At 37.1% G+C, this 144,179-nt stretch overlaps 1 protein-coding gene across 3 annotated transcripts; it reads right to left on the bottom strand.

Moving 5' to 3' along the window:
• Positions 1-55,592: 55,592 nt before the first annotated feature.
• Positions 55,593-142,755, bottom strand: PXDN (peroxidasin). 3 transcript variants are annotated; one of them, XM_068937262.1, is made up of 23 exons: positions 142,391-142,755; positions 117,842-117,913; positions 116,689-116,760; positions 109,966-110,037; positions 102,596-102,667; positions 101,942-102,013; positions 100,093-100,262; positions 98,622-98,739; positions 96,280-96,449; positions 94,991-95,263; positions 93,552-93,668; positions 92,162-92,320; positions 89,632-89,744; positions 88,315-88,471; positions 84,944-85,052; positions 84,337-84,494; positions 78,274-79,777; positions 77,291-77,425; positions 73,373-73,581; positions 63,230-63,350; positions 60,479-60,611; positions 59,135-59,248; positions 55,593-58,545 (listed from the first exon to the last, which is right to left on the bottom strand). In XM_068937262.1, the coding sequence occupies exons 1-23, from the start codon at positions 142,624-142,626 to the stop codon at positions 58,420-58,422; spliced, it is 4,482 nt and encodes a 1,493-aa protein (XP_068793363.1). In that variant the 5' UTR covers positions 142,627-142,755; the 3' UTR covers positions 55,593-58,419. The 3 variants fall into 3 exon arrangements, with proteins under 3 accessions (XP_068793363.1, XP_068793364.1, XP_068793365.1); XM_068937263.1 differs by lacking the exon at positions 109,966-110,037 and having other exon boundaries at positions 142,391-142,735; XM_068937264.1 differs by lacking the exons at positions 55,593-58,545; positions 59,135-59,248; positions 60,479-60,611; positions 63,230-63,350 and adding an exon at positions 69,769-69,893 and having other exon boundaries at positions 142,391-142,750.
• Between the last annotated feature and the right edge of the window lie 1,424 nt (positions 142,756-144,179).

Below are 144,179 nucleotides of genomic sequence, written 5' to 3'. Positions count from 1 at the left end.
ATGGCAGTTTTCCAGTTGTGGGGTGGAACTAAAGAATGGATCTGTTCAGCAAGAAAGGGATTCTCAGGATAATCGCTTTTCTGAGTAGACCTGCTGTGACTAGTTTATCTAGTCGTTAGTTATTAAGCTGTTTTTACATCCTTTGGCTGCCTGCATACCGTGATGCTGGATGTTACTTGTCAAAGGCTGTTGCTTTCACTGGTGTGGCGTTTATGCTGCTGGGCCTTGCAGAGGAACAGTAAGCGTATTCTCTGTCTCTTGTGGAAGAGTGTCTTTATACAGACCCAGTTTCCTCATATGATCACAGCAAATTGGTTAAGTTAGCTTTTCATTGAGAAATTCTGCTTATTACCAGTCAAGGTTAAGAGGCAAAGGAGAAGATTCATTTATCCTTTAGAGCAAAATTGAACGTTCCCAGTTACAGAATCCTGGAAGCATTTGCAAGACAAAATAATAAAATACATAGCTGGTAAAAGACATAACACCTAATGCCCATTCTGGATTCCTCTTGTAGCACCATAGCTGAAGATGTGTTCTAGCATCTATTTCATTTGAAAGAATGATGCTTCAGAAGACCACATCTTCCTTATGTTGCAGTCATTCTGTATTTTCATTTTACTAGAGCACATGAATTGTAAGTGAACTATAGAAATGTGTCTTCATGTAACCTCAAAGCATGTGTCCGAAGGAAAAGTTATTTTCCTATTAATTAAGGGGAGCCCTTAAATAGTCATATGGCCATTAACCATTTGGTGTCTGTGAAATGCTGAACACATTGGTAGATCTCTAAGAGTCAAATGTGACCCTAAAATCCCCAGCATATACTTTGATTCACTTCTTTAAAGAAGGAAAATAAATTGTAGCTATACACTTACGTAGTAATATATTGCACAGCATGAATACAGCTGTGCAGACAGCTGTACCCTTACAGACAGCATGACCTCTAACTTGAAACTTGTCATGGCCTTATAATAACTTGCATGATAGCTATATCAAGAATCACTGTTTTTTACAACATTTGTGAGTACTTATTTTGAGTAGTGCCAGAGTGGCTTAGGTCTACCTTGGTGCCTGCACCCTTTTTGTCATATTTAGGAGAACCTGATGGTACACTGTGATGAAACACTGTGTATCCCAGCAAATTATTCAAAATGCAGTTCCTGTGATATATACATTTTTTCTGCAACAAATCACCCCAAGCACAAATATTTCCACAGATCACCTTTTTAATATACTTTGGAATACTGGGAGTAAAAGTGCTTCATAAATGTAAACCATTATTATTAAGTATTACTGCAGATTTTTTCCTTCATCATTTCCCTGACCTTTAAGGAACATTAATGAGAAAGTTTAGTTGCTGCGAGTGTGAGCTATTTTTTAATGAATGTCTTTCACTGAGACTATATGACTGCTAAGATGAAAGCTCTCAAATGTTAATGCATTTGAGGTTTATAATGTCTAATGTTAACGTCATAGGCCATAGGTCGGAGAAGGCAACTGGGAGTGATTGTACATAATAACCATCTGCATGTTATTTTGCAGCAACAAAACAAGACAAGTCCCACAACATGTCTACTGAGTTATGAAGTTATTGCAGAACTTCAGCTAGCATTAATGAGGCCTCATTTGAAAAAAAAGGGAAATTCTTGAAACAGGATATCCTAGAATCAACCTGTAAGGGGCTCAAGGGAATGAATTTTGAGAAAAGGTTAACTAGGTTTGGCCTTTAATGATGTATAGGGAAAAGAGGAGAGGAACTTCTCACGTTTCATACTCCAGTGTTAAGCTACGGAACCTGCCCTAAGTCCCTTTGAGACATAAAAAGAGAGAGGTTTTGCTGGATATTCTTTCTATCTTTGTTCTCTTCTTCCTTCTTTGTCATTGGGAAGGTCAAGATTTGAGGTTATATGTTCGCACACAGACCACTGTAAAAACCTTAAGCTGGATGTATGCATTCACAGCAGTAACATAGAGAACATTTCTCTAATGTCACTTTCCCTCCTTTGCTCTAAATTATATTTTGCCTGTTAGCATCCAGCTATAAAAAAATGGATTCCAGACTAAGCTTCTATGTCAGCTAGACAGTGAATCATATGTGCTTTTATTTTATGGTCTGGTTTGTGTTCTGTTTAACTTTGTACCGTTCAGTTTTGGGGAGAAAAATTGTACATAGGGTGGAGCAAGACTGGAGAAACTAAAAAACTCTGAAATTTTCATTCTTTGAAAGCAAACTTAGTTTTGAGCCGGACTACTTTGAAGTGTCCAAGTCTGCAAATGTTTCAAGACCATTAGCTTAAGGTGTAAATTTCTTTTTATTGCTAGAAGTTATAGCTTCAGAATATATAATGGAAGCTGTACTGAAAATGGTAATGTGGAATGGCCAAGGGTTATGTTATCCAGTTAAAGGCATGTATATCCTGCTAGCATTTAAGCGAACAAACACATAACTAGCTCTGTTACAAGAGATGCATTTATTTCTGCCTGTACTCTCAAGCTCACAGAAGCGAAGGTTAGGTCAATTTTCCACCCAGCTTCTTATACTCTTCCTGTGGGATAGCTAACTCCTTATGCTATAAAGTGCCAAACTCACCCTTACTCAAATTGTTCTTACAGGATTCCCAGGAGGCTGGTTGATGGGCGTGAATGGGGCTATGGTAGCAGAGAATTTGAACTATTTGTTCTTAAGTGGGAAAACAGCATCAGCTACCATTGTCATAAGTCTCTTCTGCAAGCTTTGTAATAAATTAGAGATATGTAAATAAGGTACAGGAAATTGTTTCCCTTTCCAGGGAGTTAGGCTGCTTGATTACAGCATGCTTTGGCTATTTAATAACATCTGGAGAGGCAATTTCAACTGCCTTCAAGATAAAAATTAGATAAAAATCTTGGAACATACCCTTCATGTGCTAGGAAGACAAGAAAACATTGCAGTGTACAAAGCAGGGAAATAAATAGCAACAATATATTCCTGTTATTTGGCAATATATGCCAGTCATTCCTGACAAGAAATTTCTTTAGTATATGTTGCTCCTTGCTACAAGAAAGGACATTTTTTAAACAGTTAAGGTATTTTTTGCAACCACCAAAGCTGTAGCATCAAGTAGTAGAACTGTTAAGTAAAAAACTTGCAGGATGCAATAAGCCTTCAGAGCTTTCTCCTGTGCAGAAATAGGAGCGTTAAGCATACGTTCTTCTCTTCAGCTCTGTTCAGGAAAGGTGCAAGCGTGTTAAAAAGATATACTTATTTCATAAGTTTTTAAATGTAGCCACCCCCACAGCATGCGTTGGCAGTCAATGGAGAGAGAGAAATACATTCATCTGATTTATTATAGATGTCTTTTAGGATGGGATGAATTACACCTTGGGACAAAGGGCACTTAGATGACTAGTATAAACATTTGCCTCACAGATATCCTCATTATGGCCAGTGATTCCAGTCCGTAGAGATTTATTTTCTAAACTGACAGAAACAAAGTGGAACCAGAAGAAGGGTTCAGTCGAGTTCAGTCATTAGACTGGGTCCATCTCCAGGGAAGCCCAACCTAAGCAGCAGGCTTTTGTGCATGTGGGCTATGTGCTTAGCCAGGTGCCAAGGAGTAAGCCTGATGAGACACTTTTTTTTGTCTGGTACGGTGAATGAAAGTCCAAAGAAGACTAAAGGGTAAAATGAGATGAGACATGAATTCTTATGAGCCTTTAGTCATCCCCATATTGAGGGTTTGCTGAGGGCCCTAAAAATAGAGTCCCAAACATTTTGTTTCTGTTTTTGCTGAGCATTTTTGGTATGCGAGCTCACAGGAAGCCAAGCAAGCTGGCCAGCCTGCCTCTAAGCTTGACTTTCATCTTTCAGTCAATGGGTGATTCCAGAACAATTCAGTCACTCAGACCAGCACCACTGGGAAAAACGAAGTTGGAGTCACTTAGATCTCATCTTGGTTTTACACTTTTAAGCCATTAACATTTTATCTATAATACAATAATTCAGTCTAGATGCTGGGCTTAGAAACCTGACACAAGTGAAATACTTTAATTATTCTTGTGAGATTAATTATCAGACTTCTAAATTATTGCTATTAGTTTTGTTATGTTACATCTAAGGAACCTACTGATGTCTTCTTATTATTTCGGGCTTTTTACAAAATATGCAAAATATGAATATTCAAACTATACATTTGAGGTGAATTCAATAAATTATCAAAACAGTAAATAAAGTGGCTTGTAGATGGTGCAAGGACATTCTGTGCAGTGAAAGAAGGAAAGAAACTTCTGCAAGACATATCTATGAGTGCTTTCCAGGTTTAACATTACAACACAAGCAGCCGTTAGAAATGTTAGCTGAGCTGAATGATCTTGAATAAATGGCTTTACCAGTTGTGACTAAACACAACTAATACCTAACAGAGTCAATTACAGTCAATTAGTTTAATTTACAGAAGAACAGCAATAATTTTCTGTATTCTGATGTTGTAATTCCCTTTCCATAAGGTCACTCTCATTTATCTCATTTTTTTAGCAAACCAGAGAACTAAACCATCTGCGCCCAATTAACATGTCATTCCTACTAAAAATTGAGCTTGCATTATTTGTAAAGGTATTCATAAGGTTCTTGTTAGTTAGAATTTGAGGAAATGTGCTGACTTAACTAGCGACTCATAGGAATGGAAGAATTCACATTCACTGTAGGTACTACAGCTGCTTTCATACATCTTCCTTCTTTGCTACAGTGGAAAGTGTTTTGAAACAAACATTTTTAAAGACCTCTTATGCTCTAACCCTCAGCTTGTTAGAGCAGCTTAGCACAAAACGGCCTATAACATATGAGATGTTTGTTCACAAAGGACTACCTCAATGAGATTCATTTCATTTAACTTCAGGTATATGAGGTATACTTTTACCCCCAAGCTAATCACCCCAGGCTCCTTTTGCAGGCAAAGAAGAGAAGTCACTTACAGAACTCGATTCACCTTAGCACAGACATTCACAAGGTCAGTTCAAACAAACCACAAAAGCGTTGATTTCTCTTCACTGATGGTGAGGTGAACTAACTGACTCGTCTGAGGGCAGATACTCACATTATAGATGGCTAAAATTAAGTAGAATGAAACCAGGCAGGTCCTGACTGGTCTTTGAGAATCTGAAATGTCTCTCGTCTGCCGTTTTGTTTGTTTTGCAGTGATTTCATTAAGTTTAGAGCATAGCATAGCCTTTTAGTAAGTCACTGGACCCCCCAGGACATATATGAAAATAAGGAATATATTTAAGGGTCTATATGGAGGAAAAGGACTGATGAAAAGAGGGGCATACTGCAACTCTAGCTGACATTGAAAACATATACACAAATTAGTATCCTAGGGCTTTTGCCACACTCTTCTGGCCTACATCCATCATCCTTTGTGTTACATTCAGGTTATTACAACAGAGCAAAATATTTTCTTCTTTCTGCCTTTTAGTTACCGATAAAGAGCAATGTACAAAGCTCTGCCTTGAAAAATGTTGATGCAGATTATGTCCCTATTTTTGCTTAGATATTCTTTAGGAGGCTTATTTTTTCCTGAAGTGGCCTGTCTGAGGCAGATGTATCTACCCTACTGGCTAGTTCTTTTTGATGTCTTTTTCAGTCACACCTCTTTTTCAAATAAGATATATAGAAAATTTGTATTAAATTAAAAATTTCAGTATTTCCCTTTCAACAATAGTTATTATAAACTCCCAGAAATGTTCAGTATGTGGAAATTGTGAAATATCAATGTTTTCTTCCAATCTAGAACAAAAAAGGTTTCACATTCAAAAAGGAATGTGAAATTCCTGATTCTTTTTCACTCAGCTTTTCTTTTGCCTTAAAATATAGATCGTCTTCTTTTTTCATATTCACAGAATCAAAAACTGATTTGATTCTTTCCCTTTTTTTTCCAGATATTTTACTTAGTCCAAGGGAATCAATCAGGATGTTTCTCATAAAGACTGTGCTCAAGAACAGTTCTTCAGAGAAGTGTAAGCAGCTCCCTCTTCCACACCACCATAGACAGTGGTGTGCACGCACTGCTCCGAGGAATGAACCCTGTTCCTGCAGCAAACTGGGGGGGATCCCTCAGTATTTTCCTAGCACTAGCTGGTTTGCTAGCTGCTAACTATTATTCACTTCCTTTGAGTCTGAAAGCAAAGCTTTCAGGGAACTTTCTGATCATTGACTAGCTAGCATAACCTATATTATTTGATCATGTAACTATGTCCAATGTGGGGCCTTTATTTGGTGGACTTGTCCTTCTATTACAGTTGAAATTTAGAACCCTCTTTTTTCTGCTTATGAATTTGCTGAATCTGTTTAGGTGTGGCAAGCTTCCAAAATAGCATTCATACGTAACACTATCAAGATTACTTCATGTTTTCTAAGTATGTCACATTAACTTTCAAATTGATTGAAGTATGACATATATTTCTGTGCTGGAACAATTGCACAGTCTGAATCAGAGATGTCCATCACAAACAAAATACAATCTCTGCATAAATTCAGATTTTATATCCTTTTTAAATATAGACTTTGTCAATGCCAGGTTTGCAGTGGTTCTATGTCTGTTATAACAAGCCAGATTTAAAAATATGCTGTGCAAGAGAAATAAACCATTCACCAATTATTAAGTTATTCCACACCGCTTACTGATCTCATATGCTGACAAAGGTTCAGTTATGCTGAGACACAGAAGATGCTCATTATCTTATAGCAGCTCATAGGGGAGCACCTTCCACCAATTCAGAGTTCACTCCTCAAGGATTTCATGGGGCTAAAGGACTACAATGCAGTAATTCCCATGCAGTGTGGTTAGTTATCACTGCCTATTTCTTTAGCAGAAACGTAAGGAGACAAAGGGGGAGAGAAGCTGTTGTTTCCTGTATTTGATAAATAATTGAAAGCTTTCCTTTGCCTGCATTGTCACTGTACTCATGCTATCACAGCCATTCTTAGGATTGCCTGACTTCAAACAAGGATCTTAAAGGAAAGTCAGTACGGGTAATTAGAAATCCCAGCCCTTTCTTTGAAAAGGGTATAATTTTCAATGGAAAACCAGAATTTAATATAAGCTGGTGTCAGGTCTCCCTGGAGAATATATTTCTGCTGAAATGCTCATTTTGTCATTTGGAGAGTATAAGCATTATGTTTGCTTTTATAAGCATATACATCTTTTATTTTTTAATTCATTTTTGATGGAGTAAGGGAGGAAAGGTTCATAATTGTTTACTTTCAAATGGTTAAGGGTTAAGTTAAGTAAGAATTGGCTGTGCTAATTGCCGTGTCTTCAAACACAATTGACAACTATCTGCATATCTGTAATTGTATTACAAGTGATTCATGAGATTTCCTGTCCTGTTAAGTCAAGATGCGACAGCTACATGTAACTAAGCATCACCTACTGTTTTGGCTCCATAGTCCCATGGCACTCTGCTACTATCTTTTGCATGTTACTGCAGGCTTTTCTGTTTGTCCTCATTCTTGTAGACAGGAGTTTGGAGTTGGCACAGCAACACCCCTATTGATCTTATTCTCCTCATGCTCTTTGTTCATTTTCATAAAGTCCTTCTACACATGATTCCACACAATGGTGCTGGAAAGGATTGGGATGTATGAATGTCAGCCTTCAGCAGACCTTCATTCAGCATTTTGCCCTCTGAGGAACTTGGGTTAAGGCATTAGACCTTCAGCTTTTAGGTCTCATCTCATCAGGGTTCATAACTCAAAACCTCCGTCTCTGGACTCCATTTATTTGCAGAAAGTGCATCTGGAGACACAATATTGTCCAAACAAAGTTTCGAGACCCACAGCCTGCTACTTGCTCTCAAGCTGCTAGCCTGTGAAAAAGAGTTTTGTTACTAAATATAAACTTAAATTCGTTTCTTTATGGAACTGATTAGTGTCCAGGGAAACTTCTACATTTGTTTATTTCACTTACTTACACTATCTTTTTATTTACCAGTCACCACATGTCCTAAACCAGAATCTCCGTTAAAAATCCTTTGAGATGTGACTACAAATAGTTAATTAAATTGATTATGGGTAAAATTGAAGACTTCTGTTGGTGACTGTTGGACGCTATATCTAGCTCCTGTTAGATTCTTACACCCATATTTCAGACATAAATAGTGATTTCTTTTTCCTTTATATCTGGGGCTTGGCTTCATAAATTTAAAAAGTCTGCTTTTCAGAAGGTGGAGGCTGTCTCTGTCAGAAAATGAGGCTGATTACAATTGGGAGTCTTCTGAAGACATTAGTTTTAATGCTTGTCACACTTATCAGCAAGGCAAATGAAATCTAAATTCATGTCTTCCCATATTTACTATAAATACACTTGCTTGCTGAGAAACATCCTGTGAGAACATAGCAACAGAGAATTCCCTGCTTGAGAGCTAAAAAAATGAGGCCAGTTACAAAGACTCTTTTCCTGAAAGAAAGATTAGCCCAGGAGAACATAGCAGTTTGCCACAGGCTTAACTAATTAGAAGAATCAAATCACTGACCAGATATCTTGGCTAAGGGTTAAAGTTGTTTCATAGCTAATTGTAGAGATCTATATTTGCTACATGAAATAGTGCACAGAGGTCAATGGTTCATGGATAAAGCAATCCGGGGTACAGTGGAAGAGACAGAAGAGGAGTTTATATAATTTGTTGGAAATTTAAAAAGTTAACAAACACATTTTGTTGTGGGATGAAGAATGCCCCTGAGTAAATTCAAGAGTTTCCATACACTTCTCTGATTTTGTTACTCCTCCGCCCACATTTCTCTTTCCTTCCTCATTTCCATCACAGCTGCACTTTAAATACTGTAGGCCTGATTCAGCATTCCCTTGCTCCAGTTTCACTGCAGTCCATTGGGGTTAGACTTGTTTTACTTCTTTACTTCAGGTAGCAATAATGTTATATGCAGAGACAGGGAGGTAGAATTTCAGACGGTAATGCAGAGTTTGGGAATGATTCTCTAAGAGAAAAATTAGAATGAATCACACAGATAAGTCAACAAACTCTGGAGAAATATTTTGTCGAGTTCATTGTCTGAAGACCAAAGTATCTGCATACGGAAGTTGTTTTCAGCTGTGCAGTGATGAGGGATGAGACATTATACAGAAAACAGACAGTATTTACTAGTTTGGGACAATTTTCCTCCAGGTATGCTATTCAGACATTATATCAATGCCTGTTGCAGGAAAGAGTAAAGTGAATTACATCCATTTCAGCCCCCAAAATAATATTACATCTAAGGTATCCTGGGGCACTTGTAAGAAAACTGCTCTCCATTTGAGTGAATAATTTTATCTGTTTTGTATTAAAAGGTGCATAAGAAATAGATAGATGTCTTCAATAACTTCGACGACACTGCGTGAGAACAAATATAATGAGAAAAATTCAGCTTGTTCCTAGAAGATGATTTAGAATTCACAGTACCTGGCAGAGAAAGTCTTTGAAAACCCTCTAAAGTCTCATTGCTCACTTGACAACGAAAGAGGTTAAGGTTGTCAGATCTTTAGAATCTTTTTTGATAATCTATGGAGAAATACAGAACCCAGAAGAAATTTAGATGGATATTCTTCTAACACTTTTTTACCCCTTTTTTTCACCTAGCTGCTCAAGAAGGATCACCTAGGTTGCCCAGAACTCTGTCTAGGTGGCTTTTAAATAACTCCAGAAATGGAGACTAAACAACCTCTCTGGGCAACCTGTGCCAGTGCTCTGTCACCCTCACAGTGAAGAAGTTTTTCCTCAGGTTCGGATGGAACTGCCTGTGGTTCAGTTTGTGCCCGTTGCCTCTTGTCCTGTCACTGGGCACCACGGAGGAGAGACTGGCCTCATCCTCTTGACACCCTCCCTTCAGATACTTGGCCATGTTGATGAGATCCTCTCTCAGTCTTCTCTTCTCCGGGCTGAACAGGCCCAGCTCCCTCAGCCTTTCTTCACAGGAGAGATGCTCCAGTCCCCTCATCATCTTTGGAGCCCTCTGCTGGACTCTCTGCAGTAGTGCCCTGTCTCTCTTGTCCTGGGGAGCCCAGAACTGGACACAGTACTCCAGGGGAGGCCTCCCCAGGGCTGAGGAGAGGGGCAGGATCACCTCCCTCCACCTGCTGGCAACACTCTGCCTCATGCACCCCAGGAGACCAGTGGCCTTCTTGGCCACCAGGGCACACTGCTGCCTCATGGTTAACTTGTTGTCCACCAGGACTCCCAGGTCCTTCTCTGCAGAGCTGCTTTCCAGCAGGTCAGCCACCAGCCTGTCCTGGTGCATGGGATTATTGCTCCCTAGGTGCAGGACCTTGCACTTGCCTTTGTTGAACTTCAGGAGGTTCCTCTCCGCCCAGCTCTCCAGCCTGTCCAGGTGCCTCTGAATGGCAGCACAGCCTTCTGGTGTGTCAGCCACTCCCCCCAGTTTAGTCTCATCAGCAAACTTGCTGAGGGTGCACTCTGTGCCTTCATCCAGGTCACTGATGAGTAAGTTGAACAAGACTGGACCCAGTATTGACTCCTGGGGGACACCGCTAGTTACTGGCCTCCAACTAGACTTCATGCCATTGATCACAACCCTCTGAGCTCAGCCATTCAGCCAGTTTTCAGTCCACCTCATTGTCTGTTCATCTAGCCTGTACTTCCTGAGCTTGCCTATGAGGATGTGATGAGAGACAGGGTCAAAAAGCCTTGCTGAAGTCCAGGGAGACAACATCCACTGTTCTCCCTCATCTACCGAGCCCGTCATTCCATCAGAGAAGGCTATCAGGTTGGTTAGGCATGGTTTCCGCTTTGTGAATCCATGCTCACTACTCCTGATTACCTTATTGCCCTCCATGTGCTTGCTATCCAGGATTAGCTGCTCCATCACTTTCCCAGGGTTTGAGGTGAGGGCTATAGTTCCCTGGTTCCTCTTTTTGAAGACTGCAGTGACTTCTAAAACTATATGCTATAAATCCCTGGCAGAATCCAGTTGTCTCCATCCCTCACTGAGCAAAAGGGCTCCTGGTTACAGGGATCCCTTAATGTGTGTGATCTACCCACTCAGGAGACCTGGAGCCTCTGAACAGATGCAGCCCTAGGTAAATATAATGTATAGACAAACACAGCCAGTTTCCTGCTGTTCACCAAAAGATGGGAGCAGAGAGCTCTTTCCTCTCTAGAGCACTAAAACACAATGTTTACAGAACATCCTTAACCATTTTTTTCAAATGTGTCACACAGAAGTTTTACAGTACTGCTTGTCTCAAAGCGTCTTCCTTTCACGGTAAGAAAAAGGGATGCTCTTGAGACTAATCCAAATTATTGTTCCAGCTGAAGACAGATTATGTTGCTGCATTGAGTAGAACTTTATTTATAGCATAGTTTTTATATTTTTGTATTTTAGAGGTAGATACAGAGTTAGTCTCATCTCTGGGCATTCAGAAAGATGAATAACACATATAGTTAAGATAAGGGCTTAGGTCAATTTTCTTATTACATTTGAGGTGCTTTAAGAATATGCAATATGTATAAAGTGTGCATACTGTCTATGTACAATATATAAATTTGAGGCTCAGCAAAGATGAAAAGGTCGTTGAATGAAAGGCACACCATAAAATATTGATAAAAATTATGACAGGCAACTTGACGTTGAATAGAATATAAAGTAAATCGTATAACTTATTCCAAAACTAAATCAACAAGACCTTTAAAGAGTTTTCCATTTGGCACATTCTCTCTTAGGTTATTCAAGAAAAATATATATTGAATGAAGTGCCACTGATACAATGTACAAAGCTGAAAAGGCCAAAAATAATGTTAGCAGGAAATCCTCATACTTCACACACAATATTTTATATTGCCAAGCTACTCTGTTCTCCTCTGCATCCTGGAGATTTTAGAATAAATGATTATTTTACAATTGTCAGCTGTTAGCATACATACTATTCAGTCCACTCTGATGACATTCATTTCAGATTAAATTATATCAACTCATTCTCCATCCATTAAAAGTGTCTTCTGATCATTCCTTGTAAGGCAGGAGACACCCGGCATACTCTCTGCTACATCCACAAACTACGTGCCGAGGTCAGACAACCTCAGGATTGCATGCAAACACTGGGATCACTTCAGATAATGTGAAATAAAATGCTGCGGTAGTTGCAGAAAGACAAGAAAAACATGAGGGAGCTTCACAGTAAGGCTCTATCTCATGTGCTCTCTGGCTGGAGCAGAACAGCCTTGGGGTCTGCAGCTTGGCAGAAAAGGCTCTGGTGGTCCTGGTGGACAAGCTGACCATGAGCCAGCAATGTTCCCTGGTGGCCAAGAAGGCCCATGGTATCCCCGGCTGCATTAGGAAGAACCTTGCTAGCAGGTCGAGGGAGGTGATCCTCCCCCTCTACTCAATCCTGGTGAGGCCACACCTGGAGTGTCACCAGTGTATCCTCCACAGAGTCAATGTAAGTAGAAGCTATATATGCTAAATATTCATTTCAAACTGGTACAATAAGGCACCCGTAGGGCCACCATGGTGTCAGGTTCTGTCCCCCTCCCCAGGGTTTCAGCCTACCTCCTTGCAGGATTTTTTTCAGTGTCTCTTGCAGCTGTAAACTTGCTTCTAGAAAATATAATGCGCTCCACTAAATGGGTCACGGTCTTTAGCAATGCCTAACAATTTTTCTTATCTCAGAAAGCTCTGAGGCTTTTTTCTGTGCTTGAAGGCCTGACAGAGCTGTTTTCCTCGCAATTTTTGTTTTTTAATAGTTGCACAGGCATAGCTCGGCTTATGGGGGAAAGCTGGAAGAGCTGGGAAAGGTGGACATAATAACACTCCAAGGCTAGTGTACTCTGCTATCTGACAAGTGTAAAAGTAATGATGAAATGAAGGTCTTATGATATACAAATGTCTCCAGGAGCATTGGGGTTGGTTTGCCAGCTCAGTATATGACAAAAGTCTCTATTTCAATTAAACTCCTTTCCACTGAGCTCCATATTCTGCTCCATCTACAGTATGACTATAAGAAATGTAGTAGAAGCCAGAAGATTCATAACTCAGCTTATTTGGAAAATTTGTGTTGGAACTTTCTCTTCTTTAATTTCAAGTAGTTTTAGTCACATTTTTGTTTCCAACCAAAAATAAATAAATAAAACAAGAGTCATGGCTGTTTTAGATTTTTTTTTTCCAATTGAGTAAAGTCAAAATGAGAGAAAAAGTTCTTTCCCTTTTCCTAAAACAATTTTTTACTTAAAAAGCTTTCAGAAACTTTTGATTATCTGTTATTTTTACAAACTGTTCTTGCTACCTTTGATCAACTGTTTTCACTACCAGCAAATGTAAAATATTAATTTACTATTTTAATTATAACAGTATGGAATAAATGACTAAATTATCAGAAGATGTATTGTTTTAGACTTTACTTATCACCAGGTTTGTTTACCAGATTCTTTGAGCGTAAAGGAAAAGTGAATCTAACTTCAGTGACACTCAAAGTTAGAGTGTCACTCTAACTTAGTTAGAGTAGCATTCATCTTCCCCTAAGTGTTTCAGTATTACTTTCTTTGAACTGCATTTGACTTGCTAAATTAGTCTCACTTGAATTCACCAACATATTATACTTACTCCTCCTTATATTTATTCTCTTTATCTGGAAAAGAAAGCTAAACACAGCCAAACTGAAACCTTTCTATTCCTATGTCGACCTTTTTCTTGCTCCTTGAAATGTAAGTTATATCAGTGCTACCATATTCACATCGACAAATTGCTTGTAAGTGAAGATCCTAACGGCATCATTTAGTGACAGGAATTTTGAGGAAATTAAGCTAAGGGGAGTCTGATTTACATATCACCTCTAGATTTCCTTCTTATTTGCATAGAGTAGGCCAGAGTGGTTCAAAGGCCAGGAGTATTTTAATCTCTTCACATATCATCCTTAAATAGAAAACCATTTTTGATGAAGCAAAATAGCACATTCTGAATATATATTCACATATAGAAAGGCCAGAAAGTTAGAGCTGGGTCTCTGTTCTGGGCTTCATACTACATTGTTCATATACATAACTTTGTAATTCCACTCTGCCCTATGCAGTTAGAGTTTTTACTTCTAAGAAGTTACCTTGCTGTCAAGTAACCCCGTAAACACAAGGCATGAAAATAACCAGTACTATCAACTGGATGCAAAAGTCCTTGAGTCATAAAACAGGCCATAAAGAGAAAAGAGATTTCAGGAAGCATTTTGACAGCAATGTTACAACTGCCTGGAAGAATCACACATCAGACTCCTTTTACTGCAATCTTTCATACCAGTTTTACTGTCTCTACCCCGACAGCAGGCTTAAGTGCAGGTACCACTGTTACCTGTGAAACCAGATGGCAGCCAGGACTGCTTGCTGCACGGCTTCCCGCTCGGCTGTCATCCCAGCTGACGCTCAGTGGGCTCACGTGTAATCCGTTGGAGATGTCATTCCCACAGGAAGCTGCGGATCAGTTCACACAGGATTTTGTGCTTGTTTGCATATGTGTATTCACTGTAGTTAATGTCATTTTACTGAATGTACTTAGAAATTGCCCCCCCCATACCATGTCAAATGAGATTACCCCTCAAACCATGAGATTGTTTCTGACAAAATATATACGAATCATACCACAGAGTGTCTGCCATGTTCATGAAAACTACCGGTTTCAGAAATCAAAATCCACCTAAATAGCTTCAAATCCTGTTTTGTCTTCATTACTTCTACTAGAAATAATGGGACAGTCACCTTTTTAAGTTTAAGTGGTCCAGAATGACTGCAAAGTCAACCCTTTATATCTCAGACAGATATCAATCTTTCCCTACAGCATACTATTCATTAATGTTTCTATGTCATATCATCTTCCCAGGATAAATTTTGAAAAAAATGAAAAGTTCTAATTTTACTCAAACAAAAATTACTAAAAGAATAAAAATGCAAATTAAAACATTAAAAACAGGATTAAAAAATAACATTCCTATCTATAATGAAAATCTTACAGCCTCTCCTACTGTATGAAGAAGTGTTAATAAAAATTTCAAAAACCTTTATCTAAGAGTCCATTTGTTTACAGCTGGAATTAGAGGAGATATGTGTTACACTATTGAGCAGTGAGTGGCTAAGGACCATCATAGCATTAGCTTAAGTTTGTTCTTCCAAATCATTTCAGACCTACTCCTCACAGATATTGCATACCAGTCCCTTTTCCACTCCAAATTCTACAAACTCATAAACATTTATCCTTTGAGAAAAAAGAGATTGTAAAATTCTGAATTTGGTATGCAGGCCTATGCTAAGGAAACAAGGATTTGTACATATGCACATGCCTATATGTGAAAATATGTGTCTTTATGGAGGGCAAAAGTAAAAAGGAGCCAAATTTAAAAAAAAAAAAAAAAGATAAATGCTGAGATTTAGCTGAAACAAGATAAAAATAAACTGTAAAGAAATGTGTGGTCCCCAAATAACAGAGTGGAAGTGAGAATTTATAATACGTTTGTTACCACTTTCTGATTGGCTGTGGAAAGACTAGATACACTTTCAGGACAAACTGTAGTACACCACCCCTTAGGCAGCTGAAGCCATTGAAATAAATATTGAAAGACCTGTCGATTATTGAGAAAAAGGATGAAATAGAATGAGGAAAAAATATTTTCTTAGAGAATTGCTCTGTAATAAGGAGTAGTTCCATGGCACAAAGTGTAGGAGTCACCTTTATGTGATAGCTGGAGCAAATACAAAATTAAGATTTACTACAGAAGGTGGCAAAATTCTGTGTCAGAAGCAACTATTTACCCAGGAAGAATGGGGAATAATGACTGCATGGTATAATTATCAGGTCCTACCACTGACTATGGGTGTGAGATGATGTGGAGAACAAACACGCTTTCCCCAAAACTGAAAAACTCATAGAAATCAGAAAAAGAAAAACAGAAATCCAAATGTTGCCAGCTAGGATAATAAACATGCAAAAATAGCCATCTTGTGTTCTTTTAACCCTAAGAAGTCTGATATCACACTGATATCTTTCTTTTCCATAGTGTTTTAGTCATATTTTAATGTCTTATGTACCCTAACGTAAAAGTATAACTTCTTATATACCAAAGGCAGCCTACGCCCATTCACCAGTGATAGTGTCTTACCTGCTCAGTCTTTAAATTGGTGGAACTAGCCACAAGTTTAAAGTAGCTGGATGGCCCAGTACTGTATACTGATACTATAGGATAAATGGATCTAAATTGTTTAGCAGCACCGTTGATACATATATTATCTCAGGTCAGTATACCGTCAAGAAATGTGATGCTGCCCACAGCAGTCTCAGAAATGAAGTAAAAGATATGGCAGTTGAGAAGCACAAATATGAGATCATGGGAGATGGGAGACAGGTTGGAAAAGATTAATAAGGAACTGAGTACATCTGCTCAAATAGGAGGAGTGAAGAACATCCCTTCTTTTCCCCTTAAACATTCCCCTTTCCCTGACATCAGCATTTGAAATGGTCGTTGGGTGACTCTTTCGGGAATTCCCTTCAATTCTGTATCCAGTCTCTATCCAACAGGCAAATTCTTCTGACAGTGGCAGAATAGTTTTATATTTTAAGACATCTGAGCTTTGTGGCACCCAAGTTTGAGACATCTAAATTCTGGAGCTCACCCAAAAATCTCTCTTGCAATCTTTCCCAGTCTGTTTCAAGGGATGAGGCCAATGCTGAAATTGTGCAGCATGCAATAAGTAGACTTAATTCTCCTGAGTAACATCATCAAAGTTGTTGGAGAAAGCTTTGGATGATCAGATCCCAAATGCCTTATTGTTTTCTGTTTTATTTCTATTAGTCTGTTTTTTCACATGATAGTAAATACAAACAATATTTTCTTAACGCTTACTGGAGAAATAGATAAATATCCAGGCACAGTTTGTAGTAACAAATGTTTCCAGGGAAATTTGCAAGGTAATATGGAAACTCAAAACACCTCCCTGGCAAGAATCCATCTAATAAAAATACTTTTGCAATGGAAAAACATGATTACTCCATAACATAACATGATAAAAGCTGTGATAAACATCCTGACTGCTTCATACCCAGAAAATTCCTTTCTACATAATTATTGCTGTTTCTGTGTGATCATCTTCTATACGGCCCTGTGAAGAACTCGTACTCCAGTTTCTTTATTTTTGATCAATGATCTCCTGTCACAGCAGTCAGTGGGAGTTTGCCTTTGACTTCTACAGAAGCTGAGTCGAGATCCAGAACAAACAGGGACAGTAACTGCTATTTTGAATTGCATGAATTGAGTGAAAAGGCAATAAAAAGTCTAAGGGAGGAGGACAACGAAATGAATCTAGTTGACAGCAGAAAAGATTCCTTACCTGGAACACCAAAGTTAAGGAGAAACAATGCGTTTGGGATTCGTACTGTAGGCCCACATTTCTAGCACTATATTGAAGCATAAGCCTACAAATAAAGCTAATTGGTCCAACTTGGCAAACTTATCTGTTGTTTTAGCGAACAGGCCAAGGATAGGTCAGGGCTGGAAAAATCCTCATGGCTGGATTAGATTGATTTATGCTGACTAAAGATCTAGCAATAGATCATCCTATCATAAAGTAAAGCATACAGGAGGCAATGCTCTAAAACTTTTGATAGTGTTATCTGCACTGTATCTCTACTACTGAAAGAAGATTTCAGAGTTAATTCTGGCAACATTCAAAAACATTTACTTGCAAAACAACTGGAGTCAAGCCACTTTGGCAGCAGATATTTAGAGGAGATTTGAAAGGCATTGTCCACGGCACTCTTTCAGTGAAAAAAGAGATTTCTTGCCAAGAAGTCTACGCAAAAATTTTACAGTATAGACCAGCAGGAATGCAAGCCACTTTCTTTAGGTGTAAGCTCTTTTTTCACAGTTAGAGGTAGAAAGAAAAGAATTTCCAGATTAGCATTACGCTACATTCATGGGACTATTACTGATTGCATCTATGTATAATTTCTGTGAGGTTATTTCTGCTGTGATTTTAATTTATATTTAAAGCTGATCCCTTAACATTTTAGCTCTTCACCTTTCATAAAAATATTGAATAATGTCAGAGGAAGTGTTGCTTCACACACAGCTAATCTTCTGATACCTCTAAGATACTTATCACTTTCCTATGTAAGCAGCAACATGTGTTGTTGTAAATAACATTAGTGCAATTGTGTTAACGTAGATGATAACGTGCTCCGCAGCTCTAAAACGCTCTAATTTTAAAATCTCAACCCCAATGGTTCAGTTAAAGTTTTCAAATCTGAAATCATACAGGTAGGCAGAAAAACAGCAGATAGTCAAGCATTTGGAAATATGCAGGTATCTTTGTTCTCCAGCTAACGCTAAGTTGTTGCATTATCAGTAAATCTCTGCTGCTAGTTGTTTGATTTCACCAGTTTTTAGTCTGACTTCATGTAATACGTCCAGAGAAGATTTTTATATAGATTACTCTCTCTATTAAGTCCTTTTTTATAGGACATCTAGTCTTAAATGCCTGTTTCTTCAAATTGTTAATAAAACAAAATTGAACTAATTCTTTTCATAGATCACAGAGCTTTTTGCTAATTAACTATTTACTGTGTTGTCATGTTGATTTACAACACATACAACATAAATACATCAGTGCAAAAACCTTGAGGGTAGAAGTAGACAAAATTGGCTGGTTAGCATTGGCCCACAGTCAGGCTGATATCTGCTTTGCTCCCAAACCAAACCTGTGATTCTCTGCCAACATTAAAAGTCTGCCACGGGAAGTAATTTTTACAATTAACGTAGCCCCTTATTCTTCGGCTTATTAGTTACGTTTCCTTTATGCCATGCACAACTAGACCTACATAAATAGAATGAGTTTTAAAGCTCAAGATCACAAAAAGTAACAGATTTTTGATATTTAAAATAAATGGTGCAGATCTTCAGTTGGTACAAACTTTACTTCACTGCAAATATTATCAATTTTGCAATGTTACATAGGTTCTACAGTTCTTGTGTCCAAGAACTCAGAACTGGATTTTGCAGGTTATTCTTCTCACACTGGAAAGGACATGATGGGGAGACGGCAGAGTTATCACCCCACACACGAGACAGGGGCATTCCTGAATGTGGCTGGTAGCCACAAAAAGCAAAACCCTCTGAATTTCACGCTCAAAGGAATTATAGAGCTTTACCTGGTCACTCTCCAAGTATTATTTCTACTCATATTGCTACTACGTGCACAGCCACTATTCTTCCACAAAATAGCGTTTTACCTCTTCAGTTCTCTCCTTGCAAGGTGCATTGCCTCTTCTTGACTTCAGACTATTCATCCACCGGAAAAATGATTTCTAGGATAAAAGTGTCTGTGGATGGATGGATGGCATTACGGGAGTGGTGTAGTAAGTTTGTCCACATAGACTTCCTGTGCAAAAGTTGAAAAAGTAAGTGCCTTCAATGAATAAGGTTAGGACATTAAAAATACTATTAAAAGAAAAAACTTTAAAAAACATTATCCACTGACTTCTGTGGAATTATCATTAGGTCCATTTCCATTACATCTTTATGTTATTAAAAAGCCTATTGCTACGCATTGTAATTTCCCAACTCTGAGATTGTTTTTATGTATTTTTTAAAATGTTCCCCCCACATTTTTTGAAACTATTGTATTTACCAGTACCCTGATTTACCTGTTGTGGTAAATGGAAGGACTACCAGTAACATCAGTGTGTGTCAGCTCATACGTTTGTTGCGAGTCACTAGAAAGTAACAGGAAATCATACTGTTATGACTGTTATGACTATTACACTATGACTTAGAATTTTAGGAGAAATAATGGATGGGGAAGACTGCCTGATTAGTGTTAATAACCCTGCAGTGTAATTAGTTAATGAAAACAAATGGGTAGAAAACTTTTTTGGCAACAAAAATAGCATGAGATACTCACAAGAATAGCTAATCTCTCATCTGTAATCTCTGAGGCTGATATGTCAGCAAATCCCCCTCAATATTCAGGTTCCTCTTCGGTTCAGGGTATTCACATGGATAATTAAAACTTCCACACTCTCGGGCTGAGGCCAAGAAAGGCTTTACTGGAATCCTTTAGCTGCCAGATGAGCAGAGTCCCAGAACTTTCACAAATTTTTCTTGCATCTTTCTACAATAAAATGACTGCCAAGGTTAACTGTCAGATATTTGTAGGGAGCAGTAAATCTCATAGCGAGAAAGGTATTTCCCATTGTTTAGTTAAAAAAAAAAAAAAGAACATCCAGTTGGACTATGTGTGAGAGGGAAAGACAAACTGTGCCTTGAAGTCTGAGCATTTTTCAAGACTGAACATTTTGAGTCTTTGCACCAAAAAACATTTGCAAAGAATTAATATGTGAATGGGAGCTAGCAATTCAGCAGACGTTATGGAGTGAATTACAGTTCACAGTCTAAGACTTTCCAGGGCACAGCCAGTTATATATATAAAGACAACAAATCTATTATCTTAATTTCTCCTTGTCTGGCTATGAATATAGCTCCCAATTAGTTTACAGTTTCTCGTGGGTGGTTGTTCTGATTTTTTTTTTACATATCTAAATAAAATTCCTTCAGGAGTTCTTTTGGCCAACAGGACTTCTGTGCTTGTGTATGGAGCAGTACCAAATTGGATTGCTAATGATATTTTCTTATGGTAACATAAAGTGCAAGCTAAAATTAGTCAAAAATACCTGCAATTTTTGCATTCTTTCAGCATCTTGGTATTTACAGGGCAGGTTCTGATATTTATATTGCGGAATCAGTCATTTTGCTGGTTCTGCGGGAATAGAGTAAAAAATACAATCAGAACTATGGGCAATCCCATTTTTAATCAAAATAAGAACGGCACTAAAGTGGACAAATTCTCGAGGATTGTACTTCCTCCACACAGCTAAAAGAAACAGGAAAATATGTTGATTTTGTCTGTATGTCCCTTGTCTCCCTGACCAAGGGATTGGATGGAGTTTCCTATTCTGTTCCAGCTTAAGAGATAGAAGTGTTGGAAAATTTCTTCTCATTGCCCTTACTTGGCAGAGAAATTCCACAGACGAAGCTTTACTTTCTTCCCTAGGCACTGTTTTAAGTTTTATATAGCATGCAATTGCTGCCCTAGATTAGAGAACATACATGTTATCTGAACTTAGGTAACAACTATGGTGATAGAGACCACACATGCTCACACTCATATTCCTATTACTTGCTGCAACAGGCTGCCAAAAAACTAAATACAAAATTGTGCATGTGGTTTCATTCTGACTCCTCTCTGTACTGTCAACCGTTCCTTAACGGTACAGACAAGCTCCCTTTGTCTATTTTCACATATCTTTTAGAATACCAGGAGCAGAACTGAGAAATAATAGATGTGAATATTTCTAAATCAATAGCACTTTAAATAGGGTTGCTTATATATCAAAAATATAGAAGTACAGAAATAAAGTTGAAAAACAAACAAAAAATTATAGATTATAGGTAACAACACAACTATCATTAAGTCAACAGAGAGACTACTACTGACTGTAATGGAAACAAGGCTGAGCTCTAAAATGAAGAATAATGAAGTCCAAATAACTAAGCAGACATATTCAGCTTCCTTGACTGTAAAATGGAAATAGAAGAAATTCTATTTCTAAGTTCAATCTCATGATAAACATCCGTGGAACAGCAGCTGTGATCTAGGTCCTGTTTTCTTCTCTACCTGCAGCCAGAAGAGATGTCTTGGATATGAAATGAAAACTTATATGGGAAGCACTGTTTGGCAAAGTAACTCTTTTCACCAGAAATAATCTTAGAGGATTTAAGGTTTCTTAGAGAATCTTAAGGATCAATGCCTTAAAAGATGAAGTACAACATGGAGTACTACTTTCTGTATTTTGAAAATCTCCGGCTTGTTCTATAGAATAGGATGATCAGCTCTGTAAACACCTGCCTAATGAGCAAGGAAAAGAAAGCTACAATACGGGGAAATCAATGTGAACGACATGCCAAAAAGTGATGTGGCCAGTACTTAAACATCCGAGGAGTTTCAGAATATATTATACAACAGGCCTCTCACTCAGCAAGAGTATATACCCAAGAAGGTGAAACCTCACTTTGAGACATAAGGAGAAATTGATCTTATAGCTAAAAACTAATGGTAATGTAGATACAAATAATAACAGTTTTACTTCACTTGCTATGTCAAGCACAATGAAGTCCAAAGTAGTAATAAATAGTACTTTGAAAAGAGATATTTCCCAAAGCTGAAAATAACTGCAAATCAAGTCAGATGGCAGAAAGAATGTAAGCAGAGAAATCATATGATAACTGGGAATCAATTAAGGACTTTTTAGTACATGCCCAGAAAGTCATAAACCTACAATCAAGAAAGAAACTTGGCTAAAAAAAAAAAAAAAACCCTCAAAAAATGAGAAGACAATTATAAAATAACAGAATAAAGTCTATAATACATAGAAAGATGGGACAATTGATTCTAACATATATAAATCAGAAGTTAGAAGATGGGAAGCAAAAAGATACAAAGAAATAGATTTCCAGCACCAATAACAGGACAATAAGAAATAACACTATAGTATATAAGAATTAAAAGTGTATTGAACTATCACTCTATAGAAATGGTAGATCCATAAAATGATACAGAAAAGGCTGAAAGAGAAGGCCAATATTGTTTGCATTTGGAAGAAACCACAGTAATGCTTCAGAAAGTTCAGGCATAATGCTATCAGAATGATAGTTCTAAAAGTATTGTCCCATTCTTTATCTCGAAATTTTAAAATGAAATTAGATTATGTAATCAGTATATATTTTGTCAGTTATTTACCCAGCATTAAATAACAGTTTAACTGCAGCCTTCATATTTCTTCTTATCTACCACCTTCTCCATCCCTCTGTGTTATTTTTTTCTTATGGATACTTTACACTGATTTTGCACAGAGCTCTTCGTTTGCTAGTTGTGTCTCAGGTGTCATCATAAGTATCTAAAGCAAAAGGCTTCTGGCTACATCTATGTTAATAAATCAAATGGTGCCAGGGAACATTCCTGGGCACCGAAACTCCAACATGTTAAATTCTTAGAACATTCCCAGGCACCTTTTTCCTGCGCCAACAATCATTCTAGCAAACAATCTCCAGGCATGGTCTGAGAGTCAGTGCAGGCCATGGGCTGTTCTCGAAGACTGGTTTGCATGCAGTCACCCTGCTTTGATGGCTAAGATAATACAAATTCTCTCCCTTGCCACTTGGCCTAAATGCCAGAGGATAGTCCGAGGCACATTTAGTTTCCTAATAAATACGTAGCCTGTTGTGTCAGCTCAGATAAAGATGGACTGAGAATTAATGTCTCAGATCCTGAGCCAATGACCTTTCACATTTTTTGCTATGAGTTGTAACTGTTCCCAGGGCAAAGTCACATTATTTGACTATTTTCAAACTGTGCTTTCTCCTGATACGACCCAGTTTTCTGTCCCGTTTTCATGTTGATATCTTGATAATATAACATTTCTGTAGACACTTTTATAAGCCTCAGCAGGCCTCTTTACTTAATACAAATTAAGTCTAGTTCAGAATGGACCTTGAATGCTTTTCAGTCATTTTAATCTGTCTGTGTTTCTTTTTGTCCCTTGATTTGTTACTTTCTAGCACTGCAAAACAAATCTGGTATAAAGGACTATACCTAGAAATCTTGAAATCTGTAGTTTTCTCTTTGTGTTTCAAGCTGAGGATGGTCTAGGCAGGGAGCTGCTGACTTTTTCAGTGTGACAGTTCCCATTTAATGACAGTACCGTATGTACAAAATGAGTATTTCATTAACTCATGGTACAGTCTATCTGAATGACATTTCAAGTGTGATATAAGTTAACATGAACTTTATCTGTCTAGAATTAGTGCCTAAGTTTCCTGGTCTGGATGGAGAGACCTCCCCAGACCTGTAGAGGTGGGGGGCTTTTCTGCTGAGCTGAAGCACCTTCTCAAGCTCCAGAGATATACACAAAGCCCATCTGTCTCCTGAGACTGACCCACTTTGAGTAATTTAGATATTTACATTTGACTTTAAAATTACACAGAACAGGAAAATCTATCTATTGCTTTTTCTTGAGAAAGCCACATAACCATGTGCAGTGTACACGTTCTGTCCTAGCAGCTTGATGTTAGAGCACTCAAGCAGGAGAGAAGAAATCTGAGTTCTTGGCTCAATGCTGTTCAAAAGAGAAATCTCTAAAGAGAAAAACATGGAATAGCTGACTGGAGGTTCCTTATCTTAAATTCTTTTTTGAAGGCAAAATACTGAGCATGAAAGTATGCCAGAATGTGTGCTGAGTGAGTAAGTGAGAAGGCATCATTTCTCAGTGCTGTTGCTCAGGGAATCAGCTGACACAGAGTTCTGGTGCCTGTTCACAAAAAGTTTTCATATGTTTTATTAATAGTCTAAACTAAAAGATATACACGTTCCAGGAAACAAGATCTGAAAACCTATGGTCATCCCAGCTCTAGCATCTCAGCAATGCTTAGGCTCCTCTTCCCTCCCGTTTTTTTCGCATGAAGAAGCTTGTATACTGAACTGCACCATGGATTTGAGGGGAAATGAAAAATATTTTCCTCTGCACTTGTGTCTTGCATATTAATGTACCCTTTAGTGATAGGAGTTCAATATCTCCCTGAAACTTATGCCTCCCACTTTTGGAATTAACCCTTTAATCACTAGGATATCATACAAGAAATAAGTGCTACTGGTATGTGTCGAAACATGGACAAATTGGAAGCTTCTCTCTGTAGAATGACCCCTCTGCAGATGGATGTAATGTGCCTAAAGTGTCATGGGAACTTCAAGCTAAGTTAGGATGTGCCTAATTGATTTTGATGCCAAGAATTTTAGAACGTCTTGAAGTTAAGTCTGATAAGATTCCTGTTTGAAACTTGAACAGGTTTTAGGAATTCAAATCCTAACTCGTGAAGAAACATGAACCTTAGGTATATATGTATACTAGTAAATTAAATATGTTCAGAAACTTTCTTTGGGACTGAGGCAACCTTGCATGAAACAGGCCATGTCATTAATAATAAATTGCCTTACACTTCCAAAGCACTTCCAAAGGTGGTTTCATCCAAACTGCCTTTCTGGAATGATTCTAGCATTGTTTAATTTATTGCTTTAGATGTTTTACGTGGAATGGATCTCTTCCAAAGTTATCACAGTTCCGTATCCGACGCAATCTTAAGTGAAGTACTGTATTTCACCAGCTGTTTTTCCTTTTCTCTGTTTTCCCTCACAAATGCTTACACTTCTGATATGTTTGATTTGTGGACCCCATCTTCCTTAAGAAGATTAATTAAGATTCTATGATGATATGGTCAATATTATTAGAACGAGGAATATTTCTGTTACACACAATGCATATACTTCCAATCATTCTTGTAATGAAGCAGTCATGTTAACCCACATACAATCTTGTATTACCCTGGATCTTCATTGCAGCTGTTATTGCTGTAAGTGGGAGTTGAATATGGGAATTAAAAACAAGCCGTTTCCTTTGGGGACTGATGCTGTTACTTCTGTTTAACAACACTGAGTCATCACGTTTGCTCCAATGCTGTTCACTTACTCTGTGCTAAACAGAATAATCCAGATCTTCCTTTCTTTCCAGCCCACAATTTTAGTAGAAGTTCTCTCTAATCTAAACACTACATTTAACTTTGTTTCCAGAGCATGAATTTTGTTAATTTTAATTTACTTTATGGTGTGAGATATTCCTATATGTTTTATGAGCTGTGAAGAACGAATACATTTTCGCAAGGTATAGACATGACATTGTTTAAGCCAAATAGCTTAGCTATATTCCAAAAAATATTGGACCTTTATATGAATAATAAAAATATCCAGAGGATAGAAAAGATTCAGAGAAGTTTTCTTTGGTATATAAGTCCTCAGGCTTTAAGGTGTGAACCAGCTTCTAACTGGAATCCCACTGTATGTTTTCCTCAGAGAGGTTTTACAGCAAAGCAGATCGGACACAGGCACATGATTAATGATAATGACCTGCCAAGAGTATCCACACAGCCACGATCCAAAAATGAGAGCAGAAAGGATAGCAAAGCTACAGAACAGGCTGTGAAAAACGTCTGAAGAAAGGCAGAAGTGAATAGGGAGCCAACAAATTAGCTTTCAGGCAGCAGAGAACAAGACAGGAAAAGGAGTAGCTCCATAGGAGACAGAACGTTCAAGGGCTCAAGCTGTCATAATAGAACAGCTGGAACCAAAGAGCCTTTTCCTATGGTGCATATTTCTTTATATTTCTACTTTATGCTGGGATCCTGGGAGAAAAAATAGATTCCCTTTTTTACCTTCTCCTTTCTTTGTTCAGAAATTCACTAGAATATAGGGCATTCAAACGATGTGAATGCCATTTAAGTCAAAGAAATTCAGAGAAGCTGCATCAGGGGAGACACTTTCCACTGAAGTGCTTCCTAGCATGATCTAGCATGCTGGTTGTGTTTTGCCTGAGTGTGAACATATATAGCATTTGCCTAGTTTTGGGTATCCATTAAAAGTGATCATGAAGAGGTCACTTCATGTGAAGAGGTCTCTGCACATAGAACAGGTGAAAATTGCCCAAAGCTTTGAGCACTGCAGTGGGAAAAACAAATTTTGTTCCCAGTTCTGCCAGTGAACTGCTGCTTTTTCTCCAACTCTGTCACTTTCTCAGTTCATGGCTGAGAATAATGAAAAGCTCCATGTAAGAAATAAGTACACTATCAACTTGATAAACAGGCTTGATAAAAAATGCTATTCATTTTAACAAAGGGAGTTTTAATTAAGCGATTTTCAGTTGTTTTTCCATACTTTTGTTTGTTTTCCCAATGGAAAAAAGCAAATAACTTCAGTTACTGATCCTTCCTGCCCTTCTTTCTTTTTCCTCTCCTTCCATCACTTCATTAGAAGTGATGTGAAAGCAAAATGAAAGAAGTGAAAATTCAGCATTGTTTAGATTTGGGGACATGTATGTTGTTGACAATCTTAGAATAATTTTGGTTGGAAAATATCTCTGGAGGCCACCTAGTCCAACCCCCTGTTCAAAGCAGGTCTGGCTTTCAAGCCAGATCAGATTACTCAGGGCCTTACCCAGTTGAGTTTTGAGAGTCACAGGGATGAAGGTCTCACAGCTTCTTTGGGCAACCTGCTCTTGTGCTTAACGGCTTTCACAGTGAAAATTGTATATTCATATCCAGTTGGAGTTTTTCTTGCCGCTGTTTCCTCTTTTTACTGTCCATGTCTAAGAATCGTGTAGGTTGGTGTTTTCCCCTTAAGTAGTTCAAGACAGCAATTCCGTATCTCCCCTTTGCCTTCTCTGCACCAGGATGAACAAACCAAGCTCCTTCAGCCTCTTCTCATACTTTATGTGCTCCAGATCACTACCTACCTTGGTGGATGTCTGCTGAACTTTCTCCAGTTTGTTAATATTTCTTTTTTACTAGGAGGCCCAAAACTAGACACAACACTTCATTTGTAGTTTTAACAGAGGGGAATAGTCACTTCTTTTGACCAGCTGGCTACCATCTGGCTAACGCTGACCAGTATGTGGTGTCCCTGCCTTGCAAGGATGCATTAATGACACATATACAACTTGCTGCCCACCAGGACTTCCAAGTCCTTTTTTGCAGAGCTGCTCTCTTGCCAGTCACTCCTCAGTCTATCCCAGTGTGGGGCTGTTCTGTCTTGCATTTGTCTTTACTTAACTTCTTGATGTACCTATTGGCCCATTTCTTCAGCTTGTCAAAATCGCGCTCCCCTAGGGAAACTCTAGCCACTGTTGCCCATCACTTCCTGTTTGCTGGCCTGTTAGCCCTTGGATCAGGCACGGCCAGCCAAGACACCTCCCTCAGACAGAGTAGAAACTTCCTTACAGAAGATAGATTCTCACAGACCTGGAAAAAAAATATTGCTTCTATGAATGCCATGCTTTGGCTCAGAAAAATTATGAGTTTTTCTTCATCTTTAAGGAGTATGTCAAAATGGTTTGATGATAGGTGAAATATTAATTTATTATTGTTGTGAGTGATACTAAATAAAATAGGGGATGATCAGCTATGCTTAAAGTTAATCTCTTTACATGAACTTTGCAGCTGCTGGACACCTAGACACTGTTATCCATTTTGCAGATGTTCTCTGAAGTTAGTGAGGAGTAAGATTTTTCTATAATGAGTCCAAAGAACGGGATGAGTGAATAGTTACACCAAAGAGACATGCTGAAAGCAATACCTAGAAAAGTATGGAGTTTAGAGCCATCAAACCTGACACCAAAATATTACAGAATTTTTGAGATATTAATAAACCAGAAATGGATTCCAATATCTTTTCTCTTTTAGAATGAAAAATAACCCAAAGGATTAAAATCTAAGAGTCACTGCACTACTATTTAGATTGAAAGGAAATTCTGTTTTGTTGCTTCCACCGTATATCATAAGACTTTTCTCTGAAAAAGAACACAAAAGAGATGCTGAAAGAGTTAGAACTGGATTTCTTAACATGCTTAATTTTTAAGGAACACTGGGCATTCCTAGAGCTCTTTGCCAAATGAAGACATCATTGATCTTAGAATTTAAAAGATCATTATACTTGAAAGAAAAATTCTAGTCATTGTTTAGACCTTGGCGAGTAACTCAGCTGAGCAAAGCTGAGATTGTGTATCCACTACCAAATATATGCTGTCGTCTCTTTCACCTTTAAATACTTCCCACAGGAAAATCAAAGTTATCATCTATTACGGATTTTATTTTTTCTCCATAACAAAGAGAAAGTCTATGAACTGAGACAGCAGGTCCCAGGGTTCTGGTGAAATCCCTGTCTTTCACTTCTCACTTCCAGCAGCACATTTTCTCTTCTCTGGGAAGGGGAGGAGTGTGAGAAGATCCTTTACATCGCACTTACGTGAGGATAAAAACAAGTGCTCCCCTTTCAGCATTGAATCTCCTCCTCCTGCTAGGACACAAGGTCTTAAATTTGCAACTAGAACATGTAGGTATCTGTCAGGATGATAGGCTAAGCTTCAATTATATAGTATGGAGATCCAGTCTATGCAGTCAGTGGGGCCTGGAGGGCAATTTAGTTCCTCCTCCAGTAAACGCACGGGGCTTGATTCAGTTTATCAGAGGCATCTAGTGCCATGTGAGATGTCCTAGGATTTCTTGTTTGACTTCACGCTGCCATCCAGAAGGGTACAGACCTCGCAGAGGTCTCGTACCCCCTGTGTCATTGCTGTGCATGTCTGCGTCAGCCTAGGGCATCTCAGATGGCTCTCTGGAATCACTGTGCTGGTGGGCTGGTTAAGAGAATAATCCTCAAGTATCTGAATGGAAGTGCCTTCAGCGTCTTGTGTGTTTGGATTGTCCTAATGCAGAATGATGGAAGTGACACTGCAAATGCCTAGTGAGGCATCAGTGGCAGTGGCATTAGCCACTTTTCACTAACAAGAGTGGTTCTAACAATCAACTTACAAAAGAATGACTGAGCAATTTTAGAAAAGTTGTCTGGAGAAGAATACGATGGAATTCAGTAAGAATGAATGTCAAGTTCTGCACAGAAGTAAGAGCAGTCAGCTGTATAATGACAGGATGAATAATTATGTCCTCTGGTGCTACAGAAAATAATCTGTGAACTACAGTGAGTCACAAGTTGAATATGATTCAATGTTATGCTGTTACAAAAAAAAAAAAAACAAAACAAAACACAGAACATACCATACTGGGATAGATAAACAATAGTATTGTCTGCAAAACATATGAAGCAATTCTTTCATTCTACTTGTCAGTGGTATGACCTCAGCTGGAGTACTGTATCCATTTTTGGACGCTGCAGGTCAAGAAGGATGTGGGTCAGTCCAGATAAGCAAGATGAATGACTAAAGAACTTAAAAACATGCCCCATAAATAGAGGTTAGAGGAATAAGGATTGGCTAATCTATATAAGGCTAAGAAGAGAAAACAATTTGCAATTATATATGTGAAAATTAGCCACAAAAAAGGAAGAGAATAAAATCTTCTCTATGCCCTTTGTTGGGTGAAGAGTACCAGTACTATTGCCTGGATAGGCTGATGAATCTCATCATTGTCATCAGGTTAGATTAACAGCAAGTTGGGTTAGCCCAAGCAGGGCTGACAACCTCCTCATATGCCTTCCGTCCCTCCTAGCCCTACTTCCTGTGACTTTTTGATCACATACAATTCTAAATTCTGACAAGGACAATATCACTCACTACAGGAGAAATGCAGAGGACAGTGCTCAAGTATATAAACGCACGTACCAGCACGTATTTTACAGCTCTGCTAAGGAGTAAGAGGAGTCTTTTGCATAATATTGTCTACCTCGGACTTTTGAGCCTGAAACAAACTAGATACCTGACGATACATTTCACCTGTAGACAAGGGAAAGGATGACTTATTTCTCAAAAAGCACCTGGATGGTGCTTTTTCCTATTCCCTTTCAGATCTTTACAGTTGGAGCCAAGGTCTTGAATGTGATATCCTCAAATAATAGAGTAACTGGAGGAGGGAGGCTGTAGTATGGGTTTCACTGATATTTATGGAACATTATAGAGAATGTTTCAGCAGGAGAATATCGAGGCAGGTTACTGTAGCGTTACAGAAGTGCTGCATGGCACATCACTTGGGAATAGTTCCTTCATCCAAGCAAAGACAGCACTGACTTTCCACAGGAAAGACGGGTTTTATACTGTTAGGATTTATTTTCAAGAACTCTCTGTGGAGTAAGAATATGCATACGTGTGGCCTGGCCTATAAATTAAATATCTGTCTTGGAATAGGGGTGTTCACATGCATGCCAACAGGTAAAAAATTCACATTCATTTCTGTTAACAATATAGGGTAGCTTATCCTGCTGGTAGCACAAGGTGCATGGAAGCAGGCTGGCATTGCAACAGTTTCATTAGACTTTCTCAAGCAGTAACTAGGGCACTGTTCAATCTTTTCTGCCTCTAAGAGTCACAGACCAAGGGCATTTCTGGTGCAGATCCCTACCGAACACTTCTGACTAATATCATTTCTTCTCCTGTGCACGTGCATCAGGAGCAGATTCCATGCAGATAGTTAGTCCATCATTACTGCTTAGCTCACCCTCATGAGCTAGACTTTCGGCAGGAGCAGGTTCTCTGGAAACGAGGAGCTACTGCCAAGTACTGAGGACAGGCCAATCTTGTAACGCTTTTTCCCCTATACTGGGTATCAGTTTCCATTTGTGCAAATAACGTTTACACCACGTGAAGAGACGCCTGAGTCAGAAACAGAGGCAAGAAACACAAATCCCTTCATGAAGAAGCTAGGCCATCTCTTTCTTTCTTTAAAATAAGAATCAGAGTGTAACTACTAACTGAGGTTTAAACGCTGCTGCAGGGCTGCATATGAAATTTGACCCTATTTAAAAAAAAAAAAAAATCCCCCGATAAATCCTGATGTTAAGGAGCAGTGAGGGCCGGTTGCTCCCTCAGGGCCATGGGCCAAGGGTGACCCGGCGCAGGCTGTGCCCTTGCCAATGGGTGCAGTCCCACAGGATTGAACACGGAGCAGAGCCGGGGTTGGTAACGGGGTCCATTGACAGCCCCGACAGGGCCAGCAGTGAACCAGGTCCAAGGCTATCCAGGCACTCCAGCCAGGAGTGAAAGAAGACAGGTCCAGAGATAGGGCTGGAGACAAGGCTACAATTTGGGTCCAAAGCCCATCCCAGTAGATGGGATCAGAGTCAGGGCTGCAGCCAGGCACACCTATAACATGGCTTGGGCCCCAGCCTGAGATGAAATGGGGTCCTGAATCCAGGAGGAGATTGGGCAGAGCCAGTAGGACCTGTTGGAATTCTAAGGGCCCTGACACTCGTAAAGTTTCAAAAGAACAGAAGAATAACATACTCTTGACTTAATATACACCTTACTAATTTTAGAGATATTTATATGTAAAAGTAATTAACTGCCCATAGCACTTGAGAGTCCTAAACATGCAAGATCAAATTCAATAAATACATTGATTTATGCTCAAGTGTTGAATACATATATAGATAAATCCAGCTGTAGAAAAATAACAGATATAATTTGCTAGTAAAGATGAGCTGAGGGGAAAAAAAATCTTTGGTTTTGGCTTAAGCTTGAAAGTTTAAGCTTGAAATCTTACCAGAATTACCATTTGGGTTAGTGGCAGAACCAACTGTGCCAACACCTTTTTTTAAACAGTTATGAGGTTTTGGAAGAAATCTCATGAAATCTCCTGAGAATTATTGTTTTCTGAGAATGTGTCTGCATCTTAAATGGAAAATTGGCTCTTCTAGCTTTGGGATCTTACTGGAAACCATAGGCACAGGAGTGATATTGAAGCTGGAAATACGAATGTTTCCTTCCCCTCTTGGCCACAGATAAGATGAGTTGGATGTGACCTCCTAGTCTTGATCCATCTGTTCTTTCGGGCACTGACTGTCAGACGTGTGGCTCATTTAACTGACAACAAATTCTCAGAATAATTTGTCTTGCATTCTGTGATAGCCTTGGTGATCTCTTCTCCTTCCCCACTTTACCCACAGACACAGACTTAGCTATTCATCATATGTTCCTTACCTCATTGTACTACGACAGCTGCGCTCTCAGGAATTGCTTTAGACCATTTGGCTGCAAAAGCTGGCTGGCAATCCAGCACAGCTGTAACCTTGGCCTGCTAACTTTCTAATGAAAGCCATGCCATCATGGGTACCAAACGGAAAACAAATACCCTTTTGTCCATGGAAAGTCTGGCAGTGAAGCAGATTCACTTTTGTTTCAATAGCAAATTTTCTTTGACTGCAGCCCTCCCCTCAGTCACTTCTTTGATTCTTTTCGCAGTTAGTGAAGTTGCCTGGATAGCCAAGGGCAGTAGATCTGTACTGTGCATTACAACTGCAGATTATCTGAAACAAAGAATCTATGGACAATTAGTGAGAAACTCTGCTAAAAGAATTCTTAGAAAACACTGCCTTACTGGGAGGTGGTTCGATTCCTAGAACTGGTTTCTTATTCATATGTGCACACACTCAATAGAAAAGCCTTGAGTGGTGAGGAATGTCTGGCATTTCTGCTGTCAGCATGCATGTACATTAAAGTACGATATTTTTAGAAGCCCATCACATCCAAGTATGCATGAATTCTCACGTAACCTCATAATGCGAGCAGCTCACAGAGTCAGGGATGTGGGGACTTATCAGATTAAGCACACAACTTGTTTCCTGCTGTATGTCCAGCAAATATTGAAAATGTGAAGTTCTTTCTTTACATAAGTGCACACCATATATTCCAGTCTAGGAGTAAAATATAATGTAAGAATCAAACAGAGAACACAAGCAGGAAAGGTTATGGTAGATGGAGTATGGCACAGCTCTGGAGCATGGAGCTAAAATTCATTAGCCTGGATAGTGAATGGGGAAACCTGCATATCACTGCACAGTATTCAGCTGCATGCCTTTTGTAAATGTATCTAAGAAGGTGCTCCTTTCTTAGGGGATATTTTCTGCAAATAGGACATTTCTGTTGGGTCCACTGTAGTGTACAGAACCATTCCCAGAAATGAAGCATTATTTGTTATGTTTTGGCCTGATCACCAAATAGCATGAAAGCGCCCTCCTTCACAGCAGAAGAAAATGGGGTTGGCTTTATAAAGAAAGTTCAGGGAAGCTCAGCTTCAGAGAATGTCTGGTTTGAGGCATATAATTCATAATTATTTAGGTAAGAAGATGAGCTTTAGAAAAAAGGACGATGTTTGGACTAGAATCCCCTCTCTGTCTCTTTTTCAATCTCTCTGTATTTCCAAAAGGATAAGAATACCATTTATTATAAGACTGATACCTACCAAGTGTAAGGAAAACATTTAACAGAAGATCCTGATCCTAAGCATAGAGGTTTTACTGCTTGAGCTACAAAAATAATTTGCAGCAATTTTCCACCTAAAGAGGACACTATTTTGAAGATAGAGTAAAAGTCTCTAAATTACTGAGTGATTTTAGATTCCTGAAATTTTGTAGGACATCCAGAGGCATCTTCATACTGAGGACTCCCAAATCACTTGACATGTAGTTGATTAGGTGCACTGGAAAATAAACAGGACCACATTCCACTCGGGTACTTTTGAAAAACCTCTTACTTCTCTAGTAAAACAAGGCAGAAGTAACTGTGAACCCTGGGTAAAATATTTTTTAATTTTTTTCTCATTAAAGTCCTTAATCAGACTTTAAGTACCTAATTTAATCACCAAAGCTTCGGCCTAAAGCCATTTGCTGAGTGAAATCCAAGTTTTGAACATAAATACAACATTCCTGTATGATGTAGCTTTGATCTAATGACTACTAACAAGGAAAGATTATTGTTCTATTACTCCCAGAACACCAATGAAGTGGCTTTTGAACACATTTGTATGTCTTGTAGGTCTGTGAGGGAAAGACATGAAATAAGGTACACAAAAGTAATTAGAATTGTATTAGCTTAAGGGCGATCTGTATCTTTTGGATCCACAGATTTTAGAAAGGGTTGTGGTGTGTTTTTCTGTTTTTTTTTTTTTTTTGTTTTTAAGTTTCTTTAAAAAGACAGAATGAAGAAATGGAACAATAATGAGCTAATGAGATAGCCAGTGCTACTTGTTGCTTCTTGTAAACTTGTCCAGAATTCAGAATGCGTTTTTCCTTAAGAGAGGAGATAAAGTCTTAAATAAACAAAGATAACATGGTGTCATGCTACTGGAATTGTGCAGGCTCATAGAACAGCCTGCAAAAACACTGTGGAAGAATATGCCGAAAGTCTTTCTAGTCCCTATGGTAACCACTGGAGCAATAAGTTGTTCTCAGGACAAGTGGAAAAAATGTTATGAGAAAAACAGACCCTTCCTGACTGTAGCAAAGAAAACGCATGATCTCTGCTGCCTACTAGCAATAACGTACACTGTGATTATAACTTTAGGTATGCAAACAGAAATCCAAGTGTCACAAAGGGGATGAAAAATAAAGAGTTGGCCCAAGGCTCTGTGGTTTTATGACAGGACGTGAAGTACAGAAGTAATTTTCAGCCAGTAATTAATATTTCCCTGCTACTGCCAAAGCTTCCACAGACTAACCCCTCCTCTTTTAGTGTTCCTAATCAGAACAAAGTCCCACGGCTCTAGGTAATACAACGAGCACAGTAAAACTACCACAGAGCGGCAAATCTCCAAATACTTCCAAAGCACTGTAGCTGGCTATGCTGCTGTTTCTTCATTTCCTGCATCCTTGCTTTCTCCCTTGGCCATCTCCTCGTTTTGCTCAACACTCAGCAGCAATCATCTTCAGAGGTGCACCCAAGCCACTACCAGGCATGAGTGGGATTTCCTTCCTCCAGGGCAGTAGTACCTATTACTGTGTAATATATCTGCACCATTCCCTTCAGTGCTCATAAGCGGTAGCCTAGAATTTCCTGCCATAGCAATATCTCATGTGAACTTTCACAAGTGGAACATACGAGCTGCTCTTAACCGGATGTACAAAAGATCAGTTTGGTATATTGAAGTTAGAGAATCATGCTGTTTGTGCTGTAGGGAGCTCAGAGAGCAGGAAGGAAGTGTTCCCAAGGAAAGGAAGAAGGTCTGGAATATGAATGCTCAGCAGAGAATTGGAGGAACTGAAGGGGAAAGATGGACACCTGGCATAGTAATTGAAGTTCATAACATGACTTTTCATTTTAATATCTTATCTGTACCAAACATTTAAAATCATATATGTTAAATAAGGTTTATAAAAATATATACCTATACTCCAAAACATACAAAAAGCATAAAGGAATATATTGATAAGTGTAGTAGTCAACAGTTTTTCAGAGAACCAAAGCACATACTTTTTGATTCTGCATATATCAGACAGTAAAGTAACTAGCAACGAGAAGTATTATGTGGGAAAATTCCTGCAGTTCAAAGCCAGATAAATATTATACCTGATTGTAATCACTGCCTAAATAACTAATTGGGCATTCCCTCCAATACTCAGCAAAACAGCAAAATCATCCTTTTTACCAAACAGATGATTGTTTAAAGGAATTTTCCTGTATCCCACTATAAAGGTCAAACAACTCTTTTCCACAGCTTACAGTGATAGCCACTCACCTCCCACCTACGAAACTCTTGTTCTAAATCCAAATCCATAAAATTCTTCACCTTATTATTCTTAGTGGTTATTACACCTTGAAATGTATCCCTCCCATTGCTTGAAAAAGAAGAAGAAGAAACCCAATACATTCATTCTGTTAAATAAAGAAAATATATTCTTCCTTCCTCTATATCACTTCCAACGTTTCAGCAACAGTCGCAACTGAATAACCAAAACTTCTGAGACCAGAAGAGTTGTGAATTCCCTTCTCCCTACCACAGGTTAGGTAAACCATAATCTAGGCAGTTTTTGACTGATATTTCCTAGGCAGAAATACGTGCATGCGTGGAGTGAGTTGGACACAGACCCAGAACACGTGGAGTCCACTATATATGAGATGCAGAGGTTGATCTCTCTGAGCAGAGGTATATCTTTTCAACAGGTCTGGTGGATCCAAAGCATGGGCTAGCAATGAACCATACACATGATATGTCCAAGATAGCAGTACAAATGCACACAATGCACTACTAGCTTACACTGTAGTGGCTACAGTTAGTGACCACAGCTAGTGGCCACATCTCATAACACAAATCATATTCACAAATCTTTGAAATCCTCAAATTCCATTCCAGTAAAAATTTCAGATGAAAAACAGGACATGTCCAGGACATGCCTATGTCCATCTGGGTGAGAACTCTATTTCTAGATTAACAGCATGTACCAATTTGCTCTCCAAATCTGGAATTTAAAATTTTAATCTCTTACGCATATATAAAAACTCATCCCACACAACAGGAGGCACAAATTTTTGGATATTTTTGTTATTACTGCTCTTGAAGTTATAGGGAGCCCAAACCCCCTACATTCAGTTTTGTTGCATTTATGTAACTTGCTGATATCCCTTCTTTCTCACCAGAGAGCACAGCAGTCTCATAAAGGTCGTGGCTGTGAAAGGGCGCTAGTAACAGCAACAGCAGCAGCAAGAGCAATGGAAGATGTAGACAAAGCTTCAAAGTTAGGAAGCATGCTATCTTTTCATCCTTTTGTCTCCTTTTCTCTTTATCAAAACTGACCTTCTGCTCCTGTTAGCAGGATGCTCCAGGGCATGCCAAACAGCAGGAGGTCTGTCAATTTACCTTATGAAATCAGTGAAAGTTCCTAAGTCTCTAGGGTCATCAGGGAATGAACAGTGCCACTTCACTCACATAAATACATAGTTAATCAGAAAGTAAGAAAAACCACTGGGCTCACAAAGTTGTGCTCTTTCTCCAGCTACACTGGAATTTATCACCTCTGAAGGCAACAAGAGGCACAAACCATTGGGAAAGCGTGACAAAGGAAGAGGAAGAGCGAGATCCCTGGATTAGAAGAGTTCACTATTAATTGATATAAAGACTGTAAGTATTCATAACATCCTATACTAGGCCCCCAGTTCAGCTATCCAAGTGAAGAGCTATTCACTCCTTCACACCTGCAGGTACTGAGGGAGAGCCTCAAGCCCAAGCGCAGTTTGAAGATCACTGCTCTCCCCCACCCCACATTTCCTGGCCCAGAATAAGAGGGGAACTAATGAAGGGTATAAAAAAGTGAAAAGAAATACAGAAAGACTGAAAATAGGTTACAATAAAACAGAAATTGGAAACAGGCATAAGTTAGTTAGAAACAAGAAACAGGCTAAAAAGAGACAGGCTGGCATCAGTTCAAGGTATGGGATTTAAAATAATTTACACAGTCACCTTTAAAAAGGTGACTATATCAACAATCTAAGTCTTATTATACAGTCGGATCTCTGTTTCTGTTCTTTTCTTTTCCCCTTTCTCTCTGTTTTCTCATACATGTTGTCATTTCCCTTAGGTGTTATCCCCCACAGACAGTTTACCTCTTGTTCATACAGGTCTTACTTAGATTTCTTAAAAACTTCTTTTTTTAACTGTACTGATTAGCAAAGGTATATTTCAGGATCTTTGACAAGAAATGAGATTTCTAAATACTGAACTAACACAAGGCAATTATTTAACACAATCGTTTTGTATTATCATGTGTTATTGCTCAAAAATAATAACAAGAGACTTAAAAATATCGTAACTTCTGAAGCGATAAGAATGCTTATACATTATCTATAAACATGAAAGATTAGGAAAAAAACTAACACATGAAAATGATGTTACTGTAATAAAACACCTTGTGTTTTTAAGGGTAATATTTTTGGTTGTTGTTTAAATAGGGATAAAATGTTGTTGAAAATACTTTAAAAAACATTATAAAATCTCCTGTCACAAGAAACATGAATGCTGTCAGCTATGTCCCAGGCAGAGACAAGCTAACATATCCACTGTGAGGTCGTAATGATTTCCCAGGACTTTCTTGAAAATATGAAGTGTGTCACAAAGGGGATGAAATAACACATAAATAGGTTCAATAAAGTAAGAAAGGAGTTAATTCTGGCAGAAGGGATCTGCTTTGAGTTATTGAGAACTCGCTCTCTCCTCATGTATCTTTTGCTGACAATTTAAATCAACAGGTAGACAATTCAAACCACCAGAGAAGAATAAAACCTGGGACTGACAAGTTATTACCTCATTCACAATCATAGATCTTAGGGCTGCCAGGTACCTCCTCTGTCCCTTCTTGCTTAAACATCAGAGACTGCTGAACCCAGGTGTCTATCCTGTTGCCTTCCTATCCCTTCATACACACATACACAAAGGAGAAAATCTATCCACTGAGAGGTTGTTTAGAAAGGATAATTTGTTCCAAGCCCTTATGTTTCTCAAGTGAATATCAGATGAATTCATAATTGTGGGAACTCTTGAAACACTTCCAGTTTTACACAACATGTTTGTTTTAGGGCTCTGGTGACGTCTGTAACGTGTGGGTCTGCTGAGATTTGGAACAGATGCATTATTTTCCTCAGCCACCTGGAAGAAAGTAAAATAGTGAGAAAAGCTGCTTTGTAAGGACTCCCTAGTGCCTGCAAACTGGTCTGGTTAATAAGAGAGAAAGTATTTCTGATTTTTTAAACTGAAAAACAAATGACTAAATATATAATTGCTGCTTTCTTGCAAGGAAAAAAAAGCATCAAGAGACTTGCAAGCCTTAAAATTAACACACAGTAGCTTGCCTATTGTCCTGTTTTGTGCGGACGCTAAGAATTTGGGAGTGTATTTTTCAGACCTATCCTGCAAACCTGAAATTGAAGACAGAAAAACCTCAAACTATAATGCAGTGCAAAGTAGGGAGCTTTAGCAGGAGTTAGAGGAGATTCAGGGACTTTCTTCAAAGTTCTAAACTCTTCTGCTGGCAAAAGTATAAACACTTGCAGCTGAGAGCAAACGATTCCTGCAAAAAGTGGGCAAGTCCACATGGCAGCCCCAAGAATGGGATTTTTTGCAGAGAGCTGTTCTCCTTGTTGCAAATCTCCAGATTAGCAGGCAATCAACTCTACATACACAAATGTTGCCAGCCATATCATTTGCTGAAGTCCTCCTTTGCTTCCCCTCAGTACAATCTGTGGCAAAATAGATTGCATTCCTTATTCCCTCCTTTGAAAGACAAGCACCTGACCCTTGGCTGAAAAAGTAAGCGCACGAGCCTTGACCTTGAGCTTGTGAGCACATTGCGTGGCCTTCATCTAGGTGATGGCTACTTCACAGTTAGAGCAGAGCCCCAGTTGGGGTTCAGGAGCGCTGGATGAGGTCCCACTGTGCCAGACTCATAGGGCTTGATTCGCTGCTCTGCTCAGACATAGTTGTAAGGCCTCAGAGAGTCAGCGGTGGCCTCCACAAGGAGAACAGCCACATTTGGCTCAAGCCAGAGCTTCCCTTATGTAGCTGTCATTTCTTAAAGACTGCGTGTAATAAATCTCTCTGTATGCAGAGGCCACAAGTTGTTACAGATCCTACAGACCCTACAATTGCTATAGAAGCCTGAAATTTAGTTCAAGCCTTTGAATTACACCCATAGTGACCCTTAGTTCTGTCACTGGTACAGCACTTATCAAATACATGTGACAATTCTTTGTTTCAGATTCCTCTCTTCTTCTGTCTTGGAGTAAATCCTCATGATTGCAGTTAAAGAAATCACCTTTCTGCATCAAGACGTCCCATGTACACTATTTTAAAGGACTGAGGCTGGAAGAGCACAGGTATAATGTTCTTTATCAACCAGACGAGCTATTCTAATTTATGGAGTTGGATTGCAAGAGATGAGCCTGCTGGCTAACTTCCCTTTTGTTTTTTACACTGATAAACTATGAGCAAGCTAGGTACTTCATTGTTTCCCTCGGGATACTCTACCAGGTGAAGAGCCATTTGAGCAAATGACCGATCTTTCCCTTCCCTTTTGTTGATGAGAATTAAAAACACAAATATTTTTGTCGAGATGACATAAGGTTTCTTCAAGTGGACAAGAAAAACCTTTTTACTTAGTCTTTTAAAATGTCAATATACTTAGGTATTGCCTGCATTTAAATCAGTTTTAGGTAAATAAGGTAAGGTGTTTCTGAATTATTTTTGGGAATAAAGACATATTCACTAAAAAAACACTGGTCAAACAGAAGAGATTTTATCCAAGATGTGCATACTTCATCAGCAAATGTGAAAACCACTTGCCTCACTAAACACTCTAAGCTGCTGGTCTAAGAATAATGTCTGTGTTTGGATTACGTTCTTAAAGAGACAACCCTCCAACCAGATGTGTTTGCAAGTTTTATAATGCTGCTCCTTCATGTGCTACAGCTCCTTTACATGCTGCAGCTTAACTCCAAGGTATATACACAGAGATTTCCAGAGAACTAGGTTGTAGCCTTATATCTCCCACCGAAATGAGATTTTTTTCTTTGGAACTATGAAACTTCAAACAACACAACCTGCATCTATCATCAAGAGCATATCAGGTTAAGCAGAAATCTTGTTTTGTCTCTCCCTGTTAGAAACTACAGGGCAACGATTAAAATATGGTTTTGTAACAAATAATATTTATGCATCACTGATAAATTTCTTTCATTTTTTTGTGTGCTAGCCATTGCATAAGACCAACACTTCACCACAGTCACTTTATCTCATCTTCGAAATATCATGACATTTACATAGCAAGTGTTGTGTGAAGGGGTCAAGGAGATAGAAGTAATTGCCACTTCTTAAAAAAATAAACTGAATAAAATGCTTCTTTTTCAAGCCTACAACTGCAAACAGAGCTAGAACATACATTCAGTTATAATATTAAGAAAATAAAATATGGAATACATTCCCTTCCCCATCCTCTAAAAATCTGAGTCTTCATTATTTAGCAGTATATAATTAGCTACATCTGAAAACCTGCATTGCTGCATTTGAAAATTCCAAGGGTCCAAGTGCAATTTCTGACAGATGTATTGCTGCTTTTACACAAAGAGGAATAATGGTTCGATCAGCTCTTCAGCTCTTCACTAACTACAAGAAACACATCAAGTTATATATCCAACATCTGGTGATGATATCACGTCCCAGTGTGTTTTTCAGCATCTTACATGAACTTAAAACTAGGTCTGGCTCTGAGGCTCAGCGGAGGATTTCACTATAGTCCACTTCTTACTGCCTTTTCAGAGATGCTATGAAACATTTCATTGAAACGATAATGTATTTATGAAGTGTATTATTTAGTGAGCCATTTGTCATCCTTGTAACATGGAAATAATCCAGGTATCAGTTTACAGGAAATGTCTGCTTATGTTAGACTCAAAATTGCTCTACTGGGGCTTGTTGACATACTTGATTTTTCCAACTAAGCCCAAGTTGGAGCCAAAGTGGGGGTGAGATGAGGGGACTCGGATAAAAGCTAATGGGAGTGGAAGGATTAAGATGAGGAGTTAAGGATGCAAGGAGGGAAAAAAGAGCAAGCAACCAAAGATACAGCACAGCAAAGAAAGGCAAGCTGAAGGGTGCACTGGAGAAGTGAGGGAATAGCACAGAAGCCTGCAGGGCCAGGATTTGCAGCCATTGGAAAATTTCCACAAATTTTGATTAGAATGCAAAGACTAGAATCCAGGCACCTGTCAATAAATAGCAATTAATAGGTACTTTTGAAGATAATGGACTAATATAATAGAATTTAGGTTATCTGAAAAAAATTATTACATTTTAAAATTGCCAATTCATTGAAATATATTGACCTTTCCTTTTATATTTTCCTTTGATATGGTGAGATGAGTATGTTCCTCTCCATTTTAAAGGTTAGATCCAAAAAGTGGTTTAGTCATCTGAAGTAGGAATTAGATGGAATTGTAGTCTTCAAGTAGCATTGGGTAATCGCAGCTTATCACAGGGAACATTAAGTCCATTAATTTTTCAAAGATACCTAAAAATTCTCATCCTTAAAATTAATTGCCCTGTACATACTAATTTTGGGGAATATGCTAGTTGCCATAGGCCAAAGCGTGCAGGATCTCTCTATCAAAATAGCAAAGTGTAGGTATGGAGCCTGGCATTGTTTTATTTACTAATATAAACAAGAGCTTCATAATCCTGATCCTGTTGGGTCAGCAGCATGTCAGCATCACCACCCTGGCTTAAAATCAGCTCTTCTTGCCGTTAAAACAGCCTAGCTTTAGAATAAAGGTGTTCTCATATCTCTACACGATTTTGCTCTGAATTTTCTTCACCTGCCTGCCGTGAACATTCAATATTAGACAACACCTACTTCTCAGCCTTTTAACTACCCCTCTGCCACTTTACAAGTCATCAAATTACTATAAAAGCAGTAGAAAATAAAGCCTCAGTAGAGTTTTAAATTAAGTGGTAGCAGGTAGCTGAAAATTAGCAGTAGCATGTCTTTTCTCAGTTATATGAAGGAAAACGTGAATTCACAGAAGCAGTTGTTTTAAAAGGATCGCTAAACTGTATGCTCAGTGCTATTTCTTGGAAAAAGTAATGGTGCTTTGGACGCCTTTGGGAATGGAATATAAAGGGCAGGGAGGGATGGTATTGAATACACAAGCCAGCGCTCTCAGTGTGTCCCTTTTGATTAGTGTAGGTTGCTCACTAATCAGCATATTCTTTTTTGTACAGTCCATTCTCAATTTTGTAACTCTCATTATGCATTATATTAAGCTTAATATCCAACACAGACTTTGGAATTTTTTTTTTTTTTTTTTTTTTTTTTTTTGCAGGAGCTGAGCACCTAAAAGATATATATTTATCTAAGAAGGTTCTTCCATTTTAAGAGAGCCTTAATTTTGGATACATTTCTTATTAACCAGTGGGTGCGCTGACTTCTGTGGATGTCTAGAATCTTCACATTCGCAATTGGATTCTTATTTACCCACAGGCCAAGAAGGTAAAAAGTACCCTGTAACCAGTCACAATGAACAACGATCAAAAAGAGGTATGCTCTTGCATTTGAAAAGACTAGTTAAGACAGGGAAATCTGGTGACATTGATGTAATTTACATCAAAATATACAGTTTATTTATTTGAAAGAATATGTGCCTTTACCTGAAAATGCCCTTCCTCATGGTCCTCTTCCCTCCTCTTCTTAAATAGCAGACTTAGGCCAGCTATCTCTGTGCAAAAGTCTGAATTTTCAAAGACTCAGTGAAAGTTAGGGACACGTATCTTTTGTAAGGCCCTACTGATGATTTTGATACCTATCGGTAGAACTGATTATCCTGTGTTAATTATAAATTCAGGCCTTGTTTCTACGAGGAGCTTATACTTTCGCAAAATGACTGCTGTCTTGTGAAAAGAATTCCTGAGGCTGCGTCCTGGTGAGACCAAGGGGGCTACTCCACTGCTAATGCACATTAGGACACAGGTTTGGGCTGGGTTTCATTTGGGGATGGCTCGTGTAGAGGTTTGTATAACATGGAAATTGAAACTGGGGAAACGTAGCTATGTGAAAATGTTTTCGCATACTTATTCTTTCACTCATTAGAAAAAGTAGATCAGCACAGTGATTAGGCAAGAAGTTTTTGAGATGATTTAAAAGTTGGATTGGTTTAACCTCAAACATTCCATTACAATAACAGCATGCTTATTTTGCCATAGGGTACTTAATTTTAAAATGTTCACTGAGCAGGACTGGACTATAACTCCTGGATTCCTGCACACTATTAGTTATAGGTATAGGATAAATTTCACCTAAGGAAAGGAAAAACACTATAACCTGGTCTCCTGCAAATGTAGATTGTTTCTTGAGCTCTTTAGACACAGCCTGACAAACATAAACTGTGATGTGAATAGAAAGATGCCAAGTTACTGCATGGAGCAGCTGGAATCATGGTCTTTATAAACAAAATCCAAATCTCAAATTCTCAAGGGAAAAGAGGTCAGTGCTTAGTCCCAATCTAACGATAAATTCCCCGGCTGCCCAAAGTGATGCTGTTGTAAAATTACTGACATTGCATTTTTATATCACAGTAAACATAATATTACTGTTTTTACTGAACTGTAATAAAACACCTACACTGACAGTTTTAAATACATATAGACAAAATAGTTATTATTCAGAAATAGTTGCCCTTCCCACACAGTTGCTCCTACCCAGCAGTAGGGCACAACTTTTTCTCATGGGCCCTGTAAGCATCCCTGAAGAACAGAAAATTTGTATTATTATGGATATTTGGAAAAAGCAAACTGTGAAGGTCCAGCGTTATAATTAATGGAAAACTTACCTGGTATTCCACCTCTGATACCAAGAGTTTTTTTAGCTCATTTGCTTCTCTGACTATAATTATAGTGGTATTTCTCATAAAGCAGTCACCTTTAGATAGATTTCCAACCATTTGAAAAATGTTTTATTAATCCTGTGTCTACTGTTGTGCACAATATTTTCTGTCAACAGCATCTGGATGCCTAGAAGGTTGTTCTTCCTATTAAGGATTTATATTAATATAAGTTTATTTTTAATGTTACAACATCAAGTAGTTAATTGTCAGAAAGTTTGCTGCAGTGCAAAATGATGCTGTTGATTTATCTTATGAACCTCTCAGTAAAAACATGCAGACAAATGAGATAAAGCATGATAAAGCATTTAAAGACTAACAAATAATAAGAGTGTATCGAGCAAATGCCATGTTTACTTTTATCTCGCCGAACTTTTAACAGGGAAATCTCAATTTGAATCTCTTAAGCAGAATTGAAGCTGTTAACCATTTCTGTGGAAAGGGAAGGAAAATGCAATTCATGCTTATCAAGATACATGTATCTTCCGTGAAAAGAATTTGAATTCTGTAGCAGTGAGCCTGTCTTTCAACCTGCTCTTCATGAGGTGTGTGTGTGAATAAGGGCATCTCTACAACTTTATCAAGATGCCTTCAGTGAAGAGCTTAAATAAATTCTCTGCTGGGGAGACTCGACACTGCATGGCTGCAGAAGCTTTATCATGTTGAGAAAGGGGAGCATGTCTCAGTTCCTCTGATCCCAGACCTGCCTGGGGAAACTTAAGGATGGAAAGGGTGAAAACAAGTTGATAAACCAATGTTTTCCAGATGAATTCAGGCCTAAGGTTGTCTTAAAAAATGGAAAATCTGATGAATGACAGGGTTTAAGACCCATCCAACATCTCAGAAAGTTAAACTGATAAAAATCTAATTGTATCTGCTAACGGTGCCAGCTATACTGTGTATGCTTTGTCTCACAATGATGATTCAAAGTTCACTGGGGTTCAGAGAAATTCTGGGACGCTCTATGATTTTTTTTCAAATTATCATACTTAGTTCCACAGTAACTAAGCAGTAAGCAACTATTTCACATAAGCTAATATAAGCAGACATTTTTTTTCCAATTTAATTTTAGGTGGATAATCTGAGGTTCAGGTAAGTTGAGGATTTATTTTTAAAGATATAGATTATATAATAGGAAGTTAGATATGCATAAGTATTGCCCTGCTGTTACTAAATCTTCCCAAGCCCTATGCCACATACATGAAAAGGAGAAAGGACAGAGAATGTAACTTCTAACCCTTAATTTCCCTTGCAGAGCAGCTGGTGGGAAATTACAGGCGTAACATTAGCGTTATCAGCTACCCTCAGACATAGCAAGCTTCTATGATAATCAGACCATCTAAGACTCAACTTTCCTTTCTGGCTACCAATTCACAGAAATGTTAGAAAAGGCAGATTTGTCTTCATTTGCTTAACTAAATTCCTATTCAAAGTAAAGGGAAAGATAGTAAAAATAAAAAACATACAGGAAAAGGAAAAAAACACAGGAGAAGGAGTAACAGTAGGTTTTCACTGAGATACAAAAAGACCACCTGTGCACTTCAGCAGATTTTAAAGGACCTTAAAAAGGTCTGCATTATTATCTCCATTTTACATATGGGAGACTTAAACATTGAGAGATTAAATGAATTGTCCAAGCATGCCAAAAGCTAATGTAAGAATAAAACTGTCCTGTTTCACATCTTCAAGGCCATTCTGCCCTCAATGAACTGTTCAAGATTTAGTCAGACAATGATTGAGACATGTTTTTTCCTCCTTCTGGCCTGATCCAATTTGAACATCTTTTAGAATCAAGACAACAAAAAATATCAATGTAGAATCAGGAGGGCCAGCAGCTATTACATTAATCAGGTGTCCTTCCTAAACATCTAACAGTCCAGGTGGCTTCTTTAGAGGACCTCAGATAAACAATCCCTAGAAGCATGTAGCAGCCAAGTCCTATTACATGCAAAACACAATCCATTTTGATGTGTTTAACAGTGAAAACTCCTCCGCCAAATTCCATTAACTACTGGGGATAACTCATAGCTTTAGTATAATAGTTGAAAACCGTTTTCTCTCTTTCTTAATCTAGATTGGACAATTAATTCTACCTCTAACCTTTACTTAGTTACTTACCTATAAAATTATTTAAAAAACAAGTCTGATTTTAGTTATATCACTTACATGAAATACATAAAATATAGGATATTCTATACAGACTGTAGAGTACTCCCAAACTCCATTTCTATTTCTCAGTACACAGATGTGTGTTGCTTTCAGCCCAGGGAAAATGAATTTTAATAGGAAAGAGAAAAAACAATTATTCTGTAAGCAACTAAAATCCAGATCTATATGTAAAATACTTAAGTTAATAATACATACTGGGAATGACACACTTACTCAGGATAGCATTGTCATGTTAATATTACCAGCAGAGGAGTATACAATTTAGTAATGTAATAATAGCAAGTTATCACCAAACAAGCCATTTCAAATATCATAAATCCTTCTTACACCATGGTATTCCTTTCACAAAGGATGGAACTTCCTCGATTTTGATGAAGAAATAAGATAGTATAAAAACCAAAATCAGATCTGACGTATTTAGATATATGATAGTTTTTGAGAATAAGAACTTTATTATGCAATCTGTTATTTTTGCACAGTTTGCATGTAAGTGCAAATTTTACCATGAACTATACAGTTAGTAGTTTTGGAGATGAAAGAACACAGATCAACAGTCCTTCACAAATCCTGCTAAAGGAAAATAAGGTGGAACCCTAGTCCAAATTCATTCAGTTTAACTTGTATTTATATTTCTGTCATTGATTTCTGTCATTATATTTTCTGTCATTGTTGGCTGGTTTTAGACATAACATTATTAGTGGAAGTTAGGCAAGATGAATCTCTGAAGTTTATTTCAGAGATTATTCAAAAGCTTGAAGAATTTAATAGAGTTGCTCGATGTTCAGTAATCCTTTTTCTTCTCCAAAGCTGATTCCATTTGAACCACCTCAAACAATCCCCCTTTTTCCACGTGCTTTTTCAAAATATTTCCTTCAAAGTAACTGAACTGTTGTCTTATTTAGTCCCTTCATGTCATAGAAGAGGGAGGTAGGTGGACTACAGAACTCATTAGACAGAGATAGCAAATATCATATGTATTGTATAAGTACGTACATGAACTTCTCATATGTAATGACCACAGTCACAAATCACTCTGATACAATAACATAAGAATATTTCATAATTAAAATAAAGTATGTGCAATAAAGGAGTACCATATTCCATGGAAGCTTCCTTCTTGTTACAGCAGGGAATTCATGTATTCTGTAGAGATTCTTTAATTAATTGGCTCTCGAGTTTAAATGACAAAAAGGAAACATGGTTTTTCCGCCTGATTGTCAGAATTTTTATTCCCAGCCTGAGAGAAATGTATTAATGTAAGTCATGATCTTGTGCATGTTTCCGTAGTGTGTTGTGCCAAGACTGATGTAACAGTGCAAGCTTTGGGAATCTTCACTGAAGACCAAAACATGCTAACTGACATTCAAGATAGCAGCCATCATCTTGACAGTTTGGCAAACTGCCCAGGATAATTTGTCATATCTACTGGGTGGGTTACAGATATTCTCTAAAGACTGAATGATTTCCTGAAATCTGGTCAAATAAAAATAAGTTATTTTATACACAGATTTTAATTTCACTTGTAACTAGGCACTCACAGCGATGGATCTCGTATTAATACATGCTCTTCTAGAAAAAAAAAAAATTAGAAACATTTTCCAGGATAATGTCTCTAAAGCTTTGATTACAAAATGACAAACTTGAAGTTTTCCAGAAAAATAAATTCCTTCAGTGAAATGCAGCCCTTAACCTATAGTTACATACTATGCCTACCAATCTGATTAGGAAAGCTTTATAAGGAAATTGGCTATAAATGTTTCTTCTGAAACTTCAGTTTTCTTGAGTTATAACTGTAACTTTTCTGTGTATACAGTTCTGGAGTGCTGGGCACATGTGAAACAGGCAAGAGTCAGGGGACAGAGCTGGGCTGTTACAGATAATATTTTTTCCTGATAAAAATACATTGTTCAGTCCTGTCCTACTGACTTTAGTGGGCTGATGTTACTGAAATTGATCTCTCGTGTTCTGGAGCCCAACAGAAAGAAAAAAAAAATTCAGAGAAAAACCCAATTTCTTCTCATTCTTAAAACACAAAATCCAGAACCACAGAACATTATTAGAACATTTAGGGTGAAATCCTAGTCCTACTGAGGTCAATAACACTACCACATTTGTTTAGTGGAGACCAGGTTCCAGCCCTGCCTTTTATTTGCTGTAACAGATCTTCGTCGGATTTCAAAATGATGGATGAAGATGAGAAGGCAAAATAGAAAAATAATAGTTGTTTTAGAGACCAGAGTCATTTGCAGGGTCACTTATTAAAATCCCAAACCAAAAATGCTGAAATTTTCAATAATTCCATAGGAAAATTAAGAACACAATTTTAAAACAGCTGAAATGAGATGCCACAGTCATTGCCATAAACTTTCTTCAGCTGAGAATTAGTACTATTAACCTGTTTGCTTTGCGTGTATCAATGAAACTAAAACTACATCATTTTCTATAAAGTCTGAGACGAACACTATCGTTTGCGTTTTAGTAATAAGCAGTCAGTCGTTCAATGTTTGATTTACCAAGTACACGTTTGACTGTTGCTGTTTTATGTTGCTGTTGCTCCACTGTAAAATGACCCTTTCATTCTTACCGTTTGAAGTAGTGATTAATAATAATACCACCACTAGCAACTAAAAACAACATGCAAGCAACTTTTCTGTTATCCAGCCAGTCAGCAACATACTCAGCTTTGAGGTGGCCGTAGACATAAACTACTGCTAATGTCAGTGCTTCTAGGAGACGGGAAAGATGGCTCACAGTGTTTCTAAGGAAGGAGCAAAATCATTGTTAGCAATTCAGTGCAGTCTAGAGAGTTAGTCCCTTCTACTCACTCCCTTGCAAACAACTATCACAAAATCCACCATAACTGGCACTGACAGTGTTAGTCTCCACAGAGACACCACGGATTGCGTGAACACAGTGCTTCATCTGCACCTGAACGGTTTTTCAGAACTATGGTGACGTGACGTTGACTGGCATTGAGAAGTTCTCACATCTGCAAGCCATGCCCGTTCAAAAGGCCAACAAGATATTTTATTTTCCAGTGGTGCAAATCCAACACTAAAATATGCAAAATTGCAGACCACAGCTATAGGCTAATCTACCAAATCCTTTAATACCCTAACTCTTCAAACTTGTAACTTTCCCTAGCCATGTTTTCCTGCTTTTTCACAAGTGTAGGATATTCTTGTTTTAATTTAATTTAAGTTAAAGACACAACTATGGGCTGCAATACAGACAAGCTTGTGGCCTAAAACAGGAAGGAGAGACAAGATTATCAGTAGGAACATACAATTTACACATTAGGTTACTATCTTTCTTCTATTAAAGACATTCTCTCTCTCTCTCAAAACTGTCAAACAGTGTATAAAGATTAAAATAAACGGCAGCAGATGGGGAGAAAACAACACCAACTGTCATCAGCGTTCTTCTTTTCAATTCGTCACTACAGAAAGGAAGCAAGGGCTCAGCCTTTCTTTATTTTTCCTTTATGCCCCTGCTCTCTCCAGCATGATCATACATGACAGATTATCTGCTGCAAAGAACTTCAGAGAGGGATTCACCTATAGCTGCACCAGAATGTCTATACCAGATCAAATAATTTGAAACCATAAGTAAATTACTTCAATGAAAATTAAAATAATTAAAGATAGATCTGGATTGCTTGTTAGAATGAGCTCAACTGATCACTATAATATAGTTAAACACAAGATCACCATGGAGGAATAAAGAATGTGACTCCTGCTTACAAAATTGCGGACTATAAGATAGGTAAAAGCAGCTTTGGGATCTGGCTGAACATCGGCTCTTGGTGTGAGGCAATGAATAAGGCAGTCACCTTAAACTCTGAATGCACACCCATAAAACCTTGCAGTTAAAAAAAAAAAAAAGAAATCTATTTTGCATATAAAAGGGAAACCTGAGGGATAGGACAAGCAGCACAGTGGCTGAATACCTGCACATATACACATATTCATATACATTCACATTCTTTGTGAGAGTAATAAACTATTACAACTTACACTAGGCTGATGCAGAATTCACATTTTTAAATTTCCAGTTTAAACTGCATGTCTTTTTAAGATGCTGTTATTCAAACGCAAGATACTGTCTTAATGTAAGAAACACCAGGTGAATTCAGTTTAATGTGCCAGACAGATGTTAGACAAGACTTCTTTTGGCTTTAAAAATCTGTTAACCTAAAGCAACAGGTAGGAGCCATGACCCTTTTTATCACTTCCAATGTGTAAAATCCTTGATCTTAAACAACTAAGGTGACACATGTTCCACATACATCTAAAGTTCAAATGGAAAATACTAGCTGCTTGGGAGGTAAGATTGGGGTTTACTATAGCATTCCACTAGAGAAGAAAGGAAAGAACATAAGACAAAGGTTTTAAAAACCACATGAAAATCTTCATACTCCAGAAACAATCTGTTATTTTCTGACCTTGAGGCAGCTATTTTTTGTTATTGCTTGGATTGATTGTTGATATAAAAGAAAATCCCAATAATCTCAAGGAAATCTTTAGATATCCTCAGTGTAAGAGAATAGCCTGGCAACGAGTGAGGCTGCATGCAGTGATGCCAAGCCAGCTCAGCTGAAACAAAACATTTACTCCACTTTCATTATGTCCCTGGTCATTGTGTGGTTGCATAACGTTCAAGAAGGCCCTTTCCACAAAGCATAATTAAAAAAAGGTTTTTTTTTCTGTGACAGTATTTTGAAATTTTAAATAAAAGCATAGTTTGAAAAGAATAACTTACTCTCACCCACAGAAGGAGAGAAAATCCTTAATTAAAACAGCTTGCGTATTCCTTCAGTAATTGGAATTGTTCTTTATATTATGAAAGCTGTCACACTTGCTAGAAGAGGAGGGAAATAAATCTACACTTTCCATATGTAGCAAGATGATCACCTTCTGTAGCAACAGCACTTTAGAAAAGAGTGAGTCCTCAAAACAGCATCTACTCTGAAAGTGCCTTGAAACTGTGAAATTGAAATTACAGAAATTTCATAACAAATAGTGCTGAATCTGGCACCTAAGCACGCAAAAAGACAGGAACTCAAATATGCCCCTTCATCTAATGTCTGAAACTATACGGAAGTACTCTGAATCCTCTTTCAGAAGCATCCTTTTTAGGTCTTTAAGGCCTCGCTGAAAGCTAAGGCCTCGCATTGTGATGATTTCGGCAGGCAACTTACCAGAATAAACTTTTTGGCCTGTAGTCTGAGTTTATATTTATGTCTCTCAGCTATGAAAGCATGGAGAAGAAAAAAGAATGAAAAAGACATGAAGGCATTGTCTCAGGTGGGGTGGGGAGCTAAAAGCCTACCATATTACCACTCATAGTTTAATAAATGGTCAAATTGATTTCAGGTGCATGAGGACTCCTTGTTGGTATCTAGCATAGGTGTAGCTTTAGTATATTTAATCAGTACCAATATACTCCTAATGAACCATCAGATTCTGAGGAAAAAAAAAAATCAGAGTACATGTTGAAATCTTTTCTTTTTTCTCTCCATCAAAAATACTCAACAGCATTTCCTTTTCATTTCTCAGGATAGTTCCTGATTACTTTTTTGCCCCTCTGGGTACGTTTTTCACGCTAATCTCTATGAAAAGAGACAAAAGCACTTATTGCACTGATCCTAGGAATGGCTATGAGCCAGGTTAACAGCAGACAACATCTTATAAAAATATAAGTACGTAATGTGATTTCTTTTGGCAACATAGCAACATTTTTAAAGTACGTGACTTGTGGGAATGTAAAGTTGGATTACTAAGGGAGGCATCAAATAGACACAGACATGTTGACTGGATGCAACAATTAGGTTTGTTCCTTCATCATCGGAATTTCTGTTCTGTTGCATTTCTGACGCTAAACAGAGATACCGATTTCAGAGCTTTTCACATAAACACAGCTGTCCAGAGCCTCTTGTAACTAACATATATCTGATTCGTATGCTGCTGTAGCTGTTTCCAGGCTGGAATGCTAAAGCACAGCGAAAGGATCATTCACAACACTGCCTGGAGGAGAGTGAGTGTGCTGGGCAGGAAACAAAGGGATGTTGGAGGTGCAGAGGTTTCCCACCTATGCCACAGCAGGCTAAGCAGGAAAAAGGGAAAGAAAAGGAAATATTGCATGGAATTAAGCAGCCAAAATAATTGCAAAGTAACAGTCTATTATTGCCAACATGTCTGCACTGAAATATGATACTAGCAGACAGTAATATTACCTTTGCATGACTCAGTATAGTCTCCTGCTTAGGTACATCATAATGCAAAGCTGAAAAGGATAGTATCTTCTGATTAGTTTGCTACTCTATAGGATACCTTACCACTGGGCTTAAGCCATTCGTGGTTGAGTAAAGCTTACCTAGTAATTTATTACATGTTTAGTAACTTATTAATTGCATCTTTCCACTGGGAGCCTAACACTTTAGGCTAACTTTTAGTATGAATGAGACCTATTTGGCTATTTGGGTATATGGGTAGTGTGAATGAGTCACATGGGTATTTGTTGTTGACATATATGCCATATAACAAGCTTTTTGTTATATATCAGATCTTATTTTTTTATACATAATAAAAAATTAGTGCAGTTAATTATATTTCAGATTTAACTGAACCCCACACCCTAGATGAGAGGCCTTGAGAGGGCAGTAATCAGTCTCCTTCTGCTTGTAATTTTATAAACTGTATTATCCTGTACATACACAATATTCAATCTGTTTTCGGGAAATTACAACAGCATCATGCAGAAGTTTTGATAAAACTACTCAAAAATACCAGCTTTTGATACCTCATTTTAATTTCCACAACAAAACAATGGAACAGTCCTAACATACCTGAATATCCCACTGCAAAGACTACTAATTTGGTAACGAGTATAGGAAAAAATGTGACTTGCACAGGATTAAAAAAAAATGTTTGGAAGAAGATTTTAGATCATATAATGACAGACACTATGGCAGTGAAATACTATTTTTATAAAACAAGTGCTTTTTTTTTTTTTTTTTAATAAAGGTTAGCAAAATTCTTGGTAACTAACTGGCTGTAACCCTTGCTGTTGACTTGCTTGGACTAAGACAAAGATAAGACAAAGGCTGAAATAAAACTTTCTGTTCAAGGTTCCTTCTACTTTACTCTTGTGGTGAAACCAAAAAGATTTTCTTCTCAGTATGAAGGTATACTTTAAGACTCATACCCCCCCCCCCCCCCCCAAAACAACAAAATAATTGAATTTTAAATGTTTGATTATTATTAGATTGGGTTTAGGAACTCAGTACGTATGTTAAGAGAAGCATGTACTACCCATCTAAGTTATTATAAAATGTATGCCAGTACTTTGTCAAAGTAATCCTACTTCAATTTGCAGAAAAAATAATCCGATTTCTCTGATTTTTTTTTTTTTAAAGCATGGCAACTAAATACTACTTCTCAATATTTCAGAAGAGAAAAGAGGTATTTCAGCAGCATACTGAAAAACACAGGATGAATCTATTGCACTTCTACTTTTATGGAATTGCTTCATTTAATATTCAAAGTTAAACTATACTGAAGCAGAGATAGTCAACAGCAACCTGAAATTACTCTTAACTGCAGCTCCTGGGTTTCATTTTTAATTTCTGCCTTTTCACTGTAAGATAAACCTACAATTATATTAACTGCAATGCTACTGTATCATGATATGCTTGTATTGTGTTGTCATGAAGAAATGGATCGATCTGCAGGCAGAGTTTACACAAGAACCAACCAGTGCCCTAGAGATCCTAATATCTCACCAAAAGATGAGAAGAACTGATCCTAACTCCAGCAGTTGTTCAGGTTCTGTGATGAAGAAACATGAGGAGGTTATTAAAAGGATCTCTTTTGGAAAGGAGATCCATTTCAGAGCTGCGCCAAACAGATGTAGTTCAGGACTGCTGTTACCAGCAGAGCATCCTAATCCTGCTCTACCTTTGCTCTCCTTGGGTTACCACCTAGGAAGGTGAGAGTCCTGCTTCCTTGCTACAGCCCAAAATATAAAAAGTATCAGCAGAGAACAGACACAAGCAGTGGGACCTCCCACTCTCAATATTCCAGCAGCAGCTTATTCCATACAACAGAATGCATGAACCTGGCCTCCCATTTGTGGAAAGAAATGAATGAAGGATGAATGTAGAACCAAATACATTAAAGCAGCTGGAAGGCAATTAATGACGATCTATTTGAAGAGATGAGGAAAGTGAAGAAACTGTAAGAGTAGACTGTAGGTAAGTATTACAACATTCCCATCAAGAGATATCTCTCTGCTATTTTGTACAAACATGTTTTAACACCAAGAAAGCTTTCAAATAAGCTTTTGTGCTAAGAAATAATTGTACTTTTAAATATGCTTTTCTGAGCCTACACATATTTTCTCCCATCACCTGGAAGAGTACAGTGAATAGATACTTTACTTTCAAAAGTAATAATGTTAAAGAGTTTATCTACTTACTTCCTTAGTTGATTATTTAGTTCTCAGAAATGGAGTCTCGATCCTGACTATCTTGCATAAGTAATATGATTCTGTAATAAAAATCTACATACTGGAATCTTTAGATATTAACCTAAACAAAATATGTACCAAAAAGAAATCAAGCTTACTTGGAAATGTGGCCCATTTTATTTTAACTGAAAAGTATTCATTACACAGTGCAAACAGTTCTTTGGTAAATGTACTGATTAAAATAAAAATAACAAAGATTTTGCTTTAGGTAACATTAAAAAAAGAAAATAAATATGTGAAATTTGCAACATATTACAGCAATATTCTCACAGTGGATACTGAGGGAATTGGTCATCTAGCCATTGGCCACTGTCTCAGAAATGCTAAAATCAATGCTGATTCTGCAGACACTGCAGTAAAACTGAATTAGCACAATCCATGACTGAGTACATTTTAAACTGTGGATAAAGACCTGTTTTTCCTGAATGCTTTGTAATCAGACGGATAATGAAGATAACTCAATATTAGACTTGTTTAAGCATATTCAGACTCTTTAGCCCCTTTTATATACCATTTGAATAAACACTGAACAATGAAAAAAAAACCTCATTTTATTCTGGAAACTGGAGAAAAGGAACAATCAGGTATACGGTACCATTTTATTATGTATAAATGGAAACTCTCATCTCCTATATGCTGAAATCTTGAGCAAGTTTATTTAATATAAAATTGGAATAAGTAAGTAGTAACCAACAGGAGGTATTACTGATCTATATAACTGTTTAGACAGTTAAATTATATTTGGTTTAACTCTGCATTCCTTCCTCTTTGAGGAATTCCTGCTTAGGTCAACGGGAGCTCCATCTGAGTTGGACTTACAGTACGAGACATGTGGTTTGGACTTTCAACAAAAGTCAAGAAAATACTAGAGTATCAAAGATTAATACAGGAATGATGACCTCTAGAAACAGTATGATACTCATACATGCTCGCCACATACAATTTCTAAAAGTATTAAAATAGAAAATTACATAAATCATGACCTTGTATATAAAATCAATTAAAATATTCTTAAAAATATAAATTGCAGTTTCACGTGTACCTCTACCACACATCTGTAAAACACCGCTCACATGCAGAGATTGTTCTTACTATACTATGAAACAAGGTTCTGTAGTAAGCTTTAAAGATACAGCAAAGTTTGAATGTGTGTTATGGAATCAGTTTATCAAATCAGAAATTATTAATGTTAGTAATCACAGAAATTATGTGCCAAAATATTATAGTGGAACTCATATCGTTGTGATAGGTTAGTTACTAGAAAGGCATTTGATTTACCGTGCAAGAATTAAGTATTCAGTTTGTTTCTACAATTTGAAATTTTTAACACATTAAAGTTTAATGCTGTGCAGATTTCTTTGATAAATAAATCTCTGCCCCATAAATTCAAATAACAAATTCAGAAGTCAGTGAACTGAATAACTAAAGAGTTCTGTTTCTAGTTAAACATGACTTGGGACTTAAGGACTGGGCCATAAATTCTAAAATATTAAATATTTAGGGAGAAAATCAATTATGAATAAACAAAAAAAACCTGTAAAATGAGGTATGATAGTTGTCCTTCACTGAATATAACATATAATTCCTGGTCAAAAATATGCAGTTTGTATTCCAAAAAGTATAAAACTTTGAAATGCTAGCATAGACATATACTCTATAATGTTAAATATTTATTAAATGGGAAATAAAGTCCATTGGCAGACCATTTCTAACATGAATGATAAAAATATTGAGGTAAAAATATATATGCATTAGATGAAACTGGAAAAAACCTTAAAAAAAAAATCAAATACCTTGTCAGAAAAAGTAGTCAATCCACGATTAATCATGATGCTTCATTTTGATTTCCCCCCCTCCCCCACAAACAGTGCCACAAAATAATCAGGAACATATGTCTATTGACAATATGTACAATGAATCAGTAGGTATCTTTGTATACAAAATGGCATGTGACATGTTTTCACATTTTCAAAACAGGGCCATACATATATCTGAGATCAAGAGAAGCATGCTTACAAACGGGACTGGATGGTCATGTTACAATGATTTAAAATAAATGAAAAAAAAGTTGCCAAGCAATTACATATGTTTCGACAAAAAAAGAATACGTTCATTTTAAGATCAAATGCTACTCTGTCATCTGTTTTCCCTAAAGTGAGGAACACTGTCAAATACATCTGTGATATACATTCAATTGCTGCTTTTTTTTTTTAAACTCTCAATTGTGTTTGTTTATATTCCCCAACTAATTCTAGAGGGTTTTTTGAAAATGATGATTAATTTTCCTCCTTGAATTATTATAAAAGGATGTTGAAATGTGCCATGTAGTTTCCTCTGTTTCCTTCCTTGTCCACGTGCAGAACTAACAGTGTGATTCTACAGGAGGTCCATGTGTAGGTGATTTGCAGAAACTGGCCCTATATGGCATTGTTCTGGGCACAGTGATCTTTTCTTTTTCTGTGCATTCACTAAATAATAACAAAGAGCTACACATCAAGTTAGACTGATACTAAAGAGGGAGACTAAACTTTTACTGTCCCGAATTTTTTATAGATGGGAAGTGCTCTTTTCAGAGTAAATAAATCTTAAGCCAGGTCATTTTGGAAGCCTAAACCTACTTGACAGTGTTCTTTTAAAGTAGCACCAGTTGGATTTGTCTAACCTGAGAAGTTTAACACAAAATTAATGTTGACCTGTTTGCTTATTTCCCTTTCGATATGTTTTGCATTGTGATTACCTTTATGGGCAGATAATAAAATGATACATTATCTTACACTGTTACAGCACCATTAGAATGTTGTCTTGCAAATCTTGGTTTCTTGCTGTTATTTTAAGCCTGTAGTTACCTGTTTTTGCCATCAGCAGGCATTGATATGATTTGATGAGGATGCACCCTAAATTCTTAAAAAGAAGACTTATGGTTTCTTCTTTTTACTACTAGTTTGTTTTAAGCAGACTGGACAGCAATCTCCTTTAACTTTAACAGGTGCTTCGCAATCAGCTGGTGGGCATGATTCTACAAAACAGGTAATCTGACCAACCTATGTCAGAAGAAAAAGTAACAAAAATATAACATATTTAGCTATAGTTTCAAAACAAGAAACACATATTTCATGTTACTGAATAATATATTCTCATTCTCTCTAAATTGTTGACTACTAAGATAAATTCCACATAGTTTATTTTGGTATAAACTGGTATTTAGAATTGTCTTTGCATGATAACTTCTTTAATGGAGCAACATATCATTTTATCTAACATTCAGCCATGAAACTCCAGGATTGCAAGTACCTAGACATTTTTTTCCTAAAAACTACATTTTTAAAAACTTCACAATGATAAAACAAAAATGAAATCTTAGAACTAAACTAGATGAGCTTTTGCCGATTCTTATTCTTTTTAATAGACCTTTTCAAAAAGTCTCTGGAAATAAAAAAGTTATGTGAAGGCTGGATTCTTCAACACTGGAATAGCAGTACAGTATCAGGTTTTGTAGCAAATAACTGATGATGCATAAAAAGGAATTAGCCAGAAACTAGCCAGAAATTAGCAGCACAAAACTGGTAACTCTGTTTTAGAAGTAGAATGTAATATATTTTATATCCCAAAAAAGGATTTCACCATACTTACTTTGCATTCACACACAGTGCAAGGGTCCCTTTTCCAGGTTTCATTGCTGGAATATGATTTACCCTTTTCATCAGTGCAATCAGTTTTACTGAGGCGTGATTCAAGTTTTTTTATCTGAAAATATTAAGAAAAAGTTAATCCTTGAACCAAAGTAAAGTTTCTATTTTTGTAAGGCATTCTGTCTTTTTTGCTGTGTTATGAAATCCATGATAAATACTGCTGTTGATTTTTCCTTCTGACTACTTAGTTTCCAAAAGACTAGAAGACTAGAAACAGGCAATACAGCATTTGCAAAAGAAAACTAACACAGTGTTTTTTTCCTGCCATTGGAATGCACATCTAGAGCATACAAAGATGAGCAAACTACATCTGACGTGAATGGAAAGATAAGTCTAAACTTACCAACATGAATGAAAATGAAAACAAGGTAAAATCAAAGATTATCTTTATCTGTATTTTCTCTCTTATCATGAAAAAGGACCATATCATTAGTTTAGCTTCCTGGTTGTGTGCCTCTTGGGAACACTAATTAGTCAAACATTTTTAAACAATCCCTAGATCTTTTCTGCTTCTGAAAAAAAGATAGAACCAATCAAACTGTAACAATCTTAACTTGGCCTATCATAGTGTTTCCACTGTCAAAGTGGGAAAATTATTGATGAGTGCAATGATTAAATAATACCAGCAAAAATGAAGTCAAGCTACTATACAAATAAAGATATGGGTCATATCTCTAAATTAAACGGTGAAGCTGCTCTGAAGGAACTTAATTATTCTAGGCAAAAATTTTGTCCTACTTCAGATTTATCTGCCCTGTGTGGTATACACTTCTTAAATGAAATTCCACTATAGCTGAGTTATTTTGAATAAAGAGGCTTTCTATGCCACATCATAAAAGTCTTCTCTAAATGATCTGAATCTTAACTATGTTTACAGCTGCAGCCTGGCATATTACTTCTTATTAAAACTTTACATTTCAATCACAGTTTTACTTAGAGAAACTCTATACACTTCAGATCTTAAAATCCACAAAAGCATAAAGAAAAAAAAAATTACTACCTCCACAGACAAATTCATACAGAAAGATTAATTACATGTTTAGAATGGTTACATAAGGCTTCAAGTTCAAAGTCAAGAAGATCTAATTATAGAGTATTTAAGTATGATTTCAAAAGCATATAGAAACAAAAATGATAACACACTATGTTTTGTGTACTGTTTTTTTTGAACTGGTGTTTTTTGGTTGCAGTAAATGTCTAAATATTAAAAACATCAGTGGAGTGATATTATGAAAACATTATAAATTAAATCTACAATTAGAAATTACACATTATAGCATCTTACCTGGTTTCTGAGGCTTGAAATAGTTTTTTGCATTTCCAAAACAAATTCTTTGAAGTCATTCACTATGGGCATGTTTCTGTTTTCATCAGATGCCGATGTGGCATTATGAAAATATTTACTCCGTTTCACAGAACTACAACAAATGAACACCAAATCAGGATCTTCACCTAGCACATTTTTATCTGCCTAGATATTTTAGAACACTTAGCAAGAATGTAAAAAGAGCAACAAACAAACATGAACCACGATAGGACACCAGATCCACCAGCACTGATCACAGGCTCAGGTTCAGTAAGTTATGGATTACTGTTATGTCACACTAGTGACAAGAAATTTCTTCCACTGAGAAGAATAATGCATGCATTTTGTGCAGTGGGAAACAAAGTTGTCAGCAGTGATATTCTAAAGCAACACCCTTTTCAGCACCGTGAAAAGAACCAGTGAATCTCTTGAGCTTTTAAACACAAAAGCAGACAAAAGTAAAAAGTATTACTTGTTAAAATTAAATTCATATTTTGTCTTCAAATTTATAGTTTCTTCCTCTAAATGTTCATCAGCAAAACATATATTTAAAGAAAACCATCTTTAAAAAGGAAAATGTTTTTTCATAAATAAAGGAGAAAAAAATACTTCTACATATGGACAGACACGTGTCCAATTTAATTCATGTTTAAAATCAATACTGATTACAGTACACACAATACACTAGAGTCTTTTGTCTACTGCATTGCCCAGCTGATCTCTGATAGAGTGATAGAGATCTACCATACTCAATTGTATTAACCAGTTCAATCTGTTGGTGGGAAAATTGTATAAGGCTATCAAAGGAATTGCCCATAATAGACTGTATTATTTGGCAAGACTTAAAAAAGCATGCATTCAATAGCAGGGATAACAGTAACTATTAAGTGTTAATAATTCAGATCTTTAAATTCGTAAATTCATGTAACCAAGCATTCCTATTTATTAGTATGTCTTCTCCAGGGCTAAGTAATACCCAAAGAATGAACTGGCATAGAAGTACTCTCTCCCAAAACAGAACTCATGATTTATAATCTTTCTGCATAAATTAAAGCAGTACTAATTGGCAGGTGTTCAAGCTACTTTGTTTCACATACTTTCTCTTCTAAATTAAAGAAAAAGAACTCTAAGCCACACAACATGCCAAAATTCAAGTAAATCAGCTTTTATTGTGTAACAATTAGTTCAGTCTTCCCCACCTGCTCTAGTTATTGAAAATACGTAAAAAAAAAAAAAAAAAAAGAAACAGAAAGAACTCCTCTTACCAAGAATGCAACTTATATACAAAATTGAGCATGAAAACTGAATGTTTGATGAATGATGTTGCAATAGCTCTAGCTATTATGTAAATAAAGTATTGTCAATTTACTATTTTGTAATCCCAACTAGCAACTGTAATGTTGTAGATTTTTTAGCTTTATTTCTGAAATATAGTTAAATAGCAAGTTAATGAAAGCTACCTATTTTTAAGATATAGCCAATTCATTTTTTATTGCTTTCATTTCCACACAAATTAACACTTTTACAGCTTCATAATTATGAGACTGAGATCCTTAAAATGTGAATTGCTGTTATGTACCTTTAAAAGCCTGTAACAGTTCACTTGCAATGACAAATGAAACATCCTTCATTCAAGGTTTCCTTGAAAGGAATCTTTCTTTTTCTGCTGTCTGTAAGGGAGCTTAGTCTCATCCACTGGCTTTTCTTGTTTAAAATTAGAAGACATGCATCTTATCCTAAACATCTAAAGGTTCTATTAATTAAGAACAGTTTCCAGCTCTATCTTCAGTGTTACAACATTCATTAGTATTTAAAATTACTGAAATAAATTAACTGATATATCTATTTAGCTAGCTAGTTGGTTTCCTTGCTTTGAGTGGGCAGACTCTGCTTGAACACAAACCAGTATTCTGCCCAAAAACCAGATACATAAGAAGAAATAATAATTTTATTTGCTAAAAGCACGCATGCTACATGGAGAGAGGGATAATTCAAAAGGGTGTTAAATTTGATCACTATGAAGGATCTTCGGTTCTATTTTTTCTCAAGCATCATGAAATGTTTGATCTGAGCAGAACCCATTTATTCCACTAATTCATAGGTAAGTTTTGATTCCCCGGAAATGGTAAGGACTTCACATAGTTGACACTGTGATCTACCTCCCTGCTAGAATATTTTGAGGATTATGGATTTCTAAACAACATTCTCTGTAGCACTCCTCTCCTCCATTCCCACTTTGAGTATTTTGGTACTAGAAGCAATCTGTACCATTATCAAATGGTACAAATACCATAGTACTATAATCAACAGTTGGCTCCCTCTTATTTCTACATTAAGGCCTGGCAGCTCTGTGGAGAAAAGGAAATAATTTCTTAATATAGTTTGGATAGCGCAGGCACAGTAGGACTGTGAGATTCCTAATCCCCACAAATAAGCTTCATTACAGACTTTTCTCCTGAAAAACACAGGAAGAACTGAAGTACAATATTGTGTCACGCACAAAAAATGTTTTACAAAAATTTGAGCTTGAAAAAAGGTGATTTTTACTGTTAGTAGATATGTGGAAGTGTCCGAATGAAATACCTCAAATATAAACTTGAAAATATAGAGATTGGAAAAAAATAGTGTGCGTTTACAAAGAAGTCATTCAGCTTCATTCCAATTTGAAAAGAAATACTTTTCATACATCTTAACAAAAAAAAAAAAAAAAAGGAGAAAAAGAAATCTCACCTTACTGTTTTAGACATTTTCATTTTCTTTAAGGGCTTGTCATCCTGAAAGCTGTAATCAAGAGAACGTCTTCCCCGAAAGTGATATGAAAACGCATTAAACTGTCCTCTAGTTCTACAGTCTGAAATTAGACAAGAAATTACACTTTACAAACTAAACTATTAATCAGCAGTTATAGTATTAATGTAGTTTTACAAATATCTTCTGTATTGGCAAAGGTGGTTCATACATTCAATCTTATTCCCTCTGGATCAGTTTGACTACAGCTGAATATGTCTCAGAGATATGCACTTAAGCCAGTTGGATGCAGAGAATTTGATTTTTCACAGACCAAATCTTCAGGGTGAAATAAAGGAAAAAAGACTGTTTTCCTAAGTATATCAGTGCTATTTTAACTGCTCTTTTCACTTTTAAAATTTCCACACTCTTACTTCTCTGGCTTTTAATTATTGTCTTCTTTTGAATTTAGGTGTTACATATGGAGGAACACAATATTATTTAAAACGACAACAAACCAGCATGTTGCTTCCTTATCCATTTCAGCATTATTATTTGTTATACTTGGCATTTGGAGGAGGATCTTTAATTAAATCTTTGCACATAGCCTAGTTACTGGCTGACCAGCTTCATTTCCAAAAAGTTTAGGGATTTGGAAGCTATCACCACTCACTTAGACCCTGAGATACTTTCCTGTGTTTCGTGAAAGTCTCAAACCTGAGAATAATCATGACCAAAGAGGATGTCTTCACAGGATGAAGTAAGTCTTTCCTTCATTTGGCTTTACTTAGTCTTCCAAAAATCATTAGTATTTGGAAGGAGTCCCATTTAGGAAAGCAAAGCAAAGCAAAACAAAACAAAACTGGAAACAGCACTTTGGAGAGAAAAGAATTGGAAAATGAAATTTTTCTCATTTTTGTTCACAGAAGCTTTAAAAAGAAAAATTATAATGGACCAGGCTGCAGCAGAAACCAACTGTATGTTCAACCATTAGAAGCAGAGAATCTGCTAAGAAAATGGAAGGCAAAGTTAAACACAGAATCCCATGGATATATCCCAGTTAAGTCTGGTATTAGCAAACTGAGTGACAAAAGCAACTAGCCAGGGGATAATGTTTCCTAATGTTTCCGTTAACTTGCAACAGAACACATTTATTTTGACAGATAAGAACATTGTAGAAAGTATTCTTTTGGAATTTGGCAGTATTTAGATCTAGCACCTAAAGTATTACCAATAATTATTGCACATCTTTAAAGCCAAGAAAAGAGCTGAGGGACTTGAGAAACAAATGTAAAGGTTCTTGTCTCACATAAATGAAAGAGTACCACTAATTGCTCTGTAGTTATATAAAAATACATATCTCAGATTACTTTTATTTATATTTATATTGGACTTCTATTTAAATTAGACTATTATCATTTCCCTGTTAGGAAGAAACTTAGTTTGTCCACAGCTTAATATCAATTGAAGTATTATTGATAGAAAAAATAAAATATGTAGGGACTAATTTTCAATTCTTAGAAGAAAAGGTACCTATAAAACACTATTGGATACAATTTATCCTCATAATTCTCCTTCCCTTTTTCTTTCCTTGCAGCTTGCCTTCTTTTTGAGCAAATTTATTACCTTCCTCCTATTAACAAAAGAACTAACATCATATTTACTGCCAACACATTGTTTACTCTTCTTGTGTGATCTGCTGTTTCTCACATAAGCGTCTTGTTGCCTCTTTAAATGCTAAGCTCTTTAGACAGGAACAGACTGCTGTGTCTGTATGATGCTTGGCATGAAGGCATTTATGATCACCCTGATATACCTCTATATTTAATATGATGAGAGTACAGGGTCACACTTCAAAAGGTTGCAGGAGAAAGTAGTTTTGGCCAGGGGGATTTATTTGTAAAGCAATCTGTTGCTTAAAGTTTTGCTAAATTACATAGAAATTATAATTTCTGTTGGAAGCAACTGCTGCATTCTGCTATTCCCTCTTTGTTTAATACCCGCTGATGGTCATTTAGTATACTGTAGATTTTTTTGGTATAACTACATAATTGGCCTTTTTTTTTTTTTTTTTTTTTTCATTTCCTAGGCTGGTGTTTGGAATCAAATCTTTGAAATCCTAGGAAGGTTTATCACCTTAGACTGCTAAATATGAGAACCATATGTTCAGTGGCAGCTCCAAGTACACAGACCTGTTGTTTCTGTAGTTTTAGAGGCTCAAAAGTGTTAAGTAGCTAGAGGTACAATTGTTGTTCTTGGTTTCAGTTTCAGATACTAGGAATAGCATTGTCACTGCTGAGAGGTGCAGGATAGAACGCTCAAGCATTAATAAAGTCTAAAACAAAAAAAGATTTTCTTATTTAAAATGAAGACTATCTTACTAGAACTGACAAATGACAAAAATCAGCCCAAGTTTTTGCTTTTTTTCAATCTACCTAAACTTTCCCCAAATTAGCTAAAGCCAGTCCAATTCATTTTCTGCACAAAAGCTGAATGTTTAAGAGTAACCTAATATTTCTTTTTCTCTATGGACAATGTTTTCCTCTTGAAGGTAGGTATTGCTACACTACAGATGCCAAGATAATTCATTTATAATTCATTTGTATATGGTAACCATGTTCACATCTTCAGAAAGTCCTCTCATTTCTGAAAGGTTTTAAAAATGCACCTACAAAGGAAACTGAATAGAGAAACCTGATGTTTACAAGCAATGAGCATTCTTAATCCCCAGTGAATTACTTCTCAAGATCTGGGTCAATAAGAATTAATCTAACAGCAGATTAACCAAAACTATTTGAGAGAATAAGAGAACATGAAGAAAAGGATTTATAATGTAACTATCAGTTCTATTTGATTATGCTTCAATTATCTATGATTTAATATAGTGAATTAAGTTGCTATTACTGTAAGTATTCATATAAATCCAAGAACTCTTAGTCATATCAAAGTCATATAAGGGAGAAAGAACATAGAGAATCTCAAAAATGTCCAAAAACATTTCTGAGTAGATGTTTTGACAAAGTAGTCACTTAAAAATTACAGTACAGAAAAAAGTTTTCCCTGCGAATGAAGTCATAACTCAAAATAGATTTTTTTTGTTATTATTAAGCGGGCTACATCCTTTCATATTACAGTGTTCTGCAGACCATTATACCCCTTCATTTCTTCTGTTGAATATCAGTTTCTAACAAACGGCAATTTGAATAGCAGAAAAACCATAATATGCTGATCAAATCCGGCAGTAATCTGCTCAGATTGAACAGAAGCATTTTGGTCATAAAAATTATTTAAACAGCAGCATAAAATAATGGCAGAGAAAGTAAAAATAAAGTGCTATCATAGACTGTCAACTCCCAGTTACCATATTGTAATTTTCTAATGACAAACGTTATCTTTGGTTGACCTTGAGGCTCACAGACTAATGGTAATACAACTGGAAGGGCCAGATTTCACTGGAAAAGCAAATGACCATAAAAATACAGTCAAATGTGACTATATAAAGCGTTAATACATACCTAATCATACCCTAAAGATATTTAAAAACATATCCTGTTTTGCATAATGTGCATTCTCTCCAAAAAGTTTTGGATGGCAAGCAGGAAAGGAGAACCATTAAGTTCTGAATAGTGGGGGAGTTGCTCTTAATGTGAGAGAGCATCTGGAGTGTATGGAGCTCTGCCTAGGGGTGGATGAAGAGCAGGTTGAGAGCTTATGGGTGAGGATTAAAGGGCAGACTAACACGGGTGACATTGTTGTGGGGGGTTACTACAGGCCACCTGATCAGGAAGAGGAAGTCAATGAGGCCTTCTACAGACAGCTGGAAGTAGCCGCAGGATCACAGGCCCTGGTTCTCATGGGGGACTTCAACCACCCTGACACCTGCTGGAGGATCAACACAGTGAGGCACAAACAATCCAGGAGGTTCCTGGAAAGCACTGAGGATAACTTCTTGACACAGGTGGTGGAGGAGCCAATGAGGAGAGGTGCACTACTGAACCTTGTACTAACAAACAAGGAAGGGCTGGTTGGAGATGTGAAGGTAGCCTTGGCTGCAGTGACCATGAGACAGTGGAGTTCAGGATCCTACGAGGAAGAAGCAGGACAATAAGTAGGATCGCAGTCCTGGACTTCAGGAGAGCTAACTTTGGCCTCTTCAGGGACCTACTTGGAGGAATCCCATGGGGTGGGGCCCTAGAAGGAAGAGGGGGTCCAAGAAAGCTGGTTAATATTCAAGTGTCACCTCCTCCAGGCTCAAGACAGGTGCATCCCTCTGAGGAAGAAGTCGAGCAAAACAGGCAGGAGACCTGCAGGGATGAGCAAGGAACTCCTGGCAAAACTCCAGCAGAAGAAGGAAGCCTACAGGAGGTGGAAGCAGGGACAGACCACTTGGGAGGAAAATAGAAACGCTGTAAAAATATGCAGGGATGTGACGAGGAAGGCCAAGGCCCATTTGGAATTAAACCTGGCAAGGGATGTCAAGGACAACAAGAAGGGCTTCTTCAAATACATCAAGAGCAAAAGGAAGACTAGGGAAAACGTGGGCCTGCTGCTGAGTGGGGTGGGTGCCCTGGTGACGAAGGATACAGAGAAGGTAGAGTTGCTGAATGCCGCCTTTGCTTCAGTCTTCACTGCTAAGGCCAGTCCTCAGGAAGTCCAGACCCTGGGGACAAGAGAGGAAGTCTGGAGAAAGGAAGACCCTCCCTTGGTGGAGGAGGATTGGGTTAGAGATCATTTGGGCAAACTTAATATCCACAAATGCATGGGCCCTGATGGGATGCACCCACGAGTGCTGAGGGAGTTGGCGGATGTTATTGCTAGGCCACTCTCCATCATCTTGGAAAGGTCCTGGAGATCAGGAGAGGTGCCTGGAAGGACTGGAAGAAAGCCAGTGTTACTCCAGTCTTCCAAAAGAGGCAAGAAGGAGGAGCCAGGAAACGACAGGCCTGTCAGCCTCACCTCCATCCCTGGAAAGGTGATGGAACAGCTCATCCTGGAGGCCATCTCTAAACATGTGGAGGACAAGAAGGTGATCAGGAATAGTCAACATTGGCTTCACAAAAGGGAAATCATGCTTAACCAATCTCCTTCAAGGGTCTTAGGTTTAACCGCAGAGAATCACAGCCTATTGCTACCCTGTCATTTCACTACAGATGGGTCCTCCTAGCCTGAGACCCTTGAAAGAAAAGATGAAACACTGCCAGGGGTTAAGGCAGTGAAAAATGAAGTCTTGATTTTAAGTTTATACATAGAACTGTACGCTACTGATACAAGATACCTGAAAAAATATAATATTCTTGGTTTGGATTAAATACTAAGAAAAATATTGATTTTCTTACTAAAATTTATATAGAAATGCTGGAATATATTAAATGTACTTCGGTTTTTAAAAAGAAGGAGGCAATTCTTAAAATTACAGACGATGGAACTTAAGTTTAATAGACTTTCATTATTAAGCCAGTCTGAATCATTATTAAGCTAACAGACACTGTATTTAAATGTAAATTTAAATGTTAAAAGATATATTTAAATGTAGAAAGCAAAAATAAATATGACATGACATAAGCAAACTACAAGATTTGTGTAAAGAGAAAAAACCTCCAGGCATAAAAGATGTCATTCTGAAATTCTAAAGAGTTCTTAGTAAACAACATCCATTATTACAAAAGTCATTGCAGTCTTATACTGAGACTGCTGTTAATATTTTAAGATTATGTGTAAGGTGTTCCACAGCATTCAGCAGTTAGCTCAATATTATTTAGTATTTTCAATGAAGATATGAGAAGAACATAATAAAATATAATACTAGAAGTAAAAGTCAGTCAAATTATAATTTAGAATAAAGCACAATAAGAATAATTAAAAGAAATAGTGACTGTCTTTCTGAAAGCAGTGCTTAAACCCAAGAGATTTATGTAGTCAATATAGAAGTAATGTATGTAAGCGTATGACATAATTGTTGGTCTGGTCTTAAAATACAGATTTTTAGAAGTCTATCCTACTGGAAGACCATGCATAAATGCACTCAGATTAAGTATAGGTCTTCTAATGTGATTCAGTGGGATTTAAATATGTTTAACCATAATTTGCGTAAGAACAATATCTGGTACAGCAGACATATAATTTGCTAACTGACCAACAGTTAAGTCATACCTTCCAAAATCAGTTTACGCTAATGAGGATTCCTGGCGCCTCATCTGAATCACTTCCTACTGGGTCATTGTTAGACATAAAGCAACAGATTAAAGATAGGTTTGTTTCTGAATTGTAAAAAAAATTGTGCAAAACTTTCAAACACACGATGGAAAACATCTCAAATTTAGATGTTTGGAGTAAAATCATGACTCCATTTGAGTCAACCTATTCGCACCTACTTTCTACACTCTTTTTATATAACTCATCTCTCGAAAACATTTTTAAGTCTTGTCCAAATTAATATGCTTACCTTTGAAGGAAGAAAGCTTTATCATTTCTGTGATTTGGGCTCAGAACTGAGACACAAAGTCAGTAACAGTAGTCATGGCAGCCTACACTGAGTACTTAAAAAAAAAAAAAAAAAATCTTTTGCACTAGAGAGCCTGAAAAAAGCATCAAAAGTTGCTTGTTTGGAAAATTTGAAGCTTGGATGCTCTTTGCTCAAATGATACATTCTGCAGTAATTCCTCACTGTCTGTGACAAAAGAAGAAAGGTAGAAAGTCAAGAAAGCTAGAAGAAAATCCTGTGTACCTCAGTGGAACACATGGTTTTCCACCCCCAACAATAAATGAGTAATTCTGTTACATGATTTGTTAACTAAAATCTAAAGGTAGTCTGGCATTGTTATTATAAAAAGGAATAATGCTTTGCTTTTAGAAAAAAGTAAATATTGGCTTTACTCAAAAAATCTAAGTAGTAGCTTTTTGTAACTAAGAAGTTATTCTGTTTTTCATGTGGAAAAGTATTTTGACTTAAACAAAGATAACAAAAACAGATGTATTTTTTTAACTAAGCTAAAACAGCTGAACAAAAGGATCATTTATTAAACATACATAAAGTGCAATGATATAGTATTGATACTTACCTTCTAAATTTTAACTTAGTGCAGCCTAGGGGAACTTTAATCATACAATCATGAAGAGGATTTTAAATATGGAGAAGGTATATGTTTTAAATGTTTTTCTTCTAAATATAAAAATACATGAAAATAACAAATAAACAAACATAGTTTATTTGCCTTAAAGTAACTGATGTTCTTTAAGGTATACTCTGTATGTACTCCTTTTCAGTGCCTGAGAAAGAAACTAGTTTTTAAATTGACTTGCCTAACCTTGGATTCCCATAAACATCATCACTCCCATTCGTCCACACAAGAAAGAACCTTGGATTCCCATAAACACTATCACTCCCATTCATCCACAAAACAAAGAAGTTCAAGCCATTCATATTTCAATTTCTTGATTAATCTCTGCACAGACTTCCAAAGAGTTGAGAAGAAGGGAACACAGATAGATAATTTCTTAAGTACCTTAGTTACTTACTTTTTTGCCTGGCAGTTGCCTAACTGTATTGAATTCAGTACTCCTCTCTGGTAGTAACACTTTTGAATGCAAGTACATGCTAGACTGTTGAATGGCTCAATACTCTAAAGACCTTCCAAGAATAACATCTGTTCTAGAAGGCTCAGTGATAACATAATATTCAGAGAATCAACACATAATTTTACAAAATAGCTTTACAATTTGTACGAATTGATGTAACTAATGTATTTGTGAATCTGCCTGCGAAGTTGCATGAGCAGTGTCAAAGTGAACTTATCCTGAACTGACAGAATAAGATTAATTTGTTTACAGGTGAACACTTGAAGAGTGATAACTGATTTTCTCTTAATGATTCTGGCATACGTTATACTTATTTTGAAGAGATACTGAAAGACTTTGTCTTGTGTAAATAAAATGGCAATACTTTAACTGTATCTTAGAGTGTCACAAGCCGTAACCATCAATCTGGAGAGAAAAAAATGGTAAAGATGTTTTTTTAAATCTGAATAACTTAAAAAAAACATGGCAAATATTATGGCAAGACCCGAATGAAATGACATCTGGGGAAAATTGCACAAGTTTTCATTAAAAACTTAGTATTCATTTCTTCCAGTATCCTTACAAAGATAACAACCAATTTGAACCAAGTCTTCCTGGGAAGAATTTTATTATCCAATGATTTACTATTCAAAGAGTTGTTTACTAGACAAGACAATACAGCATTCAAACACATTATCTTTAATTGGTAGAAATAATTTTTAAATCCTTTTAGTATTTTAGATACAGCTTGACATAAAAATTTTAAATATGTCAAGATTGATAACAGTTTGCAAATGCAGCAAAAAAATGAGCCTGAATTTTGTATGGGAGATAATAATACAGAATAATCATTTCTCTAAAATTTTTATCAGCAGTAGTTTAAGCAGTATGCTTATCTACTGTTGATCACTACAGTAGACAGGATACAATGCTAAATGAAGTTTAGTCTTACCAACTGTGGCAGTTTTCATTTGATATATAATCACAGCATTACTGTCCATAAAAATCTGAACGCATTTTTCCCTTTAATAAAAAGCAGTAATTCTACTGACACTCAGCCTTCAGCAAACAACATTTGAACCTTGCTGTCATGACAGGAAAGATAGCTGTGACATCTCAGTTGGATATATTTTTTCCTGTTTCAATAACGATGTCAACAAAATCCTATGGATAACAGCTGCCAACTCCAGCAAGATGACGAAAATATCTGATGTATCGTGACCGAAGAGCTCAGTTCTAAAGGAATGATTTATTGTCCTTTAATATTATCATGTGTATAAGGTTTCTAAGATAAATATTTCCTCTATGGAGGAGAGATGACAGAAGTGTCAAAGGAAAAATTCTAGATCTGTAAAATGATGGCTCTATCATGAAATGCAAATATACCAATTAATATTTTAAATATTAAAATATATGACAAACAGGCAACTTTTAGATCAGGTTTCTACACAGAGGAATAAAAACCATAAGGCAGGTAGACATTTAAGAATCAAAAACAATCTTTCAAAATAGTTTTGGAAGAAACTTTGCCCTTTAGAGTCAAGAATAATGTTGTTTGTATGACTTCTCAAGCTGCATAAATTTAAACCATTTTCCAGTCGGATGACAAGAATGAACTCCCAAGAATCTTAACATATGAATATTCTCTAATACATAGATAATGTGAAGATGATGTCCATGCTTCATCAAGAGAAGGTAATAACACTAATGCCAAGAAGAGCTCACAAAGAAGATGTCATTTATTCCCTAAGTATGTTGTTTTTGATGCTGCTCCAAATAATGGAATTCACCCAACCTTTATGACCCACAAGTTTCTCTTAAGAAGATCTTCTAACTATGCTAAAGATGCAGCAAAGTCTGATATGCTGATGGCTAAATAGAGGTCATGCATAAAGTCTGTATGGGAAGTGAGTTAGAGGCCAAGATATTGGCTGCAGAGTAACACAGGACTCTTAGTGTCTTCTGCTTCTTGTGTGCTATCTAAACCCTGTTTCTCGAGAAAAAAGTCTGTTCTGAAGAAAAAAATCCCACTGTCCTAAATCCTGAAGAGGACAACGAACATGAATATTTATCCACAAAAGGAAGACAACGGGAAAGCAGTTATCTACATCTTCTAGGTGCTCCAATCTATGCTATGTTTAGAATATGTCTATTTCATAGAAGATATGGCACAATCAGTAATTAAACGATTGTGGTAACTGTTTTAAATCTTCATCCTTTATTAATAAACAAGGAATATTATTCTACCTCTCTCTTCTAGACTTTGAAATGAATGAAGATAAAATGTTTATCCCAAAAGCTGACATAGTTCAACACCACGACTGATCAGCAGTGATACAGAATCCAACTCTTGGTACAATGGCAGATGAAAGGACAACTCCTCAAAGAAGACACTTCAGTACACAAGAATCGTTCTCACCGTTTTTCTTCTATGGGGAAGTTAAAAAGTAATGGTCTATGCTCTAGGTTTGAATTTTTAACCATGCAAAATATCTTAATAAAAACTGAAAAAGCTACATATCTTATTAAAATAAGATAAATATAAAATAAATAAAGTGGGTATAATACACCCAAATCCACCTGCATACAGACCTTCACAACAATCTTGCCACATCCTGAGGTCCAGCTTAGGAATATCTTCACAGCTACTATATCCATGCGGGAATTCAGCCACCTTAAAGACATCACGTTGTACCCTGGTTATGTTGTCACCATTGTCACACAAAACTCTGGCAAGAGACGTCTGCTTGATCTGAGTGAGCTGAGCAGGAGTGAACACACCTGGGTTCTCATACCATAACCTGTAATCTCACAGAAAAGACAAGTTCTTAGACAGATTAGGCTAGTGAAAAAAGAATAACATTTTTATGTGTAGTTTTCCAGATATCTTACAATGCTGTATGCATTCTTTGCACCCCGTTCTCAAGAGAACTTCATATTTTTGTACCTCAGAGAGTGATTCAGAGGCCTCAGCGCAACTGTTCGGCGTCACTTCACACACCCCCACTGCCTTCAGCTGCCACTCTAAAAGGGCCTGAGTCTTCCACAGATAATTTGACATCTTTTCTGGCCCCATTTAGATGTCTTGGGTACCTTGGGACATGTAAAACTAGACATTTGGCACCAGACTGCTGAATTTAGGAAACTGAATTGCATCCTTAAGGTCCCTTAAAGTAAAGCCTTACATTACTGTAAATATCTTTCTCCAGAAAATTTTCCTAGTGTCCTGATAGAATTGCTGAGGAGATTAGAAGAATAGCTAGTCTACACCTATTTTATTACTAAGATAACAGAGGTTGTTAAGTTTACTATGGATTTTTTATCTTTAAATCTATTTTAATAACTACACTAATCAATAGACTTATTAATATATGCTCAGTAAACTTCAATTCAAGTAGGAAATCCTATATTTTTGGAATATATCTTTTACTTTTCATATAGGCAAAAATCCTGTTATCAAAAGAAAATATAAATAATACATCACTACAAAAAACAAGCCAGCCCTTGTATAATGAAACATTTTAAGTGACTGTCCAGGATCTGAAAACATTTTATGCTATTTTAACATAGAGGAATCGCTTATTGCAATATTGTTTACATCTCACAAAACTGTAAAGTTATATTGCTAAATTAGTAGTTTTTCGTCTACTTCAACCAAAATTAAGTAGGATGCTCTTTAAACTTAAACAAAAAATCAATAATAATTTTACAGTAAACCTAGAAGAATGGTCAACAAATTTTATCTTACCTACTTATTGCATCACTGTCATGCATACATTGGACAGTGGATAATGCAACCCCAAGCACTGGGACCAGAAAAACAGATTTTGGAATTCTGAACTATGTATTTCCATCTTCAGAAGAAGTTAGGCTCACTTCAAACATCACTCGTTTTCCCTGAACAGGTACATTTGTTTTGCATGGTGTTGACAACTTGGATCGTCTGTCCATTCTAAAGGCTTTTCAAAGTGAGAGTTGTTTTCATTATGTCTAATAATATTTTACTATTTGCTGGCACGTCACTTCAAAACATCTATATATTTTGGACAGCACAATCCCATTTCCTAAATATTCAATGTTTTCATATATCTCCTAAATGCTGTTTCAGGGAGAAAAAAAAAGTACTTGTTGTCATCAGCAATCTGGAGCTCTTACTACTCATATTTCTGCTTTTACTCCCTCTACTTCCAAGCAGATCAACTGTAGAGTTTTATGTTTCACAGCTTAATTTTTAGACAGATTTTATGTAAGAAAATTTTACAAAGAAACATACAATAAGACTTGTAATACTCACTGTGGAAGGAAAAAGCTTTTATACTATCTTACATAGCAATTTTATAACTCATGTAAAGTAAATTATATTAGATAAATTGAATGAAATCTATTTGCCTAATTCTTCCTCTATTTTTCTTTCACTAGGCTGGGACTAATCAGCATCAGTCTTTCTACCCTCATGCTATGCAGAAATTGGGATTCTAGTTCATTAATGATGTTAAAATGAGCGAAATGTTGATTTTCAGACTTCTGAATGAATACAGAGTGCTGAAATTAAATAAAGATTTCTAGGTGCTGTGACAATAACAATCAGCATTTTCTTATTCCAGGTACTATGGGAATGGAGAATGAAAAGTTACTCAACTTGTATGTAAAGTAATTTAAGATCAATTATCAAACTGAGTTCCCGGCATACATTTCCTGCTTTTAATACACTTTTTGCACACAGATCATTTGTGCAGAAATATGTATTGGGGTCATATACAGGGATAATACTTTGCCAAAACATGCTTACTAGTACAGACAGTGGAAAAGTCCCAATCACAATTCCTTTGCCAACAAAATAATTTAGTCTTTATAGTAGAGGAAAAAAAAGGAAGATCATAGAATCCAAGTAAATTACACATCTTAAAGAGATTTTTAAATCTCAGTTCTTTAAATAGCTTTTCTTTCCCCTTCAGGTGACTAGGTATATGCATTCCTGTATTTGGAAGAGATTAATCTCTCCTAATTTCACACATGAAAAAAGTAACCCTAAAAATCTAAGCTAGTCATTCTCACTTCCTTTTGCTATCAGTGGAGACACACTTCCACTAGGTGAATTGTTTCATCTCTCTTCACCTAACTGTTCTTCCCAGTAAACTACAATAAATGTCAGTACCCCCACTACATTCTTGATAGCTTTTTCCTTAACTGTAATATCCAGCCTGAACTGAAGTCATCCTACTTGGACATGGACTTTTGGCCTTCTTTTTAATATGCACCTGTGGATTTGGTATGTATGTCCTAGATATATTAGGGAGCTGAGAAAATAAATAGCAGCTTGGAGCAATCTTTGAAAGTCTGCAAATTGGCATGCTCTGCCACCATTTCTAATGCTTCAAGAGCTGCGTAAACAAACCTCTAATTTCAAAAATAAGTGCATAAAATGACAAAGCCCACCAAAGCTTTATTTTGCTAGTTAAATATTTTTCATTGATTGGAATGGAAAATTTATAGTCGTAACTGAGTAGAGTTGGAGCCTTCCATCATTTTTTTTTGAAGGAACAAGGCGTTCTGATGCACCTGCCAGGCAAAGCAGCTACTTCCTAATATGATGAGGAGACCAACTCACTGACTGATAAGACTAGCTTGCACATCAGAATAGCCTGACACTGGTCAAGTACTGTGAGGACATTTATTTCTTCTTTTTATGAAGATGAATCAAAGATAAGACTATACTCATTGCAGGAACTACCAGTTCCTGGATACTTCCAATTGAACAAATTAACAAGATGTTATTGCTCTATTCAGTCTCATTGGATAAATATTTCTCTGAAGGCATTTAGCTGTTTGGTACTAGTTTGGTAGATAACTGATAGTTAGATAGTTATCTAACTATCAGATAAGAGATAATGGATACTCAGAAACCTATTCAAGTGCTCAGAAGTTCCTTTTTTAACCTTATTTTTCAGTGGGGGGTCTCTAAAGTGATTTATGGCTGCAAAATGAAGCATGCCCATAGGTACTAAAATTGCAGATTTCCTTGGAGCTTTTATCCAGCTCTCTCAGAAAGACCACTATAGTGCCAACGGAGACAGCTGGCCAACAGTCCAATCTTGCACACCTCAGTCTTTATCCAATGTAAATTAAATACAACTGAAAGTGAACAAGGAATACCCACTCTGAAAAAAAAAAAAAAAAAGCAGAGCAGGTGGTTAACTAACTTGAATAAATAGTAAAAGGAAACTCATTAATTTCTAGCTCCCAGTCTCATGCTTAATCAGCATGTGCTGACTGTGGTGCTTTTTGGAGCTTAGCATGATATATTCACCATAAAAAGTAAGAGATTTTAAAAATAAATTAATCACAGCCTTTTATATAGTTCAAAACCAGTACTCTTAATCTTTTCAAAGCTATGTTAAAATCATATATGAAAGTGAAAAATGAGGTTTGATTTTGAAGCAAGACATTGTAACTGCTATTAAGCAACCTCTATTTAAAATTACTTCTGTTTTTCATTGTATTTCAGTTTACCTGTCTCCATCCCTAATACGCCTAAACTGTGTGCTTAACAGACACATCAAAGTCGGCCCCAGGCGGCTTCCTGGAACTAAGTCTTCTACCATTAGAGCGGGAAATAGATCTATGTTCAGTGGTGAGCCATACAACCTGTAAGAAGAAAAACACAAATATTTAGTATTAAATGATATATATTTACAAAATAATGAGGATATGGCAAAACTAAGGGCAAGAGATTTGAATAACTTGCAGTGTAAGTGACAAAGACATTACTACATCGTGTGTGGATAACCTATGGGGTATATGCAAGAAACCCTGCAATGTGAATTATATATCTAAGCAACATCATGGGACATCTACAAGTCTGTCCCACAAATCTCTTTCTTCCAGTAGCTCTCTCTTCTGATTCCTCACATGTTCCTTTACAGTAGCTTCTCCTTCCTGCTACTCTGTACACTTTCTCTTTTACTCTAGCTAAGCCTCTTTCTCTGCCTTTGATTTTGTATAGGTTATCTAGAGATGGCAGTTAACATAAGACTTATTTTCAAACATTGATACTTTTAAAGAAGGACAGATTATTTGTGGTGAAAAGTTGCACACACAAAAAATATAGTGAACCATGTTCAGCTATATTCCTGCTACTTTTATTCAGTGTATGCAATGGACGAAACTAAAATTATAAATGCTTGCATGAGATCGGCATTAAATACATGTTTCTACTAAAATAATATTCTTATTTGATAATATAAAAACAGATATTTCAAATTAATACTTTCATGAACATAGTCTGTGTTAACTTCATGTTGTTCACAGAGATCTAGAAGTGGAGAAATTAACTGCCTGTGGGAATTTTCCGCATCTGTTTCCTGATACCAGTGGAAATTTCTTGAAAAATCACTTTACCCCTTTCTTAACAAATGTTTTCTTCTAGATAAGACATTTAATTACTATTTTAACATGCACAGGTACATAATTGCTTTTCTTCACCTTAGGCTCACCTGCTAAGTTTCTCCCTGATTTCAGGATTCTTAATTTCATTTTTCAGATCTTCAAAAGTCTGAGCTGAAGAAAGATTACAGTAAACTCTAAAATCATGGTAGGGAGGAATTCCATGATCTCTGCCTCTCTGAATATTCATAGCTGCCAGATCTAAAGCCACAGTACGTGCCATCGAGAAGAGTCTTTCTGTTAATTCTGTATTGAGTAACTGTGATGGGACACGCATCTTACCAGCAACACCAAACAATCCCCTTAGAAGTGGATCAATGCCTCCTTCATTTACAATCCGAAATGGAGAGAAGAATGCCTTATGAAGAGGTAGAGGGCCTTGTGGAATAGGTTCAAAATTTTCATCCAGCCGATACAGAAAAGGATTAATGAGTGTGTGACCAAACCTAAAAGCGGCAGTTGCAAACTCATTAGTTATGCCAGAATTAACACTGGGATCATAACCTTTATATTCGCCAAGCATCTTCATGCCTACCTCTCCAAAGATCTTAGGCAGCCAGTGACTAAATGTTATGTGCTGCATTTCTGCACCAACAATTTTACGTGTTTCATGATATATTGTGTCACCATCCCAATGCGGATTGAGTTTCAGTAGCTCTGTGGCAATTCTGTTGTGTTCTCTAAACCACAATGTATGGATACTGGTAAGACCCAGTTGTTCATTAGAACGCTGATCACCAGCTAAAAAGCAAGGAATTGGACTCTCATTTTCATCTCTCATACACTCTGTTGGTGGACCAGTAGCAAACGGAAGAAGAGGCTTGCCAGATCTCTGTACAATGCCCTGTCTCAGAAGACCCCTTTGACTTGCCAAGTCTCTGATTTCTAGTGCTTCGTGGTCTGAACTGCCATATACATTGGATGCATCAATATATGAAGTGAGCTGGTTGATTTGTTCTCGCGGGTACACAGAATTCATTAGGAGAGATGTCATGCCACTTCCACAAACTGGACTGGAGCGCACAAAAAACATGCAGCGTGCACCGTTTCTAACTCTGGGATCATTTGGTGGTATCATGATAGAAAAGCATGGAGGATCGTTTGTACAAACTGAACTGCAGTGTTGACCATCCGAAAATCTGGCCTCGCTTAGTGCGGCAACTGTGAGGTCAAGATCATGGTCAAGAAACTGACCCCACTGCATCAACATGTGAGTATACTGATCATCAGGAGTTATCGTTTCAGTTCCAATCAGAGTAGTTGAAACCAAGCGAGGCATTGGGAGTGCGTATCCATTGGAGAGTCTCTTGGGTTCAATTCCTCGAGGTAAATTAAATCCATTTTCATAGACTGATTTTAACAGACGTTCAAAGGCTGTCAGAGAAGCACCCCACATTGGATGCTGCAGGTTGTTGCAAGTTCCATCATGTGTCCTGTACTTCTGGTGAAAGCACATATCTGAGCAATTGTTCACTCGCCGATGAGCTGTACAGCCTGAGAGATTAGCTATTAGGTTCAAGTACTGTGGGGATACAAGGTCATTATAGTGATAACCTGAAACCAGAAGACAGGTAGAAAGAAATTAGATTCACAGCCCTCAAAGATCAAGAATTTTTGTGATATATTTTCTACATTATTAAATATCACTAATGTTTAAAAAGAACAATCACCTATGTATATTTATTTAGGCTATTAGGTCATTTGAACAACAACCTACTACTCTTAAGTCAGAAGATAATTTTGTAAAATGCTAGTTCAAGCAAAACTTCTATAAAATGTTCACAAAGACAGCTCATTTCCTATTTGATGACCTAGGAAGGTGGACATACTTTCAGAAATAATAATCTCTCACTGAGAAGAATTGGAAAATGTTCCCTATGTCAGTAAAACGTTTAATAAAATCTTAGTAAAATTTATATAAATTTCAAAACTTCATCTTTGGAGACCTGATCATTTACTAAAGGTATTACTTTTTTTAATTATTATTATTACAGTGAAAGTTTCAGAATTGTAAGGAAAAAAAATCAACCAGAAAAGTCAAAGAAAATCACCTAGGGCAATTTAGGAGTGATCTCTAGGCCAAGTGGTATGAAGCAATTCACATCCACATTACTCAGGATCCGCCACTCTAAAGTAAACTAGTGTTTGAATAGCACTGCACGCAGGTTTCCTCTGGGATTCATACCATTCACTCCTGAGACGAACACGTACTTAGCACTTCCTTGCAGCTTTTTCTCAGTTCAGAGGGATTCAATAATATATCCTGCACCTCATAAGAGTAGCATTTTTATGGTTTCAAATTGAGGGTATGATGTGTTTCGTGATCTCTGCAGTGGTATGGCAGCATGTGGAAGGACTGAAGATAAAGGCCTTATGGTACAGTGTTGGATGACTGAAGGAACCCAGAAGAAGGAACCCAGTCAGGCTGGGTCTCGTCCATGACGCCTATTAGGAGTGATTCTTAAAGTGAATTTTCCTTAGGAATGCACCTGGGCTTAATTTCAACAAAAAAAAGAAATTGATTTGGGCTGATCTACATCATCAACTTTATGTGGAGCAATGGAAACGTGTCTGTAGAGTGATAGTTTTTGTGCTGAGAAACAGACATGCATGCTGTATGCATTGTATGATAGCAGCAGATTTACTTCAGAAAAGCTCTACTCTGGTATCATGGACTGAATGCAGTCTTGGATCACATTTTTCCTTTTGTATGACTTGAAAGAATCCACATTCTTCGAGATCACATGACAACTCAAACCAAAGCACAGTAAGTCGGGACATCAGGAAGACTCATTTCAAGTGGGCCCTGCTGATCCAAAACATAGACACACCTTGAGTGAATGAATGGACATATTGTGTGGATGAGCCAGGTATCAGGATCTGGGAGGGGAACCCAGGAGCTAGAATATTTCACAATGTAGATGCACTTTTAGCTAATCAGGAACCATCATACCATGGTTCTTGATCTGGAAAGCTTGCAGGCAGAAGTAAAACTGAATGAGCAGAAGGGAAAAAGGAAATAGGTGAGTGTATAGGGGTACTGTGTTCGCACAGGCTCATGGGGTTCTCACCTTCATGGTAACCACTCAAGAATATGAACTAAACTCAATACTGCAAGAGGTGGGTGCAGATTAGCTTCACACTGTCAGTAAATACTCCTTTCAATCCTGAGGTCATTTATGGCATGCCTTATCTATATTCAACACATAAATATGCCCTAGATACACTACTGCACTCTATCAATTGCTATAATTCAGGGCAATTTCAAACAATCCAGCTGAAGCCCTCTCTTTGCCTTTGCCTTGAACTGGACTGGAACTGCTCATAGCTGAGCACCTTATATCAGCTGGGCACAGAGAAAGGACAACTTGGCATCAACATATGTTCAGCAGGGGACTAGAGTCATGCCCTGCTCCTTCCACCATGCTGCTCTGTGTTTACTCAGTTTCTGATAAGTATGTACTCTGGAACATTTTACAAGTGGAAGCAAAGATATTAGAGATCTAGTGCTTGCTTGGCACAAAACTAACCTGTTCTTGTAGAAATACACATATTATTTTATGGAATCCTCCAGACGAGGAAACAGAAGACTAAACTACAGAGCAAAACCAGTTAAGTGCCACTGGGTAATGTGGCACAATATGCTCTTTGGGGATTTTATTGATATTATATAATAATATGCTGGTAACTAGGGCAGTTCAATTCTAAAACTACACCCAGGAAAACATCTCTCCTTTTCAGTAACATCTTTTTTAAATGACCTTCCTTTATCATTAAATTCTCTTCTTATGATTGCTGTTCACGTAGTCTTTAGATAAATGTTTGTCTGCTGTGGCTATTCTGGTTTCCACCCGTACTTCTGAAATGAAGTTGCAAGCAAAACTCAACTGTGAAACTTTTGGATGGAATGGCCTTCATTATCAATTTAAAAGAAAAGGCTCTCAGCTTCTCTGGTCAGAAGTTGTTCATGTGGGATGAGACCCCTCATCTACAGATTAAATATGATGGCTTTCTGATCAGAGTGAAGGTTATTACAAATGTCAGTCTCAGGCCTTCAATTACCCCATGCATTGCAGGCACTAACTCTGGCTCTGTTTTCTAAAATGCTGGCCTCCAAGCATTCCCAGGGCTAGAAGCTGCCTAGCTCAATTCACGTAACATTAACTATATTTTTTCAAACTGCAAGGAACATGTTCATTGGCTCACAGAAATACTGATGGAAAGGGACCTCTCACCTAAACACAGCTCAGCTATATGTTTGTCTAGCAGTCTCAAAAGCCTCCAAAGACTGAGACTCCACAACCTTTCCAGGTAAGTTGTTCCAGTGCGGCATAGTCTCTTAGTGAGAAAGTGTTTTCTAACATCCAACATGAACCTTCCAAGCAGCAGTTTATGGCCATACCCCTTGTTATATAGTCTTGTACGCCTGAGAAGAATTTGGCTTCATCATCCTTCTTTGGGATACTCCAAGATTTTACATAAAAAGTGTCTGAATATGAAATTGTCAAGTTTCTCAAATATTCTAAAGGTAAAACACGTAAATAACACCTTTCATTGGGCTTTACATTTTGAAATATAACCAAATAAGGAGAAGTATGAGTATTAAAAAATGAGCATTAGATTGTTTAAATAAAAACAGATTTATTTTACTGTTCCGGTTTCCCTAAAAGCCAAGTTTCTATGGATTTTGTACGTCTCAAGCAAGCTCTGGTTGTGAACAGAATTTCCAGTATCACAAAATTGCCTTTGTATGCACTTACGCTAATTTTTGGTAAACCTCAGAATGATTATTTTTGCTATTATGAATCTTAGTGAAAAGCAATTAAGGAATTCTTACACATCAGATGTCATATCTCAGCTGTTGCATTGCATTTTGTTAGTATTACATTCAATACGCTTCCATATGCATCTAATCAGAGAACCAAATTAAATTTGGTCGCTCTTATAAAACACAAGTCTTCAAAGAATTTTGAATACATTTTTGTGGTAAACTATTCATCACAAATTATTTGCTCAGCTCTAATAATGAGCAGGAAGCTTCTCTTATTAGTAGATATTACACTACTCCACAAAGCTTGCAGGCTTTAGTCTTATAAAAATTCGCCTAGTTCAGGGTCAGAGTTAAAGTTTTCGGAAGTAACAATAAATGCTCAATTATAAACATCAAAAGAAATACAGCAAGTAAAAATATTTCCTCTAGATTTTCAGTGTAGCTTTTGGCAAGGTCTCAAGTCTCAAAAGCTCTCCTAAAACTCTGTCATTATTTCCAAATGCTTTAATCCTATGTCTCAAGCATATCCACACAAATATCTACACACATTAGTTGTATACTCTCCAGCTGGACTTTATGAATTTAAACTTGGGAGTTCAGTAACTAAAAGGTAGAAAATATCAAACCTTAACGTTTTTTTCTGCTATTTATGAAAAATAAAGCAAAAACACAAACACAAAATGCAGCAAAAACTGTATTTCTTATTGTATCAGAACAGAGTTCAAGGAAATAGCTATCTTAGTTCAATACTGTACTTCAAAGAATTTTTGGCGACTCATTCTTTAATACCACTGTGGTACATGAGGAAACCTTGTTTTGTAAAATACGCAAAACTCTTGCTATATCATCTTTTCTCCTCACTAAAGCATGCAAGTAATGAAAGCTCTTATTTAAAGAAATAGCAATAAAATACTGATTCTTCTTAATACATAAGAGAAAGGCCTGTTTTGGTAAAAAACAGTAGTCTTAATGAATTTTGAACTAATATATAGTCAGTTAACAGACAGGAAGCATTATGCAGTTTAGATATACCAACTTTGGCCAGCAGAAGAATCTGAACATCAACTTTTCCCTAATATGTCAACATGAGGAACAAAAAAACCCATACTCTTACTAGCAGAGGTCAAACAAATTGAGTTAAAACATGCAACAATGCGCAAATCAAGGACTGAATTGGGCAAACATATATTTGGTAAAGTTCTGCAAAGTCAAATACTCTACTGATTCCAATGTAATGGTTCCGCAGTTGGCACCCATACTCTGAAAATTAATTGTTTGAAATATTATGACTTAAGAGGACAAATATACTGCAACATAGAAAAAATAAGGAAAGAGTACTGACTTGTTCCATTCAGGTCAACCATTAGACCATCTTGTACATGATCTTGAATAAGCTGTAATGTCCTTTCAAATATTTCCCCAGCTCTTGCTTGCTCAACAGTGTATGGATCTCTTGGGTATCGAAATAAGGCTAGTAAATCATTTGGCGAGCGAGGACGACTAATAAATAATTTGAAAAAAAAACAGTAAGTGTACACAGGCGTTACAAAGTAACAACAATATATTGTTGTAAAAATTCTGCAACTTGACATGATTAGAACATACCTTGGCTGCTCATCTCAAAATGGAAGGCAAAAAAGAAATATATATATATTTTTTTTTAATAAAAGAACATGGTATTAAACATTTAGTAGCCTTTAAAACACATTGTTTACCCAGAAAAACTGTAGCAATGAATAAAGATCTTGACACACAAAAATTCAGTCTCCGCAACTTAGCGCTGAAAGAGTAGGAGTCTTTACACGCTAAACTGCTAGTATTCTCAGAACTATCCAGATGAGAACACTGATATTTAAATAATAAAATGGTTTCTTGTTTATTAATTGTTCCATTTCTTTAGCATACTCAAAATTAATTTTAATTTTGCAATTAAAAAAAGAAGGGCATACCTGTCAAATAAATGCGTTCGTGTTGAATTTATTGCTCTGTCAACGGTTGCAATTGCTTCCACAATTGATGTCTGTACAAATGGATCTCCATTTCGACTGACATTAGGAACTACAGAAACAGGAATTGATATATTATTGCAAAAATCACCACACACAAAAAGATACTTCTATAAAACAGAGTCTAGACATGACATCATTTCAGTTGCACAAAGTAAACCCCTGTTCTTTAAGTTTTAGTATACCAAGTATAAAATTCTTAACTGTTTCAGAATTCTATCAAAGCATATTACAGTGTAGCAAAATTAAGGACTCTTGTTAATATCAGTTAAGAAGTCAGTTTGCTTATAATTCTAAAATAAAATAATGCGAGGATAAATGCCCAAGATGGTTTAAGTATACATTATTTAGTCCTACAAATAAAAACGACCAGAGTAAAAAATGAATGATTATTAAGAGTTTTTATGGTGGAGCATGCTACTAGCTTTCATGTGTTGGAATCAAGAGCCTGATCTATATATATCCACTGAAATCAATGGAAGTATTCCCATTGATTTCAATTAGTACTGAATTAAGTTCTGAAATCAGTGTAGGAATTTAAGAGGTTACCAGGAAGACATTGCAATCAGAGTAACTTATTTACAGACTTAATTTTGCCTTTTAACACACACTTACAAATATATCACAGAAATTGAAGACTGTTTTTAAAAAATGAATAAAACACAGAAAAGCATAACTCAAAAAAACCCAAATACTATATATTCCCAAATAGCTAATCAATACTGCTCCTATTCTTAGTTTTCTTTGGGAAAGAATACACATAAATTTTAAAGGGTTATAAATCTTTTATTTATTTTGATCACGCTTTTGTTTTCTACTTTAATATTTTTTAGCTTTATAATACTAGGTTAAAAAAATCACATGCTTGAAGGCTATTTATGAGTCTTCATAATACTAGTAACTAACTCACTAATGCATAGGTCCAGTCATCTGCCTTTTTATAAAGTTTTCCATTGCAGCTGGATGTTTATACAACATATCTAAGGCTAATAACCTTCCTTTTACCCTAAACCAAGAACTACCAGATCCAGGGGCAACAGCTAACAATTTCCAGAGAGAGTGTTTAGATTGGAAAAGTCACACAGGAAGAAGGTTAAAGTAGGAAAAAAGTCCAAAGCAAATACACTGGAATAAAATCAACAGCTGTACAAAAACAGCTGACATAAAACTGTTGTTTACAAGTTTTTCCATGACATTTTTTTCTCTTCCAAGCAATATCTAACTATTCCTTTTAACTGGCAGCTTAAGCTGTGTCCGTATGAGTTGGAGAGTCTGGACCTGGGCAATCAAACTTGACCATCTACACTGTCAAAGGAAATGGTCCCTGGCACTGTAAGGCTGCAACTGCCCCAAGGCCAGCTGATGCAGGAACAACACACTCTCTCAGCATCCAAAACAGAGTGATCTTTTCCACAGTGTGCAACTGCAGTAGTCCTTGATCCATGCTAATTACAAGGTAATCCATAGTTTCAGTTGTTTCAGAGAGTGCTTGTGTGCCATGAACCATTTTTAATGCGTTAGCATTATAGCTTATAAAAATCCAGTGCCTGGTTACCTTCCTTAGCACTGTCTGCTACAGGTGTAATCTCAGTGTTCACTTTAGGTATGTGTTCAGTAGAGCTATCTTTATGATTGGGTTTGACTGGGCACAGCTGGGTTGAATCATAAACTTTGGTCAGAGGTTAACTACACGATGCTTTATTTTTGTTTGAAGTATTTGCTACTAGTGGCTCAGTTTCTAGACTGATAAATGTTAAAAGTTATAGTACTCATGAAAGTCTTTCACATAATTAGATTTTTTTCTTGGAAAGGAAAGAAAAATGGCAATGTGTTTTTAAAAAATAGCCTAACATTTTTTAAAAACAAAGAAAATGTATTCTACTTATACCCTGCCTTAAACTTAATCCAGAGACTTTTACAAAACAACAGTTAAGGACAGAAGAAAATGGTAAGAGAAAACCTATTTAAAACACTACTAAAGCTGACCTGTAAAACCTACTCCACCATTTCAATGTTATGAAAATATTTTAATATATTAGGAACATTCATAAAACATGGACTGTTATTGTTTAAAAGAAATTTTCATATGTAAGTTTTTTAGAACATTTCTGGCTATGTCAATATTTATAATCTATCCATTTGTCCTCCTTGCTTGACAGCTCTTGACTCTCTTGATAACTTCATTTACCTAGCAATCATATAGAAATAATATCAGATATACTACTTGTTTTAATAAGAAATCTTCTGCAGTTTTAGTTCAGTTGTAGACTGAGTGGAGATGAATCAAGGGGAGTTTCACTTTTATAAGCTTATGGTACAGCTTACAAAAAACCCACTAGATTTCAATTATATACAGCAGATTGTACTTCAGTTATCACAGAACTTTGCAGTTTGCTAATTTCAGTAGATGGGGAACAGCAGTTGACATCTGCACTAAATGAATGAAATTTGCTTCTTTGGGATTATAGCTGATTTCAACGTTTCATTTTTCAGAGCTCTGATTGTTTTGAGATCTGATTAACATTAAAAACGAAAAAGCTCTTTTTCTGTGCATCTCCAGAGTAATCTAGATTAACTCAAATTTTCTGGACTTCCCTTTATATATGCAGACTTCATAAGTAGAGATGAAATCGTCTGAGAAATTCCAAAAACTCCAAGCCATGTAACTTTTATCTCAGAAATCACATTTACAGATTGAATCAAATAACTTATTCTTGATAGAGGGATAGATTGATCCAGTCCACTAAAAGAAACTTAAGTGTGAGCTACTAATTATTAATACTAATTATTTGTCATTATTATTGTGAAATAATTAGAATAAGTTCATATTTTCTCCTTTTCTTTTTGTTTTCTTCTTTAGCTTAAGATCTTTATGACTTTTATGAATTCTTTCATTTGGTTGCAACTTAGTTTTCAATTGATTGGTGTAAGTTCCCCTTTAAAAATGCCACAGGACTTTTTGCCCAGTTATCCCTAAAGATTAGACTATGCATTTGATTAGTAAATCTCATAGGTTCAAATAATATCTCAAGAGGAGACTAGTCTGACTATTTGGAGCCCAAAGCACTGTTTGCTTTGAAGTTTAAGTCTCAGACATATTTTGGCTGATGTATTCCCATTTTACTCATATCTGTGGGTGGATATTTGCCTGAATTAAATGAAAAAATTGAGAGGATTATGGGAGAAGAAAAAACACAAACAAGACAAGGAATTCAGCATTTGATGCTGAAGCCACTTTTTGCATCTGATCAATTAAACAATTAGAATAAAACTAATTATCTAACTCGTATCTCTTACTGATTTATAAACCTTACCGTTAACGCTAAGCACCATACTGACAGAGGAGTATCCAATGCTATTCCGGGCAACACATTCATAACGACCTTCATCAGCTGTTCCAACATCACGAATAGTAAGAAATCCCTCTGGACTAACATGAAATTTTCCACTTTCAGTTACCTGTACCCCATCCTGCAGCAAAGCATAGTGTTTAGTTATTCTGATATGTCCATTCTTCCACTCTTTGCTTTCAAACTTGAATTAGTGTTTTCTTTCTGTCCTTTTTTTCACAGTGACTTAGTAAACAGAAAGAACTCACATTATATTTTGTATTTATATTGTTGTATACCAAGGCAGTAGCCAAATAGATATACATAAACGTGCATAAAATCCCAAACACTGCCACTGTAACAGGATGATTTGCATATAGAGCTAAATTCTACAATTTATTTACTTTAAAAAGCATTAATTATTATTAATGAATGTATTTTAATGGTTGTAGGCCCTCACTACAGAAATTTTAACCTACAAAAACAGTAAGACACACCTTAACACCTGTTAAGAATGTATATATACTTTCGCTTACTCAAAATAAATTAATTAAAAAATGTCTCAGAAAAGAGCTATATATATCAATTCTTCATACACTATCCATTTAGCATTAATTTAAGGTATTTTAAAGTGATCATTAACTGAAGAGAAGAAGATAATCAAGGAATTTGAAGATCAACATTAGCAACCCATTTTTACTTCACTCAGAGAATTCTGACATTTCTAATCGCTTGCTCTAAACAACTATTTATCATTGCATCAATGGAAAGCAAAGACAGAGTGAAAGCTTTATCTGGTATTTCTCACTTTTATTAGTTTCATCTCTGTGATTTCCAGTATCGCCACTAGAGGAAGCATTTTTAAAAATTGCCACAGGGAAATTGCTTACCAAAAAGTTACCAAAACACTTCCTGGCTGAAGCCATAACAGTATCTAAGGACTCATCAATGCCAATACGGTATTTTTTATGGCTTTATACCCATAATGTCACTGGAAGTGTGAACATTAATTAGACATTTGCCTACAACTGTCACAGAAATATGAAGACCTTTTAAGGCCTATGGTAAGCATTTTAAGCTGGTCTGTACAATGTTTCCAAAGTTTTGCACCAATACATACATATATAATTCAAGTTTGGTATCCATAGACACACAATTTGCATTACATAAAATTTGCTGATCTAACTTCAGGTAACATTTTCAGACACCAGAACAAGCAATAATCTGCAAATTTGCCCTGTAAATATGCAGTTAGGTAGAGATGGAAAGGCCTTCTGAAGCAATCAAACAAATATGTATTACCTTATTCCACGTAATTACTGGCTCCGGCTCTCCTTGAGCACTGCATGGAATCTGAACATTGGTGCCAACTTCTACTGTCATGTCACTAGGAACGCTAGCAAATACAGGAGTCACTGAAAAAACAAATGACACACTGAAAAGGTACAAAATACAACTTGTACAAAAGATCTAAAAAGAAGTCAGCACCGTTGAATTTGTTAAGTTATCCATCCTCTCAGTTTATTAAGCCTGATTTGTTTGCAAGCTTTTAGCTAGTTATAATTTTACTTCAGAGATAAAATTCCTTATGCCTGATGTCTGCTCCAGGCTGATTTTTCAATTATCCCGTTCCAGCAATATAAGATAGTAGCTGACAAAAACACTAAGTTTCTTTAAGCTAAAAGTCCTAAAATTTATTTAAATAGCTAAATTTGAACAAAGTCATCAGTACGAAAATCCCATCAACTTCTGTCAAAGTATATATTTTTAAATAACAACAGAGATTTCTCAGATGCCAGAAGTAAAACTTTCCAGAACCCATCCAACTGTGAGCACCACAGCCAGATTTGCTGAAGCGCTAGGCATTCACAGAACTCCTGCACATCTGAAATCAAAGAATCTTTGGCTTTAAACATTAAAACATGACCTATAATTTTAAGTATTCTGAGAACAGAGTACACAGCTACCTAAAACCAGTGTAAAGAAAAGTAATGTTTGTTTTTTTTTTTTATCCTAATTTCCTTCCACATCCACATTTATATTCAGCACTCAGATACTATCATGAGGAACACACAAAACAGATGGTCCTTGGCAGGGCTTTGGCCCATCAAGCTCTTCTGCACATGATGTGTGGGGGTTATCAGGCCCAGGAAACACTTCAAATACAAAATCTAGATGCAGGTATCTGGCATAGAAGATACGAGTTTAGCTCTGTGGATGCGAACCATGTTGTGACAAGGACCAGTGAACAGACCCTAGATCATTTAATTCATTAATACAGGTTTAGTCACAGAGCCCAAGGAGAAAGAAACACTGATGAGACATGCCTCAGACGAACAGTCCTTGCTATTAGAAGCCCAGAGGCTTCTCATTCTATTAGTTTTTCTGCTAGTTATTCTTCTGTTGGAGCCCATTTTTCCTTTATTACACAATTGTAAATAACATTGCAATGAATGTAGGGAGAAATCTAAATTCAAGATGTATATCAAACCTTCAGTCTTGTATTTCCTACCTTTAGCTGGAGTTTGCAACCTGAGTTACACAGATTTTATCAATCTTTATTCATGTTTAGTGAAGTTTAACTCAGCCAGAGGACTATAAAATTTTATAAAATCAAGATTCATTTTACCGAATTTTAGTTAAAAGTTTTATATTGGTGAACAAAATCTATTCTTTAACAGATTAATCTCCCTTAAGGCCAGTATTACTCTTAACTAACAGAAATCAATGGAAAAACGTTGACAAAAAAATAAGCTCAGGGAGATTAAATACGATCCCCTTGTATTGAAATACTGTTCTAACTGAGGTCACTAACAAGAAACGTTTTCAATCAAAGGTTTAAGTAAAGTATAACTACTAACATGATTCTATTTAATCCTAAAAGTAGCCTATTCATAATTAATATGGAGAAAAACATAAGAACAATGGGGTGGACTTTTTTCGGTGTTAGTTTATTTAAAGTATAAGGATAGACATTTCATTGTGAAGGTCATTCTGCTGTTTTAAAATAGAGGTTTCTGTTCTGCCCAGCAAAACATTATGTTAACTGTATTATCTAATTAACTGCATATAGTTTTATAAGAAATTACTATAAATACACACAGAAAAAAAAAAGGCAATATTTTCAGAAAACAAAATACTTTCCTAAAGATGATAACGCAATCACCCACAAAGCAAGCCTCCATTCTTTACAAAAAACAGCAAATCAGATAAAACTCTTTCACAGAAAACAGACTGCTTTAAAGGAATGGTACCCTGCACAAATACTGAAAAGCATCCATATATGTTATTTATTAAAAACACCTCAAAGCTAGAAATGGATGTAGTCAGAAGTATCAACCAGAAATGTCAAATGTTAGTACTGCCCTTGATAGCAAGTTTCCTAAATGACAAAAGATATAGTGCTATTCTAAGAAGCTTTTATCAAAAAAAAAAAAAAAAGATCATGCTTAGGAGTAGCCTCTAAGTGCCTTGATTATAAACAGGGCATATTGTCCAACATGCACAATTTATAAAACAAATTATAAGATACCTTATAATTCAAAAACACCAGCCTAGAAATTATTGTAACATTCAGAAAAGATTAAGAAAAATCCATGCACTATCCAAGACCTTTCCCAAAAGCTTTTCTAACTCTAAACAAAGACAAATCTAGCTTACTTCATATTCACATATAATATAATGCCCTTAAAATTAAAGATTTAATACCATTAATTACGATTTTTTCATTTTACAAAAAGAAAAGAATAAATCAAGCACAATATTGAATATTTTAGCCTAAGCTTAAATCTGACTTTTTCAGCAGCTGTAAATATGTACATGGAGAACATACCTCTAGGCTGCACTGTCAGGTATACAACAGTTTGTTGAGATCCTATAATATTGACAGCTTGGCATTCGTATTGTCCCTGATCATGCAGAGCAACCCTGGAAATCCTTAAGGTTCCAGAGGACAGAACTAAATGTCTTCTGTCAACAGACAACTGGCCTCCTGAAACACAATAATATTTGCTTTTTATACCAGTACAAAATAAAATAGTCTATTTCAGAAAAAGGGAAATCTAGAAAAATCTATAATTTGATAAAACATTGGCAAAATTAGAAGTATCTCAAAAAGGAAAAAAAGAGTTAAAAACCTTTACATATATGAACTCACACACACACACACATAAGCATATGCACACAGGACATATTCCTGATCTTTTCCACTTCTATTTTTGTGGTAGAAATAGATATTTTCATTTAAGGAGCATGATAAAGCATCCCAACAACAAGGCACCATAAGAAGAATGCCAACAGGCATTACTGTTATATTACCACATAGTAATACATTCACAATTCACCATATCTGCCATCTAGAGAACCAATAGAAAAACATATTCAATCCTGAAAAACTGCAATGTAACATAGTAAAAAGAAATAAAAGGCACAACAGTGTGTGCGCCCTTTTCTTCCTCTCTGGACATTCCATTTGATTGGAGCAACCCTGGTAAAGGGAGAAACAGGGACATTACCAGCATCAAAATGATAACGTGTTTGTTAAAAATCTGCTTTATCTAACATAATTCATAATTTCTTAATGGTTGGTTCGCCCACTAGAGCTATTTCATTTGGTCCAACTGGAATATCTGTTTACTGATAAAACATCCACTACAGTATATCTTACCACTGTATTTGGCTTAATGTCTTCACAGCCCCAATCTGATAAAGCAGTCAGAGGAGTGGATCCCAAGGTTCCTGCCAATCTACGCTGAGTGAAAGGAATGCGTTGTACAGAAATCATAATGACGCTAGTTACAGTTTAGACTAATCTGGCTTCTGAAGAGAGCACAGAGGACAGATTCACCTCACGTAACTTCAGTTCTCCAACTAACGACGGTCAGCTAGATTTCTTTTGTACTAAACGGGCAGTGATAGGTATTGCCACATGTGATTTGTCTCACATCTCTTAAATATTCATTACTAGGAATCTATTATGGAGACAGATATGTTGTTGACTCCTTTTACTGAATACATGACAAACTTGGGCAACTAGCTACTGTTGGACATCTTGATTTTTCTAGTTGAAGCAGAGTAAGAGGAACCCTGTCTCCTTCAACAGGGATGGAAGCATCTAAAACAATATAACACATATACACATACTCCCTTTCAATTCATGAGTGATTCTAAAATAAAAACTAAAGTATATGACTAATTTAAAAGTAAAAACAGAACAAACTTACCTCCTTTCGTCCAGGCAATAACAGGCTGGGGATAGCCTTGTGCTTCACAAGGGAAGTCAACAGTTTGTCCCTCAATCACTGTTCTGTCTTGAGGAGTGACAGTAAACTGAGGTAGAGCTACAGAGAAGAAAATAAAACATTTAAAAACAGATGAAAAATGCATGACAGACTGAAGTTACATAAAATTGTACATGTGACTTGAATAGTTCCTATCTGTGGGAAACGGGACCTTAATGGCTTTTTTACATTGTAATCTCTTCAGGGCAGAGATTACAAATGCGCAGATTTGTCTCTTACAAGCCGTGAACACCTCCTAGCACAATATGACCTTGAAGACACTTAAGAGCTCTTGAATCTACTTTAATAGATCCAAAATAGGATGTATCATAACATCTGTAAAATCAAGTAAAATCTCTTCCTCAAAACAAACAAGCAAGCAAAAATCTACAAAACTCTCAGCTAAATTATGGAGAAAATGTAATTAGGCAAAATCAGCCTAAGTAGCTTTTTTTCTGCTTTATATAAAAGGAAAACAATGATTAGAGTGCAGGCCAGTTTCTGCAGTAACATCATGGCGTTATCAGTGTAAGCAGGAATTTGTTCAGCTCTTAAAATGCTATCACTCATTGGCACATGATAAATGAACAAACCACACAGACAGGTTGTTTTGTGTAGCTTGAAAAATTGTACTGATTGACAGAGCATTTATAATCTAAATTGTTTGGCAAATACAGACATTAATATGAGGACAGAAATAAAATTTAAAAGGTACTCAAAAGCTTCGGAAAATAAAAGTTCCAGCTTTGAAATATTTGCAGAAATATTCAACTGGAGGTTTTTCAATATGTCATTCCTGAAATACTTTATATGCACACTACTGACAAACAACACCAAAATAATTGTGATCACACTAAGTCACAGTATTTCAGTTTCCATTTTGCAGAAAAGCTATACTAACGCCTCAGTTGGAAGAATGATAGTTTCCATGCAGCTCTGCAGAAAATGTAGCCATATTTACTCAAGTATCTAGAAAAGAGAGGCGAGACAGATCTACTCCTAAAACTCCACTGCAAGTACTCCAGTCATAAACTCTAATCGCTCAGAATGCTACTTGTTACAGAATATATTTCAGTTCCGCAAAAAACGTACATCGCATGTTTATTCACAAAGGCAAACAAAATTTCAGAAATAAAAAATACAAAATACAAATAATTAATTTCTGAGGTTAATCCAAAAGATTAAACTTTCAGAGAATTTATATATAATATCCTACTCTAGGTAAAAATATACTGCAAAATTGCCTTGGACTACACAAAATTAAAAGAAAAAAATTCCTGTGGTTTCAACTTGGCTATGACAATTCAGAAAAACAACAAAAGCCATGCAATTGGAAGTCATGGTGTTTTACAGCATGCCATGCCCAGTTTAATGTCACTCACCTTGGACTATGATGTATGCAGTTGCATGGATATTATCTATACTGTTAGTTGCAAAACACGTATACTCGCCACTGTCTTCCTGCTTCACATTTTGTATGTAAAGTCCTCCTGAGGGAGTTATTGTGATGCGAGGGTCACTTGGTAAAGGGGTTCTGTCGCCCTTGGTCCATGTAATTCGTGGCTGAGGGTGCCCAGTTGCGCTGCATTCCAGAGTAACACTTTCTCCAACTAATACCTCGGTATTTTGTGGGTGAATCACAAAACTTGGCCGGGCTGTGAGAAAATAATTATGCCTAATATAACTCCTGGTTGGCATAACACTGATGTGGCTAAATATTACAGTTTTGGGGGGAATCTAATTCTTTTTAATAGGTCTGTTCCAAGATACTTCTAATCTTGCACACTCTGCCTCACTTTAAACCTTATCTAGCTTGAAAACATTTAAAAATATCAGTAGTTAAAATTAACACCTCATGTAATTTTTTTAAAGTAATTTACAAATATACCCTAATACTTGTAATTGTAGGAATATCCATTGCACCGATATTTTTATTAAATCCCCTTTAAAACAATTTTAGAGCATTTTCTTCTCATCTGCTGATGTTTATGAAGGTCTTTTTAGAAACAGAGGCATTGAGACCCAGAAAATAAACTGTGACTAGTAAGTGCTACCAGGTGCACAAAAGGAAAAAAAAACGATTAAACTGCATTTTAGTAGCTTTTCTTAACTAAATGTGTAAGCTGCCGTGACATTTTAAATTTAACTGGTGATGAGCGTAAAAACAAAATTTATTGATAGTAAAGTTTAGAATTAAAAAAAAAAAAAAAAAAAAACAGTTCCGGACATGAATTTAGCATTTGTAAACACGAAGCATTGCTAGACAGATACATAGCCTAAAAAATTCCTCTGCAGCCACCACTGCCTTCTGCGTACCAAAGCTTTCATGAGTGACTGGAGCTCACAGATTTCACATACCCAGAGAGAATATTATCACGCTGAGCAACATAACAATGCGATAGCCTCTTCTTCCATCCCTCATACACTTCTATAAATAATCCACATGACTTTCATCAGATTTACTTAAAAAAATAAACAGTATTATTTAACTAGTTGATTTTGGTTTTTGTTCTAGGGATATTAAAACTTCATGATCTAGTTAGTAAGATGCCCAAGGACAAGAAATCTACATGTCAAGAACACACAAGAGCCAACTCATCTTATGGTTAGCAATCTTACTGTCAAAATAATTCTGCATCGGAACACAAAATTCAGACTTTGTATTCTTTACCTGGTGACCCAAAGTATCTAAGAGTAACTTCCTGAGTTTTCACTTCGCCAGCCACGTTTTTTGCCATGCACTGGTAAATACCCTGGTCTGTTTCTTGCGTATTTTGAATCATTAACGTGCCATCATCCAGCAAGTTTAGACGGGAATCTTCTTTCATACTGAGCTCATTACTGTGAAGAAAAGTAATCTGCTAGAGTTAAACCTTTAAATCACAAGCCCAGAAAACTGTCAAAATAATTTAAAACCTAAATATATTAACCAGAATAACTTGCAAAAATTAAGTTTTACTGTGTTAAATGAAATAATAGAACTTTTAGGTTTTTTTCTGAAGAAAAGAAGCAATGGAAAAACAAAAAAAGAACCAATTCTGCTTATGTAACCATTATATCTTCAAAATGAAAGGCCAGAATACTTTTATGAGTAAAAACTTATGGGGGGAGAGCAAAATACACATACCTAATCTCATTTTCTTTTAAGGATACAAGCGGTTCTAACTGGTAAATCAATTTCAAATATTTCAGCTGGAAATATAGAATGGGTAAGCTCAAAACTCAAGATACTTTCCACTAGGAGAGGGTTTAGTTGCTATAAAACCATCTTTGTGCCCTCCTCTGACCAGAGTGCTCAAGGAGCACTAATGAACCTGGTTATAATTTGTACTTGCTTGGAACATAAGTTGTGTTCTTTAGCCTATGTCATGGACACATCATTTCTGCGATACTATCTAAATATAGTTAGGATTTTTTATTAAAAGAAGAGTTGTTCACTCCAGCCTTTACTACCTGATGAAAAAAGCACAAAGTAGGGATGAGGATATCGCCCCATATGTACAAAACCCAGAGTGACTGCTGATCTATTCAACATACCGCTCAACAGGTCAATGTCTTTTGACTGAAATCTTGCCACATTCAACTACCTTGCAAAGAGCTTTGCTCTCATTTATGCAGCCAGGAAACAAGCCAGAGTCAATAATTCCACACCCCAAGCTCAAATTTCCTCTTAAAACTCTTTCATATGTGTATTCTGAATACATGTTTTCTTTGTTTATTATAAAAAGTGTATGAGCCAAAGAAAATTTTAATGAAATAAGTGTATGATCCAAGTTTGAGTCTCTATACTTTACAAACTCTATAATAAAGTCTATACTCTTGCTGCACATGGAGTTTTCACTGAAATCAGCACAACAGCTGCAGAACCAGGATTCTACATCATTCCCTTTTATCAATAAATAAAATATGAAATATTTCATTTACTAATATAGAATGTGAGAAAATTCATTTTCCTGATCAACTTCTCCATTTATAGAAAAGAATCATTAAGCCTATATGTGATTAAGCTAATGGTAAATTCAGAAATTACGTATCCATCATGAACTCAGGTAAGTTTAGAGGAGGCGAACTGCTGCCATGCAGCTGGCTAAGCCACACTGTTCCTGGCAGTGCTGTAGGGAGTCAGAGCTCTGGGCAGGGCTCTAGCAACAACCCAGCACAGGGCTGGCCCGTGGGCTCCTGAAAGACACGTCTTTTCTAGGCCTCCTCTCCAACCCCTCAGCAGCGAGAAGCAGCAGCGGAACAGGTTGCCCCAGAGAGGCTGTGCACTCTCCATCCTTGGAGGTTTTCAAGACCTGACCGGGTAAAGCCCTGCGCAACCTCGTCTGATCTCGATTGCTGACCCTGCTTTGGAGTAGAGATCTTCTGGGCTCCCTTCCACCCTGAATTACCCTATAATCCTATGACACATAAGCTTGCCTGCCCTCTATATATGAGTCTGGGAAGTCTGGAAAATGACAATGACATACCTCCCTTGCTCTGGGATGAAGCTACATTTCTGGGGAAAGCTTGCTGGTCTAGAGCTGGGGCTGAAAGATCTACTCCGAAACCTAGCTCTTGTCCAGCTGGATTCCTTTAAACAAGTAGCTATCGATCTGCCCAGAGACGTAATAAAACTAGACTTAGACAGAATAGGCAAACACTAGCTAAATTCACAAACTCTGTATATGCAAGATGTCTACGTTGTGTTACCTGATACTTACATACAAATGATCTACAGCTTTTCTTGTGTACGCATCTGTGTACGTATAATTACAGCTGAAAATTCGACCAATAGTATTACAGCCATAAAATGATACCTTATGAAGTTTTCAGCTGGTAAGAGTTTAGATTTACAAATAAAATAGTCTGGGTCATTATTACTCAATACACTTGTGTTCATTATAATATGTTTCTGATGTTAGTATTCCATATATTTGACAATCTAATGTGCATTAGCATGCACCTAGAAATGTACACACATCCAGACAAACCTACATACATCATGTTTCTCTCTTCCTCTTTTAAACGTACTTGTTTCGAAGCCAGATAATTTCTGGTTTAGGATTGCCTTCAGCTCTGCAAGTGAAGTACACTGTATTCCCTGAGGTAACGTCCACATCCTGAGGCTCTGATGTAATTCTTGGCCTCTCTGTATCAACAATAAAATATATAAGGAACTCTTACTTGTCTTAAAACTACTAGAGAATTGTAAATAAGAAGTTTTCCATATACCTTGTAGAAAAATATTTTTCCACAAATGTTTTAAGTTAAAATATTTACACGCTTAATCAGGATTAAACACACTTTTCCCTATGTAAAAGTGACTGCTGGCTTTCTGACCTCCTCAACTGTTTTTTTAGACCTTATAGCAGACTGGAAATGTACTGTGCAAATTTGTGTCAGGTTCTAATACAACTGTTTTATTTATTTGAACAAAGGCTCAACTTGCTTATGAAGAAAAAACTTTAAAGCAGCAAGCACAAGTGCCATTTAAAATAGCTTCCTCTAAATTAGGATCAGTGCCTAACCTACCTCCTACAGAATAATTTGTCCAGCCTGCTCCCTGCAGTTTCCATATTGAGGATCCTTAGATGTGGAGAGAGAGCTGGTAGCATGCCATGTGAATTATTCTCATATCAAATCCCCTTCTATTATCTTTTTCAAAGACCCCATAGATGCTTACGGTCATAATTCTTGTGGTCAGGTTTATGCAATATACGACCAAAAGGACAACTCAGTTATTTTATCCCTTGGCCTCCTCACATGGTTGGACAGGCAAACACCCATCGTATGACGGGAGAAACATGCATTCTGGTTTTGTAACAGGAGAGGTGTCAGGGTCCAAAGCCTTGGAGTGCCTTCATAAGAAGCTGCACGACTCAGCCTGCACACTACTAGGCTAAAGGAATATAGAAGCACAAAAGCATTATAATAAAAGTGATAATCCATTAATCCTTCAGGAATAGACGACTGTAGTTTGCGTGGAGAGTATTTGTTACAGGGATAGTTGAGGGGAAAAAAAAAAAACCCAGTGACCTAACCCTGATTCCAATAATGTCAACAAGAGTTTTAAAGGTAAGTTCTGTGAAACTAGGAGCAATTCCATAACGTTTCTTTCTTTGTACAAAAGGGAATACAGGACACCAAACAATATTAACTTAAACTACCACAGATCACAATTTACAATCCTTTTGTGGTCAAATCTGAAAGGAAAAAATAAGCCCTTTCTGGATAATCATTTTTAGTTTACTACGTTGTCTCATTGACAAATTTCAAATATGACCATCCTTGTCACATAGAAGACTGGCTGAGGGGAAAAAAAGATCAATTCTGTCAAAAGTAGACAAAAATCTAAGGAGGAAACAGAGAGGAAATTTCTAGAATCAGTATCAACCAGCAGTAGCCAATGTTAACAAAGAGAACAGGAGAACAAATTCTAACCAAAGTATGATTTGGCTATATTTAACACGTTAAAAAAGCCAGCACTAAGTGGTAAACCCACCACAGTTGAGTTCTTCAGGTGTTATTGTGGCCACTGATCTTCCCTGGATCCTTCGCGGGTACTCACAGGTAGCTGCTGCTTGAGCGTTACCCGATTCCGCGTACGTCTTCAAAAGTTCTGCCAGCCACAGGATTTCACAGTCGCAATGAAGAGCGTTTGAATCTAAACGCCTACATAAAACAAGAAGCAGCCACAATACCTGTAAGAAAGCTGGAACTATTTTCTTAGGATTGAAATGATTCTGCGATACCACCAGTGCCTTTATCTGTGAATACAGATAAAGAATAATTTTGAATATAGTTGATGGTCACTGGTTTATACACATTAAGCCTTTATTACAAAATTACATACATACACAGCAAGGATCTACTCAATGCTTCTTTTTTAATCTCAAGAGTTTAGTGTAGAATCAAGATTTTATTTAGATGTTATACAAGCCTTGCTTAAATAAGGAACATACTTCATTTCTCTACATTTTTTTTCCGTTTAAAATTTATTACTATATTAACTTCATAGCTAACTCAAGATTTTTTTAATTTTCCATTTTGCCAGTTAGGCTACTGAGACAAACACCTACAGTTTCATTTAAACATTAAGCTCCCATTGTATTCAGTGGGCCAATAACTTCCTAAAGCACCTGCCTATTGGAGATGAGCACCCATAAATTCTTTTGACTTCCATTCCAGTAGTGATGGTCCCTGATATTATGTAGGGCACTGGACTTTGTAGTGGAGGGCCCTGTGGAAAAAAATAATTTTACAGAAACCTGTCCCTATGCATTGAACATATCTATGTGGAGGTACAGTTGTATGATAACGGAACTTCTTCAGTTTGGTATATCATTGAGGTAGTTAACTTTTTGAGCTCCAAAGGATTTTAAAGGCTGTATGAGTGAAGTACCTATGACTGGAAGGTGCATACATCATTCAAATTTATTCTGTTCTTCCTTTCCTCCACAAATAAAGGCATAGTTTCACAACTGGCTCAATTGTCCTCAATCAGCACTGTCACAGGAACAACTTCCTGTTATTTCCTTTATGAGCTTTCTCCCTGTAGAGTTAGTGTTATGACTCACTGCACAGCACACCCTCAACAGTCCTCGCAAAGTGGGGTATGAAAGTGTGACTAGACATAAGGATAGGACTGCCTCTGCTAGAAATGATAGTCTTAAATTAAAAGTTCATCATGAACGTTTACCCTAGATCAGTGGAGGTTCAAAGTCCATGACAGAAAAGCCTCTGAAAGTAACCTTATCATGGCACTACTAATACTCTGTCAGATTCAAGTTAAACTTTTCATATGCTACTCTGGGATTAAGAAGACTGTATACAAATTTTCCAAATGAATGGCATTTTAAGAACTGACCTGTGGAGCTGCTTTTGAAAATAACATGTACATTCCTAAACCACTGAGCACCTCTGAAAATTTTATATTCAAATAAAGATAAGAAAAAAAATCAAAGAAAATAGTAAGATAATCAATTATTGAAAGAGATCATTAAAATGGATCATCCAGTACATAGACAAGAGAAAAAAAATCAACGAGCTGCATATATTATTTAGTCTACAAAATAATGGATTCATAATGAACAAGACCATAAGACTACAAATAATTCCAAGACAGGAAACAAACAAAAGGACTTAGTCACTAAAGACGGTTGGACAGGAAGCAACGGTCTGAATCTATGTAAATAAACAACTACAGCTCGGCTAAGGAAAATTTTTGTAACATTTAGAACAATTACACAGTGAAAACCATTGACAAGGAAGGTAAACGCTACAAGAAGAGATACAGCATGAGACTATTTTAACTTTTTCTTTTTAGTTCAATAATATTTCATGTTACTTACAGTCTCTTCATAGATTCTAAGTGACTAAATGTTCCAGGAATCAAATGAGCTATTCTGTTGTTATGCAAAAATCTGTTAAAAAGCACAGAAAGATGCAGGTAATAATGTAATGCAATGCTCTCATTCCATTTACATTCTTCTGAAATTCCTTAAAGAGAAAGTAATTTTACCAAAAAAAAAAAAAGATAATTTTTCTTTAATAACTCATTGGCTGCTATTTTTCAAATGGCTTCCAAGGTGTATTTCATGTGTCCATGTAGGAAAAAAGGAAGCCAGAAAGTGATAAAGCAATCAAAAAAGAGGGGATTTGTATGCATCCAAATGAGCAATTAAAAAAAAAAAGTCACAATATAAATCTCCTACTTTTGAATTCATAACATATTTTAGGCCAAACATCAATCAAAACTCCTTGTCAAACGGTTTTGTAACAGAAGACTATACCCCAAATAACGTTTACTTCTGCATGTGCCTAAGGCAGGCCTGACCAAGGTCTCCTTGACAAAGACCACTTAGTAGTTACAATTACAATGTTGGATTAAAAATCATCTACAGGAAAGATAAGAATATTATTTTCCAGTTTCAAATATATGATCTAATTCAAATAAAGAGGCAAGCTGACTCTTCTGCATCTTACCCCAAGATAAACAAACTTACAGCCTTTCAAGTTTTGGAAGATGGGTAAAGGATTCAGGTTCCAACGTTTCTATTTGATTAAAGTGCAGATACCTGAAAATATGTTAAACAAAAAGAAAAATACTGAAACAGTTTATTTAAGGAAGCTGAAATATTACAAAGCATTTTGATGTTGCTAACACATCTAAATGACTGAAAGCTAATGATGCAGTGGCATAACTTTCTTTCGATATCATCTGAATCTTGTGCTTTTATATGGGAGATACAGGACCCGACAAGAAGACCTTACAGACCATTGTACATTTAATCAGCGTGTGTACGGGTGCAGACATATACATGTCAAATAATTGTTTCAAGAATGTTATTTTGGAGATTTTGGAGCTACCAGTATTTTGAACACTCTTTTGTCAACTCCAGTTTGTATTAGTGTGCACATGTGAATAAATATATGTGAAAAAATAAAATTATGATTTTTACAGGAAAATCTTGCAGGTTGGTTATAATATATTTAGCGTTTCCAGTAGAATAGCACTTTCTGTTGGCAAATGTTTTTGGTATCATCACACTTGAGTGAAAATTTTAAAAGATTCCAAGGAGTTATCTCCTCTAGTCCATATAGTCTGGCATTTAAAGCTATGAAAGCTTACAAAAGCTATAGATACAAAAATCTGTAACATAAACCAGGTTTATTTTGCTAGAACCATTCTTAGACAAAGGACTTTTCAGTGATGGTATGCCATCTCAGTATGGTGAGCCATCTCAGCTGTGTTCTATTTGATGGTTTGTTGATGCGTGTGTAAGCTATTAATATTATACAGCTATGAATCCTGTAAGACTGGAAAAGTCTGAGATAACAAGGTAATTATTCAGATTATTACTCTGTAACTGCTGTGACAATGCATTAATCATAGATAAGGATTGCAAGGTCAGGCTCATACTAATCTATGTTGAGTCAACTAGCTGAGTCAACTATGTTGAGTAGGTATTCCGTAACTTTACAGAGAAAAAAAAACAACAAGTAATTATTAGAATTGGACAAGGAACTGTGAAAATGATGTATAGACTTTGGATCTTGATTATATCCAAATGCATCCAAACCTCCTAAAGTTTCTTTTTTGACCACTACCTCTTCACTTATTCTCTGGAACATCTGGAGAAGGACTCGCATATACAGAAGTTGCAGTGGGCTGAAGAATAAAAAAGCCCATCACTTAAAAATAAACAGACAATCTCAGACCCAAAAATCTCCTGAAAAAAATCAATCCCTCAACATGACAGGTAAGGAGGATAGAAGAACTCCCTTGCACTGAAATGCTGCACGTATTTTAATCCCTGACCTGAGCTAAATGGTTGCCACAGACAAAGGAAAGCAGGAGCAAGCAGAGATTACCTTAGAAACTCGTTATTCACAGCTCTGGAAGGTGCATGCAGCTGTGAGGCCAGGCACGTGCCTGGCAATCCACTAGTTCCCCCACTAACAGTATGGAGAAAGCGCAAACCGGTAAGCGATGCCAGTAAGCAATCGATGGGGAACACAGAAAAAGCCAGTAAATCAGCACGAATGTGATCAGACACATCCAAACGTCAAGTCTGCTTACTGCCAAGACAATTTGTGGCCATTTCTGTGATAAATCATAACAAAAATAGATTCTGATCCTGTTTTTATAAGGACACAAAAAATGCATAATCATGCTGTGTACGCATCGTCTCCCTTTCAAAACTGCAGGCCAATTTCAACTAAATTTCAAAGACGTCTCAAAGGCAGTTTCTTCCCGCAAGTTTCATTAGAATTGACAGCAGAGAGAAAGGAGACCACAGCTAGATCCAGCCCTGAGGAAAAGACTAGCAGGGCTGAGGCATTATTTATCCCTTTGGGCAAGCCCCAGCCATGCAGTCAGCACGAGCACAGCTCCCGAGGAGCCGCAGCGCTCCTCTCCCTTGTCCCCAGCATCAACAAGTCCTGGGGGACGTTTGGGAGGGGGGAAAAGGTAACACAGGGATCACTGCAGTGAGAGAAAAGAGCACATAGAGAAAAAACAGACACAACCTAGGGTTCACAGCTTCTTCTGAAGCAGCTTTCCTTTTGGAAATAATTACATACACCATTTCTTCTTGCGCAGCAGGTTTTCTTTCCTTTTTAATGTAGTTACTTATTTCTTGCATTTTTATCAACCACAAATACTTCACCAAAGTAGTCTCCTTATCTTCTCAAACAATTAAGCCTCCTAAGAATTGCTCATATTTCTTTGGCATTGAGAAGGCTAGCGCAGGTAATACCACTTGCTATACCAACAGGGCTGGGAAAAACCAACAAGCTTTCAGGCACACAATCCCTTCTTTTGGACCACGGATCAGAGGTGAGATTAGCAAAGACAGAGAAAAGGGTGAGCACATCTCTCAGTCAGTTTAAGTGATGTATACCTAATTAACTCTAAGCATCAGCTCAAAATTGCTATTTAGTGTTCAAATCCACTGCTTTAATTTCAGACATAAAGAATGGCTTATTGTGCCTGAACACTCACCTGTTTTTTCCACCCACACTAATCAATCTAATTAAAACAATACTTCTGTTATAAATCTCATTTTGTTTGTAATCTCAGATGATCACAACAGTAATTCAGGCATTAAAGCACATTATAAAAGTTATTTTACCTCATCAGAGACCATGCTGCCTAAAGAAGCTCAAAAATCAAATAATGAAGTCCAACTGTGAACTATTCTTAACTGCTTGATATGATTAGTTCGTTGGGATTTGTCCGTTTTTAAACTACAAGCTCAAAAAAGTTCTAATTTCTCAGGCAACTCAGGAACACAATAAGGTGTTAAATATGTGCACAAAATCATTAGCAGCAAGGGCAGTTCAAAAAAGCGGTGAAGAACCCAGATTGGTTTGTAAAAATTACTGGTGCTGTGACCTGAGCTTTAATCACATGTTATCACTTAAGTTTACGGCTTACATCCTTTTCTTGCATGAGTCACATACAGATCCTTTAAAGGATCTTTAAGACTGTAATTAATATAAGAACTTCTTGGATTGAAAATTCATCCAAAAAGTATACTCAAGAAGTACCTCATGCTGGCATGTCTTTATAGATAATCTTTTATGTTCAGAGTATTATAGACTCTTAAAAAAAGCAGTATGATGTAATGAAATTGATATTAAAGAAGATTTTCAAAAAAACATGCAAAAATGATTCTAAGGGACCCTTGTGTCCCCCTTTTTTGACTCAGAATTCATTGTCAAGCAGGAAACAGAGTAAAGAATACAGCTATAGGAAAAAAAAATTCAAAACAAACACATCAAGAGGAAGATAAATGTTTGATCAAACAAGCAGGGTACAGATTTTCTCTTTCTTATTTTTAACCCTGGAGGATGAGTATGTAAGGCAAAAGTCACTCCTAGTGGCATTTGTCTTGTTTCACAGCACTAAATTTAGGTTTATATCTTCTGTAGCACAACATTTTTATTGAGGATTACTTTTAACATATATACCAATTGTTCATTTCTAATAATAACTCCCCATCTTTGAAACTACTTAAAATTCATTAGTAGAGTACAGTCTATGTACTTAAATAGTTTGTTTGGCATTTTTATTATTTGAAAGCGAATGAACGAACAGATTCTTCCTACATTTATCAAAGAACTTTCCATGCCCAGGGGTATGACAAGAATTAACAGGCTTAAACCACAAGGAAGGAGATTTAGATTAGACATAACAATAATGATTTAAAGTACTGGAACAGGATGCTTAGGGAGATTACAGAATCCTCTCTTTCAAGGCTTTTTAAATAAGGCTAGATAAATGTCTGTTTCCAGTCGTTTACGTTGGTTGACCCCGGCTGATCTTATTTCAGAATAATAGAGATACATTGCACTTTGCAAGGCTCCTTTGGTTTTTGTTCTATTTTATTTTATTCTCATTCATTATTCCTCCCTATAAGTAATTCTAGCAATGCAATGAGATTTCAAGTGCTCACACAGGCTCTGCACGTACACACATATATTAATGCAACAAATGGGAACTCTTCCTAACAAAAAGATTGAAAAATTTATGTTAACATTTCAAAGCTACTGAAAATTGAATTAAGGAAAATAAATAAAATGAATATAAGAAGCTGCATCACTGTAAGAGAACATGTTACTATGCAGTCATTTCCCCAAATACACGTGCATATATGTACGTAAACTACAGTAAAATTCTTATAACAGTTTACGACGAGCACAATTAATATGTTAATACGAAAGTTAAAAGAAAATGTATTATTAGTATTCCGCTAAAATTAGGTGCAGAGATAAAATTGAATAATTTGATTACTATTTGGGGCTCTTATTAGTTAAGGACTGCAGAGAAAGCAGTCCTTTGTCCCTAGAACATGAAACGTTCTTAAGCCGAGATCCCAAAAATATAGTAGCTACTTGGAAGAAAAGCTTCATAAATACATGCATCTTTAAATACACTGAATTTACAGTGCAGTTTCTGGGATCCAAACACAAAATACCTGTGGCTTCCCAAGCCAAGTATTTGTGACATTGCAGGTGGGATTCAGTTGCCTGAACACAGGCCAACAGAGGCAGTTTTAGATGCTCGTGGGTGCTCTGGCCGGCTTCCAGCTGCTGCTCTGAAAGAATGCAAGTTCCCTGCAGTTTGTGTCATCTTTGCCAGCCCCAAACACATGTCCTACTACTGGTTTAGACCCCGTAGAAGTGGTTATTTTTAATCAACTGACTTGCTCCCTTCATGATTTGCCATGACTGAATATTTAGGTGACGAAACAGACATGGCTAAAGTCCTCAGTCTGTTTGAGTATCTAAAGCTGCCAAGTGTTTCAGCATTTACTCGAGCACAAGCGAGTTTCAAAATCTGATTCAATGATCTTTCTTACTCTCTTGGCAGAAATTTCAGAAGAAAAAGATACTTCTACCACATCAGCAGTTCAGAACTCTGTCACAGAGCTTAAAGCAGGATACTGCCCAGTAACAGCACTATTCGCTGCTGCTGTTCTTTTTCATCCCTTATATATGCAACCGTGCTCTTAAAGTAAACCGTATTTACAGCGTCTCTCCCATTACTGTAACTCAAGAATGGGTATAATGGGGAAAAAAAAAACAACTGAAAAGTATTTGTTATGATGTTAAGTTAAAAAAAAAACCACAATTACTAGTTTCATTCTGTTTCATTTAAATATAAAAAAATATTATGAATCATATGCTCCCTTTAGAGGTTGACCTATAACTTTCCCTCTAAGAACTATAGAGAGTAATGAGAAAACGTTTGAGAAAGTCACAAAATCCATGTAGCAAAATGTGTTTAATAACTCAAGGCCACAGAAGCTTCCAACACAGAAACATCATACCAAATAGCTGATATGGCCCTAACTGAAATTAGAGCATTTAGGATGCATTCACAAAGAGTAAGTTTTGTCCTGTGAACGGTCTCTCTCCGAGGATGAAATAGACCCTGTAGAGTCAGACCCTACTTTACTATAAAAGACGCCTATCTTTCTCCATAAAGTACAAATCTTAATGGATACTCTCTATTATACTTATTTCCAGGCCAGCCCCTGGTTTCCTGTGCTCACATTTTCCCATCTGCTGAGCCTTCTTTTTAAGATTTACCTATGAAAGGATTCTTAAAAAACAAAAAGCAAAAGAACTTTATAATAATATAAAGCTTTATAATTCATATCTAACAGGACAGCCATTCTCTGAGGCAGCTCAACAGAGCAGCTGTATGTATGCTCTGCTTGCGGCAACCGATGCAGCTATTCAAGGGCAGCCACTGAGCAGCAGCTGTGTCAGGCTCTATTTCCATACTTTACCACTAGAGATGAAACTCAAACTTTGTTTAAAACTTAATTTTATATGGAATAATAATGATGTTTTGAGTTAGAGCTTAAGTTGATACTGTGTAATACTACTGAAGGCCAAAGAGGCTTAAGTGAGACCTAGTGGAAAACTACATAAAGAATGCGTTACTATTCTCAAGCGTTTCATTTCTTTCACTCATAATACAGATCAGCAAGAAACACAGCACAAGAAAAAAAGTCCACCTGTTTCCACTTGCAGCATATCAGGCTTGGGATATGTGAAATAATATTATTTTGGAAGCATGGCAACTCAATAAATGGACTTCAATATTTAAAATTCTTCACAAAAAATAAGACTTGCTATTACCATGCAAGTAAGCCCTACCAGTTGCTGTCAATATGCTGCAGTAACCATTTCTAGAGTAGGAGGAAGAGGAAGAGAAAGGCATTAGGGAGAGAAATGACAATTTTATATATGTTTTACAGTTATCATTTATGTTTTGTGTAGAAGTTCTTCCTTCAAAAGGCATCTATGTCCTTCTAAAATGAGCTTCTATGATTTGGTACACTTTCTGAAGTGTTGTTTTATTTCAAATACACAGCACACTATGTCCACTAATGTCCACTTGGTCTTATAGTAACATGGAAGCTGATACATGTAATAAAAAATTGTAATATACTGATAACTGTCAAGAGTTTCAAAATTTGTATTAGGCCTGGAACAAAGCTGCTGCCACCCTCCCAGATTTATATGCTACTGAACTCATCACTCTGGCATTTAAATTTCAGACTGTGAAATACCTATGTATTTACAGGATTATGCATGTTTCTAAGCATTACCACAATGAATGTATAGCGATGCTTTCTAATTATAAAATAAAACATAGTCAAACTTAATGGAATCAATACAATCAGTTTTTGTCATGCTATTGACTGCATTTTTCATTCATTTGCAACAGATATTAAACTTCAGCATTTACACAGAAAAAGGAATAAGATTTTAAACAATCTTTTTAGAAGACAGATTACTGAAATATCTACATTACAAACACTGAATTTTCTTACTTTTTAAATATCTGTATATGGCAATGATTAACAGGTACATTAACATTAACACGTATCAATAAGAGTAATATTTTCATTTTAAAATCTATTCTTGTTTTAAAAGAATATTGAATTCAAGAGGCTAATTCAGCTTTAGTTATGCTGTCATAAAACAAAATAACTGCTGCAGTCGAAGGAATTGCAGCATTATACATTGCAAGCGTATATGTGTATATCTTAGCGATACACATTGCTGTTCAACATTTTCCATGATTTTGCTCCTTCTTCAAAAGCTATTTTGTAATGTATAAGGGCAGTGGGAATGCAAATCACAAATAAAAGACAAACACAGAAATGAGGAATTTGACATAGAGATCATTTTTGGTTTTTTCACATGCAAATGATTACAGGACTACGTGACTAACAACCCATTGAGTGCAGACATGCAAAGCATGCAGGCAGAATGCACTGTTCAAGGCGTGCACTTTTCCTCTGCAAGGGAACCATGGAGGACAGCACAGAAGAGAAAAGGCACTTACAGTTGTTCTAGAGAGGCAAGTCCTTTAAATGCTTGCCTGTCAATTGACTGGATTTCATTCTTGTACAAATAGCTGAAACAAGAAACAATCAGTAATATTAGTACACAAACAAGAGCTACATGGAGGTGGAAAAGAAGAATTAAGTTGACACATGAAGACAGTTTTCAACTATATATTAGGAAAAAATACAAAACAAAAACTAAACATATACACAAAAAATACTTTGTTCTTGATAATTCATCCCAAATGTTTGCCAAGAAAAAAATCTGGGGCGTTGTAGGCCCTGAGGCTGTCTTTGGCTTCCCAGTTCTCATTGTTATTACTTACTGTTTCTTTGCCCTTCACTTTCTTGACGGGTTTGCCAAAAGTCAAAATAAATTCAACTTAATGAGACAGAACTGCAACAAATTGCTTTTTTCTAAAACACACTGGGGATGCCATTGGCCTCTCGCTTTCATTAAAATATCTCATCTGAACACTGGTACAAATTTTCAAATTATAAAGGAATTTTTATTGTATTCGGAGAACAAAAAGTGAGAATTTCTATAACTTCTCCTGTGTCACCTTTAAAGTATTTAAAAAAAAATACAAGTCAGAATATCATTATTGTATCAGAAAAATAGCATTTTATATTTATCACTGTATAGAAGATGGATCCCCACTGAAACTCATAATATAACCAGAATAAACACATGCACCGTACCAGTATATTCACATGTGCTGTCTATATCTTTCCTATAGAAATAAAATATACCAGCCTCTGGATGGATGTGCTCACGTTTATCATGCTCTTAACAGTAATGATGGTTTAGTGGCAGGATGTTTGAGAAAAAAATCACATAGCTCAGCTGATGACTGCAGTTTCTGCATGGAGGCAGCAGTCATTCTGTTTTTGTGTTAGGTTGGGTTAGAGGTTCCCTAACTATTTCACAATTATTTGGCAAATGATTTGGGAGTAAGTTAATGAGGCATGGATTTCTACAAAACAGTGATGAAGACACTTTGGACTACAAATGGTTTTATTAGCAGGCATTTTATTAGTAGTCTTTTTGGCTTTTGTATCATTTTCAGCAACTTACTGGAAATATTGCAAACTTCCTTTAACACAAAAGATAAAATACTGGCCCTTGTTGGAGTTGGTGGCAGTTTCTACGCTGGCTTGGAAAAATCTAACATTTCACAATAGGCCCTAACGAGGAAAAAGGTTGTAGGCATCTGATGTTGACCCCATGACAACTTTGGGGGCAATATGGAGTAGCATCCTTCTCTTGAGTGTAAAGCTTTTAAATTGATCAGTTGCTGAAACCCCAACATGCTTGCTTAATATAGACCTGTATCTGAACAAAAAGCGGCACTTACTGTCCAATAAGACAATAAGTGGGAAGCGAAAAAATTGAAGTTTTTAAAATACTCAAAAATTAAACAAATGAACTAATTAAAGAAAAATACTGTCATGTGAAATGACTGTAAAAAACTTAGAAATGCATTTGAAAAGTGGGAGAATAAGTGTATTATGCTTATGCTGGATGAAAAACTAGTTCCTATTCCATTCCAAAAAATATCCACTCACAGGTACTGAACTTTCTTAGATACCTCAACTTATTTGAGGGTTGGTCATATTATACAGTTATTACTGTTTTGTCTCTCCTTACTTTTCCTATCTGTATGATACTAAGTTTCTACCCTTTTGTCCAGTAAGAATTTCATCTCACTACTTGGAAAATGTCACAGACTGAATAGCCAATTCCCTTTCCTTCAATATACTCAACTTAGCAGTTTGGAAATTAACGCTTCTTCCTCTGAGTGCTGAACTTTGGAACAGACTGGTGAACAAGAATGGTTTAAGATGCTTTTGATAAAAAGCCTCAGTTAAGTATCCACAGTATATCTGCAGATTTGAACCCCTCTCCGTTTGAATCTACAGAAATGGGTTCAAATTCATCCTTAAACTACAGCTTTTTCCATGCTAATCAGAGAACCCTCTCAAATGACGGCTACAGGACAGGCCACTGACTTCCATCCATCGCTGCCCCTTTCTACAGACAAACTGCCAGCAACCCCAAGGCTAAAAAAAAGTATGTCTTATGACAGACTTCTTCACCACACTTTCATTTAGGGCGCAGTGTAGATACTTCCCAGGGAAGAATAGGATATGATATTAACTGAAAGAAAAAAAAAAAAAATATATATATATATATATATATTTACCTAATGAACACAGAGATGACAAAATACAAAATGCAACTAAGTAGAGCTCGCAAAAATATCTATCTTTCTAAAATTCAGCTGCGCCTAACAAGTGAAACTTTACAAATACTGAACTAATCCTTAACAAAAACATTCTCAAAATTTATCCTAGTCACATTAGCATAAAGTTGATTTAAAGTATACTTAAGGACAGAGTGATTTATCACTTGATTTACCTAAAAGCTCTGTTAGCACACCTAAGTGATTAGCATTTTTCAAAGGATGAATAAACAGTGGATTAAAATGACAAGGGGTATATTCTAAAGTGTTGTTATTTTCTAAAATTACTATTATTTTTTTCAGTAGAGTTCAGAAAGAACTAGCACTTTCCAGAAATGCAAGTAAAGCAAATTGTGACCAGAGGTATCGGTCATATAGTTTGGAAAAGAACAGGCAAATAAGTAATCAGTTGTCAGAAAAGCAGGTCAATTAGTCTTAAACTCAAAACCAAGCGAACAAACAAAAATCACGATAGATCCCTTAAAAGGATAATTTTTGTTTGTTTTTTTAAGGACTGTTAAAAGTAATGTTATGTAACAAAAGTAAGACATAGAGGTATTTGTGTGGTAGAGGGAAAAAAAGGTAAAAAGTAACGACAACATGAGGCAGCGTAGAGTAAAACATGACAAGTAAATAACAATAGCAGGGAGAGATTTATATAGGAACGTAAAGGAGATAGATAGTTGATTGAATGCCAAGACATGAGACTGGGAACCACTGGAGGTGTTCAAAGGAAAAAGTAGCAGAACCGTAACAGCAGCAATGGCAGAAGATTACATAGAAAGTAATATAAGCAGAAGATACAAAGAATGGTGAGGTAAGAGAGGTCAACAGTTCAGTAATCTGGCAAACCTGCAATGTATATTCTATCACTATTGCTCTATTCACCAAATGCAAATCAAATCTTCCTACATTTCCAAAACTGATGTATTTCATACTGCTAAAAAAGAGTTTCAATTCCCTTTCATCAAAATTTTCTCATGTGATTCCTAACCTCCCATTTCTTATTAAGTGAATATGCCTCAGTATTGCTGCTACAATAATTTTAGTCTTCCATTCTTATTTCCAGCACTTCCTTCAAGCTAGCTTCTGCCTTACTGCTCTGTAGCTGTTAAGCACCTTCTCTTACCCAGAAAGCTCTCTGTAATTACTGCTGTACATGAGACTTAGAATTTAGGGAGAAGATATGGGGAAAATAATTCTTCTCCTTTTTACTTTAACCTCAAATTTTCCACTGCTGATTCCAGATCATATAACACTCTACATGTTATACCCGTAATAGTACGTCCCTATCTTCAACTTTCAGTTATCTTCTGTCTTGGAGAGCAAACTGTTGAGTTTCAGGATCCAGAAGGATTACCCTACCAGTTTTCCACAAGTCTCTATGTGTCTATATAATAAGTTTAGCAAGCTTTTCTTTCTCATCTTTCTGCACTACCATCACGAGTCAGTTAACTGAACAACTTACAGGAAGTCAATAAAATATATATAGTGTACCTTATACATCACATATACATACACATTCACATGATATATCAGAAGCAACAAATTACAGACATGCTATCATTTATTTTGCTCATATGAAGACAACTTTTAATGTTTATTTTAGAGACCAGGGCTTACATTATCCTTTGCAGAACAGGGAATGTAACACCAAAAAATTATACTGAATTACCGAAGTACAGTATAAACATACAGAAAAAAAAAAAAAAAAAATTATAGATGAGGTCCAAGCTACTAATGCTTTTTTGATCTTTACTAAAGAATCATATTGCCAACTCTTAAGGTACATGAAATGAGAAAGACAGAAAGACAGAAAAAGCATCCTCTTGTTTTCACAGAAAAACAATGATAATGACATTTATTTCTGTCCAACTTTTGGTATACGAATTCAAAGATAGATTATTACCACAAACAGCACAACCATGTAAAACTGTTTATGGAACTGTCAACATTTCAATTATATAAAGAACAAGAAAATAAATAATCATAAAAAAGAGCTTCAAAAATCAGACGTGCATAATTTTTCTTTTTATAATTCAAGTACCAACTTCTACAATGATTAATAATTTTAATGTACTGTTACGAAAATTGTGGCAAGATCACTCATCTTTGTCAATATTTGTTCGCCATACAGACAATTCTGAAAATAAATGTATCTCACAAAACTCTACAGTCAATTTCAGATACAAATAATAAAAAGAATCACTTGAAAATTCTGGGGCTGCTATGAGATTTGCAAGAGAAAGCTTTGTCTGAAAGCACAGAAAATGATATGCAGCAGAGATACAGGAATGGATCTTAGTATCTCTCTCTCAGGTACCGACCTTGTTTCTTTATATAGAATAAAACTTAGATTTTGCTAAATCTAAGTCATTGAGAAAAGATAGGCTTTCTAAAAGTACTCAGTAAAGTACACATTTTCAGAACTAACCGCAATCCAGTACTTCAGTTCTCTTAATAACAAGTAGCATAACGTACTAATAACCTCAACCTCTGAAACAGGGCAAGCTATATTGCCAAATATCCATAGGATCAGGCCATCTTTAGTAAGTAAATCTCAAACATTTCAGATCATTTGTCTATATAACATTAAATCCTGAACTATATTTCTAACTTCTAGTAAATAATGATCTCTTCCCTCCCTCCCCTCCCCCACCCCCAATAATTTCTATTTCAGCTGATCCTACTGGGAAAAAAAATGGTCTTTTTTTTTTTTCCTTTGCTCCACAGGATATACTTAGCCTGTGCTTACCAAACTGAATTTGTCACTGCAGCTGAACTGTATTTGGTACATTTGAGCCTTCTGTATTAGTATTTGCCAGTACTAGGAATGTCACAATTTTACGGCTGCACAATTCTGAACGTTTATAGCACAGGTCACTGATACAGGCAAAAAGGTCTTTAAAATAAAGTCTGTTAGCAAAACTGAGGATGTTTTTCAAGAAGAGCTCTCTTTAGCTGAATCAATGACCACAATGAGCTTCTATATTCCACTTCTATATTATATCCAAAATTTCCAGGGAACAAGAAGGAAAGGAAAAGATCTTCCTCTTAATAATACAGATACAGATATACACTAATACATTTATATGAGAACAAATGTATGTAGTAGTTCAGTAACCTCTTTTCACGCTTTTATTGAGCTGAACAGGATGTATAGTTCAGTATTATCTCAGTTTTAATACAACTATGCAAAACAAGCACCTGAAAATAAAGAACTAATAAGAACCTAACAATATTTCTGTACAGTTACTATATAAAGTAGCTTAGTCCTCCTGAATTAGTGCACCTTAAGTACTTCACTATTATTTTACACTGAAGGTTACAAAACACCACTTCCACCATATAAACATGTTCTGAAACAAATACAGAATGGACTTTAATAATTCATCGGGGACAGTCTGTTCAACATTCTCTTTCCTCTAGTTTTATACTGGGTAAACAATTTTATTATTGAAAGATGATATACATAAAAATGAGACCAGGGAACGTAATCAAACACAGCTTTGAAAACCAAGTGGCACATCTGTACAAATTATGTGATTTTTATTTCCCTCCTTTCTCCTCCCTCCTTAGATCTATTCAGGTTACATTCTTGAAAATTAGATGGAAAAATAATGTTTTGAATTATTCCCAAAAAAGTGAAATCTCAAAGTGATCGTTCTTTTCTGCACGCCACTCTAACAATAATCAATAGAATCAATAGAAGTTTCCTATATGACACCACACAAAATAGCCTCCCAGAGTCTAGAGCTGAGAATCCACAACAAATCACTATCTAGCTGTAGATTCTTTTTTATAGACAAATAACTTTTTGGATAGCTGTTTTTTATTTGAGTAATTAAGATAAATGACACATTTGCTAAAAATACGAAGAATTATTCTTAAAACGTACAGGTTGCTTTATAACTTACACCCTCTGATCGATCACAAAGATATTTTTTTATTTTCAGTTTGACTTGATTTTTCTCTTACAAACTTATGCTGCATCCAGTGAACAATTTGGGGGTAGTTAAAAAGCTTAAATAAATTCCAAGCTTATATATAAATAGAAATCTTGGACTAGCTGCTCCTAAACCATTTTTCAAAATACAGACTAAAAAAAGTATCTATATGAAAATTTCAAGTGAACCTTTTAAGAGATGACTTCCTAAATCTTTCAATATACCCTTTTTAAATTTATTTTCTAAATTGCATTTGGTAAATAGCAACTAGTAAGCCCTTTAAAACCAGCAGCCTATAAACAAATACCTCAGTCTTGTGTTAGCAAACCTCAAACCACCTATTTATAGGAAAAGATTCACAATTCTCTCTCCCCCCACCCCAGTAATTTAATTTCACAGATTTTCAAAGCAGTTTGTGACATGAAACAGAGAGTCAGATTAAAATACAATTTGAGATTAAAATACTTTCCCATTTCAGAAGTAAAGTTCAATTACATTTTAATAGAAAAGTCACATTCATTTAACTTACAGATATTTCAGATTTTCAAGGTCTTCAAATGCCCCACTAGGTATTCTTTTAATTTGATTGTTGTTTAGAAGCCTGTAAAAATAAACACACAACCGTTTGTTAAACACACAACCGTTTGTTTTAACCTGTAGGAAAAAAGCCAAAAAGTGTGACAGCAGGTATAAATGCAGCATTAAAAGGCATACCTAAAAAAAAAAAAAAATACCCACAACAATTGTGCCTTAACAGTAACAGTTGGCAGAAATAAAGTGAAACGCTTACTTAGTACTTTTCAGGTGTGAACTCTATAAAGATTAGACAGAAATAAAAAAATACAAATCATCTAAAAGCTGAAATAGTTTGACTTTTTGCAGGTATCGGAGGTTAGAATGAAGGAAAAAAATCCTGGTCCCTAGTCTAAACAGAAGACTGAAATCAATAAAATTGATATTAACAGAGATTTCTCATTAACAGGTGGATCTAAACGGCTTTCCCTAGTGTGTTTCGTAGCAATATTCTGTGTATTGGACCCTTTATGTCATACAGGAACACCACTGTCTGTATTCACAGCTTTGCCCCAAACCTTGATTGCATGGATGTATAAAAAGGAGGGACTCTGAACCTAATGAATCCTGTCTTCATTTGGGACTCATGGACCTCAACTCAGGGATTTGGAACGGCTAAAACATGAGGATGGATATCTGACAGAAACTGAAAGGCAGAACTGAGGGACTGATCACAAACAGAGGCATGATGAAAGGTGCTTGAAAGGAGGAAGAGCCACCGAAAGTGTCTAGGTAGTACAGATTTGGACAACACACGCTGGGGGGAAAGTCCTATCATTTCCTGGTGTGACTATACACCAAGATGTCTCAAGAAATTATTTTTACATGCTTGCAGGACAAGTTCTATATTTTTCATATTTCCTATCAAAGAACGTTAATAAAAAATTAGGAAGTAAATAATTTGATTTTTTTACTGTAACAGGCATACAGCTGGTTTTGCTTGCTTTCAAGTACTTTGGGCCTAAATCTTGCTTCCTTCACCTGTGTAAATACTGCAGCTGAAATCTGTGAGACTACTTACCTATGAAAGGCCAGCACATTTGGCACAGTATCAAACTAACCACGTTACATCAAAAAGGGAAAGTACCTTAGGCTGAAAAATAACTTACAGTGTGTTCAGGTTTTTAAGCCGTCTAAACTCTCCAGGCTGGATTTCTTTAATCCTATTAAATCTTAGGTCTCTGCAGAATAAAGAAAAAAGAATCATGTTAGAAAAATCTACGTATTTTTTTCGTATGAAAAAAACGAATTAAGCACAACTCTTTTGTGACCAGTGTGAATGCTTGCCTCTGTCTGTAAACCACGGCTTTTCACCATGGGAGAAAGCAAAGCAAATCCAAACCCTATGCAACAAGTTTAACAAGAGGTTTCACCAAAACAGCGCGTAGCCCGCCTCCACAGGCAACACTGACGCCTGTCTCTGAGCTGAACCCATACGCATGAAGGACGTTCACCTCCTCAGGGAACCGCTTTCTGATGGCCTGTCGAACCATATTTCACTACATCAAACTGTCTTTGCATTCTGAAATCTACTTGGAAATAATATACTGGAACAGACAAAGAAAACAGGGATCAGGAAAAAAGAGACAACTGTCAAGGCCGTTAAGACACTCCTTTCTCTTGTTCTGAGTAAGGGGGCTTAAATGCTTTACACCTCAGCCGCTTCTACAACTTAAAATCGAACAGCTTGAAGCAAATGATATTCTTGATTAATCATACCTCCTGCTAGTTTTTCACGTGCTTTTACCATGTTCAGGTCATGGAGAACTCCTCCAAGGGGAAGGAAACCTTCAGTTTCTGGGGAGAGGCGGGGAAGAGAAGGGCTTTCCTGAGCGCACGTCCTTGCCGGGGCGGCCCAGAGCGCCGAGGCGCTGCCTGCGACGGCCTTGCCCCCGCCGCCCCCGCTCGGCCCCACCTCGGCCTCTGCCCCACCGGACACCGAACTGCTTCGGCGAGGCTGTTTCCGCTTCTTTTGCTGGGTTCCTTCTCTTCTAGCTTAGCGCGCCCGAAACAGCGCAGGATCGGCTAAACGCTGGAGCGGCCCGACGAGAGGGGCCAGGAGGCTGCAGCCCGGTGCGGGGTGCCCCGGGAGCGAGGACTCCCCCGGCTTTGGGAACCCCGCTTCAGGGAGCACGGGGCAGGAGAAGAGAGCGCCGAGCACAGCAGGATCGTCGGCGCGAGCCCGGGGACGCGCCGACGCTGAGGAAGGACCAGCCGAGCGAGGACAGCGCTAGAGTGAAGAACACACACTGGGAGCTCAAGCAAGGCCAACGCGATCCCAATGTCTTAAGAGACTTTCTTTTGCTGAAGTAACGGAGAGTTGGGAGGTTTCTTGCCCCTTTCTTCTAAGTTACTTCCTACCCCTGCCACGTCATCACGTGACTTTTAGTCCCAAGACCCTGTTCCCTGCCCTGCTTCAATCCTTTCACTTCGCCTTTTATCTTTTCTGGCTGTCCCTCATTTTGGTTTTGCACAGCGGCCGCATACTTAGCTATCTGTTCTACCTCAGGGCAGCAGTGACTTCCCATGACAGGCTAGAGCGCACCAGAAGATCAGAATACTAGATTGAGGTAGCCTACCCCATCTTTTGACTATCCTGTTTTCCTCTTCCTCATCAGTTAACATTCATTACTGAAAGGAAAATAATAAATGAAACAACCAACAAGAACCCTCCAAACACTTACAAGCAGGGCACGGGATTTTAGCCTTAAATAATAACCCAAAATTAACTGTCATGCATTCAGGTTTTCAAGCCAAAAATTGGTATACCTAACTACTAATTCACCATTTGTTTCCTTTATTATATAGTTCACAGTGAAAGCAATTATTCTTTAAAATCATACCTAACGATGATTTTATGAAAAAGCTTACTACTGCAATTTTCTTGTATTAAATCCTCTTAGCGGTAGTCCTGTACAAACAACAATGAACGAAAAGGATACTGAACGTCTTGCTTCAGAAAACGTCCGCTTGACCTCCCAAAAGGTTTTTTATAGTGTTATCTCTTAACTTTCTTTCTCAAACGCCTCCACATGCATATACGTATTTAGAAAAGGAGAGCCACTGCAGCTAAAACAACTTTCCCTTCTGTATAAAGCCCTAAAACCTATATTTCTGTTTATTAGCAAAAACATCATAGGTACTAATGGTTACCATTTTCCTCCTCCCTGTGACATTCCAGGGCTTAATAGTTTAAGTTGTAAAAATACGCTCCAATTATACAGTCTTCCGCAGAAGCTAAATCCGCTACGTTGAAGAATTATGTCTCCCCTGCATAACACAAACAAAACAACATGCAGATCAGGCCCTAGTAAACTACATACACTCAGGATTACTTTCCTGGCCCCATGTCATCTGGTCTGTGCGAGCGCGTGGAGCCCGACCAGGAAACGTTTGGGAGAGCGCTCGGGTGCCGGGGCCAAGAACGTGCCAGGGAGCACGCTAGCAATTTAGCAATCGGACACCCCTGAGGATCGCATTCCAGCGGAGGCGGACGCGCCGGGCCCCGCCGCTCTGCTTGCAGTGCCAGCACACCACGCCGTACGCGGGCAACAGCGCTCCTACAAACGCCTGCTTAGCAGCCTAATTTTTTGTGGCAAAAGCTTGTGTTACCAAATAAGAGCTATGCTACAAAAATCTTTTCTCTTGATGAATAAAAATTTTGCTCCTGCCAGAGTCCTTTCTTTTTTTAAAAACTAAATCTGTCTATTAGTCCACCCTCTTAATCTGCCCTTTCCTTATAGGAAACCAATAATATTTCCATTTTAGTAATGAGAAATAGCAACAACATTTTTAACTAATTAAACAAAGTGAAAAGTCCTAAATAAATGAATATTAAAGAATAAATGCAGCTGTTACTATCACATAAAATCCAACATAGCAAGTGGCAGCTCTTGGCATTCTAAATGACCAATTTATCTCACTCATAAAGTTTGTACTGACAGTGTACAATATGGAAAATTTTGAGTTCTCTACTTACTTATTCAGACAGAGAAAGGAAACATTTGGGTACCTAAACTCATTGCAAGTTTGCGAAAAATGTGATATAAAATAAATGAGGGAATACATTCGTAAAGGTATTAATAAATGCTCAGAGTAAGAAAATCACATAATAGGATATATAGTGAATTATACAGCTTCCAAATATATTGAACTTAAACAAGCCACTTTTAAGAAAATTCAATTAAAGAAGTTTCATATCGTCCTCTATTCCAAATGCAGCAATGCCTGTTAGAGAAAGAACTTCTTTTACTCAGAGCCGGTACACTGGAATTAAAATATAATGTTTTAAAAAATATATTAGGTGTAGTTTTGATTATGGGGTGTAGCGGGGCTTATTGTCAGAAAACAACATTATATAAGGGGAAGAATTAAGGCTTTAGATTTCATTATTTTTACAAAATATTACACGTGTACTTTTAAATTAGTATTCCTCTCTAAAAAATTTAATCCAAATCTCTTTTTGCACATGTTTGACCTTTGACAAAAGGTTCTGTTGATTCATTCAAATAAGACAAAATCATGAACCATTCGAAATCAAGCTGATTAAAAGCAGGGCTGACAGCATACTGTCAGGTACTACTGTCACATACCTCAAAAGATGACAGCCTATTTATCAAGTTATGGATCTTCAACACCAAAAGAAATCCCCTAATTACTGTATTGAGCATATACAGGAAATTGCTTTTCATTTGTTATTTCTAATTCATGTCACAAAATCTGGTCACATGAAGACCTTATATTAAGATCTTTAATAAAAAAAAGGGAAAACCAAAAAATAACGTGTTAAACCATAGCTTCATTCATAGCCATTTCTCTCTACATATGCATAATATTAGCCAACTCTATCTTATGAATATACAAATACTTTAGAGTGTGACAATTCCTTTAAAAACGTTTCTCTTGTGGCATTATATATGTATGCAACGGACAAATCAGGACATTAGCAAAGACCTCTATATGTCGCACACACATCTCACTGAAATACTGGAATTCCAAGACTAATTAGATTTCAAATCTAATGTTAAAACTACAAGTATAGATTCCATGTTTACAGGTTATGCAAGTTTTTTATTATATGCAGTCTTCTGTGAATTAATTACAGTGCACTTAAAAAAGAATACAAAAGCTTTCAAATTAATAACTGTAAAGAAACTACTTCATAAAAGCAATGACAGACAAAAATGTTCAGATCTTTGGTATTCATCTTCCTGGCTGTAAGACTGAAACAATAGCTTTAAGCATCTGTAAAAAAACTAATGCTACAGATAGATAGCAAAGAAATCAAAACAAAAATGAAACTGAAGCTCATTTGCTAGCTACAACAGTGAGATTTCCAACACGTAACATGAGGAAACACACATAGTTTCCAACTTTAACAGTTGGAATCACCAACATACTTCCCAAATAAGGGCATCTGCAAAATCTTGAACTAATAAAAAGGAGGTAACTTAGTTTACCTCGGACACTTTTTTGTTCCATTATTAAAAAACGCTTGAGAAGGGAACTTATCATTATGCAAATGTAAAATTTTAGTTACAATGTGCAATCTCATATTTTGTTTACAATTCTTTGCTGATTTTGATAGATGTCAATGCAAAAATAGGTTATACAGCATATTCCTCTCAGATGACAAAGAAAACATTAAATAATACACTCACTCGTTACTGTTCTACTGTTGAGGCTGAAGAAGAGTACCACCAAGCTAGGCTAATCAAGCGTTATTTATACTAACCTTAACTAATTCTGTGACATGAACACTACGTGAAAATTAGTGTAAGTCAAGTAAAACAAAGAAAACTCACCAAAATTCCAAAAGAAAGGACAAGCAGCTATTTTTCTCCAAAAATATTACATATAAGGATAGATAAAGGCAAAAGTATCAGATTTAACGCTAGCAAAATAGAACAATGCGCTTAAACTCAAGTTTAAAAGGTAAGAATTTGCATTAGCCTATCATACCAAAAGCATCTGATAGATATAAGTATTTTCAATTCAAAGTGTATCTTTTAGCTGCAGAAAAGAAAAAAGCGATTTGGATAAATTTAACACAGTCTTATGATATACTGATGTCTGAAACATATCGTTGACGCATTAATGACTTCTATTATCCATCTTCATTAACAAGCAAAATACTGCAACATTTGTCAGTGAAATTAAATTAAATCTTGAATTTTTATTAGTAGTGAAAGTAAGTACCTCATTACTGCTTTTCAAGATAGTACTTCAGATATTAATTTAGGACATGAAAGATCTTGAATTTAATTCTCTGTTACCTCAGATACATTTCCTCAGTGCAAATTAAGCAAAATCCCCTCAACAGCAAAATGGAAGTATCTTAAAAACTGAAAGGCTCTTGCATGCTGAGCGTGTGGACCATAAAAAACCAACCCCGCAACGTAGATACTTTTAAAAGCTCCAGTGATAACTATTTAAAGTTGAAATTCTTCCTCCGTACGTGAATGTAAGCTGTACAGCAATAAAATCTGCACTATTTTAATTTGATAAAATAAAAGGAAGTGGTGGCTTTGATTTGAGAAGAATCAACAGGAACAACGCAAACTGTTTTCAAAGGATAGACACATCATTGTACCCTCCCTGAAACTCAGAGATATAAAAACTCTGAAAAAGAGTTGGATATAAAATATGATGCATTCTCTTATTCATATAGAAAGGTAGTCACAAAATGTTGATTAGTGCCAATAACAAATGCCAAAACCGACAAATGACAATTCCTTCAGCTGCATGATATACTGTGAATCTGGAAAAAAATGAAAACCAGTTAATCTCTTTTCCTTTTAAGAAAGGGGGAGTAATTTTATAGCCTTTAAAAAAAAAAAAAAAAAGAAGAAGAACGACCATTGCATTGATCATTTGTTTTGCTCTCTTCAGATATTTTAATAAAGTAGGAATTGTCATAAGTGGATCACTTTGCCAAGGGCAAAGTAATTCAAAAGAACAAAATAAGAGCAAAACAGTAATTTTTTCTAACAGTAGAAGATTAATTACTACCCAGCAGAAATAATCTATAATATAAATGCCAAACAACTATGTTTCTCAATGCAGAACAAAGGATCTGCAAATGCCAGCAAGACTACATTGCTTATGTCTACTTTATTCTTATTCTTTTTTTATTCAAGGTCATCCCAGCAGGAAATGAAAAACAGCCATCAGCATAGTAAAAACATTCAAACAGAACAGAGCATGAAAATTGCACAAAAGAGGTTATATAATCAAGTCAGTGCAGTAACTGGATGATGTCAATGGCACTTTAATGCTGCTTTAACTACTGCCCTGTAAAAAAATGTGTCACTTTGTTGAACAAACAAACTCCACCACTCAAAAAACAACAAAAAAATCCCCGCTTTCAACTATATCACTACTTATATTAATCCTCACTACAAATAGCATAGCTTTTTCTAGAATACCAGAGAAAACAAAATATTTTTCATTTAATTTTAAGATTTAGCTTAAGCGATTCTTTTACAAAGCTATTTCTTTCCCATTTTCTTGGCAATTCATTTTCTGGATGAATTCTTCCCCAGCCTAATTGCTATATACAATATGTGATTTTCTCTAATTAACATTGAGACATTTTATTATCTGTACATCACACGGCACATAAAATAAAGCCACTGTCCTTTTAGAGTAAAAAAACCCAGAAATCTTACATACTAAGTCGATATCACTGTCAATAATATTTGGTACACCATTAAGTTTAGTAAGAAAAGTGAACGGTAGGACCATAAAATTACTAAAATCTGTAGAACAGGATGCAAACGCATTTGGCAATACTTACCTTGATCACAAACCAATGCTTACCAAAATACCCAGAACTAAACGTGGCTGACACATTAATTCTCTAATTTAAATAATGCCTCATTTGCAGGAATATGTAACATTTGTTGAAGGGGTTTTAAGTTTGCAAGTTTTAAAAACACGTTTATCAGGTGTTTTCTCTGGTGAATGGAGAGCTTATGACAGCCTTCTACAAGAGCGAAGGATTTGGTTTAACTAACAATTATTTTGCCTAACAGTTGAAAAGAAAACATTTAAATGTGAACTCAATGAAAAGCAATACAGTATTGTTTTACTAAGTCTTTAGATCCCTCCAGTGCCTTTGTTGCCAATTTTTCCAAGCAGCTATGTAGTGCCATTAGTAAGACTGCAGCAGAGTTTGCTGGTCTAAAGTTTTAGGCACGTAGCCTTAATTTACAAGAATCATATATGGAAATATTACCCTGGCATGATTGTGGCCCTTTGTGCTACTTCAGAGTTTTCCAAAGTCCATCCATTACAGAAAAAATAGTGTTTTGAAATTAGAGATTTTGTTTTATAATTGCTTCAAATTCTCATGCTATCTTAAAAAAAAAAAAAAAAAACTAAAAACTTTAAAGGAATCAGCAGAATTGAAAGAGATGTAATGCTAGCTGTGTAGCCTGGAGAAATAACATGCAAATCTGAGATCTGTCTTAATTCCTCTCAGGGAGATTCAGTTATGAAACCAAATAATGAAAAGGTTATCAACAGTACTGTCAAACGATTCATTAATGATTATTTTTGACAGAAGTATCCTTGCGGAAGGCCTGCCTTTTTGTCCTATGTTTGTACCATGCCCAATAAAATGGGGCACGACAGCTGCATATGAGTGTTACGTTAATAGAAACACACGGTGGTAAGGTCTTGGAGCAAGCAAAGAGTGAACTGATGATTGGCACATTTGGTAGTGCAAAGAGATACTGATGCATTGAAAAGTTTTTAGAGGATTAGAAACACTTGGAGATACAACCTCTTTTCAGTTTCAGTTTTAACTCTGCTTTTCAACTGAAAAAAAAAGTTTCTCCTCTTTCGTATTTTAAAGGAGAAACAAGAAAGAGACACTAACCAGTTTGTGATACACCAAGAACCACTGAAACAAATGCAATTAATATTTTACTTTGGTTTCATAAGTTACTAGTCACGTAGGTTACTTATTTGGGGAAAAAAAAAAAAAACAGAAGTATTGTTTTTATGCTAAGATCATAAATTAGTCTCTTGTACCCCTATTCACCTTTTTGCAAAATAAGTAACAACATCTCTCTACTTCTCTGTCTCACAGGGATGCTTAAGTCTAAATTCTATACCCACAAAATACTGAAATTCTCAGAGGAACAACCGATGAAATTAAAAGTTAGAAAGAATCATTATAATCCTTTGACTTCCCACATGTGACAGGTCACAGAATAGTAGACAAATTGTGGTCCTAAGGCAATGACTGACTTTTCACTGAGTTGAAACACCCTTTGAGAAAATGTAAAGCTGTGATTCAAAAAGACCAAGAACGAAGCACAACCTAAAGCAAGTCATTCTGGTAGTAAACTATACTCACTGTTAAAAATGGGAGAGTCTGCATTTGTTTCCCGGTTGCATGCATTTATGTTCAGATTCCACTCACTGGAAGCAATTAGCTATAGGTGAGAAGTATCATTGATTATTTTTCTTAAAATAGTTCCAGAGGAACATCAAAGTTCATACATGAAATTTTTTGCACTGCTTCTTAAAGACTAATCAAAAAAACCCTCCCAAAAAGGCTAGGCAGGAAAACATATGCACAAAGGCTATCCTTTGTACAGAAGATTTCTTTGATTTTGTTCTGTGGAGGATTTACTTCTTTCTTTCCTGTCAGGAAAACAGGATGCAGGTGCAAACAAATGAGCACGCAAATTAATGAAAGAAAATATGCACTCTTATGGTCACTTGCATTTGTACTGGAGTATCGGAGATCCCCTCACAAGCAGCTCGGACACGCCAGCCTCGCTCCTAGCCCTCAGCCCGTCTGCAAGGGCACTGGGTGACACCAGCCGGCGCTGCCGGCTGCCCTGAGCCTTCTGGCACGGAGGGATCACAGCAATGAGCACTGAGCAGCAGAAGGACCCGCTGCTCCAAGCGTGGTCATGGGGGAGAACTGGGAGAGTTGTAAAAGTCTGGCCAGGTAAACTGATAAATGAGCATGGAAGTGTGATTTCCCCCATCACCACATTTTTATGGACTTTTCTTTCCTCCGGGTAGGCAGCTTCACTGATGCAGCGGTTATGATCCTGCATTACCAATAATTTTGCCAGTGAATAACGTTCAGTATGTACGATAGCAATGACCTTACTAAAAAAATGTTCATTTTATCTCCTTCAATTCAAACAGAGATCTTGCAATACCAAAAAAAAAAAAAAAAAAAAAAAAAATCAACATTAAGCCAAAGGATGTGGAAAACTGAAGGAATTATTGTATCTAAAAATACCATCTAAATGTGACTCAAAAGCCTTTATTCATCATTAATCTATGCGTCACTATTCCCTTTCCACTAGGCAGATTTTAACAGAACGTATTTCCAACAGTAATGTACTTCTCAGTTATTTCTAATACAGTGATTGCCACATTAGATTCAAACGGACTCAGAGGGGTTAGAAATGACTGGGATACGTGTTGTTAAGGGATGTCAAGGATGTTCTGCTGCTCGTGTTCAAAGCACTGTTGACCTAGAAAGTAGAAACAAAGATTCAGGTACTTTATCATTTAGCTGCAGACTGGCTTCTTGGTTTCAGACACAGAGACAACTCTTCCTCCCACTTCACGGAAACTCCATCACCTCTGTGAGAAAGTCGTAGCTCTTGGAAGAGTATGTCCTGCTTCCCGAGGTGGGCAACAGCCTGCTCGAGTGCACCTAAGGCGTTTCTCTTGCTCTGCCTCCAGCGCCACTCTCAGGGCAAGAACCGGGAGCGCCGGGGCCATGCGTGCGCGGGCTGCGGGGAGCACGGCCACCCCGCTGCCACCGGCCCGGCTGCAGGCACGCGGGCCCTCCCGCCCCACCGAAACAGGGAAGCTCCTGTCCACCTGCCTGCACAGAGCAATGGCAGAGGACATTCATCCTTCGAGTATCCCGCTGAATGACTTCCCGGGAAGAGATTACTCTTTCCTTTTTCATCTTGCTAAGCCCATCCTAACATTGATATCAAAATTATGCACAAAAAGCAACTGAAACAATTTTAGAGCTACTACTTATTTCCCACTCATGCTTCCTAATCATCTGGAAACAATTTCTCTCATAGAATATATCTAGAGAATAAATAAAGAATTACTGATTGGCATACCTCATAAACTGACAATACTTCATAATTGTTTTATCATATTCCAAAATGCTTTGCACATTATTACAGGATCTATCAACATCTGTGCCATTTAACCTCACATTATGAAAGAAAAACTGAGTTAAATAAAATGCCTGTAACTCTTCTGTCTTCACATTTTTTGTCTTCTTTCTCTGCAAAACGTGAATTGGGATTACCCAGATAAAAAACTGAATAATTTGATTGCTGCAAATGGTATATCTGGGTCTGAAATTTCCAAAGAAGTGTAACCAGTCTTGCATGTGTTTGTTAGTTATTTTAAATTGCAGTGACCTCAGGAGTTCACATTTATTTGGCTTAAATTGTGTACCCTGTTCTTTGGAGTTCTGATATTGCCAGTATTAAGTCAACAACTAATTACAAAGCACTTTGTAATATCTGTAATTATTTCATCATATTAACAGAGAAAAGCGCAAAAAATACAAGAAGCATAAATTACTGTTAGATAAAGAAGTTTACACACTTACATTATACTCTTAAGACAAAAAAGTTTATTTCAGAGTATAAGTGAATACAATCAGATACAATATACATCCTACACTAATTCAGTCTTCATAGTTTAATGCTTCAATGTTTAAAAATTAGAATTTAATCTGATTTTTCGATTTGGAACATAAATCTTTCAACTTGCTTTCATCACCCCTTATCAGTTACAAACTAGCTATCACTAAGACAACATAAATACCACTTGGGCCACATGGAGGGCAACTTCATATCCTTCCTACAAAAATATTACATTTCTCTTGGACTCTCTATTAATCTCCACTAGTGCTCAAATTGAAAGAAAAATGCTTTCAACCATGTGCATATGCAACAAATGGGGAAAAGTTAAAACACGATTAGTCTTGCAAAAATAGACTTAGGAAAAAAATATCTCTAAAAGATAAAGAATAAGTTAATCACAAATCTGCATTTTAAGAAAAGCAGATGTTATAAATCACACACATAATAAATACCTAGAATGACAACTGAATAGGTGGGAATAGTCTTAATTAAAAATGAATTCAGGAAAGTCAAAACTCCAAATATTTCCAAAGGTATAAATGGTCTTTGCTTTTAGTCTGAGGTGACACAGCAGCAGACCTGACTGCAAGAGCCGAGCTGGTGGCAAATAGTTTTCAGTTCCGCAGTGGAAGGAAGGGAGCGTATAATAGGACTTTTCCAGCAAACAAGCCCTCAGCAATGGAATTTATGGTCCCCATCTCTCTTTGTTCACAGAATGCGGCTCTTCAAGTTGCATTACAAATTTAGCTTATTTTTAAAGCTTCCCTGAGGGTAGGACTGTTTGGGTGACAAAGAGAATAGCCTTAGGGTATGGTTAACACACATTTCCTGCAGTGGAGGTATGGCCAAAACAGTTCTTTCCCTCCTGTTTCTTGCTTCCTTCCAGATCACCTTTTCACTGGTGCCACTGCAAGCATTTATGGTGTATCACAGTACACTAAATCATGGAAATGACTCAGAGTAAAAACAAATGTTTTTCCCTTGTTTATTTTTCAGATAACTTTTAGAACCGAGTAGACCAAGGGCAGGAAAGAGCAACTACTGTTGTCAGCCAGCAACCAAAAGAAACTTAAGTACCACTCGTGGTTCAGCTAGAGAAGTGGTTTTGGTTCTCCACTGCAAAGGGAGTATAATCTCTGTTTTGTAAATTAAAAATAATGTAAATGTTTCCAACTCAAAAACAATAAATCAAGTAGGTGCACAGTGCACAGCATTAACATACTAAATAGACTAGCTGCTTGAATACATTAGACTATTTTCTCTTAATATATCATACAAATAGCCATCTCAAATAGAATCATGTTTATCAGTACTATCCATGTACTCCGTGCATCCATGTAATGAGCCAAATATTAATAAAAACTTTATCTGAGTAAGAAGATATATTATTTTTTTCAGCTATGAATTACAGATTCTTAAAACATTTTGACCATCCAAAAATACATTTTATGTGTTTTGGAAACATATACACTACTAGAACTCTGCTCTACTAAGAACACTGCCATATGTATGCCTTAGAAGCCAGTGAAAAAGGTTCTTCCCTTGAAGTATTATTCACCAAATTTTAAGTTTGCCTGAAAACAAAAATTCCCTGGACCCATGGTTAAACTACCATTGCAGAAGAAAAATGTCATCTAATCCAGAGGCATACGAATTCCAGTCTAAGGCCAGCATTTCCTTGGAAACCTTAAGTGGAATTTAAGAGGTTCAAGAGTGCAAGCCACTAATCTAGCACTTAGCCTTTTAAAAGCTTAAATTTCTACCAGTAAAGTTTGCTAAGGTACTCGATGCTGTGCTGGGGCAGTAGGGTCTTGGCCGCAATCTCTGTCCCGGCAGCTCAGCTCACTCTTACCCTTGCTCTGAAGTCTCGGAGGGCTGGACCCTTCACACGTGTACCACACACCGAGGTCAGCACAACCAAAAAAACCCACTGGCATTAAAAAAATGCACCTGGACATGACAGTGGCCAGATTTTCAGTTACTACTAACGGCACACAAGCACTCACTGGGTAGCTGGAGATATATTTCATCTTCTCTACAGTTTGAGGAGGATCAAATTGACATCTCTACAGGCCAAGCCAGAAGGCTAAAGATAAACTGCACTGAAGAGACGTTTCATTTCCCACTCACTGAGGCTTTGGAACTACGCAGTAAAAAATCACCAGATTTATGGAACCAAAGAGACAGCAACTAAGAGAAAAAAAAGTAACTTTTAAATCCAAACAGGCATTGAAAAAGTTTTTCCAAATCCTTATGCTATTGGGAATTTCTTACAAGTGTGCGCAGATCTTAAAAGGGAATTTATTTTATGGGCATCTACCATCATGTTCATTTATCTCCAAAGTTTAAAGTTCAAAAATAAAGTAAATAAATTCCAACCCAATCATTTCCTTGTTTTACAATCAAACTTTTTGTTTATAGTGCCCAGAAGATGGCTCCTGAAGTATGAAATATCCCTTCAGAGACAAAATGACATTTGCAAACCAAACAACTGGGAAAGTCAATAGATTTTTTTTTAATTTTTAAGGATACTGTATGTGTTAATTCTCCTTAATATAGCAGATGAAGATGTCATTTATTATTAATGATCATTATATATTTTGTCTGTTTTTCAATAAGATGTTTCTGGAAGGTAATTATGGCAAAAAAATAAATAACCCCAGAATACAAATTCTGTCATAAATAATGACTAATGAGCAACATAGATGCTGACTCTATGCTAATCCTATTAGAAACAATTCCTCATTGAGAATCAACAGAAAAAGTAAATGACATTTAATGGAAAACTATTACATGAAGAACTATTATGTTACCTATCTGGATTGCACAGGTGTTATTGGTTTGGTATATTCTTGGCATTCAAAAGTTTTACCAATATTGAAAAAACAAACTAAGTTTGAAGGTAAAATGCCTTGAAACTAACTTTGCTACTGTTGAATGGTGAGTCTGAACCCACAGCTAATTAATTAAGAACAATTCTTCTTTCCTGCTTTGATGGATAAGGGATTATAAACACACACTGCAGAGTTAAATAATTGACCTAGGAATATATTCAGTATCGGAATACATAGGATGTAAGCCAGTTATCTGAATATCTGTTCGCTCTCTGAGTGCTCTTCATATAGTAATTTCAGTGAAAATAGTGTTTGGTATAGCTCAAAATTTCCTCAAACGATATATGTATCTTATATCTATTGATGAATAGATATCTTTTAGGCAGAGAGGACGAGGACAGAGATTGAATTGAACGCTATTTTTTTTTATAATAAACTTCCGTTTTCTGCCTTTTGTTAATTTGCCAAATTGTTGAGACAGAAATCTTCAATGAATTCTCTGTCTCAGACTATTTTAATGGTTTAGAGAAAATTTACTCTGTTTCCAATAATTTTTATGCATTTCTTCACATACAAGATGTACTCAAAACACTTAAAGAAAATACAAGATGTCAAAAAAGCAACATCTCCTCCAGAAAGAACCTAAAGCTGATACCATATAAAGAATTACAGACAGTTTTCATATCAAAATTGTATGAGTCAAGGAATTTTTGGTTCAGTTCGCAAAGTTATCTGTTACTGAGTCAAGGAACTTGCTGCAGCAAATATTAAAATATTAGAAATCTCAACCGATTTAGCTTATTGATAGAGCACTCAATAAAGAGAATAGCCTGAGTTTTTAAAAATTCCTCTAGACAAAGCACAGAAAATCTTTTTCTACTAAGAAAGATCTTTACAGAGACTCTGATAGCAATCATTTACATTTCTGATAGCTGTGTCTTCAATCTGCAGATAAAGCATACTTTATCGATTTGTAAAAATTTAACTAAGATTTTCAATTAATTTACCTAAGCTGATTCTACCCCTACAGGAGCACTCTTACACTTTTTTAAGCTTGGCTTAGAGATCTAAGTCTAATTAAGTCAGAATGAAAGACACGTAATTTATGATTTAGCTTGAATCGTTAAAAGATAACTTAAAAAAATGCTATCTCTCAAGTCTTCCAGAGAAACATTATTAAACGATCACCTAACCAAAACTTGTCTCCTGAATCCAGATTGTCATTATTATCCTAAAACTAGAGCGTGGTGTAATGCTGCTCAAAAGTCATCTTGATTCGACAGGCAGCCTCCCAGCAGCGAGCCAGTCATCGTGTATTTTTTGCATTTTTTACTTATCATGCCATCACACTGCTGCTCCAGCTTTTTACATTCCTGTAGCAAATAATGTAATGAAACATTTGTTTTTATGTAGGTTGATTTCTGAATGGCCCACTAGAGTTACTGTATACCAGACTGACCATACTCCGTTGTGTCTTACCTATTTTCAAAAAACATTTTGGGAAAATTAAAAAAGCGTTATCACTGACCACTAAAGCCTTGTAAGACTTGGATTCAGACATAGTGTAAAGATTAGGATATGGGGGACAGATTTCTTGAATCAATTATTAAACACAAGCTACCATAAAACACCCAAGAGTGAGTCTTTATATTCAATGTGGTCAATCAAAACCACGTGAAGACAAAAGATATTTACCTTGCGCAGAGCACAGTGGACCTTGGACAGAGGCTACAAGCCTCTGAATTTAACTCTGTGGAGAGGTCTGAAAAACTGCACTGAATTTCAGGCTGCCACGGCTACGATGCTCAGGCTGCGGCGGTAAGGCAGAGCAAGCAGGGCCTCACTTACCGTGCCTTTCATCTCCTAAGAAAGGAACTGGCAGCCAAATGCCTAACAACAAGGTACTAAATCCACCAGTCTGGCTAATGTTATGCATATAACTGACCCTCGGCATCATCACCCTTCTCAACAAAAAGAGTCGTTACTGTTAAGGTAACGCTGCCTACAAAGTAGTATTATTTTCCCTCTTTTAGACTAGACAGGCAATGAGCCGAATGTTGTAATAGGTGATTTAAAGGGAAAGAATGCTGAAACAAGAAGTTTCAGTAAGTTCTGGGGAGTGGCAGCTGGAAAGAGAAGAAAAGATCTGGGAGTCCGAACAACAACAGATCCCACCAAAAAAGGGAGCAACATCACAGCCATGAAGACTCATTTTGGAGTTAAAACACATATGCTGATGATTCGGGTTAGAGTAACCCAGAAGCACCAGCACAGAACAGGACAGCGTACTCAACTTTACAGTTTTCACTCCACAGGTTTTCACAAGGATCTGGAGTCTATGCCAGGCGCTGCACAAACTCTTAAGGGTCCTAATCTTTGCTACAAGTAACCAGTATATGTAAATACAGATTAGAGGTGAAGCTGAGAGCCCACACCACTCTTTCCCTCGTGTCTCCTTCTCAAGAGGTTTACGAATACTTCTGTTATCTGCAGTAACTTAAATGTTCATTCAATTTTCTTCTTAAAAGAATCACTTGGCTCTCACTAGCAATAGTAATAATTCCATACCAAAAAAGAAATCAGATGTGGCAGCTGGATAAGCAAAAGAAGCGAAAGGAAACATTCGAGCCATTCCCAGGCTCTAACCCAGGCAGTCCTCATTGCACCATCTCTTTGGATTGTATTGAACCTCTGCCCATGCTTGCAATAATAAAGCCAGTAGGGTTCAGCTTTTTTTTTTTCCTTCATCAAATCCAAACTGAACAAACGATAAAGACAATATACCTCAGTCACTTCAGTTTTATTGTGCGTGTGTGTACCTATATGTGTGTATACATATACACACATGTATATGTATATACACACACTCACAGAGATATTATATAGAGAGAGTCTATACTGTATGTATTATATAAATATACACACACAAAACATTTAAAACATAAACTTATGAACATATACATAAAGTCCCCCAGAAAGATGAATAGCTATAAATATTTATCATGCATGAGATTGTTTTTTAAACGCCACTTTTATAAAGGTACCTTTTTTGTAAGTGAAGCCTGAGCCTATAGGCCTGTGAACACCTAGTTTGCCTTTCTGGGAAGAGTCTCACAGAAGGCCAAGTCTAGGAAGGGTCAGAACCCTGGGCGTTACTGGGCTACACACAGCTAAGCGTAAGCACATGTTTGCAAGATCAGCTGCACAATGTCCAAAACAGTCCATCATAAAATGATATACAGTGGAGAATACCACTGTAAATAAACTACTGTACGCTTTGAAAGGGTCTCAGTAATATGAATCCGACATGAACTATTTGAAAAAAATACCATTTTGTCAGAGGAACCAAGACGGGTGAAAATTCAGACAACTTGTTTTTCAATTGTACACGACATTAATCTAGTATTTTCATTTTACTCATTATATAGAACAAAATCTTCCTGTAAAAGAACATTTTGTAACTCAAAGAATAAAACAGTATGCAATGTCACACATTACTTATTATCTCTTGCTATTTTCTGAATAGTTCTCTGCTATTTTTCCTTTCGTAACAACAGCAATTTCTTTCACTGTATTATGCCGTCTTTCTTCTGTCCACAGCTTCCTTCAACCTTTACCCCAAGCTCTGTTCTCTTCTTTATTCTCTATACATCCTACTTTCTGCTAAACTTTCAACCTTTAACTTAAAGCTTAGTTTCCTTACAAGCCAGTCCCTTTACACACATGGAGAGCTGCTGACTAGCATTTGCTGCTGCTCAGTGACATCCCCTTCTCATCTCTTAACAAGCATTGACCTCACCTGGGAGAGAAGTCAATAAGAGCTACTGGAAAAAATGAAGAGGCTGGAATATTTATTAGTCATTATTTTTCTCTTAGGCATGTGTTTACCAGAACGTTAGACTAGACACTCACCCCTCTCCTTGTGTTACACATCCAGACCTTCCTGATGATGTAAGCAAAAGGCATGTCTCTGTTATTTTTCCACCAGCCTTCTTTGGGAATAAGGACAGAAAGAGTATATATGTTCATGCCCAAGTATCCATTTTTACACTTTTCAGTGAGTAATAGCATGTTTGTCTCTGCTTCCCATAAATTTCTCATTCTCTTCTATGCCTGCCATGCCTATGAATTCCCAAAAGTAATGATGAAAACTGATCTAACTTGTCACTTTTAATTGTGCTGTTTTGGGGAAAAATTGAGTAACAGCAGAGGCACTGGAGCCATCTGCCAGCAAAATCAGCAAGACAGAAAGATATTTAAAGTAACGATTTTCTAGTGGGGTCTAGGCAGCAACACTAAGTGGTCCACAGAACTATATCACCTTTATTTTTTTTTTTTAATGTTTCAGTAGAATGGATGAAAAAAATCTTGTGCTAACCGTAGTCCAAGATCCAAAAGTTTGGGGAACCACAACACGATATTTTGAAACATCTAGAAAGCAAATACCCTACCGCATAAGTGCGTACAGAGATGTTAGTAATAATCGCTGAATTTTCATAGTGGAGGGAAGTCACTAGCTGAGTATCACAGGGATCTGCATCATTCAATTTATTCGTAAGTGGAAAAGGGGTGGATAGTGAGATGACAGAATTCTGCTGATGATATTTGTTTATTTAGAAAAAATCTGACTACTGGGAAAAACAGCAGAAGGATCTTTTAAAACTCCATGAGTGGCTATTAAAATGTAGATATAACATATATAAACACAAAGTAATTCACATGGAGAAAATAATCTAAACTCTACAAATAAAATAGGGCCTCGAACTGGTGATTACTACTTAGGAACATGATCTTGTTACACTTGATTCCATGAAGACAACAGTTCAAAAAAGGAACTATTATGCTGGAAATTATTAGGAAAACAATAAAAAATGAAAAGAGACCATCATGCTGCTCTGCAAATTCCCAGTTAGCTCACATACCTCACGTCCATGCAAATACTGTGCGAATTCCTAGTTCTTCACCTCAAAACAGAGTAGAGAGGGAAGGCGCAGTTCAGGTGATGAAAGGTAGGGAGCACCATACTAATAAAGCCAGGACTTCACAACTTTTTTTCAAAAGAGATGAATGAAGAAGCTTAGGATCAAGGGTCATAAAGTCATGTCTGGCACAGAGACAACTGAGAGGGATTCGGTATTCAGTGTTTCTTCCAATCAAGAATACGGGGCACACCAAATGAAGCTAGTAGGTTGCAGGCTTAAAACAACAGGAGATGGTAATGTAGTAGAATTCCTTGTCATGGGTTTAAGTAATGGATTAATTAGTTGAAAAACAGGATAAACAAATTAATGGAGGAGAAATCCTTCAAGGTTTATTTAAAATATAAAAATCACCTGTAACTCAGGAAATAACTAAGCTGCAAGCTGTTAGTTATAGGGAAGAACCTCTATATGCCTGCTCTATGCTTATTTTTAAGCGGCACTGTCAGCCACCCTCAGAGAACATATATTATTAGGTCAAATGGATCTTTGGTTTTGGACATCTTTCTGGAAATAGAACATTCAATATGTACTTAACACTCAAACGTTACGCATTTACAGGTAAAAAATACATCTTAGTTAAAAAGACAGAAACCAAAAGTTGTATTTATTCATGCTAACATAATACAACATATTTTTCTGATGGAAGTGTATTAAATATACAGTGAGATACTGGCAGGAAATGATTTTGCTTCAGATGTTTTTCCATTCTTCAACAAAGAACTTGGTGAGGGTTGACTTGTTGCTGAGATGATAGAAATACTTTCCCACTGGGGGATCTAGTGACTTGCAGATATATTCTTGAAACGTATATTTGTTTGGGCCTTCTGCTGCATCCCTCCGTAACTTTCTCTAATGTCCTCCAGTATCCTCCAAACATCTTATCAACTCTATGCCACTCTGCCCCCCTCATGCGGTGCCAATGACCGAGCATGTTCTGCAAGTTCTGCTAAGGTCTTATTAACACATTCATTCTTAGGCCCTAGCTCATTCCATCAGCACTCCACAGGGAATGGTTTCAGCAGGGTTCACATCCTTACACATCCTCGAAAGCTGCTTTGCTGGGGAAAGAAGGGGTTGGTATTTTTTGTAATATCCACTTGATTTGTTAGCACCCAGAGAATAGGGTCTAATGGGTATGCCAGTAGAAACTATCTCCTTTTAGCGACAGTTAACATATTTTAAAGTAAATTACTTTTTGCCTTGACTCCTTAGCCTCTGATTTTTGCAACCAGTTTCTTTCCGTTGATACCTGAAAATATTTTATGCTTTTGTTTAGATATATTTATCAACATCTAAATACAGACGTTTAAAATCCCACTACTGTCAACAAAAGCGTAGTCAACACCATGCGAAGCTGGAGAATGATTAAGCTGCCCACGCACTGGGAGCTTGATTCAGCTGCCCAAACAATGGTGTCTGCTGTTGGTTTAGATGTCCTAGGCTGTGTGAGAAGGATTTAGCAGATATGACACAGGACCAATAGGAGACCTATGCTCTTTTTGGAAAGACAGCTGGAGGCTAGAAAGGATACCGTAAGGGAATTCAAATATAGCTAGTAAATGACTTGAGGACTAGGTGTCCCCTTCGGAGTGAGCTGAATCATGCTGCAGGCTCTGTTGACTGTATTGACTAGGCTGCTATTATGGAAGCCTAGACACATAGCATGGCTGTAGGCTCCTACATACAGACACCGAAATGTAGCTGTTTTAATCTCAGATTGAATTCTACACTCAAGCCATAAAATTTCTGTGAAGGAAGATCTAAGAAAATATTTTTTATTTAAAGAATCTTATGTTTTCTCCTCACTTTCTGTAATTCAAGTAAGTCATCCTTGGCATCTAATGTGGTTTGCTGCCCAGCTAAGAGTCTGTCAAGATCTGTGCCTGTATTCAGGTATTCTCAAAAACTTCAAGTAAAGCTTCAGTGTTTGTTCATCTCTTTTGAATCCTAAGTACATACAGATCTCCATGTTTTAAATGGAATTTTATAAGTGTCATCTCTCTCAACTGCCTCCTATATTATACCTTAATGTTCAGCAACTAAGTGATCAGGCTTACTCACAGGCCTGATTTGAGACGAAAATGCTTTATCCTTCACAATCTCCAAGTGTATTTATTTTCCTGTTTTAATTGCTTAATCTGCTGAAAGTCTTCTAAAAGGGTTTTAAGATCTAATCAGAACCCAGGATCTTCCATTTTTCAGATGAGAATGGGATGCTGGTCTGCTAGCTGATCCGGCATCACTTGCACACAGCAGACCTGCCAATAGCAGGCATTCTCTTGACAGCTCAGAGACACTGAGTCCTGCACACATTGTGTCCTGCACTGACACAATTAATGAGTATCACCGTATTATGTGTGCCTTTTCCCTAAATGCCTCTCTTAAGAAGAAATAATCAGATCAACACTGACACGCAAAATGTCATTCCATCTCCATTACCCCAACTCTTTGGTAACTCATGTGTACTCCAAGCAGATGTTGTATTTGTGTAATTCAGTAATTAAAAAAAAATGTATTAAGAAAGATGCTCTTGAAAAGCATGGATAACCCTTTTCATTAGCATTGCTCATATATGCGAATGTGTCTCCTGAGCATGCAACATCAAATTCATAATTATCATAGAGCTATGGGAAAATGTTAAGTATTTGGTATATAACGCTCTGGAAACTGATTTAAACAACTAACACCCTTTGGATTGACACTTGACACTTTCACTATCAAACAGAAGTAAAACAAATAGTAATAACTGTAGGAATTGCAAACTATCCAACTGGTAAAATTTATTGATATCATGTAAACAAAAGCAGCAATAAGGAACTGATACTGTTGCCTCCAATATAATTTCAGGGACTACTTTCAAAAGCTATTCTCCTGGAACGATTACAATATAAAAAAGTCCTCCTAAGCTCTGATCACTTAAGATGATAATAACTTATTGCAAAAATATAATATTCATAACAGATGAACAGGGGAGTCAAAGTAATAATTACATGCAGCAAACAGTACGACTAGTGCCTTATTTATAAATATAATTTTCCTATCAATAATTTGAATTCCATGGCTCATGCAAATCAAGTCTACTTTCTTTTGTGACAAATAATTTTTTACCAGTTTTAGTCCTGTTTACACCACATGGTTACAGTGGAATAAGCCCGGTTCTCTTCTTATTCAGTGTTTGAGACCTTACAGCAGTGAATTCAATTATACTTAGCTAGCAAAAAAATCAAAGAGCATCCATAAACTTTGAACAAATTTTAGTATTGGTCCGGGTATGTGCAACTAGACAGAGTCTGACATGTAGATGGGTCTGAAGCAAACTTTCAGGACAGGACTGAAGTGGTTGAGGCTCTGCAAGCCCCTTTCAAGGTGGGTCTCCATTGAGCAAGCTTAGGAGCCTGCTGACCGCGATACCGGCCCTTGTCATGCAGCGAGTCTGAGCGATAATCTCACCTTGGGTGAAACCCTGTGCTCACGCACGGCTGCGCAAACACTTTCTGTGCTGGCAGAATCCACTGTGCCGAAGAGACCCAAGCCATGGACACGGCCTACAGTAGGGAAGCGGGGAGCGCCAGAAAGCGGAGGAAGTAGTGAGAGAGAAAATGTACGGCCAGAAGTAGCACTGGCAAGGTAAGCAACTAGTAATGTTGTGAACAGTTCTCAAAAGACAGTCTGCGATTAGAACTAGACATTTTTGATATGTGGGGAAAAACATTTGGCTGCACTGCTGTTCTGGCCTCATTCGCATATAACAAATTATATATGAAGCAGACCGAAGTCAACTCGACTTCCAAAATGGGACATTTTTCAGAACTGGTACTTGGTAAAATACGATATAAATATATACTCATAAACAACAACATGATGTTTTTAGAAAATCGCTTTGCCCAGTCTTAAGGAAGAAATAAAACAAACAATGGGGAATTTACCAATGCCAGTGAAAATGTGCTTAGCCCATCAGCAATACCCTTTGCAGGATTTCATAGGTCCATGTTTTAAAGGGGAAAGGTATTTAATTGGAATTAATTCATTATTCCTAATAATCTAGCTATCATCACGAACACTAAAAATAATGTGTTTAACATATAGTTCCCAAAAGAAAGAAAAACTGTGACAGACAAACTGGAAAGAAAATAACTGCTTCTTATTTTCGTGCTTAAAGAATAAACTATTCCTGAAAGTAGAAATCCCTCTGTGGATGATGGACCACCTACATAAGGGATAACTTTGCTATGTAGAACTGGAGAGTCCTACAACAAATTTTAATAGGGAGAAAAAAATAATTGCTAAACCACCAAGTAACTCAGTAAGTACCTCAGATTTGAGGACTGAGGTTTCAAATGTAAGAATAATATATAATTATTCTTAATGGACACCCCAGAGCTAGAGGTAAGCAATATTCTCTCTTAGCTACTTATGTTCAATTGGCATCTTCAAACTACTAATTACTAAATAAGTTCTGTCATTGTTCTTTGTCCCAGAGATTCATATTGCCTGATTATCTTACAGTCCATCTCCTCCCCATTCACAGCCATTCAGCAGAACTGTAGCAAAACTGCCTATTTATAGAGGCAGTATTACTGAAGTCTTTAATTTATTTATAACTGTCCTCTAGTCAGTTGGTGATCTAGCATGTCAAAAAAAAAAAAAAAAAAAAGAATATACTTACTACCAGACAAAAAGTAAGCCCACCACTACGTTTTAAGAATGCTGGTCATCCACAAGAGTATTTTGAGAATTACTGCTCTTTGTCCTGCTGAAAATAAGTTCTTAACTTCACTGCTGCATTGTAGCTTCCATTATACCAGAATGATAATTCAGATTTGGGATACTAGACAATTTGATACATTAGTGGGGTAGAGACAAGTATAATGCTTGCATTGTTCATCCATTTTCCTCTGACTCACTGCAAGATTATAAATACCCACGGTAAGGGGAGCTCCACCCTGGCTAGGTTTAACCTAATACATTTTGCTGTTGCAGGCCCTTCTACCTAACACTGAAAGCAAGCCCTAAAGACTTCACTCCATATACTGAAGATTGCTGGATTTATTTTTTCTTTTTACATTTAAGATGATCCACAAAAGTAGCTATACACAGTTTCCTGTAATCTGGATGCAAAAGGTGTTCTGTAAATGTAGTTTGTTTCAAATGTAAGAAACATTAACCACCCACTTCCTGTATTGTTCCCTAAAAGGTTTACAAGTACTTCAGGACTAATCACGTTCTGCCAAAAGGCTGAATTTCTTGCCAAGGAGGGACTCGGTTAATGTTAAATGAATACACTCTTCACATTAAATGCTACTTGGAAGCTGAAACACACCAGGGCTTTATAGATCCCTTTCAAAAATATCTGACAAAATCACAAGGCAATTTATTACAGGAGGCCCTGCAGAAAATTCCCAGGGCCAAGCTCTGCTCCTCGTCCACGGCTGCCTGTGTGCAAGGGAAGGACACGGCTGGTGCCAAGAGCGATTCTGATCCCAAGTCACACCTAAGCGGGTCAGTGGAACAAATCCCTTCCGCACAGTGCGCCTTGCAGCAAAGCAGGCGTACGATCCTCGCTCAGGTTTTGGCGTTTATCATGAAGGACAGAAACGGACCGAACGGTAACCGCTTCGGTAAAATCAACGTGAACTGAATTAAACGTTGGGCACGTTCAACAGCGGCTTTTATTACCAACACAACCGCACCGAAACCAGTTAAGCCCTCACCCTGCAGGGAACGGGCCAAGCAGTTCAAGCGGCAACGAGCAGCGCCTGCCCTAGAGGTCCGAGTGCGCGCCCGGCGGCCGGCCCGGCCCGGCCCCTGGCGCCGCACCAGCCTCTGCTGAGCCCGGACCGCCGCAGCGCGCCCCGACCCCAACAGCAGGCGCCGCCGCCCTGGGCACCCACCGCTGCCAGCGCAAGGCACCGGCGGACCCGACCGAGCAAGGCGGCGCGGCGCGGCGCAGCCCGCCGCGGGATGCTGAAGACCAGGCAAGACCACAACGGCCGCGGGCCGAGCGGAAGACCCGCGCCCCGCGGGAGCCCAGCACACCTCGGCGCGGGCCGCCCCCCTCCCCCGCGCAGCCCCCGCGCAGCCCCGGCCGCGCAGGGCGCCCGCCCGCTCCGCCGCGCGCTAGACAAAGGCCGCGGCTCCCGCGCCGCCGTCCCCGCCCCCGGCCCCGGCCCCGCACTCACAGGATGGTGGTCTGGGGCGACACGGCGGGGACGCCCTCCAGCATGAGGTGCATGCAGCGCACCGTGGTGCGGAAGCAGAGGCAGCGGCTGGGGCACCACACGCTCCCGCGCTGCGGCGGCGGCGGCGGCGGCCGCGGGGGCTGCGCGGCCGCGGGGCGGACGAGCCCCCCGCTGCAGAGCAGGAGCGGGAGCAGGAGGCAGAGCCCGGGGGCGGCCGCCGCTTCGCACCGGGCCATGCTGCACGGCGGGGGGGGAAGGAGGAGGAGGAAGAGGAGAGGGCTGCGGCGGGTCCGCGTCGCGCCCGCTCCGCAGGCCGGCCGCGGCTGCCGCTGAGCTGGGCGGCGGGGCGATGCCGTCCCCCCGCGCAGCCTGGAGGAGGGAGGGGACGGCGCTGGGCCCGCCCCGGCCGCCGGCGGGCTGGGCCGGCCGCCCCGCCGCGGGGGTCCGCGCTGCGCTGCGCCGCGCCGCGCCGCGCCGGCTCCGCGCCGCCCTGCGCACGCACCGCCGGCCCGGCCCGGCCCGGCCGCCCCCGCTGCTGCTCGCTCCCGCCGCCCGGGGGGGAAGGGGAAAGCCCTGCCCCGAGGGTACCCGCCGAGGCGACTGCTTGCACCCGAGGGGAGGAGAGGAGACAGAAGGGAAGGAACGGAAAAGGGGAGAGAAGGGGAAAGAGAAGAAGGGAAGGGAAGAGAGGAGACAGGAGGAGAAGGGAGAAGACAAGAAGAGATAAGGGAAAAAAGAAAGTGAAGAAGAGAAGGGAAGGGAAAGAAGAGAAAATCTCAGTGCTGATTCCCAAGTATTTCCCCCACGAGCACTGCTCACAGCCAAATCCCGTTTGCCCCTTTGCTCCCACTCTGCTGGGGCACAGACCACAGCAGTGCCCCCAAACTGTCCTTTGAGGAGGAAGCAGGCTCTGTGCCACCAAATGCCATTTCTACCTTGCTCTGGAAGACTCCCCTAGACTACCCCCTCTTAGTGCTGTGAGATTTGCTGCTGAACCAGGAAAATCTGTTAGATTTCCCCTGAATTACACTCAGTTGACGTGTTCGGGTAGGTGTGTAAGCTGCCAAGGAGGTGTAAGAAGACCACAGGAACGTAGCTATGCTTACAAGAATAATGTTTGGAGCCTCTGCTCCCACGATCTCAACGCTTCCTCAAAACAAATTCTGTGGTGAGAACACAAAATTAGATTTCCCTGGAGATTTCTAATATTGCCTTAAAAATATTGTCTTTCCTCAGTGGTGTCAGGGCCAAATTAGATAGGTTTTTTTCTCCAGTCCTGGAACAGGCATCCAAATTCTGCAGCGAAAGGCTTCGACTCTCCCGGGGAAGGCCTTGGCAAATGATTTCCGACATAACAGTAACACTGATCACAACTAACCTGTTAAGTGTAACAAAAACATATTCCCTTACAAAAAGTCAGTGTGAGCATCCCCAGTTCCACCTCAGAAATAACCCAAGGCATTTCTGTAGGCATGCCCATCTTCCTTTTTTTCTTCAAGGAACAATGTAGAGACCAGTCTTGCCTAAATTTAATTCTAGCAATTCTTACGCTGAATCTCACTGCAAAAACTGTAAGGTTTAGCATTTGAGTCAGGATTTTCTTTTTTTTTTTTTTTTTTTTTTGCACTAAGTCAAACACCTGGTGTAGGAAATCAGAGCCCTAAAGTGTGCTGAGTGCCAGAAATCTTTGATGGGGCCAGTGTCATGGTCAGTATAAGCTCTGATAGGTAATTCTCTGTAACTTTCTGCAGAAATGCTATTTGACTAAGTTTTTTTTTTCTGGGACGCT

This window comes from Struthio camelus, chromosome 3 (genome assembly GCF_040807025.1).
Source record: "Struthio camelus isolate bStrCam1 chromosome 3, bStrCam1.hap1, whole genome shotgun sequence".
In the NCBI taxonomy this organism is placed as follows: Eukaryota; Metazoa; Chordata; class Aves; order Struthioniformes; family Struthionidae; genus Struthio; species Struthio camelus.
Note: the sequence above shows the minus strand (reverse complement) of the source record. Positions and strands in the feature narration are given on the sequence as shown.

Bases quoted from the DNA above. Each gene is read 5' to 3' on its own strand.
- PXDN (XM_068937262.1), bottom strand. From the start codon at position 142,626: ATGGCCCGGTGCGAAGCGGCGGCCGCCCCCGGGCTCTGCCTCCTGCTC. The intron at 98,740-100,092 runs GTGGGTTTACCA...TTGTTGATACAG, and splicing joins ACCTGAAGAACTCAACTGTG to AGAGGCCAAGAATTACATCA. The intron at 93,669-94,990 runs GTGAGTGACATT...TCTTCTCTGTAG, and splicing joins TGCATACATCATAGTCCAAG to CTCTACCTCAGTTTACTGTC.